The 144,179-nt window shown below is 46.6% G+C and overlaps 1 protein-coding gene across 4 annotated transcripts; it reads left to right on the top strand.

The window, feature by feature from the left end:
* The first annotated feature begins 26,956 nt into the window (after positions 1 to 26,956).
* On the top strand, positions 26,957 to 143,008 carry H6PD (hexose-6-phosphate dehydrogenase/glucose 1-dehydrogenase). 4 transcript variants are annotated; one of them, XM_063943096.1, is made up of 5 exons: positions 26,957 to 27,136; positions 132,447 to 133,092; positions 133,558 to 133,675; positions 138,533 to 138,802; positions 139,287 to 143,008. In XM_063943096.1, exons 2-5 carry the CDS (start codon positions 132,454 to 132,456, stop codon positions 140,639 to 140,641), a joined length of 2,382 nt encoding a protein of 793 aa, XP_063799166.1. In that variant the 5' UTR covers positions 26,957 to 27,136; positions 132,447 to 132,453; the 3' UTR covers positions 140,642 to 143,008. The 4 variants fall into 4 exon arrangements, with proteins under 4 accessions (XP_063799166.1, XP_063799169.1, XP_063799168.1 ...); XM_063943099.1 differs by lacking the exon at positions 26,957 to 27,136 and adding an exon at positions 27,198 to 27,254; XM_063943098.1 differs by lacking the exon at positions 26,957 to 27,136 and adding an exon at positions 27,222 to 27,309.
* The last annotated feature ends 1,171 nt before the right edge of the window (positions 143,009 to 144,179 follow it).

The following is a 144,179-nucleotide window of genomic DNA, read 5'->3' as shown; positions in this document are numbered from 1 at the left end:
TAGTTGTTGCACCATATGAGTATCTTATGTGTCATGCAGCAAAAGCTTACATTGTATATGGGAAAGACTGAGTTTAATGCTTAAGTTTAGAACATAAAAAGATTGGTTAGCAGAGGCAGAACTCTGGGAGGCAACGGAGTCATCTGCCGCCGGGCTCCTGCTCTGAAGGGGGGCACCTCTCCTCCTATTCTGTGACACCATTGAATTAAGTTAATTGATAGCAGCCACTATCTGTTCAGGGGCCAACTTCCTCACTGGTCCCTGCACCTTACAAATCACACCCTCTTTATTATACACATTTTACAAGTGTCACACCCAGGATTAGAAACCACAACCTATTACACTGGAAGCAGACACCTCACTGATGAAACTATTTGCTCCTGTATAGGAAATATGAGAATTTTAACTATATGAAGATACTTCTCTGACAATTACACATAACATCATATAGTTAGAATGCTCATGCTTCCTCTATAGGAGCAAATAACTCCATCAAAGTGTCTGCTGTTAGTGTAACAGGTCATGGGTTCTAATGCTGGGTATGACTGCTAAGAAATGTGTAATTTAAAATAAAAGACAATTAAATGTATAAATACAGTATATACATTTTTTTCAGAACACAGCCCCCCCCCCCCCCCCCCACACACACACATACATATATTTATCTTGATATAGGAAATAGGGGGCCACCAATATTTATCTTGCCTCCGGGCAACTGGGACGAACTTACGCCACTGTTGGTTAGAGGTACCAAAGTTTTAGGTGTGTGCTATTATTCAGTTATTTTACTGGTATTAACATAATTCACTGCTTAATACAGATTTACATCTACAATACTAGAGTATGTTGTAACTGCAAGTGTTAAAAGCAAATTAATTGAACAAAACGAGTATTACACCCAGTCATAACAATTCTGTATTTCACCACAAGCAGGTTCTATTGCTGCCTTTCTGTCAGAGACGTTTCTAGTGAGGAGTGGACCCTAGCGCTGTCCGAGAGCATGCGCAAGTCACTTGAAAAATTGTGCAACGGCCATTTCCCCAGTGATTTTCCTACTGTGCATGCGCAAATCACCGGGAAAATGACGCTGTGCCATTTTCCCAGTGATTTCTGCAACGCTGCTGCGCCATGGAATTCCGGAGGGTGAGTATTTAAATTAATGGGTGCAGGGTGTACAGTACTTTAAATTATCTATACTAAAACCTAATGGGACCCCATGTAAACTCCCCAATTCCCTAAACAAATAGTTTCAGGCAAAAATAGGAATTTAATACCTACTGGTAATTCTTTTTCTCATAGTCCGTAGGGGATACCGGGATGGTATTAGTACCATGGGGTATAGATCGGGTCCATTGGAGACTGGCACTTTAAGAAATCTTAAGTGTGTGCTATCTCCTCCCCTCTATGCCCCTCCTGCAGACTCAGTCTAGGAAAACTGTGCCCGAGGAGATGGACATACTTTGAGAGAAGGAAAAATAGACAATAGCTACGACGCAATGAACCAACACACAACAGTAACAAAGTATAGCAACGCTAACCAGAACAGGAACAGGGACAGCAAAAGCAGACCCAACCAAGAAACTTACAAGCAGGAAACACGAAGCACTGAGGCGGGAGCCCAGTATCCTCTATGGACTACGAGAAAAGGAATTACTGGTAGGTATTAAATTCCTAATTTCTCTAACGTCCTAGGGGATACTGGGATGTATTAGTACCATGGGGAAAGTCGCAGAGCTCCCAGAATGGGTGGGAGAGTGCTGAGACCCCTGTAAAACCGTCTGACCAAACTGAACGTCTTCACCGGCCAAAGTATCGAACTTATAGAACTTTACAAACATGTTCAAACCAGGCCAAGTAGCAGCTTGGCACAACTGTAATGCCGAGACGCCATGGGCAGCCACCCAGGAAGAACCCACCGACCTAGTGGAGTGGGCCTGAATAGACCTCGGCAGCGGCAACGCCGCCGAGGAATAAGCCAGTTGGATAGTCAGCCTGAGCCAACGGGCAATGGACTGCTTGGAAGCAGGACAACCAATCTTGGTAGTGTCATAAAGGACAAAAAGGAAAAAGGGAGTCAGACTTTCTGTGATGAGCTGTCCTTTTGACGTAAATCCTCAAGGCCCGAACCACGTCCAAGGACTTTGGAACAACCGAAGTGTCAGATAACACTGGAACCAAGATCAGTTGGTTAATGTGAAAAGCCGATACCACTTCTGGCAAAAACTGTGGGCGAGTCCTGAGCTCTGCCCTATCCTCATGAAATATCAAATAAGGGCTCTTACAGGATATGGCCTCAATTCCAACACACGCCTTGCAGAGGCCAAATCCAGCAACATGACGGTCTTCCAAGTAAGATATTTTAAGCCCACCTTGTGTAAAGGTTCAAACCAATCTGATTGAAGAAAATTCAGGACCACCGTGAGATCCCACGGAGCTGTGAGAGGGACAAACGGTGGTTAAATGCGAAGGACCCCCTTCAGGAATGTCTGCACCTCCGGGATTAAAGCCAGCTGTCTCTGGAAGAAAATAGATAGGGACGAAATCTGAACCTTGATGGAGCCTAACCATAGGCGCATATCCACACCTACTTGCAGGAAGAGCAGAAAACGGGCAAGCTGAAATTCCATAGCAGAATATTTTCTACCCTCACACCAAAAAACATACTTATTCCAGATACGGTGGTAATGCTTCGACGTGACCGCCTTTCGAGCTTACACCATAGTCGAGATAACTCTGGACAGTAGACCCTTTCTGGCTAGGACCTCCATCTCAACTTCCAAGCCGTTAAACGTAGCCGCAGTCTGGATAGACGAATGGCCCTTGTTGAAGAAGATCCTTGAGAAGTGGTAGAGGCCAGGGCTCTTTGAGAGATATGGTCAGGAGGTCCGCATACTAGGCCCAGTGAGGCCAATGCGGGGCAATTAGAATTGCCTGAACGTTTTCCCCTTTTAGTCGTTTTAGAACTCTGGGAATGAGAGGAATCGGAGGAAACAGATAGACAAACTGGTAGGTTCACGGCGCCGTCAGAGCGTCCACTGCCGCAGCCTTCTGGAACAGTAGCGATGAAGCTTCTTGTTGAGATGATAAGCCATCATGTCTATCAGCGGGCAGCCCCACCCGTTGAAACACCTGAGGGTGAAGGCCCCATTCCCCCGGATGGAGGTCGTGCCTGCTGAGGAAGTCTGCTTCCCAGTTGTCCACTCCCAGAATTAATTTGGCCGATATGGCCCTTGCGTTGACCTCCACCCAGAGGAGTATCCTTGACACTTCTCACATTGCGGCCCTGCTTTTCGTTCCTTCCTTTCGGTTAACGTACGCCACCGCCGTGGTATTGTCCGACCGTACCTGTATGGCTTGATGTTGGAGGAGAGAGGATGCATGTAGAAGGGCACTGTAAATCGCTCTGCATTCCAGAACATTTATCGGAAGGGAAGATTCCTGACTCGACCATCTACCTTGGAACTGAGCCCCTGGGTCACAGCCCCCCAACCGTGGAGGCTTGCATCCGTCGTCAGCAGAGTCCAAGACTGGGTTTCGAAATTCCAGCCCTCCACAAGGTGAGAGACTTGTAACCACCATAACAGGGAAATCCTTGCTTTCGGCGACAGTGATATTCTCTGGTGCATGTGCAGGTGAGACCCCGACCACTTGTCCAATAGATCCAGCTGGAACGGACGGGCATGGGACCTGCAGTATTGGATTGTCTCGTAGGAGGCCACCATTTTGCCCAGGATTCGGATGCAAAGGTGCACCGAGATCTTGCGGAGTCTGAGCACAGAGCGGACCATAGCTTGAATCGTCAAATTTTTTTCCATTGGGAGGAAAACTTTCTGAGACACAGTGTCCAGTATCATCCCCAGGAACTGAAGTCTCTGAGACGGTTCCAGGTGTGATTTTTGGAAATTTAGGATCCACCCATGGTTTGTAAAAAGACGTGTAGTCAAGTTTATGCTTTGCAATATAAGCTCCCTGGACACCGCCTTTATGAGGAGATCTATGAGATTTATGAGCAGTTTTTAGCAGCCATGCAAACGCTATGCCACCTCCCACGGAGGGTGTATTTTAGCTTAGCAGAAGTGCGAACGAAAGGATCGCAGAGCGGCAGCAAAGTTTTTTTGTTCAGTTTTAGCTCAATACCTACTCAGTGCTTGCGATCACTTCAGACTATTCAGTTCCTGTTTTGACGTCACGAACACGCCCTGCGTTCGCCCAGCCACACCTGCATTTTTCCTGGCACGCCTGCGTTTTTTCGAACTCTCCCTGAAAACGGTCAGTTGACACCCAGAAATGCCCACTTCATGTCAATCACTCTGCGGTCAGCAGTGCGACTGAAAAACTTCGCTAGACCCTGTGTGAAACTACATCGGCCATTGTAAAAGTACAATGCGCGTGCGCATTGCGCCACATACGCATGCGCAGAAGTGCCGTTTTTTTGCCTCATCGCTGCACAGCAAACAAATTAAGCTAACAATCAACTCGGAATGACCCCCTATGTTCACTCCCATCACGCGTAGTTGCAGCATCATCTCTGCCATAACTTTTGTGAATACCTTTGTTGTCGTTGATAGGCCAAAGGGAAAGGCCTGGAACTGGAAGTGGTGGTCCTGTATTGTGAATCTGAGATAAGCCTGATGAGGGGGCCATATCGGGATGTGCAGATATGCATCCTTGATATCCAGGGATACCAAGAATTCCCCTTCTTCCAGGCCAGAAACCACCACCTTGAGAGATTCCATCTTGAACTTGAACACACGTAGATACGGGTTCAGAGATTTGAGGTTCAAGAGCGGCTGCACCGAACCGTCTTGTTTCGGAACCACGAATAGGCTTGAATAAAATCCCTTGCTCCTGAGCAGAGGAGGCACCGGAACACTCACCTGTGTGTGGAGAAGTTTTTGAATTGCGTCCTGCAAGGTAAATTTTGCTACAGGTGAAGCTGGTAAGCCTGACCTGAAGAATCTGTGAGGAGGAAGTGCTTGAAATTCTAACCGGTACCCCTGGGATATGAGATCCCTCACCCATGGGTCCCGGCAGGACTCTGCCCACACATGGGCAAAATATTGCAGTTGACCACCCACCTGAAAGTTCTCCTGCAGGTGGGGCCAATCATCACGCGGAGGGATTTGTGGAGGTAGAAACCTGAAGCCTGGTCCAGTGATCCAGCAGCCGCTGGTCTGCTAGATTTACCTCTATTTCCTTTGGCAGCATTTAAGGCACCCCTGGCCCTGCCTCTAAACCTGGTCACACGAAAGGACTGTAGAGAGGGACTGGGGTAAGGACGTCTAGCCGAAGGCGCAGCAGACGGCAGATAGGTGGACTTACCTGCCGTTGCTTGAGAAATCCACTTTTTTAATCCCTCCCCAAACAGGGGAAGATTTTCCACACCTTTTTTGGAATCAGCATCCGCTGTCCCTTGTTGCAGCAACAGAGCTCTTTTTTGGAATCAGCATCCACTGTCCATTGTCGCAGCCACAGAGCTCTGCGAGCAGAGACCGCCATAGCCGTGGAACGGGCATTAATGAGGCCTATCTCCTTGATCGCCTCACTCATGAAGTTATCAGCATCCTGGATTTGTTGCAGTAGAGTCAGAATCTCATTTTGAGGCAAGGAGTCAAGCCCCTCAATGACATTACCAGACCATTTAACCATGGTCCTTGTGATCCAACCGCAAGCAATGGTGGGCCTCTGTGCGACCCCTACTGCAGTGTAAATGGATTTGAGTGTAGTCTTAATCTTACGGTCAGCAGGGTCTTTTAGAGAGATAGCACCAGGTACAGGCAGCACAATCTTACGTGACAGCCTGGACACTGAGGTAATCACAATCGGAGGGTTCTCCCATACTTTCCTTTCCTCAGGGGGGAAAGGGAAGGAATTCAGCAACCGCTTAGGGGTTTGAAATTTCTTGTCAGGGTTAAGCCACGCCTCTTTAAAAAGTGTGTTTCATTCCTTGAAGTCAGGGAATGTGCCAGAAGATTTTGTTTTCACATTGAAAAACAACACTTCATCAGGTTCTGTCTCTTTATCTGGTATATTGAGGACTTCCCTAATAGAATATATTAGGGCTTCCACACCCTGAGACAGAGTATTGTCCCCTTCTATGTCCACTTCACCTTCTTCCAAATCTGACATGTAATTTTCAGAGTCAGATTGGAGTACATGTGGGAATGTGCGTGTCATGATCCGGGTATCTGGACGCTATTTCTTACCTATCAGATGCCTCCTAAGGCTGGCTCAGCGCTCCAGGACCGGATCCCATCTGTCATCCTGATGTGCACATTCCCGCATCCTCGCCTGTCTCTCTGGACGCAGTCACAGTAACGCTTTATACATCTGGCATGGCGTCTCCGGCGGCCTCCACCGCCGTCCCTGAGCTTCTGCATTCAGAGTGGCGATTACGTCAGCCGCGGCCTCCGCTGTGTCCGCGTGGTTGGATGTGCATCTGTCAGCCTGGCGTCTCCTGTCTCCGGTGGCCGGCGCCGCCATTACTGTTTTCCAGACCACATGGATTACAAACCAAACTTCCCTCCAAGTGTCTGCATGGGCGCAGCCATCTTGGATTCTGTCAGCTGATCATTTCCTCCAATCTGTTGTCAGTTTTGTTAATCTGCATAATTGCCTAGCCAATCCCTTCCTTGCTGCAGGTATAAATACACTGTGCCTGAGCAAGGAAGGCGTCAGTGCTTTGGTTGTCAAACCTAGTTCCAGTTTGTCTCTCTTCTGTGAATGTCTTCCAGGTTCCAGCTCCTGTCTCCAGACTTCTGCTATAGAGACCCGCACCAGCATTCCATCTGCGGTGTAGCCTGACTCTCCGATCCATACTGGACTCACCTGTTTCCAGCTACAACATCACCTGCTTCCAGCTCAGCTTCCAGCAGTGTACAGCTTCTCTTAAAGGGCCGGTGTCCTTTCTGCAGTTTACCACTCTCCACCGGTATTATTATTTCTCCGCTCTCAAATTCTACATTTCATCTACATTGCATCGCTCTCAAGCTTTATTTATTATTTAACTGGTTCCAGCCAGTATCCACTCCGTGCCAACACCTGTCTGGTTCTAACCAGTACCCACAGCAGCATTTTATCTACAGCAGTCCAGCTTTCCCTGGAACACCAGCTGGTACGACCCTGGGCTTCCCTCATTGCTACAGTTGAGCCTGGTAAGGACTTTACAACTTGCAGATAATAAGAACTGTCTCATACCACCAGAGCTCTGTGGCCCCTGCCACCCTGTAGTACCCAGGAACTGTATTATTATTTCTCTGCTGATTTTTATGTTACTTTTACTGCTACTGTGATGCATGGAGTTTGTCATAAATAAATATCATTGACTTTTACTCAAGTTGTCGTGGTCACGCCTTCGGGCGGTTTCTCTTCATGTTACTTACATGTCCAGGGGTCTGATACAACCTCCCAGGTTCCGGTACATCTCAGCCCCTACAACTGAGGCTGCCTTCCGTCAGCTCAGGCCCTCAGTTGTGACAGTGCGTTTATGTGAGACCAGCAGGGGGACTAAGGAGCCGGTCTGAGGTCAGCAGCATTGACTAAAAAATCATCCACAGGTTTCTTTAGCATTTGCCTTTCCTATCTGGCAGTAGCCAATTCAGAATTAATATTAGAAATCATTCCTTTAAATGATTCTAACCACTAAGGTTCATTTGTACTGCTACCCTGAGAAGGGAGAGAGCACTGATTACATAGTAGAGATCCCCCAGGAGAAGGGGAAAACTTTGTGTTGCATGATGGACACACAGCTTTTTACCAGACATGCTGATACAGCAGAACCCACACACACAGTAAAGTGAAATAACACAGTAATAGTGAAATAACACAGTAATATGAACACAGAACCCCAGACAGTCAGAATGGAGGAATATAGAGAGGGATGAGACCAGCACACAATGCCTCACAGCTAAAGCAGCGCTTTGCCGAGCATAAACCAGAGCCTAATGGTCCCCATACACTTGTGCGATGCCCCGCAACTTGACATCACGGGGCATCGCACCGGCAGTTCAGGTGCAATGAAATTGCACCTGAACTGCCAAAATGATTACCATGCGATCAATCGCATGGTAATCACGTGATGGGCATGTCACCACCGAGTCCGCTCCCAGCGGGTGCCCATTGCGCATCGCAGTGCGATATATTGCATGTGTTTTAAAAAAACACATGCAATCGTACTGCGATGTGATAAATATTAAGTGCAGCACTTAATATCTTGCAACGCAACATTCGACTGATTGCCTGTGCGCTCCTGAGCTGTCAGTCAGGCTGCGCACGGTAGAGATACAATGTAGCGCATAGGCGCTCCATTGTATCCAATGGTGGGAACTTTGCGGTCAGCGGTGAGGTTACTCGCGGTCAACCGCTGACCGCAAAGTTCCCACCATTGGATACAGGTGTGTGAGTTCTGTTTTTTTTTTGGTATTTTTTTTGTAGTAGTACTAAAGGTACCAGCGGGTCCGGTTGTCCACCGCATGCTGGTACTTGTGGTTCTCCAAGTACCAGCTTGCGGGGGAGGCTTGCTGGGACTTGTAGTACTGCTACAAAAAACAATATTCTTTTTTTTACACATGGCTATCAGCCCCCCATCCGCAGCCCTTGGATGGGGGGGGACAGCCTCGGGCTTCACCCCTGGCCCTTGGGTGGCTGGAGGGGGGGACCACTTGATTTAAGGGGTCCCCACTCCTTCAGGGTACCCCGGCCAGGGGTGACTAGTTAGTGATTTAATGTCAGGGCCGCAGGGACCTATATAAAAGTGTCCCCCAGCTGTGGCATTATCTCTCTGACTAGTGGAGCCCGGTGCTGGTGTTAAAAATACGGGGGACCCCTACGCTTTTTGTCCCCCGTATTTTTGGGACCAGGCGCAGAGCCCGGTGCTGGTTGTTAAAATATGGGGGAACCCCTGTCAATTTTTCCCCCATATTTTAACAACCAGGACCGGCTCAAAGAGCCCGAGGCTGGTTGTGCTTAGGAGGGGGGACACCACACAATTTTTTTTTTGAATTTTAACACTAAACGACCCTTTCCCATAGATAACCATGCACAGATCTCACTGATCCGTGCATGATTATCCAAACTCGCCAGGAAAAAGCAGGTCTATTTTTTTGCTGCTTTTTTTAACGAATCGCAAAAAAAAACACCCGCACTTGAGCATTCAGAGACTAACACCCAAATACGAATGAATAGTGAATTCCCGTATTGTATGAAATAACCGCCGCGTTTGACCGATGGTCTATTCATTCGTATTTCTGAACTTTGCAAATCAAACCATTACGAATAGTCCAAACACTGACGAGATTGGTGCTTAGTGAATTTCCGGATCGGGACTTAGAAAAAAAAACACAAATCGGCCAAACTCTGATTTTTAGTAAATATAGGCCAAGGTCTTTTAAAGTGATAAAATATATTGTAAACAAAGTCACAAAATTTTGCACTTTGCTCACAATATACTTTCACTTAAAAAAGTCATTATATATACACGCTAGCTGACATGTTAGGAATCCTATAGGACACTGAGGCCAAATTCCTATAAATATAAAGTTCTTGCGTGGACCGGCACTCCCGCTGCTGGAAAAAGTGCGCACCGGTGCCCTCTGGTACAAATGAGTTAGACGAGAGGCGGTAAAGCAATCAGCGGCACTCAGGGTCTTGTTGTAGCAAACAGATGTATTAAAGAATCACTGCATGAAAACCAACGTTTCGGGACAAACACGTCCCTTTGTCAACGTTACTCACCTTGACAAAGGGACGTGTTTGTCCCAAAACGTTGGTCTTCATGCAGTGATTCTTTAATACATCTGTTTGCTACAACAAGACCCTGAGTGCCGCTGATTGCTCTACCGCCTCTCGTATATATATATATATATATATATATATATATATATATATATAAAATAAGATTTTACTTACCGGTAAATCTATTTCTCGTAGTCCGTAGAGGATGCTGGGGACTCCGTAAGGACCATGCGAAGGGACACGGTGCACCAACTGGGGTTTCCGGTCACTTTACGGAGAAAACGGCACCAAAAAAATAAGATTTTAAACCTACCGGTAAATCCTTTTCTCGTAGTCCGTAGAGGATGCTGGGGACTCCGTAAGGACCATGCGGATTATACCAAAGCTCCCAAATGGGCGGGAGAGTGCGGATGACTCTGCAGCACTGATTGAGCAAACATGAGGTCCTCCTCAGCCAGGGTATCAAACTTATAGAACTTTGCAAAGGTGTTTGACCCCGACCAAGTAGCAGCTCGGCACTGCTGTAGTGCCGAGACCCCTCGGGCAGCCGCCCAAGAAGAGCCCACCTTCCTAGTGGAATGGGCTTTAACCGATTTCGCTAACGGCAATCCTGCCGTAGAATGCGCCTGCTGAATCGTGTTACAGATCCAGCGAGCAATAGTCTGCTTTGAAGCAGAGCCGCCAACTTTGTTGGCTGCATACAGGACAAACAGTGCTTCTGTTTTCCTAATCCTAGCCGTTCTGTCCACGTACATTTTCAAAGCCCTGACCACATCAAGGGACTCGGAATCCTCCAAGTCACGTGTAGCCACAGACATGACAATAGGTTGGTTCATATGAAAGGATGAGACCACCTTAGGTAGGAATTGAGGACGGGTCGCAATCCCGCTCTATCCATATGGAAAACCAGATAGGGGCTTTTATGTGATAAAGCTGCCAATTCCGACACTCGCCTAGCCGAAGCCAAGGCTAACAACATGACCACCTTCCAGGTGAGATATTTCAACTCCACTGTCTTAAGTGGTTCAAACCAATGTGACTTAAGGAAACTTAACACCACGTTAAGGTCCCAAGGCGCCACCGGAGGTACAAAAGGAGGCTGAATATGCAGTACTCCCTTCACAAAAGTCTGTACTTCAGGTAATGAGGCCAATTCCTTCTGAAAGAAAATGGGTAAGGCCGAAATCTGAACTTTAATGGAGCCTAATTTTAGGCCCAAATTCACTCCAGTTTGTAGGAAGTGAAGAAAACGGCCCAGGTGGAACTCCTCCATAGGAGCATTCCTGGCCTCACACCAAGAAACATATTTTCTCCATATTCGGTGATAATGTTTAGATGTCACGTCCTTCCTAGCCTTTATTAGCGTAGGAATGACCTCATCTGGAATACCTTTTTCCGATAGGATCCGGCGTTCAACCGCCATGCCATCAAACGCAGCCGCGGTAAGTCTTGGAACAGACAGGGACCTTGTTGTAACAGGTCCTGCCTTAGAGGAAGAGGCCACGGATCTTCTGTGAGCATTTCTTGCAGATCTGGATACCAGGTCCTTCGTGGCCAATCTGGAACAATGAGAATTGTTCTCACTCCTCCTTTTCTTATTATCCTCAACACCTTGGGTATGAGAGTAAGAGGAGGAAACACATATACCGACTGGAACACCCACGGTGTCACTAGGGCGTCCACAGCTACCGCCTGAGGGTCTCTTGACCTGGCGCAATACCTTTGTAGCTTTTTGTTGAGACGGGATGCCATCATGTCTATTTGGGGTAGTCCCCACCGACTTGCAATGTGCGCGAAGACTTCGTGATAAAGTCCCCATTCTCCCGGATTCAGATCATGTCTGCTGAGGAAGTCTGCTTCCCAGTTGTCCACTCCCGGAATGAACACTGCTGACAGAGCGCTTACATGATTCTCCGCCCAGCGAAGAATCCTGGTGGCCTCCGCCATTGCCACTCTGCTCCTTGTGCCGCCTTGGCGGTTTACATGAGCTACTGCGGTGATGTTGTCTGACTGGATCAGAACTGGTCGATTGCGAAGTAAGATCTCCGCTTGACGTAGGGTGTTGTATATGGCCCTTAGTTCCAGGATGTTGATGTGAAGACAAGTCTCTTGACTTGACCAAAGTCCTTGGAAATTTCTTCCCTGTGTGACTGCTCCCCAACCTCGGAGGCTCGCGTCCGTGGTTACCAGGATCCAGTCCTGAATGCTGAACCTGCGGCCCTCTAGAAGGTGAGCACTGTTTAGCCACCACAGGAGAGATACTCTGGCCCTGGGGGACAGGGTGATCCTCTGATGCAATTGCAGATACGACCCGGACCATTTGTCCAATAGGTCCCATTGGAAGGTCCTTGCATGGAATCTGACGTATGGAATGGCTTCGTATGTTGCCACCATCTTTCCCAGAACTTGAGTGCAATGATGCACTGACACTTGTTTTGGTTTGAACAAGTTCATGACTAGAGTCATGAGTTCCTGCGCTTTTTCCGTCGGAAGAAAAACCCTTTTCTGGTCTGTGTCCAGAATCATGCCCAAGAAGGGCAGACGAGTTGTAGGATTCAGCTGTTACTTTGGAATATTGAGAATCCAGCCGTGTCGCTGTAACACATTCAGTGAAAGTGATACGCTGCTCAGCAACTTCTCCCTTGATCTCGCTTTTATGAGGAGATCGTCCAAGTACGGGATAATTGCGACACCCTGCTTGCGCAGGAGCACCATCATTTCCGCCATTACCTTGGTGAAAATTCTCGGGGCCGTGGAAAGCCCAAACGGCAACGTCTGAAATTGGTAATGACAATCCTGTACCGCAAATCTCAGGTACGCCTGATGAGGAGGATATATGGGGACATGCAGGTATGCATCCTTTATGTCCAGAGATACCAAAAAATCTCCCCCTTCTAGGCTGGCGATGACCGCCCTGAGAGATTCCATCTTGAACTTAAACCATTTTAAGTAAAGGTTCAGGGATTTTAAATTCAAAATGGGTCTGACCGAACCGTCCGGTTTCGGAACCACAAACAGAGTTGAGTAGTACCCCTGCCCTCTTTGAAGCAGGGGAACCTCTACCACCACTTGTTGCAGACACAATTTGTGAATTGCCTGTAAAACTATCTCCCTTTCCAGGGGTTGTTTCGGTAGGGCCGATTTGAAAAACCGGCGAGGGGGCACTTCTTCGAATTCTAGCTTGTAACCCTAGGAAACAATTTCTATTGCCCATGGATCCACCTGTGAGTGGACCCAGACGTGGCTGAACAGTCGAAGACGTGCCCCCACAGGAGCTAACTCCCTCAGGGGAGCCCCAGCGTCATGCGGTGGATTTAGCAGAGGCCGGGGAGGACTTCTGTTCCTGGGAACTAGCTGTGGTATGCAGCTTTTTCCCTCTGCCCTTACCTCTGGCAAGAAAGGACGATCTCTTGCTTTTATTGGGACGAAAGGACTGCATTTGATAATGAGGCGCTTTCTTAGGTTGTGAGGGAATATATGGCAAAAAATTTGATTTACCTGCCGTAGCCGTGGAGACGAGATCCGAGAGGCCCTCTCCGAACAATTCCTCACCCTTGTAAGGCAACAACTCCATATGCCTCTTGGAGTCGGCATCACCTGTCCACTGCCGGGTCCATAAGCCACGCCTAGCAGAAATAGACATAGCGTTTATTCTGGAACCCAGTAAATTAATGTCTCATAGAGCATCTCTCATATATAGGACAGCATCTTTTATATGCCCTAGGGTCATTAAAATGGTATCCTTATCAAGAGTCTCAATATCTGCTGATAAGGAATCGGTCCATGCTGCTACAGCACTAAAAACCCAGGCCGACGCAATAGCCGGTCTGAGTAACGTACCAGAATGTGTGTAAATGGACTTCAAGGTAACCTCCTGCTTGCGGTCAGCAGGATCCCTGAGGGTAGCTGTATCTTGGGATGGAAGCGCTATCTATTTTGATAAGCGTGTTAAAGCTTTGTCCACCCTAGGGGAGGATTCCCACCGTATTCTGTCCTGTGACGGGAAAGGATACGCTACAAGAATCCTTTTGGGAATCTGCAGTTTTTTGTCTGGAGTTTCCCACGCTTTTTCGCATAAATCGTTCAGCTCATGTGAGGAAGGAAAGGTGACCTCTGGTTTCTTTCTCTTAAACATGTGCACCCTCGTGTCAGAGACAGGGGGTTCCTCAGTGATATGCAAAACATCTTTTATAGCGATAATCATATATCGAATACATTTTGCCACCCTTGGCTGCAATTTTGCATCTTCGTAGTCGACACTGGAGTCTGAGTCCGTGTCGGTATCTGTGTCAGCTATTTGGGATACTGGGCGCTTCTGAGACCCCGAAGGTCCAGGCGACATTGGGACAGGCATGGGTTGACTCCCTGACTGTAACCCAGCTTCAGCTTTGTCTAATCTTTTGTGCAGTAAATTAACATTTGCACTGAAAACATTCCATATATCCATCCAATCAGGCGTCGGCACTGCTGACGAAGACCTAGCATTCATACAATCCCCTCCTCCTTAGATGAGCCTTCAATCTCAGATATGTCGACACACGCGTACAGACACACCGCACACACACAGGGAAGCCCTTCTGAAGACAGGTTCCCCACCAGGCCCTTTGGAGAGGCAGAGAGAGAATATGCCAGCACACACCCCAGCGCTATATGAGCCAGGAAGAACACAGTGTGTTTACCTAGTAGCACCTGTAATATGTATTTTGCCAAATATGTGCCCCCCGTCTACTTAAAAACCCTCTTTCACCGTGTGTCAAGTAGGGGAGAGTCCGGGGAGCTTCCTCTCAGCGGTGCTGTGGAGAAAAGATGGCGCTGGTGAGTGCTGAGGGAGAAGCCCCGCCCCCTCGGCGGCGGGCTTCTGTCCCGCTCGAAATATTTCAAATCATGGCGGGGGCTCTCTATATACACGTACAGTGCCCAGCTGTACATGTATATACACTAAAATGCCGTATAGGAGTCTTAAATTGCAGCCCAGGGCGCCCCCCCCCCTGCGTCCTGACAGTGACCGGAGTGTGTGGGTGAATGGGAGCAATGGCGCACAGCTGCAGTGCTGTACGTTACCTCCGTGAAGAATCTGAAGTCTTCTGCCGCCTGTGATGATCTTTTCCTCACATACTCACCCGGCTTCTTGCTTCCGGCTCTGCGAGGAGGACGGCTGCGCGGCTCTGGGACGGACGGCGAGGGTGAGACCTGCGTACCGATCCCTCTGGAGCTAATGGTGTCCAGTAGCCTAAGAAACAGAGCCCTGAAACTCAGAGAAGTGGGTCTGTTTCTCTCTCCTCAGTCCCTCGATGCAGGGAGTCTGTTGCCAGCAGGCTCCCTGAAAATAAAAAGCCTAACAAAAATGCTTTCTAACAGGAAACTCAGGAGAGCTCCTTAAATGCACCCAGCTCCTCTGGGCATAGTATCAAACTGAGGTCTGGAGGAGGGGCGTAGAGGGAGGAGCCAGTGCACACCCAGAGTCAAAGTCTTTCTTAAAGTGCCCATGTCTCCTGCGGAGCCCGTCTATCCCCATGGTCCTTACGGAGTCCCCAGCATCCTCTAGGACGTTAGAGAAATATATATATATGCGTCCGCCCCAGAACTTCCGGTGGACCGCAATGCTGTCATGGTTATCATGACAATGTGACGTCACTTCCACCTGCATGTCTCTGCGAATACTGGTGGATTGTGTACATGCAGGACAGCAGGTGAGTTCCATTGGTGCATTAGTGGACATGCTTAAATAGGCTGTTTGGATGTTCTATCTTTGTGTGGACCATGATGAAGGTGCAACACCAGCACCGAAACGGATGTCGACCCAGACGAACGGGCAGCATATTATGAGGCTGTGCTATGATGACATGATGAGTATATGTTTCTGCACTTACTGTTTTGCCTCTTATGCTGTGAAAACTTTTTTGCACTGTACGGTCATACAAACTTTCTCTACTTCTGCATTATCTGGATGTGCTGGCTTATTCTTATATATATATATATATATATATATATATATATATATATATATATATATATATTGCAACACTGTAGGGGAACAGGGCACCGTTTCCTGGGGTAGATGGCAGCAAGCAGCAGCTGAGAAATCATATAAGTGCAACTGGCCGCAACCAGTTTTATTAAACAGAAAATAAAACAAACATCAAAAGAAAATACCTTGCCTGTCCGGCACTAACTAAACACAAGACGTTCCTAACTGTCTCTAATCAAAAACACAGAGTTTTCCAGTCAATACTGTATGTCTCACTTGTATAAGGAAGAGTGATTCTCTCAGAGATTCTGCAGTCTCCACACACTAATCAGGCTAGCAGCCCTATAAGGCTCTTGCACAGCTGAAAGCCCTGATTAGCCCTCTGTGAGGCCAAAGATCCGAACTGGGTCCAATGTCTGGAACTTGCCCTCTCTCTCTCTCAGGGCCCTTATCCAGCTTTTCCAGCAAACTGAAAAGGTTCTAACAAAACAAAACAGTTTCCTAGCAGTTTTAATTTTTCTAACACATGTAAGACAAGAACCTGGGACAAACATACCTGCCCTCAAACACTATTCCAGTGTTCTTGTCACAATATATATATATATATATATATATATAGTGGGCATATTTAATTGGGGTCGTCCGCTGGGATGCCAATACATCCGTTTGATTATATGTGTACACATGCTGTACATATATAAGCACAGGCAAACATATATTTGTATGCTCCTTATTATGTTTCATCCCCCATCTGTAAGTTCATTACTTACCCCCCCCCCCCCTCCTCTGTATGTACTGTACTGTGCTGCAGTATCTGTGTTTTCCTTATTATGCTGTTTGTGCAAACCATCCATCGGGCTGTAAGATCTGTACTGTCTGAGGTCTCGCAGAACCTCCGTGGGTTACTTACCTTAAGTTGTTTTCTTGTTTTTCCTTTGGCAATGGCAGGATACCTCTTGCAGGCAGCAGTAGCAGTACATTGACACTGTGGGTGCAGACATGTAGTCAGGTGCTGCTTGCTGCTGAAAAGCCGGGATCTAGGGGCCTCTAGGAGGTGCATCAGGGCTATGAGGAACGGCTGTGGGGTTACTGTGCAGTTATATGCGCCTTCTATGTGCCTTAATATGACTTGATGTTACATGTGTCAGCACATAGGAAGTGTTGAGACATTGGGGGTCATTCCGAGTTGATCGTAGCTGTGCTAAATTTAGCACAGCTACGATCATGTTCCCAGACATGCGGGGGAACGCCCAGCACAGGGCTAGCCCGCCCCGCATGTCTGTCCACCCCCCTCCCATACACAAGTACAAAAGCATCGCACAGCAGCGATGCTTTTGTACTTGTTGAGTAACTCCCGGCCAGCGCAGCTCTTGCGGCTGACCGGGAGTTGCTTGTCGCTGCCCCTAGTCGCAGCGGCTGTGTGTGATGTCATGTAGCTGCTGCGGCCCGCCCCACGCACGGTCTGGCCATGCCTGCGTTGGCCGGACCGCGCCTCCAAAATGCGGCCAAACGCCGCCTTGTCGCCCCCTCCCGCCCAGCGACCTCCTCTGCCTGTCAATCAGGAGAGACGATCGCTAGGGAGCGACGGCCTTCGGCCGTCCGGCATGCGCCGGCGCACTATGGTGCCGGTCCATTCGCAGTTCCGACCCGATCACTGCGCTGCGAACAACTGCAGCGAGCGATCAGGTTGGAATGACCCCCATTATGTGGTACAGTCTGATAGCGGCGACTGCACCTGATTAGACCCAGCAGAAGCCAGCGCAGTGTAAAAGCAGGAGGCTGCATACAGAGGCATCCTTCAGTTTTTTGCTAGATGAATTCAGTGGGGTCCTACAGGGACCGGCACCCCAAGGCAGCCACCTAAAGCTGCCTAATGGTAGAGCCGGACCTGCTTGCACCCATGTTGTATACTATTTATTTTATGTGGGGGAAAAACACATTCAGTGCCAGATTAAGGTCCAAATGGGCCTGGAGCTGAAATTTCAAAAGGGCCTATTATGCGCTGCTGCTGGGGGTGTGACTAATGATGTGGGGGCATGACCAGTGGTGTGGGGGAGTGGTCTGCGTAAATGGGCGTGATGTGAACAAAATTAAGAAAAAGGTACCTACCTATAAAGGTGAGAAGTCCGCCAGTGAAAAGGCATCCTCCCTGCGGCATCCGCTCCAGGAGACTTCCAGGGCCGCTCCCTGAGTTCCCGGCCGATGACGTCCCTCCCCCCAGTGCGCGTTTTGTCATGACAACACTCCACGCTGGACGGGAGCATGTGGGGTCCATGCAGGGTGCTTTTTTCAAGGCTCTATGCTGTTTGTTCTACAGCATAGAGCCTGAAAAAAGCGCCCTGTGCGGCGCTGAAACGTTGGCAAGCTATGCCCTTATTGCATTTTTGTCACACTAAAGCACTATTTTTTTTACCAAGTCCACTGAGTGCCGCCTGGTTCTTATACATCGTGAGGAGGGAAGTGACAGCCCCACTCCAGAGCAGACATCTTTTGTCTGCTTTGAGAAAGTTGCTTGAGTGGCACCGAAACGTAAGCCACATGACTCTGATGTACTGATACTTTTCCACTAAAGATTTTCTACATCTACTTGGAGTGCCGCAGTTTATTTGACACATTACACATTAACTGCTCAGTGATGGCACCCTGCGTATAAGGATTCCAGCAAAGAGTGCTAGTTCATTCACATGGACTAATATATATATCTGCTCCGGTGCCCTCAGTATGAATGGTATACACAAACACTGTTCCCCCGTTGCTAGGGGAAACAAACAGCGGCACTCCAGAGGCTTAATGAAAAAAGTCAACTGTATTTAAATAATTTGCAAAAAATGCACCACCGACGTTTCAGGGTTTACACGCCCCTTCTTCAAGGTGACATACAACAAGACTATAGTGAGAAGCTTACCTTAAGTAGGTAGGAATTACTGCCACCAGCACACGGTGAGTCGAGCGCCGCGTCTCCGTCCGCCGGCTATGACATGATCACCTCCGCGCCGTCCGTTGCCTAGCGACAGGGTACATCTGGGGGAACAGCGTCAGGGCAACGGGGGGAACAGTGTGTGTGTGTATATATATATATATATATATATATATATATATATATAATAAGAATTTACTCACCGGTAATTCTATTTCTCGTAGTCCGTAGTGGATGCTGGGTACTCCGTAAGGACCATGGGGTATAGACGGGCTCCGCAGGAGACTGGGCACTCTTAAAAGAAAGATTAGGTACTATATCTGGTGTGCACTGGCTCCTCCCTCTATGCCCCTCCTCCAGACCTCAGTTAGGGAAACTGTGCCCGGAAGAGCTGACATTACTAGGAAAGGATTTGGAATCCAGGGTAAGACTCATACCAGCCACACCAATCACACCGTACAACTCGTGATAACTATACCCAGTTAACAGTATGAACAATAACTGAGCCTCTCTCAACAGATGGCTCATACAATAACCCTTTAGTTAAGCAATAACTATATACATGTATTGCAGAGAGTCTGCACTTGGGACGGGCTCCCAGCATCCACTACGGACTACGAGAAATAGAATTACCGGTGAGTAAATTCTTATTTTCTCTGACGTCCTAGTGGATGCTGGGTACTCCGTAAGGACCATAGGGATTATACCAAAGCTCCCAAACGGGCGGGAGAGTGCGGATGACTCTGCAGCACCGAATGAGCAAACTCAAGGTCCTCCTCAGCCAGGGTATCAAACTTGTAGAATTTTGCAAAAGTGTTTGAACCCGATCAAGTAGCAGCTCGGCAAAGTTGTAAAGCCGAGACCCCTCGGGCAGCCGCCCAAGAAGAGCCCACCTTCCTCGTGGAATGGGCTTTTACTAATTTAGGATGCGGCAGTCCAGCCGCAGAATGTGCAAGCTGAATCGTGCTACAGATCCAACGAGCAATAGTCTGCTTTGAAGCAGGAGCACCCAGCTTGTTGGGTGCATGCAGGATAAATAGCGAGTCAGTTTTTCTGACTCTAGCCGTCCTGGAAACAAAGTTTCAGGGCCCGGACTACGTCCAGCAACTTGGAATCCTCCAAGTCCCTAGTAGCCGCAGGCACCACAATAGGTTGGTTCAAATGAAACGATGATACCACCTTAGGGAGAAATTGGGGACGAGTCCTCCATTCTGCCCTTTCCATATGGAAGATCAGATATGGGCTTTTACATGACAAAGCCGCCAATTCTGACACACGCCTAGTCCAAGCTAAGGCCAAAAGCATGACCACTTTCCACGTGAGATATTTTAGCTCCACGGTCTTAAGTGGCTCAAACCTATGGGATTTTAGGAATCCAACACACGTTAAGATCCCAAGGTGCCACTGGAGGCACAAAAGGGGCTGAATATGCAGCACCCCTGTAACAACGTCCGAACTTCAGGCAGTGAAGCCAGTTCTTTTTGAGAGAAAAAGGGATAGGGCCGAAATCTTGGCCTTTATGGATCCTAATTTTAGGCCCATAGTCACTCCTGACTGTAGGAAGTGCAGGAATCGACCCCCTGGAATTCCTCTGTAGGGCCTTCCCGGCCACACACCAAGCAACCTATTTTCGCCATATACAGTGAAAAAGTCTTGCTGTCACGTCTTTCCTAGCCTTTATCAGCGTAGGAATAACTGCATCCGGAATGCCCTTTTCCGCTAGGATCCGGCGTTCAATCGCCATGCCGTCCAACGCAGCCGCGGTAAGTCTTGGATCAGACAGGGTCCCTGTTGCAACATGTCCTGACTGAGAGGCAGAGGCCACGGGTCCTCTGAGAGCATTTCTTGCAGTTCCGGGTACCGAGTCCTTCTTGGCCAATCTGGAGCAAAGAATATTGTTCACACTCCTCCGTTTATTACAATTCTCAGCCCTTGGGTCTGAGAGGAAGAGGAGGGAATATATAGACCGACTGGAACACCCACAGTGTTACTAGTGCGACCACAGCTATCGCCTGAGAGTCCCTTGACCCAGCGTAAAACCTTTTTTATCTTTTTATTGAGGTGGGACGCTATGTAGTCCACCTGAGGCAGTTTCCATCAATTTGCAAAACTACGTGAAGACTTCCTGATGAAGTCACCACTTTCCCGGGTGGAGGTCGTGTCCACTCCCGGAATGAACACTGCTGACAGTGCGCTTACTTGAATCTCCGCCCAGCGAAGAATTCTGGTGGCTTCTACCCTCGCCACCCTGCTCCTTGTGCCGCCCTGGCGGTTTACATGAGCCCCTGCGGTCTGACTGGATCAGAACCGGTTGGTCGCGAAGCAGGAACTCCGCTTGACTTAGGGCGTTGTATATGGCCCTTAGTTCCAGGATATTGATGTGAAGGCAAGTCTGTTGGCTTGACCACAAACCTTGGAATTTTCTTCCCTGTGTAACTGCCCCCCACCCTCGGAGGCTTGCATCCGTGGTCACCAGGACCCAGTCCTGAATTCCGAATCTGCGGCCCTCGAGAAGGTGAGCACTCCGCAGCCACCACAGGAGAGACACCCTGGCCCTGGGGGATAGGGTGATTAACCGATGCATCTGAAGATGTGATCCGGACCACTTGTCCAGTAAGTTCCATTGTCCTTGCATGGAACCAGCCGAAGGGGATGGCCTCGTATGATGCCATCATCCTTCCCAGGACTCGAGTGCAGTGATGCACTGACACCTGTTTTGGTTTTCAATGGATTCCTGACCAGTGTCATGAGCTCCTGAGCTCTCTCTATCGGGAGATAAACCCTCTTCTGGTCTGTGTCTAGGATCATGCCTAGGCGAGGCAGATGAGCTGTAGGAACCAACTGCGACTTCTGAATATATAGAATCCAGTCGTGTTGCCGTTTCACTTCCAGAGAAGGTGATACGCTGTCCAGCAACTGCTCTCTTGATCTCGCTTTTATGAGGAGATCATCCAAGTATGTGATAATAGTGACACCTTGCTTCCGCAGGAGCACCATCATATCCGCCATTACCTTGGTGAAATTGGTAATGACAATCCCGTACCGCAATTCTGAGGTACGCCTGATGAGGTGGATAAATGGGGACACGAAGGTATGCATCCCTTATGTCCCGATTCATTTCAGGCTTGCAATGACCGCTCTTAGCGATTCCATCTTGAACCTGAACCTTTTCAGGTATATGTTCAGGGATTTTAATACAATATGGGTCTAACCGAACCGTCTGGTTTCGGGATTATAACATGGTCGAATAATAACACCCTCTTGTTGAAGGAGGGGACCCTTGACCACCACCTGTTGAAGATACAATTTACGAATTGCAGTTAACACTGGCTCCCTCTCTTGGGGGGAAGCCCGCCGGGTCCTCGGTGAGGGGGCATCTTCTCACAGTCCAGCCTGTATCCCTGCGATACAATTTCTATTGCCCAGGGATCTAACAGGGAGTGAACCCACTTGTGGCTGAACTTACGAAGGCGTGTCCCCACCGGGCCTAGCTCCGCCTGTGGAGCCCCAGCGACATGCGGTGGATTTTTGTAGAGGCCGGGGAGGACTTCTGTTCCTGGGGACTAGCTGTGTTGTACAGCTTCTTTCCTCTGCCCCCGGCTCTGACAAGAAAGGACGCACCTCAGACTTTCTTGTTTCTTTATTCGAAAAGCTGCATTTAATAATGTCGTGCTTTCCTAGGCTGTGCAGGAATATAAGGCAAAATATCAGAATTACCAGCTATAGCTGTGGAGACCAGGCCCGAGAACCTTTCGCCACACAATCCTCAACCTTCCATATGCCTCTTAAGTCGGCATCATCTGTCCAATGTATATTCTACAGGACACGTCAAGCAGAAATCGACATAGATTTTGTCTCTAGGACCCAGTATACTCATGTCCCTTTGGGCATGCTTTATAATTATATATCTATCACTTAAGACAGCATCTTAAAATATTTATATGCATACTAGGGTCTCAATCTCTGCTTATAAGGTACCTGTCCACGCTGCCACAGCGCTATAAACCCATGCCGACACAATCGCCGGTCTGGGTAGTATACTAGAATGTGCACACTATCTGCAGGATCCCTGAGAATAGCTAGTGCAAACAGGACACCCAAGGGGAAGATTCTCAACACATCCTGGCCCTAGTGGGGAAAGGATACAGCCTGAGAATTTTTTGTGGGAAGCTGCCGTCTCTTGTCTGGAGATTCCCGCTCTTTTTCTTCATGAGAGGAGGGAAATTTACCTCAGCATTCTTCCCCTTAACATGTGTACTCTCGTGTCAGGGACAGATGAGTCATCAGTGATATGCAAATCATCTTTTATTACAATAATCATATATTGAATATCTTTTAGCCCTCTTGGCTGTAACTTTGCATTATCGTAGTCGACAGTGGAGTTAAACTCCGTGTCGATACTTTGTTATTTTGGATAGTGAGCATAGAGAGACTCTGAAGGACTCTGTGACATAGGGACAGACCAGGGTAGATTTCCTTTCTGTTCCCTAACCTTTTGTGCAATAATTTTACCTCAGCACTTACACATATCCAAACAGGTGTCGGCGTTGTCGACGGAGACACCCTCCCACACACATATCTGCTCTATCACCTCCTTAGAGGAGCCTTTTACCTCAGACATGTCGACACACGCGTACCGACACACCACACACACAGGGGATGCTCTATTTGAAGACAGTTCCCCCACCAGGCCCTTTGGAGAGACAGAGAGAGAGTATGCCAGCACACACCACAGCGCTATATAATACAGGGATGTACACTATACTGAGTGATTTTTCCCCTATAGCAGCTTATATACACAGTTTTGCGCCTAAATTGATGTGCCCCCCCCCCTCTCTTTTTTACCCTTTGTGTACCAGGATACTGCAGGGGAGAGCCTGGGGAGCTTCCTTCCAGCTGAGCTGTGAAGAGAAAATGGCGCCGGTGTGCTGAGGAAGAAGGCCCGGCCCCCTCAGCGGCGGGCTTCTGTCCTTTTATGTACTTTAATGGCGGGGGTTAATGCACATATACAGTTTATCAGACTGTATTATGTGCTTTTCGCCAAGTAAGGTAATCTAATTGCTGCCCAGGGCGCCCCCCCCAGCGCCCTGCACCCATCAGTGACCGGAGTGTGTGGTGTGCTAAGGGAGCAATGGCGCACAGCTGCAGTGCTGTGCGCTACCTTAATGAAGACCGGAGTCTTCAGCCGCTGATTTTCAACTTCTCTTCGTTCTTCTGGCTCTGCAAGGGGGACGGCGGCGCGGCTCCGGACGACCGAGGACTGGGCCTGTGTTCGATCCCTCTGGAGCTTATGGTGTCCAGTAGCCTTAGAAGCCCAAGCTAGCTGCAAGCAGGTAGGTTCGCTTCTCTCCCCTCAGTCCCACGTAGCAGTGAGTCTGTTGCCAGCAGATCTCACTGAAAATAAAAACTTAACAAATACTTTCTTTTCTAGGAAGCTCAGGAGAGCCCCTAGTGTGCATCCAGCTCTGGCCGGGCACAGATACTAACTGAGGTCTGGAGGAGGGGCATAGAGGGAGGAGCCAGCGCACACCAGATATAGTACCTAATCTTTCTTTTAAGAGTGCCCAGTCTCCTGCGGAGCCCGTCTATACCCCATGGTCCTTACGGAGTACCCAGCATCCACTAGGACGTCAGAGAAATATATATACACACACACACCACCACATACAGTACACTCACAAGTGCAATCTACACACACATAAAGTACACACACCCACCACACCCACATATACAGACACACAGTACACACTATACACACAGTATACACACACAGTACACCCCCACAAAGTACACACACACACACATACATATATATATATATATATATATATATATATATATATATATACACACAGTACACACCACACACACACACATATAGTATACATACATTCAGCACACATACAGTACACACACATACTGTATACACATAATGTACAGTACACACACAGTATACACACACAGTACACGCACATGCAGTAGACACACACACACCACACCACACATGCAGTACACACACACTGTTGATTCCATTAAACAAGAAGCCATTAAACTTACCAGGCTTCCTGCATCTGCAGCAACTCCCCGTACAGCCTGGGGGCGGAGCTTGGGCCTGTAAGTGACAGACTCAGGGCCCTGAGTGAAGGAGAGACTGGAGGGGAGGGGCGGCTACCACACTGCCTGCACGGATCTCAGGTGAGTGCTGGAGCCGGAGGAGGAGATGCACGGGAGAGAGCATGGCTGCTGGCAGTCTGTGACAGGAAAGAGATTTTTCCTGTCACTGCTGTCACTCCTGTGGGCCTATTTGCAATGGGGGGCCTGGAGCTGCAGCTCCATCCGCCCCATTGTTAATCCGGCCATGAACACATTCATAATTAAAATACAAAAAAGTTTGTATTATTCAGAAACAACTGCTGCTACTTGTATTCGTCTTCATCATTCTCTACTTCCATCTGCTCCTGAGTACAAGCAAATAATATGGCTTTACCGGATGCTTTTCCATTTTTTTTTCTGTACTGCATCAGTGCAAACACATTCTTACTCTACTTGGACTAGCCTAGTAGCCTGCTGTCTTTCTTTAGTACCATGCTCTCAGCTGGATACACAGCTAGGAACTATGGGGGTAATTCCAAGTTGATCGCAGCAGGAATTTAGTTAGCAATTGGGCAAAACCATGTGCACTGCAAGGGAGGCAGATTTAACATGTGCAGAGAGAGTTAGATTTGGGTGGGTTTATTTTTATTTCTGTGCAGAGTAAATACTGGCTGCTTTATTTTTACACTGCAAATTAGATTGCAGATTGAACACACCCCACCCAAATCTAACTCTCTCTGCACATGTTAAATCTGCCTCCCCTGCAGTGCACATGGTTTTGCCCAATTGCTAACTAAATTCCTGCTGCGATCAACTTGGAATTACCCCCTATGGTGGTCATTCTGAGTTGATCGCTCGCTAGCTAGCTACTTTTTGCAGCCATGCAAACATATAGTCGCCGCCCACGGGGGAGTGTATTTTCGCTTTGCAAGTGTGCGATCGCATGTGCAGCCGAGTGGGACGAAAAAGTTTTTTGCTGTTTCTGAGCAGGTCTGAACTTACTCAGCCCTTGCGATCATTTCAGCCTGTCCGGTCCCGGAATTAACGTCAGACACCCACCTGCAAATGCCTGGACACGCCTGCGTTTTCCCTACCACTTCCAGAAAATGGTCAGTTGACACCCATAAACGCCTTCTTCCTGTTAATCTCCTTGCGATCGGTTGTGCGTATGGATTCGTCCCTAGAAGCATTGCACAGCAACGATGCTGTTTTTACCCGTATGACGCACGTGCGCATTGTGATGCATATGCATGCGCAGTAGTAACTTGATCGCTGCGCTGCGAAAAACGGCAGTGAGCGTGCAACTCGGAATGAGGGCCTATGAGGGTGATTCAGATCTGATTGTAGATGTGCTAAAACCATGGCACGAGCTGTGGTTTATTGATGCTTTTGTGTACTGCTCCGGGAGCCGGCTCCTGACAGATCCCAGTGCAGCACTCCACCAATGCCCCCCCGGTCACATGACCGCTCCCCTATCATGTGACCACTGCCGAGGAAAGAGGTGGGGGCGATGCAGGTCACGGTGCTGCCCCAGCTTCCCCACCGGGCATCACAGCGCTGAATGCTGGCTCCGGGCCGCGGCGCCCTCCCTGCAGTCCCAGCCTGCTGCTGCAGCGGGCATGGGACACTGTAGGAGCCTGGTATTGCTCCTAAATGCAGTTTTGTAAACTAAAGGTCCGTACACATTAGACGATGTCGCTCTATGAGCGACGTCGGCTACGGTTTCCCCTCCCAGGCCGGCCAGTCGGCGGCCGACTGTACACACTGAGCGATATGACCGCTCATATTGCTTAGTGACGTCACGCCTCCGCCAGCCGTACATGCAGGTCCTGGACGACAGTCCAGATCCTGCATGCATGCAATGCCGACAGCGACAATCTGTCGTCGCTGGCGGCATACACACTTGCCGATAAAATGAGCGACGTCGCTCAGAAAGGGGGAAAATGAGCGACGTCGCTCATTTTACCGGCAAGTGTGTATGGGCCTTTAGTCCCATTGTTTTATAGGAGTCGTGCAGAAATCAAGGTTCCTGCACTTGCAGAGTGGACCTAAAAATATTTTCTCACTGTTGTAGCCGTCCCCCTCCAGGCATTACTGCAGTTCTGCAATTCTGAGTCTGAACATTTGCTATAAGCCGGTATACAGTGCCAGGCAATACAGTACGTGCCTGTGAGAGAGACGGCTGACTCTCGCCTGCCTGTATATCAAGCATATTCCAATCTCTCATTTCCTGATTGCTGCTGCCTCACAGTTTGCTACACTTCATTCACCCCTCCCTCGTCTCAGCCTCTAATAATCACATGGGAAGGAAGAGGAGGAGAACATCAACCCGGAGCTATATGCACCTGCCTGGCTACCAGAAGCAGCTTTCCGTTTTCCACATGGAGTGATCTGATCTCCGGCTGCAGGTGGCGCTGTGCTGACAGGTGTGTGTCTGTACCCTGTACCCCGAATGTATAGTATATCAGTAGTAAGAGGGGGGAGGGCATGTGTTACAGGTCTACTGATAAGCTGTAGGGTGCCGTGTACAGCTGGTGGAGGGAGGTGAGAGAGGATAAGCAAACACAGGGCATAGTTGTGGATTGTTCCTCATTTCTAGGTAACAAGGTTTTAAACGTTTGCTCTTCATAATGACTGTATTTTGAGTTACAGAGCAAATGCACTATGAGATCCCTTTTCCTGCATGTCGTTATTGCAATTTATTTGTGGCTTTTATAAATGTTTGCTGAAGAGTAGTATTAACAATACAGTATAAAACAAATACAAAAATGTATATTTCTATGCAAACCTTTACAGCATGAAACGTCCATCAGGTACAAAATGTTCTGCTCCTGTACTTCCCTCTTAATTTATGCTTGTCACCTGTGTAAAAACAAAAAAACAACGGGTGTGGTATGTAAGGTCGACAGGGATGCTAGGTTGAAAGGGTCTTTAGGTCGACGTGGTCTATGTCGACAGGTCGAAAGGTTGACATGAGTTTTGATGTTTACTGTTCCCAATTGTAGTCCACGTGGATCGTAAAGTATGAAAAAGTTTTAAAAAATGTGAAAAACTCATGTCGACCTAGCATTATTGGTGCCCCCCATCACGTCAATGCCCCCTTTATGTCAGGGCTGGTCCCAATGCCTTCCGTCTGCCAAAGCAGTGCCAACCGCAGATCCCCCCCCCCCCCCCCTCCCTCCCCACCACTACAATTTACTGACCATTGTCCCCCTACCAGTTACAAAGTAAAAAAAAAAGTTTTAATGACAATAACTAATGAAAAGAATCTTGTCTCAGCTGCCCAGCAGTGGAGCATGCTGTGCCACCCTCAAGCAGGTATCACCCCCAGGCATGTGCCTATTGTGAAATCCAGCACTGTGTATGAACAGAAAAGGTGATGAAGCTAAGCTTCTTAATGGCTGATCAGCCACACGGGTAAACCTCTATACTCTGAGGCAAGCACCGTATGGAATAATAGTGCCCTAACCCACATTATGCTTTCCAATATGAAGGAAATCAATGGAACAATTGTATGTCTTTTCTTTCATTAAGTTCATTTTGCTGAGCTGTGGGATTTGTAGACCTTTTCTACTGCAGGTTGTGTACCTGTATACAGGTTGAGTATCCCTTATCCAAAATGCTTGGGACCAGAGGTATTTTGGATATGGGATTTTTCCGTATTTTGGAATAATTGCATACCATAATGAGATATCATGGTGATGGGACCTAAATCTAAGCACAGAATGCATTTATGTTACATATACACCTTATACACACAGCCTGAAGGTAATTTTAGCCAATATTTTTTTTACAACTTTGTGCATTAAACAAAGTGTGTCTACATTCACACAACTCATTTATGTTTCATATACACCTTATACACACAGCCTGAAGGTCATTTAATACAATATTTTTAATAACTTTGTGTAATAAACATAGTTTGTGTACATTGAGCCATCAAAAAACAAAGGTTTCATTATTTCACTCTCACTCAAAAAAGTCCGTATTTCGGAATATTCCGTATTTCGGAATATTTGGATATGGGATACTCAACCTGTATATCACTCATCTTACTGTATATCAGTTATTGGCCGTTGCGGAAGTAAGTATCCTAATTCTAACCCAGCGATTGCCAACATTGCGACCGCCTCCCCCTTGTATATGTGAACATTGTGAACGGCACCACAGTAAGTATCCGGGGTGTACCTGCAGCACTGTTTCATGACATAGGGAGCATGCTGATTCTGATCCATCTGTATCCCAATGTGATCTGTTTTATCCATCAGTTTAATAACCCCTACAGTTCCCTGTTGATAATGCTACATGTGATACTGGCCATACATGCTACAATTATCTGTGCAATCTGTTCTATATCGGCAGATCGCCCAGATAATTGTAGTGTATATGCAGGCGACCAATCCTAATGCAGTTAAGACAGGCACACTATAGTGATATCGGCACCATTTGCCATATCGGAACAATATATTGCCTAGTGTATATGCCTGATTGTGCACTCCTGCATTGTAATGAAGACGGAACGAGATGTTGTTCTGTCATTCATTATATCGGGCAGTGTGAACCTGCAATCTTGCATGATCTGGGATAAAGAGAAGTTGTCCAAACCATTAACGAGATTGATGGTCGGCCTGATTTGTCCTGGCTTTAAGTTACCTACAGAAGACCGTGAAAATGTATTTGGTGTGATATAGGGCCTAATTTAGACTTGATCGCAGATGTGCGAGAAAACGCACATTTATGATCTTTCTTTGACATGCGGGGGGATGCACAGCACAGGGCAAGTCCACCCCGCATGCCGAGTGCTGCCCCCCCCCTTGCAGACATGCGAGAGCACGGCGGCGATGCTTTCGCATGTTTCAAGTAGCCCTCTGCCTGCGCAGCCGAGCTGTTAAGGGTTGCAGCGGCTGCGTGAGACGTCACGCAGCTGCTGCGGCCAGCCCCACAAACGATCTGGACACTCCTGCATTGTGCGGACCGCTCCCCTAAAACGGAGCATCGTCTCCTACAAAACGCGTTCTGAAGAGAACGCAGTTTAGGACTGTGCACTTGCGCCTACCAGGGCATGCACAGATGTGCAGAAATTGCTTCATAGCGATTTTAGCACATCTGCGTCAGGGTCTGAATTAGGCCCATTGCTGTTTGATGCACTGTTTCTCAGGATTAGTCTTAATACTGTATTACTAGTGGTAACAACAAGTAGAACATATCACGTTATTATTTACCCAGTCTAATTGCATTTGCGTCGTATTTGTCTGTTCCAGCTCTAATGATTAGTGTGAATACTATTTTGTGACTTCCTACAAGTACTGTATGTCTACTTTCATGCACTTTCTACTTTGAATATGGAGGTATATGTATTTGTGGGCTGAGATGGCAGCATCTGCTGGGGTGCAGCTGAAGGGGGGAGGTTAGTGTATCGGGGATTCGGCATACAAACAAAAAACTAGATTTTATATTGTATGTGAGATACAGGAGGGCACATTAACAGGGGCATTTCCTGCTGGAATGTGCATAACCGTGCTGTTCCAATATATATACTTGAATACAGATGCTCCTCATTTAACGACGAGTTCCGTTCCTACGACTAGGCCGTTAAACGAATTGGTTGTTAAGCGAGGAGCACATAATTAATACAGGTAATCGTTTTTATTTATGCTGAATAAACAAAATGTTTAATAGAAATTTCAACTTGATGAGTTTGTTTTACTTTGCATAACTCTTACATAATGTACAGTATTACAGAACATAAAAATACACTCCATTGTAAATTATAAAAAATTATTAAAGTGCCCTTTCCAGCTGGTCAGAGAGCTGGTTGTAAGTCTGAGTGGGTGTTAAACAGGTAGGTTAAGTAAGGAGCATCTGTAGTGCCAAAGATAGGGGTATTATCCCTATAATTTTCATAGGAAGCATTTCACACCTTCTAGTTTTAAGATGCAATGCTGGCCATATTTTGATCAAAGTAGTAAAAAGGTTTAAACATAAGTGATACATAACAAGTGACCATTACAATGACTTGTCGCTTCCGTAATTAACCCAAAGCATTAATGAGGCTAAATAGAGAAGTATTATAGGAGATATATGTAAAGTTTGCAATTAGTAAATGGAATTGGTATACGAGACCTTTAACTGTTTCTAATATGTACATTTTGGGGCAATCAAATCTATACACAACATTGAGCCTTGGATCTCATAGAGACCTGAGGTCACGGGTTCGATTCCCACTGTGGTCCTAACTGTGTGGAGTTTGAATATTCTCCCCATACTTGCGTGGGTTTCCTTTGGGTACTCCGGTTTCCTCCCACAATCCAAAAAATATACTGGTAGGTCAATTGGCTCCCAACAAAATTAACCCTAGCGTGAATGCGTGTACATGTAGTAGGATATATAGGGGTATATGCAATTGCAGTCGAATTCCGGCTGGAATTCGACCGTTTTTAAATTCTACACAATTCGACAGTCACATACCCTCCCGCCATGACCCGAATTCGACATATTCAATAAAAAATGGATTTGACAGTCCCGCTGTCGAAAAACGGACCAATTGACGGATACAGGGGGTCCCGGCATTCGGGGAAAGGGGTCCCATGTGTAAACATGGGACCCCTTTCAGTGCGTGGTCCGGGTAAATGCGGTTTGTTTTTTTGCCAAGTACGTGGATTACAAGCTCAGAAGAGGACCGATCTACACTGGATTTTGGTGAGTATAATTTTATTTTCAGGTACACCGTGGATTCTACTTGGAGAAGTGGACCGAACCTCGTGTCAACGTAGGTAAGTATGTGTGTGTCGGCATGTATGTAATAAAGTTTTACTTTCACGGTGTCTGTGTGCTGTTTTTATTTGGGTATTTTTTTTGTAGTAGAACTACAGGTACCAGCGGGCCCGTTTCCCCCCCGCATGCTGGTACTTGTGGTTCTCCAAGTACCAGCTTGCGGGGGAGGCTTGCTGGGACTTGTAGTTCTGCTACAAAAAACAACATTCTTTCTTTGTGTCACTTGGCTATCAGCCTCCCATCCGCAGCCCATGGATGGGGGGGGACAGCCTCTGGCTTCACCCCTGGCCCTTGGGTGGCTGGAAGGGGGGACCCCTTGATTTAAGGGGTCCCCACTCCTCCAGGGTACCTCGGCCAGGGGTGACTAGTTAGTGATTTAATGCCAGGGCCGCAGGGACCGATATAAAAGTGTCCCCGGCTGTGGCATTATCTCTCTGACTAGTGGAGCCCGGTGCTGGTGTTAAAAATACGGGGGACCCCTACACTTTTTGTCCCCCGTATTTTTGGCACCAGGACCGGGCGCAGAGCCCGGTGCTGGTTGTGAAAATACGGGGGATCCCCTGTCATTCCCCCACCCCCGTATTTTTACAACCAGGACCGGCTCAAAGAGCCCGAGGCTGGATATGCTTAGGAGGGGGGACCCCACGCATTTTTTTTCTTGATTTTAACCCATTCCCACTGAAAACCATGCCCTGATCTCTCCATATTATTTTAGTCAGTTTAAATTTTTTTTATTATTTTAAGAAATATATAACTAATACTTGTGTCTCCTATTAGACAAACCAAGTACATAATCCCTTCTAATATAAATAGATATGCTATTAGCAATAAAAAAAAACACAAAAAAAACATGTTTTTAAATTTATTTATTAGATTCCGCCAGCAAAGTGAGGCGGAATGAAATTGACGAAATTACTGTCGAAAAGCACTGTTGTCGAATCGACATTCTTCAATTGAATATACTTTTGTCGAAAAGCTGCATTTTTACCATTGCAGACATGTCGAATTTGACAACTGTCGAATTTCAAAAAGTCGAATCTGAAACGTCCGTTTTTTTGTCAAAGTACTGTGTTGCATTGTCGAAAAAATTTTGTGTGTCGAAAATGCCCCGTTTTTCGACATTTGCGGCAATTCGACCGCAATTGCATATACCCCATAGAGTGTAAGCTCCACTGGGGCAGAGACTGATGTGAATGGCCAAACATTCTCTGTAAACCGCTGCGGAATATGTGCACGCTATATAAATAACTGGTAATAAATAAATAAATATAAACCTGACTTACAAATCGTCCATGTATAGAATGCCTTTCCTATCTTATTTGAAACAAAGCTGTTTAAAACTTGACCCAGTTTATTATGTTTGTGTTGTTCTGCTTTGAAAAGATAGACCTAGTACATTTCACCTGTAGAAAGGACAACTTACGGCAATGAGTTATCTACAGAGTGCAAGTGTTCTGCCTTCTCATACCCCTTTTACACCGCACAAATAACCCGGTTTTGACCCGGTATATTGCCAGGTTGACACGGGTCTCTGTGCGGTGTGAAAGGGGACATGGACGAATTCAAGGGTCGCCTGACCTGATAATTCATCCCGGGTTATAAGAAGGGTTATTCCCGGGTTATTACTGGGTCAGGCGCAGTGTTAACGGGTTACCCGGGTCGATACGACCCGGTACCCGTTCACTGCATCGGGAGAGGCGGCGCTGAGATGATCTCATCTTGCAACGCCGCCTCCGCACCCGCCCCTGATGCCGGCTCCATCCCCCTCCCCCGGATGGCAACCTGACTCTGCATATTGATGGGTCGGGATTGCGGTGTGTAGGGTCCATTGCCGGGTCTCACCCAGGAAAGACCCGTTTCCAATTCCTGGGTTGGTCCCAGCATTGAGATCTGAAAGTGGTATCGGTGATGCTATGTGTGGGAGCCACCTTTCAGATTATGTTTACACGCTGGGAATGTTGGAAATCTCTCTGTTGCATGTGTTATTAGCCACAGTAATACGTGAGACTGGTAGTACTTGGTAAAAATAAACAGCTTTGTGAAGATCTTTACGTGCCTGGTTGTTGACCACGTAGGTGTATGGTTTTGTAGCTTTGATGACCGTTTCAATGTTTACGTGAAATCATAAACACCGCTGCACAAATAAAAGGGGGTTTGCCTCTGACTTTTGAAGTTCAGCATTTTTGTGGTGTCCATGTTTAATAGGGTGTAGTACTGCTGACCGGCGGTCTCCTGACCGCCGGTCAGCTTACCGACGCCGGGATCCCGGCAGCATACCGACCCTGGGATCCCGGTGGGGAGGGGCGAGTGCAGCAAGCCCCTTGCGGGCTCGCTGCGCTCGCCACGCTGCGGGCTCGGTGGCGACCTGCGGTCGCCACGGGTTTTATTCCCACTCTATGGGTGTCGTGGACACCCACGAGTGGAAATAGTCCCTGTTGGTCGGCATGCCGACCATCGGGATAGTGACCCGTCGGGCTGGTGGAGGAGGTCATGTGACTGTCGGTCAGCTGACCGGCGGTCACATGAATACCACCCGTTTAATAACTGCTCTTGTAAACTGGTTGTGCAGTGACTGTAAGTTGCCTATCATTGCCTATTTTTAGATTGTAAGCTCGCAAGAGCAGGGACTTCTTTCCTCATGTGCCTTTCCTTTTCTTACTTACACTATCTTATACTCCATACTCCCTTTGAGAGCACCTAACCCCGGGTTTTCTATACCTGTCCTCTACTGTAAGTGCTGTTTTCTTGTTTGCTCATTTTATTATGTACTGTGTAATGGGCGCTGTAGATCCCTTGTGGCGCCATATAAATAAAAGATGATGATAATAATAATAATCGTGGGTTTGGACACGCGTTGGTGCAATGTACCATGGGTGCCTGGAAGACCTTGAACTAGACTTATAAAGCAACAGTTTTGACCTCCAAAATGTAAAACAGTGCTAATATCAAATGCAAAACATGCCGTGCTTTGAAATAATTATTCATATCGTTTTACATTTGACGTTTTAACCCGAGAGAAGTGGTTGTTACATTCTGCCCTTTGTAAATCTATCTCAATTGGGGCGAATAATTTGTTTGCGCCGCCCCCACTGGGTGTCTAAACTGATGGGTGCGCAATGGAGCAATTCAATTGTTGCTCCGTTCGGGCGGCAGTTGCTGACAGACACACCTTTCTTCTTGTAGCCTCCTGAAGTACAAATAAAAAAATGTGTGAAAAGTCTGTGGTTTGGGTGCCCAAACAGTAGTATGAATGGGCCTCAGATGGAGCAATTCAATTGTTGCTCCATTAGTATTGATCCGCCCAAAAGCATCGGGTTTAGTCGCAGAATGTGGCTAAAACTATCTAAAGAAGTGATTAGGGCACCCAAAAGGTAGCTTGGTGCACTAACCACTTCTTTTGACGGGTTTAGCCGGTTCTTTTGGACTTGTCAATACTAATGGGCGTCTGGAAGGAGCAACAATTCGTACAGATGGTGGCGGCTGCACAGCGTGGTCTACTTCCCGGAAGACGTGCACTGGTGAGTACGGGCCCTGGCAGTTGTGGTGGTGTGATTCTGGCTGGGTGCTGACTGGCATCAGCATGGGCAACTGGCTGGTTCTGAGCTGCACGCAGGTCCGCATGAGCAGGGATTGGCAAACACTGCGCTGTGTGTATCTGCCTCTGCCATATACAGGCTGCGTGATCATGTGTCTAACATATCAGGGTGGAAACCTGGATTGGTCCAGGCCGTTGGTTGACCCTGCAGTAGCTGACAGCAGGCGGGGAGCGGTATTTGTGGTGTGCTGTGCGGATTCTGTAGCGCTGTGGGGGAGTGTGTCTATCTCAACGCTGCAACGTGAACAGAAGGGCCAGGTAACAGGGGTATGGTGACACTGTCACCCATTCATGTGACCACGGGGCGCACATACATGCATACAGCCATCCCTGGTCCCTTTCCAATGCTGCTGTGTTCTCTTCCTCTCTGTCCTGTACAGCAGGAGGCAACCTGTGGCTCTCTCTGGCTATGGTGCAGGTACAAGACCCAGGCATAGTGATAGTTACTGCACCTGGGAACCTGAGCAGGTTGTTTATCAGGCCTACAGGCAATTAGTATGTAATGCCAGCACATGGGATCCCGGCGTTCATGATACAAATGCCAGGATCTCTATGTATAAAATCCCAACAGGGATAAGTATTTCCCCCTGCTCCCTACGCCCTCACGCTAACAATCTGTTCCCACAGAGCCTAACCTCCACCTTTACTGCCTGACCCTAATCCCCCCCTTCCCCCCCCCCTTTTTCCTAAGCCTAACCCACAGGCTGTGATTAAGATCAGGATTCAAACGTTGGTCTCCTGCCCCTGTAGAGTTCCAGCCTCCAAATTCTAACGGGTGTCGGGATTCCGACATCTTCACCGCATCACACCTACAGTACTTTGTTTTTGTTTTTTTTTGTTTTTTTTATAGATAGTACCTCAGGTAATTCTGGATGTTAGAATAGAGAAAGCCTTTTACTGTCGGCATGCTGGGCATTGCATTATTATCATTTATTTATAGCTCTACAATAATTAGAGGACAACAGACTGGGTCCTGCAGGACATGCTGTGAGTCAGAGTCCTGAGGAATGGTATTGTATGAGGTGCACACAGGACTCCTGACTCACAGGGTGTACTGCAGGACCCGCTCATTCCTCAGTGGCCATATCCCCTGTCAATCACCTCCTTTCCCACCAGTACTGCCCAATATGCTTTCTACCCTTACCCCCAACACGTTTTGCCCCTAACCTCCTCTTGCACTGAGTACTGGCACGACTGCTATCTACCTTTACCCCCTCCCAAACCCCATCACAACCCCCTTTATTGCCTGGCCCTAACCCCTCACCGCCAGCACTGGCCCAACTGGTATCAACCCCTACCCCCAGCACTACTTGCCCCTAAACCTCTCCTTGTCCCCCAGCACTGTCCCATCTGTTTTCTGCCTTCATCCCCCACTAATATGTGACGGGACCCAGAAATAGTGCAGTAGGACCCCAATTTTTTCAAGTGAGGGGTCCCTGGGACCCACAAATGTTTTCGCTCTGCGCGATCACTGTATGCCACGCACCATAATGCCCATTACACATATTATCACACGCCGTACTGGCCATTACACATTATATCACACACTGCAATGCCCCTGATACAGTAAGCCACACACCGCAATGCCCATTACACAATTTATCTCACACCGCAATGCTGGTTATGCACACCGTAATGCCACACACCATAATGCCATTTTCTCTGACGTCCTAGTGGATGCTGGGAACTCCGTAAGGACCATGGGGAATAGCGGCTCCGCAGGAGACTGGGCACAAAAGTAAAGCTTTAGGACTACCTGGTGTGCACTGGCTCCTCCCCCTATGACCCTCCTCCAAGCCTCAGTTAGATTTTTGTGCCCGGCCGAGAAGGGTGCACACTAGGGGCTCTCCTGAGCTTCTTAGTGAAAGTTTAGTTTTAGGTTTTTTATTTTCAGTGAGACCTGCTGACAACAGGCTCACTGCATCGAGGGACTAAGGGGAGAAGAAGCGAACCTACCTAAGTGGTGGTAGCTTGGGCTTCTTAGGCTACTGGACACCATTAGCTCCAGAGGGACCGAACACAGGCCCAGCCTCGGAGCTCGGTCCCAGAGCCGCGCCGCCGGCCCCCTTACAGAGCCAGAAGCAAGAAGAGGTCCGGAAAAATCGGCGGCAGAAGACATCAGTCTTCAACAAGGTAGCGCACAGCACTGCAGCTGTGCGCCATTGTTACTCAGGCACACTTCATACTTCGGTCACTGAGGGTGCAGGGCGCTAGGGGGGGGCGCCCTGAGCAGCAATGTAAACACCTTGGCTGGCATAAATACACCACATATAACCCCCAGGGCTATATGGATGTATGTTAACCTCTGCCAGAACTCGCCAAAAAGCGGGAGAAAAGGCTGCCGAGAAGGGGGCGGAGCCTATCTCCTCAGCACACGGGCGCCATTTTCCATCACAGCTCCGCTGGAAGGACGTCTCCCTGACTCTCCCCTGCAGTCCTGCACTACAGAAAAGGGTAAAAAAGAGAGGGGGGCACTAATTTGGCGCAGTTTTAATACTAACAGCAGCTATAAAGGGAAAAGCACATTTTATAGTGGTATTCCTGTCTATATATAGCGCTCTGGTGTGTGCTGGCATACTCTCCCTCTGTCTCCCCAAAGGGCTAGTGGGGTCCTGTCCTCTATCAGAGCATTGCCTGTGTGTGTGCGGTGTGTCGGTACGATTGTGTCGACATGTTTGAGGAGGAAAATGAGATGGAGGCGGAGCAATTGCCCATTATAGAGTTGTCACCCCCTAGGGAGTCGACACCTGAGTGGATGAGCTTATGGAAGGAATTGCGTGACAGTGTCAGCTCTTTACGACAGACAGTTGACGACATGAGACAGCCGGCTACTCAGCTTGTGCCTGTCCAGGGGTCTCAAACGCCATCAGGGGCTTTAAAACGCCCGTTACCTCAAATGGCAGACACAGACACGGATACTGACTCCAGTGTCGACGATGAGGAGACAAACGTGACTTCCACTAGGGCCACACGTTACATGATTGAAACAATGAAAAATGTATTGCATATCTCTGATAATACAAGTACCACTAAAAAGGGTATTATGTTTGGTGAGAAAAAACTGCCTGTAGTTTTTCCTGTATCCGAGGAATTAAATGAAGTGTGTGATGAGGCGTGGGTTTCCCCCGATAAAAAACTGATAATTCCTAAAAGGTTATTGGCATCGTACCCTTTCCCGCCAGAGGATAGGGCACGTTGGGAAACACCCCCTAGGGTGGATAAAGCGCTCACACGCTTGTCTAAACAGGTAGCACTACCCTCTCCTGATACGGCCGCCCTAAAGGAACCTGCCGATAGAAAGCTGGAGAATATCCTAAAATGTATATACACTCACACGGGTGTTATACTGCGACCAGCAATCGCCTCAGCCTGGATGTGCAGTGCGGGCCTGGCGTGGTCGGATTCCCTGACTGAAAATATTGATACCCTAGATAGGGACAGTATATTACTGACTATAGAGCATTTGAAGGATGCATTTCTATATATGCGTGATGCACAGAGGGATATTTGCCGACTGGCATCAAGAGTTAGCGCGCTGTCCATTTCTGCAAGAAGAGGTTTATGGACGCGGCAGTGGTCAGGTGATGCGGATTCTAAAAGGCACATGGAAGTATTGCCTTATAAGGGGGAGGAGTTATTTGGGGTAGGTCTATCAGACCTGGTAGCCACGGCAACTGCTGGAAAATCCACATTTTTACCCCAGGTAGCTTCTCAACCTAAGAAGACGCCGTATTATCAGGCGCAGTCCTTTCGGCCCCATAAGGGCAAGCGGGCAAAAGGCGCCTCATTTCTGCCCCGTGGCAGAGGGAGAGGAAAAAGGCTGCAACAAACAGCCAGTTCCCAGGAACAAAAGCCCTCTCCCGCCTCCGCAAAGTCCTCAGCATGACGCTGGGGCTTTACAAGCGGACTCGGGCACGGTGGGGGCCCGTCTCAAGAAGTTCAGTGCGCAGTGGGCCCACTCGCAAGTGGTCCCCTGGATCCTTCAGGTGGTATCTCAGGGGTACAAATTGGAATTCGAGACGTCTCCCCCTCGCCGTTTTCTAAAGTCTGCTTTACCGACGTCTCCCTCAGACAGGGAGGCAGTATTGGAAGCCATTCACAAGCTATATTCCCAGCAGGTGATAATCAAGGTACCCCTCCTACAACAGGGAAAGGGGTACTATTCCACACTATTTGTGGTACCGAAGCCGGACGGCTCGGTGAGACCAATTTTAAACCTAAAATCCTTGAACACTTACATACAAAGGTTCAAATTCAAGATGGAGTCACTCAGAGCAGTGATTGCAAACCTGGAAGAAGGGGACTATATGGTGTCTCTGGACATCAAAGATGCTTACCTACATGTCCCAATTTACCCTTCTCACCAAGGGTACCTCAGGTTTGTGGTACAGAACTGTCACTATCAGTTTCAGATGCTGCCGTTTGGATTGTCCACGGCACCCCGGGTCTTTACCAAGGTAATGGCCGAAATGATGATACTCCTTCGAAGGAAGGGAGTTTTAGTTATCCCTTACTTGGACGATCTCCTGATAAGGGCAAGATCCAGGGAACAGTTGGAAGTCGGAGTAGCACTATCTCAGATAGTGCTGCGCCAGCACGGTTGGATTCTCAATATTCCAAAATCGCAGCTGATCCCGACGACACGACTTCTATTCCTAGGGATGATCCTGGACACAGTCCAAAAAAAAGGTGTTTCTCCCGGAGGAGAAAGCCAGGGAGTTATCCGAACTAGTCAGAAATCTCCTAAAACCAGGCCAAGTCTCAGTGCATCAATGCACAAGGGTCCTGGGAAAGATGGTGGCTTCTTACGAAGCAATCCCATTCGGCAGATTCCACGCAAGAACCTTCCAGTGGGATCTGCTAGACAAATGGTCCGGGTCGCATCTTCAGATGCATCAGCGGATAATCTTGTCACCAAGGACAAGGGTGTCTCTCCTGTGGTGGTTGCAGAGTGCTCATCTTCTAGAGGGCCGCAGATTCGGCATTCAGGACTGGGTCCTGGTGACCACGGATGCCAGCCTGAGAGGCTGGGGAGCAGTCACACAGGGAATAAATTTCCAGGGCTTGTGGTCAAGCCTGGAGACATCACTTCACATAAATATCCTGGAGCTAAGGGCCATCTACAATGCTCTAAGCCTAGCAACACCTCTGCTTCAAGGTCAGCCGGTGCTGATCCAGTCAGACAACATCACGGCAGTCGCCCACGTAAACAGACAGGGCGGCACAAGAAGCAGGAGGGCAATGGCAGAGTGGGGACTTCACCCAGAAGTCTTCCACATGATTGTGAACCGTTGGGAAAAACCAAAGGTGGACATGATGGCGTCCCGCCTCAACAAAAAACTAGACAGGTATTGCGCCAGGTCAAGGGACCCTCAGGCAATAGCTGTGGACGCTCTGGTAACACCGTGGGTGTACCAGTCAGGGTATGTGTTCACTCCTCTGCCTCTCATACCCAAGGTACTGAGAATCATAAGAAGGAGAGGAGTAAGGACTATACTCGTGGCTCCGGATTGGCCAAGAAGGACTTGGTACCCGGAACTTCAAGAGATGCTCACAGAGGACCCGTGGCCTCTACCTCTAAGAAGGGACCTGCTCCAGCAGGGACCCTGTCTGTTCCAAGACTTACCGCGGCTGCGTTTGACGGCATGGCGGTTGAACGCCGGATCCTGAAGGAAAAAGGCATTCCGGATGAAGTCATCCCTACCCTGATCAAAGCCAGGAAGGATGTAACCGTACAGCATTATCACCGTATTTGGCGTAAATATGTTGCGTGGTGCGAGGCCAGGAAGGCCCCTACAGAGGAATTTCAACTGGGTCGTTTCCTGCATTTCCTGCAAACAGGACTGTCTATGGGCCTAAAATTAGGGTCCATTAAGGTTCAAATTTCGGCCCTGTCGATTTTCTTCCAGAAAGAACTGGCTTCAGTTCCTGAAGTTCAGACGTTTGTCAAGGGGGTACTGCATATACAGCCTCCTTTTGTGCCTCCAGTGGCACCTTGGGATCTCAATGTAGTTTTGGGGTTCCTAAAATCACATTGGTTTGAACCACTCACCACTGTGGACTTAAAATATCTCACATGGAAAGTGGTAATGCTGTTGGCCCTGGCTTCAGCCAGGCGTGTCTCAGAATTGGCGGCTTTATCCTATAAAAGCCCTTACCTAATTTTTCATACGGACAGGGCAGAATTGAGGACTCGTCCTCAATTTCTCCCTAAGGTGGTTTCAGCGTTTCACTTGAACCAGCCTATTGTGGTACCTGCGGCTACTAGGGACTTGGAAGACTCCAAGTTGCTGGACGTAGTCAGGGCCCTGAAAATATGTTTCCAGGACGGCTGGAGTCAGAAAATCTGACTCGCTGTTTATCCTGTATGCACCCAACAAGCTGGGTGCTCCTGCTTCTAAGCAGACTATTTCTCGTTGGATTTGTAGTACAATTCAGCTTGCACATTCTGTGGCAGGCCTGCCACAGCCAAAATCTGTAAAAGCCCATTCCACAAGGAAGGTGGGCTCATCTTGGGCGGCTGCCCGAGGGGTCTCGGCTTTACAACTTTGCCGAGCAGCTACTTGGTCAGGGGCAAACACGTTTGCAAAATTCTACAAATTTGATACCCTGGCTGAGGAGGACCTGGAGTTCTCTCATTCGGTGCTGCAGAGTCACCCGCACTCTCCCGCCCGTTTGGGAGCTTTGGTATAATCCCCATGGTCCTTACGGAGTTCCCAGCATCCACTAGGACGTCAGAGAAAATAAGAATTTACTTACCGATAATTCTATTTCTCGTAGTCCGTAGTGGATGCTGGGCGCCCATCCCAAGTTCGGATTGTCTGCAATACTTGTACATAGTTATTGTTACAAAAATCGGGTTATTATTGTTGTGAGCCATCTTTTCAGAGTCTCCTCTGTTATCATGCTGTTAACTGGGTTCAGATCACAGGTTGTACGGTGTGATTGGTGTGGCTGGTATGAGTCTTACCCGGGATTCAAAATCCTTCCTTATTGTGTACGCTCGTCCGGGCACAGTATCCTAACTGAGGCTTGGAGGAGGGTCATAGGGGGAGGAGCCAGTGCACACCAGGTAGTCCTAAAACTTTACTTTTGTGCCCAGTCTCCTGCGGAGCCGCTATTCCCCATGGTCCTTACGGAGTTCCCAGCATCCACTACGGACTACGAGAAATAGAATTATCGGTAAGTAAATTCTTATTTACACATTATATCACACACCGCAATGCCCCTGATACAGTAAGCCACACACCGCAATGCCCATTACACAATTTATCTCACACCGCAATGCTGGTTATGCACACCGTAATGCCACACACCATAATGCCATTTACACATTATATCACACACCGCAATGCCAGTTATAAATTATGCCACACAATGTAATGCCCATTACACATTATGCTCCACAGTACGGCTTCTAATTAATTTTAAATTACCCGCTTGTTGTCAGGGGTCTCATGCTCATTGCCAAGTGTTTTATGCTCGTTGCCAGGGGTGTCATGCTCTGGGTTGCATGCTTGTTGCCAGGGGTGTCCTGCTCATAGCCGGGGATCTTGTTGGCAGTGGTGTAATGTTCGTTGCCAGGGGTGTAACTCTCTGCGTGTCATGCTTGTTGTTAGGGGTCTTGTTTCCAGGGGTGTAATGCTCATTTCAGGGGTGTAAGCAGGGCCAGTCCACAGCATACGCGGGGTACGCAGCTGCATAGAGCGCCAGATGATGAGGGCGCTGCCGCAGGGTTACCCCGCAGCCATGCTGGAGGAGGTAGCCTAGCTTGCGGCTCTCCCTCCTGTCAGTGCAGCTGATTGACAAGACTTTCTTTCACCTGCCACTGCTAAGTGTGTGTGTGTGTGTGTGTGTGTGTGTGTGTGTGTGCCCCCTTCCCCGCCAGCCACCCAGCATTCTCTTTTTCCCTGTGCCTCACTGCTGCCTCTGTGCTCCAGCTCCCTAGCCCCCTCACCCCCTACATGCTGCTGCCGCGTGTAATGGAAGTGCCAGGAGCGTCAGAGCTGAGCGCTCCCAGCACTTCCGGGTAACTATAGCGCTGGCCTGACACTGACCGATGCTAGAGATCAAGTATGATCTCTAGCGTCTGTCACCTCCACAACGGATGAGCGCTAAGGACCGACTGGGGGGGGGGGGGGGGTTTAATTGCAGTCTCCCCCCCGAAGTTTGGGTGCTATATATGTATTTTTCTCATACGTCCTAGAGGATGCTGGGGACTCCGTAAGGACCATGGGGTATAGACGGGATCCGCAGGAGACATGGGCACACTATAAGACTTTGAATGGGTGTGAACTGGCTCCTCCCTCTATGCCCCTCCTCGAGACCCCAGTTAGACTTTGTGCCCCGGAGTGACTGGACACACACTAGGGGAGCTCTACTGAGTTTCTCTAAAAGATTTTATTGTTAGGTTTTTTATTTTCAGAGAGACCTGCTGGCTGCAGGCTCCCTGCATCGTGGGACTGAGGGGAGAGAAGTCAGACCTACTTCTGCTTAGTTCAAGGGCTCTGCTTCTTAGGCTACTGGACACCATTAGCTCCAGAGGGTTCGATCACTTGGTTTGCCTAGCTGCTTGTTCCCGGAGCCGCGCCGTCACCCCCCTCACAGAAGCCAGAAGAATGAAGCCGGGTGAGGATGTGAAGAACAGAAGACTTCAGTGACGGCAGAAGACTTCAGTAACGGAGGTACAGCGCGGCGGTCGCGCTGCACTCCATGCTCCCACACACCAACGGCACTCACAGGGTGCAGGGCGCTGGGGGGGAGCGCCCTGAGCAGCAAGTTACTGAGTGTCTAATCCACTGGAGGAGATACATATTAGGTGCCTGGGCACCGTGTACGAACCCCCGCCAATGTAAACCAGCGGCCACGCTGCGTGCCATTGCTAGCACACACAATGGCTTTGCAAGGGTGCAGGGCGCAGGAGGGGGGGGGGGGTGCCCTGGGCAGCAATGTAAACCTCTGTGTGGGTGTGATAAAACGTATATACAGTGCGTGGGCAATGTATACGGACCCCCCCCCCCCCAGTATAAAAGAGTATTTTAATAGAGGGGCTGAAGCGCGCCGAGTAGGGGCGGGGCTTAGCCCTCACACAAAGATTAAGCGCCATTTTCTCCATGTCCCCGCAAAAAGCATGAATATAGGGGGTAATTCCAAGTTGATCGCAGCAGGAGATTTTTTAGCAGTTGGGCAAAACCATGTGCACTGCAGGTGGGGCAGATGTAACATGTGCAGAGAGAGTTAGATTTGGGTGGGGTGTGTTCAATCTGCAATCTAAATTGCAGTGTAAAAATAAAGCAGCCAGTATTTACCCTGCACAGAAACAAAATAACCCACCCAAATCTAACTCTCTCTGCACATGTTATATCTGCCCCCCTGCAGTGCACATGGTTTTGCCCAACTGCTAAAAAATTTCCTGCTGCGATCAACTTGGAATTACCCCCATAGTGCACATGAGGGGGGGCACAGTGTGTAAGGGCTATATGGAAGGAAATATAGCACTATGTTAGATAATGAGCATGTAATCATTATTTGTGTGCATATATCTCTCTGTGTTCCCTGTCAGATATACCTTCTATAGCTTTTTAGTCAACATGTGTCGATATGCGTGAGTGCTCTGTCACAAATAGCTGTGGGGATCGCTGTCGGCTTCGCCGACACCTGTTGGTACTTGATTCGGTAGATGCAGTATCGCCAGGTTGGTAGTTGTATGCTTGTTAAAAGTAAACACTGTTTGGGAGACACAGTAGTATGTGGGTGGCCCTGTCGGCACCGACTGTTCTTACTGGGTGTAAATTAACATTCTGTAACTGCCTTATACCTGTATATATATTTATAGGTATGGTACAGTTCCATACACCTGTACCTCGAGCACAGATATGGGGGGGGGGGGAAGTGTTATTAATATATATATATATATATATATATATATATATATATATATATATATATATATATCTATCGTCCTAGTGGATGCTGGGGTTCCTGAAAGGACCATGGGGAATAGCGGCTCCGCAGGAGACAGGGCACAAAAAGTAAAGCTTTTCCAGATCAGGTGGTGTGCACTGGCTCCTCCCCCTATGACCCTCCTCCAGACTCCAGTTAGATTTTTGTGCCCGGCCGAGAAGGGTGCAATCTAGGTGACTCTCCTAAAGAGCTGCTTAGAAAAAGTTTAGCTTAGGTTTTTTATTTTACAGTGAGTCCTGCTGGCAACAGGATCACTGCAACGAGGGACTGAGGGGAGAAGAAGTGAACTCACCTGCGTGCAGGATGGATTGGCTTCTTGGCTACTGGACATCAGCTCCAGAGGGACGATCACAGGTACAGCCTGGATGGTCACCGGAGCCGCGCCGCCGGCCCCCTTGCAGATGCTGAAGTCAGAAGAGGTCCAGAATCGGCGGCTGAAGACTCCTGCAGTCTTCTAAAGGTAGCGCACAGCACTGCAGCTGTGCGCCATTTTCCTCTCGGCACACTTCACACGCAGTCACTGAGGGTGCAGGGCGCTGGGGGGGGGCGCCCTGGGAGGCAAATGTAACCTATATAAAGGCTAAAAATACCTCACATATAGCCCCCAGAGGCTATATGGAGATATTTAACCCCTGCCTGGATTCACTAAATAGCGGGAGACGAGCCCGCCGGAAAAGGGGCGGGGCCTATCTCCTCAGCACACGGCGCCATTTCCTCTCACAGCTACGCTGGTCAGGACGGCTCCCAGGTCTCTCCCCTGCACTGCACTACAGAAACAGGGTAAAACAGAGAGGGGGGGCAAATTTATGGCGATATTTTGATATATATAAAGCAGCTATAAGGGAGCACTTATTATAAGGCTATCCCTGTTATATATAGCGCTTTTGGTGTGTGCTGGCAAACTCTCCCTCTGTCTCCCCAAAGGGCTAGTGGGTCCTGTCTTCGTTAGGAGCATTCCCTGTGTGTCTGCTGTGTGTCGGTACGTGTGTGTCGACATGTATGAGGACGATATTGGTGTGGAGGCGGAGCAATTGCCAAATATGAGGATGTCACCCCCTAGGGAGTCGACACCAGAATGGATGCCTTTATTTATGGAACTACGGGATAGTGTCAACACGCTAAAGCAGTCGTTTGACGACATGAGACGGCCGGACAATCAATTAGTGCCTGTCCAGGCGACTCAAACACCGTCAGGGGCTGTGAAACGCCCTTTGCCTCAGTCGGTCGACACAGACCCAGACACAGGCACTGACTCCAGTGGTGACGGTGACGAATCAACCGTATTTTCCAGTAGGGCCACACGTTATATGATTTTGGCAATGATGGAGGCGTTACATTTAGCTGATACTACAGGTACCACTAAACAGGGTATTATGTGGGGTGTGAAAAAACTACCTATAGTTTTTCCTGAATCAGAAGAATTAAATGACGTGTGTAATGAAGCGTGGGTTGCCCCTGATAAAAAGCTGATAATTTCAAAGAAATTATTGGCATTATACCCTTTCCCGCCAGAGGTTAGGGAGCGCTGGGAAACACCTCCTAGGGTGGACAAGGCGCTAACACGCTTATCTAAACAAGTGGCGTTACCCTCTCCTGAGACGGCCGCACTTAAAGATCCATCAGATAGGAGGATGGAAAATATCCAAAAAAGTATATACACACATGCAGGTGTTATACTACGACCAGCTATAGCGACTGCCTGGATGTGCAGTGCTGGGGTAGTTTGGTCAGAGTCCCTGATTGAAAATATTGATACCCTGGACAGGGACAATATTTTACTGTCGTTAGAACAAATAAAGGATGCATTTCTTTATATGCGTGATGCACAGAGGGATATCTGCACACTGGCATCACGGGTAAGTGCTATGTCCATTTCGGCCAGAAGAGCTTTATGGACGCGACAGTGGACAGGCGATGCGGATTCAAAACGACATATGGAAGTTTTGCCGTATAAAGGGGAGGAGTTATTTGGAGTCGGTCTATCAGATTTGGTGGCCACGGCTACAGCCGGGAAATCCACCTTTCTACCTCAAGTCACTCCCCAACAGAAAAAGGCACCGACTTTTCAACCGCAGCCCTTTCGTTCCTTTAAAAATAAGAGAGCAAAGGGCTATTCATATCTGCCACGAGGCAGAGGTCGAGGGAAGAGACAGCAACAGGCAGCTCCTTCCCAGGAACAGAAGCCTTCCCCGGCTTCTACAAAAGCCTCAGCATGACGCTGGGGCTTCTCAAGCGGACTCGGGGACGGTGGGTGGTCGTCTCAAAAATTACAGCGCGCAGTGGGCTCACTCGCAGGTAGATCCCTGGATCCTGCAGATAATATCTCAGGGGTACAGGTTGGAATTAGAGACAGATCCACCTCGCCGTTTCCTGAAGTCTGCTTTACCAACGTCCCCCTCTGAAAGGGAGACGGTTTTGGAAGCCATTCACAAGCTGTACTCTCAGCAGGTGATAGTCAAGGTACCTCTTCTACAACAAGGGAAGGGGTATTATTCCACTCTTTTTGTGGTACCGAAGCCGGATGGCTCGGTAAGGCCTATTCTAAATCTGAAGTCCTTGAACCTGTACATAAAGAAGTTCAAGTTCAAGATGGAGTCACTCAGAGCAGTGATAGCGAACCTGGAAGAGGGGGACTTTATGGTATCCTTGGACATCAAGGATGCGTATCTCCACGTTCCAATTTACCCCTCACACCAGGGGTACCTCAGGTTCGTTGTACAAAACTGTCACTATCAGTTTCAGACGCTGCCGTTCGGATTGTCCACGGCACCTCGGGTCTTTACAAAGGTAATGGCCGAGATGATGATTCTTCTTCGAAGAAAAGGCATATTAATTATCCCATACTTGGACGATCTCCTAATAAGGGCAAGGTCCAGAGAACAGCTAGAGATGGGATTAGCACTGTCGCAAGAAGTGCTAAAACAGCACGGGTGGATTCTGAATATTCCAAAATCCCAGTTAATGCCGACAACTCGTCTGCTGTTCCTAGGGATGATTCTGGACACGGTTCAGAAAAAGGTTTTTCTCCCGGAGGAAAAAGCCAAGGAGTTATCCGAGCTTGTCAGAAACCTCCTAAAACCAGGAAAGGTGTCTGTACATCAATGCACAAGAGTCCTGGGAAAAATGGTGGCTTCTTACGAAGCAATTCCATTCGGCAGATTCCACGCAAGAATTTTCCAAAGGGATCTGTTGGACAAATGGTCAGGGTCGCATCTTCAGATGCACCTGCGGATAACCCTGTCTCCAAGGACAAGGGTGTCTCTTCTGTGGTGGTTGCAGAGTGCTCATCTATTGGAGGGCCGCAGATTCGGCATACAGGATTGGATCCTGGTGACCACGGACGCCAGCCTGAGAGGCTGGGGAGCAGTCACACAAGGAAGAAACTTCCAGGGAGTATGGACGAGCCTGGAAACGTCTCTTCACATAAACATTCTGGAACTAAGAGCAATATACAATGCTCTAAGCCAGGCAGAACCTCTGCTTCAGGGAAAACCGGTGTTGATCCAGTCGGACAACATCACGGCAGTCGCCCATGTGAACAGACAGGGCGGCACAAGAAGCAGGAGTGCAATGGCAGAAGCTGCAAGGATTCTTCGCTGGGCAGAGCATCATGTGATAGCACTGTCAGCAGTGTTCATCCCGGGAGTGGACAACTGGGAAGCAGACTTCCTCAGCAGACACGATCTTCACCCGGGAGAGTGGGGACTTCATCCAGAAGTCTTCCACTTGCTGGTAACCCGTTGGGAAAGACCAATGGTGGACATGATGGCGTCTCGCCTCAACAAAAAACTGGACAGGTATTGCGCCAGGTCAAGAGATCCGCAGGCAATAGCTGTGGACGCGCTGGTAACGCCTTGGGTGTACCAGTCGGTGTATGTGTTTCCTCCTCTGCCTCTCATACCAAAAGTATTGAGAATTATACGGCAAAGAGGCGTAAGGACGATACTAGTGGTTCCGGATTGGCCAAGAAGGACTTGGTACCCGGAACTTCAAGAGATGATCACGGAAGATCCGTGGCCTCTACCTCTAAGGAGGGACTTGCTTCAGCAGGGTCCCTGTCTGTTTCAAGACTTACCGCGGCTGCGTTTGACGGCATGGCGGTTGAACGCCGGATCCTAAAGGAAAAAGGCATGCCGGAAGAAGTCATTCCTACTTTGATTAAAGCAAGGAAGGAAGTAACCGTGCAACATTATCACCGAATTTGGCGAAAATATGTTGCGTGGTGCGAAGATCGGAGTGCTCCGACGGAGGAATTTCAACTGGGTCGATTCCTACATTTCCTGCAATCAGGATTGTCTATGGGTCTCAAATTGGGATCTATTAAGGTTCAAATTTCGGCCCTGTCGATTTTCTTTCAAAAAGAATTGGCTTCAGTCCCTGAAGTCCAGACCTTTGTTAAGGGAGTGCTACATATACAGCCTCCTGTGGTGCCTCCAGTGGCACCGTGGGATCTCAATGTGGTTTTGGACTTTCTAAAATCTCATTGGTTTGAACCACTAAAGAAGGTGGATTTGAAATATCTCACATGGAAAGTGACCATGCTTCTAGCCCTGGCTTCGGCCAGGAGAGTGTCAGAACTGGCAGCTTTATCTTACAAAAGCCCATATCTGATTTTCCATTCGGACAGGGCAGAACTGCGGACTCGTCCGCATTTTCTCCCTAAGGTGGTGTCAGCATTTCATCTGAACCAGCCTATTGTAGTGCCTGCGGCTACAAGTGACTTGGAGGACTCCAAGTTACTGGACGTTGTCAGAGCATTAAAAATATATATTGCAAGGACAGCTGGAGTCAGAAAATCTGACTCGTTGTTTATATTGTATGCACCCAACAAGATGGGTGCTCCTGCGTCTAAGCAGACGATTGCTCGTTGGATCTGTAGCACAATCCAACTTGCACATTCTGTGGCAGGCCTGCCACAGCCTAAATCTGTAAAGGCCCACTCCACAAGGAAGGTGGGCTCATCTTGGGCGGCTGCCCGAGGGGTCTCGGCATTACAACTTTGCCGAGCAGCTACGTGGTCAGGGGAGAACACGTTTGTAAAATTTTACAAATTTGATACTCTGGCTAAGGAGGACCTGGAGTTCTCTCATTCGGTGCTGCAGAGTCATCCGCACTCTCCCGCCCGTTTGGGAGCTTTGGTATAATCCCCATGGTCCTTTCAGGAACCCCAGCATCCACTAGGACGATAGAGAAAATAAGATTTTACTTACCGATAAATCTATTTCTCGGAGTCCGTAGTGGATGCTGGGCGCCCATCCCAAGTGCGGATTATCTGCAATAATTGTACATAGTTATTGTTAACTAATTCGGGTTATTGTTGAAGGAAGCCATCTTTCAGAGGCTCCGCTGTTATCATACTGTTAACTGGGTTTAGATCACAAGTTGTACGGTGTGATTGGTGTGGCTGGTATGAGTCTTACCCGGGATTCAAAATCCTCCCTTATTGTGTACGCTCGTCCGGGCACAGTACCTAACTGGAGTCTGGAGGAGGGTCATAGGGGGAGGAGCCAGTGCACACCACCTGATCTGGAAAAGCTTTACTTTTTGTGCCCTGTCTCCTGCGGAGCCGCTATTCCCCATGGTCCTTTCAGGAACCCCAGCATCCACTACGGACTCCGAGAAATAGATTTATCGGTAAGTAAAATCTTATTATATATATATATATATTCATACTTATATATTCATACATATATATATATATATATATATATATATATTTATATTTATATATATATATATATATTCATACATATATATATATATTCATACATATATATATATATTCATACATATAAGCGGATTGTCCAGAACGTCTGGTCCCTAGTGACATTAATGTGTTCTGCATGTGTATGCCCATGTACTGAAATGCCCCAGTTGTGGATCTAGCAGGAAACCTTATGGTCGACAGAAAACGTAGTATTCGTCGACAGAAGGGAGTAGTAACCAGGCAAGAGAACATTCTTGCAACCCCGAGAGGTCCGAGTGAAGTGTGTGTGTGTATATATGTATGTATGTATGTATGTATGTATGTATGGATATGTGTATTACATTAGGTAGATTCATATTACGATTTCTACTGAATGCTGAACTAACAGTATTTCCTTTCATGTGCTGGTGGCTCTGTTGACAAAGCTCTAGGTCGGCCGTGACGAGTTGGTCTCAGATCCTCTCAAGGAGTCCGAGTGTTTATTCTTTTCCCGCCGAGGATAGAATACTGTGAAGGTCAACTCCTGGTCGACACGGGGCCCTGTCACAAAGGATCGTACACAGGAAGCCAAGTGATATTTTATTTCTATGCTTTGGAGTTATTTGCATTACATGCACATGGGGGAGTGTTTGTATTCGGAAGGGCATCCGATAGAATTACCCTACAGAGAGAAGGGATGTTTCTTAGGTTGTTTCTTCTCTATAACACTGTGGCAGGTTGCTGTGTGACTGCAGGATGATTGCTGAGACTGACTCAGAGAGAAACTGGAGGTTTTTTTTCCCTGGGACGGTGCACCGGTGTTTGGGGATGCATCAGTTAAGTCGATCTCGGCGGATACCACTGGGAAGACTGCCTTCGTGAGTTAGATTCCCTTGCAAAGGTTGGTGACGCATTCTGTTGTGGGATGCAGTCATTTTAACCGGTTCGTTACCATTCTTTTCTATTTCGTCCTAGAGGATGTTGGGCACTCTCAAAAGACCATGGGGTATAGACGAGATCCGCAGGAGACATGGGCACTTTAAGACTTTTAAAGGGGCTTGACCTGGCTCCTCCCTCTATATCCCTCCCCAGACTCAGTTTTAGAAATGTGCCCGGACGAGACACAGGGCACTCGGGGAGCTCTTAGAGTTTCTCTGAAAAGACTTAATGTTAGGTTTTTTATTTTGGGGAGATCTGCTGGCTACAGACTCCCTGCTTCGTGGGAAAGAGGGGAGAGCAGTCTAGACCCACTTCTAATGAGTTTCAGGGCTATGCTGCTGCTGCTGACAGGATGCCTTCAGCTCCTGAGGGGAGATGAACGCCGGGCTCTCCTGGATGCTCCCTCCCACAGCTTGCCGTCCCCCCTCTTCAGCCAGAAGTCAGAAGACAGATGAGTATTGAGAAGACATCTTCTTCAAAAAGACGGCATATAAGAGGTACCGCACAGCGGCTTGCTCAGTGCGCGCCAGGCTCCCGTTCAGGTCACACCGCTGGGTGCAGAGCGCTGGGGGGGGGGGCGCCCTGGGGAGCTTGTTACCTCTATAAACTGGCTGGCAATGATACTGTCCGCAATACCCCCGCCAGGATAAATATATAAAATTAAGCGGGACGAAGCGCGCCATGTTGGGGTCGTGGCTTCTTGCTCACTGGCGCCATTTTCCTCCTCAGTGAAGTCGCTGGTCCTTCCTCACCCGCAGCAAGTACCAGGGGGCTCAAAACAGAAGGGGGGGGGGGGCATATTTATTTATTATTAGTAAAGCGCAGCAGCTCTGGGACATTTATTAGTGTGGTCAGACCTGCTTATTTGGCGCTGGGGTGTGAGCTGGCTATTTCCGTTTGTGTTCCCTCACAGGCTTGGTGTGTGTGCTGTCTCTGGGTAGTCGACATGTCGGAGGCAGATTATCCTTCTTCAGGGGATAATTTATCAGGGACACCGAATGTTTTGGGGGTGGCCCTGTCGGCACCGCCGACTGCAGATTGGTTAACTACATTGAATGCCTTGCATGCTAGTGTCACGTCATTAAATCAAAAATTTGATCAGTCTGAATCTCAATCCTAGGTGTGGAAAAGATCAGTTAAGGACGCTTTATTACAAATGCAAGACCCTGCGGGGTCGCATAAGCGTAGTTTTGACCAGTTAGTTGACACGGGTACCGACACGGACTCGGAGGCCGATGTCGATTATGCTGATTCTAGGTTGGACCCTAAATTGGCTAAGAGTATTCAGTATATGATTGTTGCTGTCAAAGATATCTTGAATATTAATGAGGACCCTATTACACCTAAAACCAGGGTCTTTATTTACAAGGAAAAGAAGCGCTCGGTTACCTTTCCTCCTTGTTTCGAACTGAACACTCTCTTTGATAGCATTAGGAACAGCCCTGATAAATAATTTCTGATTCCTAAAAGGATCAGGGTGGCATACCCCTTTCCCGAGTCTGATAGGGATACGTGGGACAATCCCCCCACAGTAGACAAAGCCCTGGCGCGTTTGTCAAAACAGGTATCCCTCCCTGCAGCCCAATCGACGGCCCTTAAGGAGCCGGCGGACCGTAAGCAGGAGGCTACCCTAAACACTATTTTCACTACTACAGGGATGCTGCTCAGGCCTCTTATTGCGTCTGCGTGGGTCAGTAGTGCTATTGAAAAGTGGGCAGACACTTTGTCTTCTGATTGGGATACTCTGGATAGAGATAACATCCAGGTAACGCTTGGTTATATCAGAGATGCAGCTGCATAGTTGAAAGAGGCTGCAAGGGATGCTGGCCTGCTAGGTTCTAAGGCGAATGCTATGTCCGTTGCGGCTAGGCGAGCGCTCTGGACTCCCCAGTGGAATGCTGATTCCAAGAGAAATATGGAGTCTCTTCCTTTTAAGGGAGGTGAACTTTTCGGTGACGGTCTTACTGATTTAGTATCAGCAGCTACCGCGGGTAAATCTACCTTTTTACCTTCTGTTCCTACGCAACCGAAGAAACCGCCACATTATCAAATGCAGTCCTTTTGGCCCAACAAGTATAGAAGAGGCCGAGGAAACTTCTTGCTGGCTACCAGAGGTAGAGGGTACCCGCATCCTCATGTTCCCAGGAGCAGAAGTCCTCCCCGGCTTCTGCCAAATCCTCCGCATGACGCCAGGTCTCCCTTACAGGGGCCCGCACCGGTGGGGGCACGCCTAAAGCTTTTCAGTCAGGTCTGGGTTCGCTCAGGTCTAGACCCTTGGGTATTGAGTATTGTGTCCCAAGGGTACAAACTGGAGTTTCAAGACGTTCCCCCTCACCGTTTTTTCAGATCAGCCTTACCAGCTTCGCTTCCGGACAGGGCTCTGGTCTGCGGTGCAGTACAAAACTTGTGTCAATATCAGGTTGTGGTCCCGGTACCCCTGGCACAGCAGGGGCAGGGGTTTTATTCAAGCCTGTTTGTGGTGCCGAAGCCGGATGGCTCGGTAAGACCAATCCTCAACCTGAAATCTCTCAATTTCTTCCTGGTGAAATTCAAATTCAAGATGGAGTCTCTCAGAGCGGTGATCTCCAGTCTGGAGGAGGGGGAAAACATGGTCTCATTGGACATCAAGGATGCCTTAAAAGGCATACCCTATGTGCAAATCTTCGCTTAAGTACCATGCCTTGTGGATATACTCACAAGAATTGATACATGTGGGCACAAGGTAGTGTAATGAAACAAATTTGAAACGTGTTCAGAATTGGCTGAGTAGTGACACAAGAGAACTTCTTATGTGGATACCAATTAAGGCAGTAACACAGTGTCGATGCAGGCTTTGTGTCATGAATGTATTCAGCAGAAAGCTCAATTCGAGTCTAATTATGATGGCCAAAGGCACACACTGAGGCGACGATTCATAAATACTTCATTAATTATTATATTAACCAACCTTTACCGGCTACAATTCATCAATATTAGAATTTATTAATATTTATATATCTATGTTATCACTTTAAATAAGTTTATTAATATATTCCCAAAGTAAAAAAGAAAGAAATTTTGAAAGCGCTGACACACTGTAGAATATGTATAAAGAATTACTTTTATTTATTTGTATTCTTTTAATAGTATATAGTAAAAAGCAAAAATATATATATATATATAATCTCAATTAAAAAGCTCTATATCAATAAAATTCACAGTCACCCTCTCCGTATATATCACATATAGGTATCTCACCCCTTCCTCTGATCTCCAGTGACTGCTCCAATTTTGTATTATTTTAATAGCTTTCTATTTATATCAAAGCAGTCTCTGCAGAGCAGAAAAATTAGTTACTCCCCTATAATTTGCAACAAATATATCTCATTTATTTAAACATTTAAAAGACAATTCTTAATACTCTAAAATAGCATGGCACTGTCCACATTCAAATAGTTTCTGTTGAATAATCACTAGAACATTATCTTCAGTCCGTTTTTAATTGGACTTAATTGATGGACTCGACTGGAATACGTTGCAGTTCACAGTGATAAATTATTTTCCTTTCCACAGTGTGTTTTGTTAGGATCTTAAAGTCCTTTTATTCTATTATGATAAACAGTTATTTGCACCATTAGTGCTGGGTTATCTACATGGCCATGTAGCTATTTAAATGGATAAATTCACTTTACCCCGTTTGTCGTCTGTGGACAAATGAACAGGTCAGTCCGCTCCCGGCTCTGGTAGCTGAATTTCCTTTCCGTGAGCCTTATCCGGAGACTCTGATCCTTTCCACACAGGCTTGTAGGGGACTTGTAGAACAGAGAGGATCCGTGTAATTGCTGCTGATAGTCACATACGCGTTTCTCCGCCTCCTATCACCCTCGGCGGCTTCCTCAGTTAGTAAATGATATATATACATATATTTTTGCTTTTTACTATATACTATTAAAAGAATACAAATAAATAAAAGTAATTCTTTATACATATTCTACAGTGTGTCAGCGCTTTCAAAATTTCTTTCTTTTTTACTTTGGCTATATATAGGGGATGAGTACCTCTTATCTGTTGAAAGCAGCGATAGAACTGTAGATTTAATTGCTAGGTACCGCGCTGGGAATATTTTTCTGTTTTTCTTTTATTAATATATTCACCACATACAATTGATCTAATTAAAATATTTATAGTTCATAGGGGGTGCAATAGATTGAATGCACTTATCAAGTGGCATAGGTTCAGCCACTTAAATTACCCCATTTATTTTATGGAAGAATATTAAAGGTTACGTTTTAAATCATTACAATCATATCATATTCATATATAACAATTTTTGTCTAAAAGAGTGCTCTTAAAAGCAATCTACTTCTTTTTGTTTCTTTTCAACAAACAGTTTGTTCTAACATCACGGATGCCTACCTTCATGTCCCCATTTATCCTCCTCATCAAAGTTTGCTGAGGTTTGCTATCCAGGATACGTACTACCAGTTTCAGACGTTGCCGTTTGGTCTATCCACGGCTCCGAGGATTTTCACCAAAGTAATGGTAGAAATGATGGTTCTCCTGCGCAAGCAAGGGATTACAATTATCCCGTACTTGGACGATGTCCTGATAAAGGCGAGGTCCAAGTACAAATTGTTGCAGGACATTGCACTATCCCTGTCAATTCTACAACAGCACGGCTGGCTCCTGAACTTGCCGAAATACCAGTTAATCCCGACAACCTGGTTGGCGTTTTTGGGCATGATACTGGACACGGTCCAACAGAGTGTTCCTCCCCATGGAGAAAGCTCGGAAAATTCAGAGTCTGGTAAAACTCTTGCTAAAACCGAAAACTGTCTCCATTCATCAATGCATTCAATTGCTGGGAAAAATGGTGGCGGCATACGAGGCCCTCCAGTTTGGGAGGTTCCATGCCAGAGTGTTCCAGTGGGACCTGTTGGACAAATGGTCCGGATCCAACCTTCATATGCACCGGAGGATAATTCTGTCTCCCAACACCAGAGTCTCACTTCTGTGGTGGCTCCACAGCTCTCACCTCCTTGCGGGACGCCGGTTCGGGATCCAGGACTGGATCCTGGTAACCACGGATGCAAGTCTCCGAGGTTGGGGGGCAGTCACTCTGGGGGTGAGCTTCCAAGGAAGATGGTCAAGTCCGGAAACGCATCTTCACATACCCATTTGAAAGATTCGAGTATGTTATTACAGAGGTTGTTACAGGTAAACAAAGTACCAGATGATGTCACTTTGGCCACTATAGACTTTACAAGCCTGTATACGTGCATACCGCACGAGCAGGGTTTACAGGCAGTGAGGCAGTTGATTGTGGGAAACAGTGCATATGTAGGTCCTGACGTAGATTTTTTTTATTTCATTATTACGGTTTACTTTATCACACAATTTTTTCATGTTTGATGGCGTCTTCTACAGGCAGCGAACGGGGTGTGCCATGGGGTCGGCCGTGGCACCCTCGTTCGCTAATGCGTATATGTGGGAGGTGGAGCGGGCGCTGTTCTTTACTAATCCCTCAATAGCACAAAGATTGTTTGTCTACTACAGGTACATAGACGATCTGCTATTATTTTGGAGAGGTGATGTGCAAGATCTACTCGATCTTGTGGCGATGCATAATTCAACGGACAGCCCCGTGAAACGGACTATGAGGTTTAGCAGCACTGAGATTTGCTTTTTAGACATCCAACTGAACCTTAGAGCAGGGATGGTTGAGACGAGCCTTTATAAAAAAACCATCCGATCGTAACACAATCTTGAGGTTTGATAGTTTCCACCCCAGGTCGACGGTACAGGGGCTGCCATTTTCCCAATTCCTGAGGGTTTGTAGGGTGAATAGCAATAGTACAGTGAGAGATGCACATCTGGAAGAAATGGAGCAGAGGTTTGTCAAAAGAGGCTATCCTCAAGACCTCCTTCGTACAGCCAGACAAAAGGTGTCAGCCAAAAATAGGGAGGAGTTACTAAAGACCACCCAGACACGGGACATGTCTAGAGTCATCCCGTGGGTCAAAGAATTTAATGTACACAGCGAACAAAACTCCGAGAAGTTGCGCCAAGTATGGCCAATAGTGTCCACGGACCCAGATTTAAAAGTGTTTCGAGATAAGAGGGTTATGCCCAGTTATACCAGAGGCCGAAACATCAGAGACATGTTAGTTAAGACTGACATGGCTAAGTTTAAGACACCTCCTCCTAGACACTTCATGTCCCGCAGAAATGGGTGCTTTAAGTGCACAGGGTGCACTACGTGCACCCACATGTCTCCTGGCGATAGCATTTCGCATCCATTCTCCGGGAAAAAATTTAAAATCAGATGGCCCCTCACCTGCACTTCCAAATTCGTGGTGTATGCCATCATTTGTCCATGTGGGCGTTATTACATCGGAAAGACAGAGTGCCAATTCAAGGTGAGGAGGGCCCAACACAGACTTGCTATAAGGAATGCGTTGACATCTGGTAATGGGGAACAGCCAGTAGCCAAACATTTTGTAGAACACAGACATAGTATGGCCACGTTTAAACGCCGTATAATAGATCATGTCCCTGAGTCTCCTCGTGGGGGCAACAGTGGTTAAAAAACTTCTTCAACTTGAGTCTATGTGGATACATAGACTCAATACCCTTAAACCAGGTGGGCTCAATGACAGCCTAGGTCTCATTAATTTTCTATAAATAGGGAGCGCCCTTTGTGACACATATGGCCTGCACGTATATTTCCAGTATGGTTGTAGTAGGGGGTTAAAAATAGAGACAGTTCAGGTGCTCTGACTACATGTAGGTTTATTTTTATTTTTACTATTGACATTATACCTATAGTGATCTTGGCGTGCCGCAGTCTTTTTATCATTAGATACTGTATCTGTATTCACTTTGCACATATACATGATCTCGTCTGCTTGATTATGTGTGTTACACTGATGTACGTATTTTTATGAATGATAGCAGCATCATGTATTTTTATATATTAGTAATCATGTTGTTGGTTTTGTATTGGTAAGATAATGTACACTTTTTATCTGCAACGCATTTGACGTTGCAGTCTTCTAAATAGACACGTGTGTTTTTACATATGTTGTTTTGTTTGTAGTGTCTCCATGGCCACACAGGAGGGAGCCGCGACGTCACTTCCGGTTCCGCTGATGCGAGCGGTGACGGCACTTAATACACGTTTGATGTTTTTTGCAAGTCTCTGAGTGCCGCCTCGTTTATTCCTGATTGTGTACTGGGGTGACCCCCCGGGGGAAGGCACCTTAGCAAGTTGGTCCGGAAGGGACGTCTGGAGTGCCGGAGTTAAGTGTTGGTTGTATGTATGTATGTATGTATGTATGTATGTATGTATGTATGTATGTATATATATATATATATCTCTCTCTATCTCTCTCTATATATATATCTATATATATATATATATATATATATATATATATATCTATATATATATATCTATCTATATATATATATATATCTATCTATCTATATATATATATATATATATATATATATATATATATATATATCTCTATCAAGAAAACTTTGTGAACAAAGTGAAAAAAAATGTGAAAAAAAGTGAAAGACAGGTGATGCAATGTGAATTAAGATCGTGCACTAATAACCTTAAAAAACATTAAAAAGACAAAAACAAGCCAGAAAAGCTCTCATCCTAATTACTTGTACCAACTGCTCTAAAATATATCTATTATTGACATATTTCTGTACGATTCCATCCTTGATTCTAACAGTTACGTCTAAATAATGGATCATTTCACAGCTATATCGAAATGTAAATTTCACCGGGTGTTCTAGGGCATTAATCCCCGCAATGAGTTGTACCAGTTCACTCTCTGATCCAGTCCAGATCAGAAAGAGATCATCTATGTATCTCGTGTACATCATGATCTTCTGATATATTCTCTGATCTGAAAAAAAGAAACACTGTTCCTGTTCAAACATAAATACATTGGCGTACGATGGGGACACATTCGTCCCCATAGCACAGCCAGTGCACTGCAAAAAGTATTTACCATTGTGAAGGAAGAAATTATGCATTAATACAAATTCCAACAACTCTAAAAACAGTGGAATGTCAAAATCATTGAACTGGTTAGCATATAGAAAACTCATAAAGTCCAACCCCATAGAGTGCGGTATGATGGTATATAAATTCTTAACATCCAAGGTGCACAGCAAAGCTCCAGTGGGTATATCACACAGTCCCTCAAGCTTTAGTAAAAACTGTGTAGTGTCTTTCAAAAAAGTCCTTTGTTTCATCACTAATGGCTGTAACAAAAAATCCCAAAACTGTGATACTGGCTGTAACAATGACCCACGGGCAGATATGATAGGCCTGCCCGGGGGGTTCTCTGCATCTTTGTGCACCTTGGGGATAATATACAATATTGGGACTCTTGGGTGTGTTTGAGATAAAGCACTCAGTAATTTCAGGAGAGGTGAATGTACTAATTGGTGAGAGCAGTGTGTCACAACTGAGGGCCTGAGCTGACGGAAGGCAGCCTCAGTTGTAGGGGCTGAGATGTACCGGAACCTGGGAGGTTGTATCAGACCCCTGGACATGTAAGTAACATGAAGAGAAACCGCCCGAAGGCGTGACCACGACAACTTGAGTAAAAGTCAATGATATTTATTTATGACAAACTCCATGCATCACAGTAGCAGTAAAAAGAAACATAAAAATCAGCAGAGAAATAATAATACAGTTTCTGGGTACTACAGGGTGGCAGGGGCCACAGAGCTCTGGTGGTATGAGACAGTTCTTATCTGCAAGTTGGAAAGTCCTTACCAGGCTCAACTGTAGCAATGAGGAAAACCCAGGGTCGTACCAGCTGGTGTTCCAGGGAAAGCTGGACTGCTGTAGATAAAATGCTGCTGTGGGTACTGGTTAGAACCAGACAGGTGTTGGCACGGAGTGGATACTGGCTGGAACCAGTTAAATAATAAATAAAGCTTGAGAGCGATGCAATATAGATGAAATGTAGAATTTGAGAGCGGAGAAATAATAATACCGGTGGAGAGTGGTAAACTGCAGAAAGGACACCGGCCCTTTAAGAGAAGCTGTACACTGCTGGAAGCTGAGCTGGAAGCAGGTGATGTTGTAGCTGGAAACAGGTGAGTCCAGAATGGATCGGGGAGTCAGGCTACACCGCAGATGGAATGCTGGTGCGGGTCTCTATAGCAGAAGTCTGGAGACAGGAGCTGGAACCTGGAAGACAATCACAGGAGAGAGACAAACTGGAACTAGGTTTGACAACCAAAGCACTGACGCCTTCCTTGCTCAGGCACAACCTATTTATACCTGCAGCAAGGAAGGCATTGGCTAGGCAATTATGCAAATTAATAATACTGACAACGGATTGGTAGGAAAGATCAGCTGACAGAATCCAAGATGGCTGCGCCCATGCAGACACTTGGAGGGAAGTTTGGATTGTAATCCATGTGGTCTGGAAAACAGTAATGGCGGCGCCGGCCACCGGAGACAGGAGACGCCAGGCTGACAGATGCACATCCGACCACGCGGACACAGCGGAGGCCGCGGCTGACGTAATCGCCACTCTGAATGCAGAAGCTCAGGGACGGCGGCGGAGGCCGCGGGAGACGCCATGCCAGATGTATAAGGCGTTACTGTGACTGCGTCCAGAGAGACAGGAGAGGATGCGGGAATGTGCACATCAGGATAACAGATGGGATCCGGTCCTGGAGCGCTGAGCCAGCCTTAGGAGGCATCTGATAGGTAAGAAATGGCGTCCAGATACCCGGATCGTGACACAGTGGTTGCAGAGAGGTAGATAGTTGTTGAAAATTAATAGCGTTAATATTTCTGCGGGTTAGAGAAGGCTTTGTAGACTTCAGGGACATTGAGTTTGAAGTAATGGTGGAGAGCATGCAGGTGATTAGGTTGTGATCTGAGAGAGGGAATGGAGTGTTAGTTCAGAAACAAAGCATAGTCTGGTGAATACAAGATCAAGGCAGTGGCCCTCCCGATGAGTAGGGGAGTCAGTCCATTGGGAGAGGATAAGAGAGGAGGTTAGAGAGAGTAGTTTGGAGGCATGGGGAGATTGTAGACTGTCGGTTTAGAGATATTGAAATTGGCCAAAATGATGGGGGAGATGTCAGAGGATAAAAAGTGAGGGAGCCAAGCAGAAAAATCTTCCAGAAACCTTGTGGTTGCCGAGGTGGGCGATAGATAGCTGCAACACGCAGATAGAAAGGGGTGAAAATCCTAATAGAATGAACTTCAAATGATGTAAATGCGAGTGAAGGAACAAGTGGTAAAACTGTGTGTGTGTGTGTGTGTGTGTGTGTGTGTAAGATTTGAACAGTAATATTCCAACCCCACCTCCTTTACTGTTACCAGGCCTGGGGTTGTGTGTGAAGTGGAGGCCCCCATGTGACATTGCTGCAGGGGAGGCTGTGTCTGATTAGGTCTGATGGGACATAAGGTTTGTTGGATTTATATTATGTTGTGAATCAGCTGAATATGAGTGTGGTATGTGGATGGGACCTGGATTTGGGGATATGTCACCAGCTAGTAGAAGCAGAAGAAGAGAGAGATAAGAATAGTTGGGTGAGATGTGTGATAGTTTCTTATGGTGACAGGTTGAGGATGTTATAGTTAGTGTACATAGGTTAAAAGCTTGTGAGTGTTAATAAGAGAGGAGTGGATTAATGAAGCTGCAATGTGAATTACAGGAATAGGGAAGGATGTTGACATTTTATTGAGGATACCATGAAGTGCTATTAGGAAAAACAGTTTGTGGTACATGGTGTTTTTTTATCACTAAATCACTAGATCACTAAAATGTGCCTTATGGAATGCACGCTCTGTTTATAACAAATTAACATCCATCCATGACCTCTTCATATCTAACAACTTCAATCTGCTGGCTATAACAGAAACCTGGCTCACACAATCGGACACAGCCTCCCCTGCAGCACTGGCACATGGTGGTCTCCACTTTACACACACATCCAGGCTTTGTAATCATAAAGGAGGAGGAGTTGGACTTTCCCAATCTTTTGCATACACAGGGGGTCTTTCCGACCTGATCGCTAGCAGGCTACTGTTAGCACTGCTGCGATCAGGTAGTCGCTGCCTACAGGGGAGTGGGTTAGGGCTTTGCAGGGCTGCGATCCGCTGTGCAGAGATTGCACAAGCAAAAAGTTTGTGCAGTCTCTGCACAGCTCAAGACTTGCTCACCCGCTGCGACGATCCTTCCTGGAGCTGACGTCGGGATCCCTTTCTGCATTCGGCTGGACACGCCTGCGTTTTCTTCGGCACTCCCAGGAAACGGTGAGTTGCCACCCCCGGCCGGCTTCTTCCTGTCAATCTTCTTGCGTTTCCTATCCTCCCCTGATTTGTCCCTATCTGTACTGGGCTGTGTCACTGAATGCCTTTCTGCCATTTCATCTTGGATGACATCTCGCCACCTCAAAGTTAATATTTCAAAAACAGAGTTAATTATATTTCCACCGGCCAATAATAGGAACCAACCTGATATCTCTCACTGTTGAAAACTTGACAATCTACCCTACCCCACAAGCTTGCTGCCTAGGTGTCATCCTTGACTCTGATCAGTCCTTTATTCCCCACATTCAGTCTGTCTCAAAATCATGTTACATGCATCTAAAAAACATATCCAAAATACGACCATACCTTTCACAAGACACTGCTAAAACTCTAATCCATGCTTTCATTATCTCCTGCATTGATTATTGCAATAGTCTCCTAACTGGTCTTCCCAAAACGAGACTCTCCCCACTACATTCCATTCTGAATGCAGCTGCGAGGCTCCTCTTCTTTGCTAGACGTTCATCGTCCACAGATCCACTCTGTCAGTCCCTCCATTGGTTACCTGTATTCTACCGTATTCAATATAAAATACTTTTACTCACGCACAAGGCCATTAACCAAACTACACCAACATACATCACTTTGCTTCTCTCAAAATATCTTGCAACCCGACCTCTTCGCTCTTCACAAAATCTGTGTCTCTCATCACACTCATTACTCGCTCCCACTCACTTCTGCAGGACATTCATCGGGCTGCACCCACTCTGTAGAATGCCCTACCACGCACAATGAGACTCTCATCTTGTCTCCAAACCTTCAAGCGTTCCCTGAAAACTCACCTCTTCAGGCAAGCGTATCAAATTCCAGAACCCCCCCACATAACTTTCATAAACCTTCCTATCAAATTGCATCCACTCTGCACAGCCCACACATATCCTCACATGTCTTCTCATTTTTCACTTTCCCTCACTCTCGACCCCGGTTTATCATTGCTGTATGACCATATACAGCCCACCAAGAACCTTTGCAATCTGGTGGACAACTATGCAATAGATAGCACCTATCCTTGTGTATCCATGCCTATTTCCCTATAGATTGTAAGCTTGCGAGCAGGACCTTCCTACCTCTATGACTGTTTGTTATTATCCAGTTTTGTTATATCATTGTTATTTCCAATTGTAAAGCGCAACGGAATTTGCTGCGCTATATAAGAAACTGTTAATAAATAATAATTTTTTTTTAATGAAAAGTATAGATGGTTATGTAAGTGCATAAGGAAACTGCAAGTTAAATGGTGAAATTACCTGGTTTCCAATGTTTTTCAATGTTTGTTCAGCTGTTGGTTTTACTGTTATTTTAAAATTTTCCTAACTTTGTAATTTCCACACTCAGACAACTGCCCCCTCAGATGTCTGCCCCATAACTGAATGCAAACATATACTAGGTCTAATTAGCAAAGGCTTCAACTAAAGCCAATTGGACATCTAATCAAAGGACTTAAATTACCCATACTTGCCTACCGGACCCTCTCCATGAGGGAGAAAATGCTCTGTTCCAGGACTTTCTTGGTAATGTATGATTGCCATCACCTGTGGTGAAACACCTTTCTTATCCATTAACTAGCTCACCACAGGTGATGGCAATCATACATTACCAGGAAAGTCCATGAACAGAGCATTTTCTCCCTCATGGAGAGGGTCAGGTAGGCAAGTATGGAATTACCCTGTGTTAAGTAAGCACCAGTCCATGTATGCTCAATAAACTACACTCCACTGAACAACATCTTCAGAAGAGATAATATCAGCTACAAGCAAGTACTAACATTATACAAATAATATTTCAATGCACTTCTAAATTATGCATTAGTTTGAATTCAGATTAGGAGTTGTAGTTTGCAGGATGTCAATGAGAAATGACATACATTGTCTATACAGCTGAGGATGTTTGTGGGTTAATTCAGAGATGTAGGGATCATGGTAGCGTAACTTCTTCAGGGGGGGTTTGGAAGGACCTGCCTGCTATTGAAATCTGTAAATGCAGTTGGTAAAAATAAGGTGATCTGATTGCATCCTATTGGATCGTAGGGATGGGTTGTAGTGGTGATACTGTTTGTGGAAGTTCTTATAGTTTTCATTGTCTTTAGAAGACACTGAAATAGACTGTGATAAAGAGCTATGTAGTGGAAGCACACACTGACTCTGGACTTCTCTAGTACTGCTTTATTTCATCAGGATGAATGCAGACCAGCAACCACTACACCAGGCATTCCCAACCTCTGTCCTCAAGGCACACTAAAGGGCCCTACACATTTAGCGATCCGCCGCCGAGCTGCCCGACGGCGGATACGGTCGATGGGCGATCCGGCGACGGGGGGGGGGGGGGGGGGGGAGTGAAGTTTCTTCACTCCACCCGGCTCCATAGAAGTGCAGGCAAATATGGACGAGATCGTCCATATTGGCCTGCATGCACTGCCGACGGGGCACCAGCGATGAACGAGCGCGGGGCCGCGCATCGTTCATCGCTGGTGTCTCCACACTCCAAGATATGAACGTTATCTCATTCATTAATGAACGAGATCGTTCATATCTTTGACTATTATCGCCCAGTGTGTAGGGCCTATAACAGTTATTAGTGAGATCCAGGATTAAGCACAGATGGTTAAATCAAAATAACTGCAGTACTACTTAAGTCACCTGTGCTCAAGCATGAACATCACTAAAACCTTGACTGTTAGTGTGCCTTGTGGGCTGAGGTTGGGAATGCCTGCATTACACAGCAGTTGCACATGTCCCTGTCACTGGGCGGGATGCAGCAAGCATCACATTTTGCTTGCGATGCATCCCGCCACTCTCCGCATGCATATTAGCGTTTACTAATGCCGTATGACTGAAGAAATCACAAAGGACAGCTCTTGCAGGAAGAGCTGTCATTTGCGATGATATGAGTTCTGGGTTTGTGACTCGGCGTCCTATCTGCACATGCATCGAATGACGGGTGGTGCTGGGAGGGATCCGGTTCGATCTCTCTCAGCAGGGAGGTGCAATAGAAACCAATAGGCTTCTATTGGACAACGCCAGCTGAAGATGGCGTTGCCCATCGCATCCAAGCCCCGGAATCTATTGCATTCTGATACTTGTTGCATATGTGATACACGCCCAAACCTACGGAAACAAAATTTTAGAAGGTTTGGCTGCAGTTTTCTGCTTGTTGCATCTCGCCCACTAACTGAGATATACTCCCTAGTCACCGGCCAGCTTTCCTGGCGTTGGTCATTAACATAAACCCATACTTGCCTACCTGACCCTCTCCATGAGGGAGAAAATGCTCTGTTCCTGGACTTTCCTGGTAATGTAAGATTGCCATCACCTGTGGTGAAACACCTTTCTTATCAATTAACTAGCTCACCACAGGTGATGGCAATCATACATTACCAGGAAAGTCCAGCAACAGAGCATTTTCTCCCTCATGGAGAGGGTCCGGTAGGCAAGTACGCATAAACCCCCAACAGTCTTTTTATACCTTTAGACCAGGGGTAGGCAACCTGCGGCTCTCCAGCTGCTGTGGAACTATACATCCCAGCATGCCCTGTTAGGATGTTCTAAAACTGAGGCAGAGCATGCTGGGATGTGTAGTTCCACAGCAGCTGGAGAGCCGCAGGTTGCCTACCACTGCCTTAGACAACTCCTCCCCTTCCGAGACTGACAGGCAAATGACACTCCTTCCTTACTTTCTCTATCGTCCTAAGTGGATGCTGGGGTTCCTGAAAGGACCATGGGGAATAGCGGCTCCGCAGGAGACAGGGCACAAAAGTAAAGCTTTTACAGGTCAGGTGGTGTGTACTGGCCCCTCCCCCTATGACCCTCCTCCAGACTCCAGTTAGATTTTTGTGCCCGGCCGAGAAGGGTGCAATTCTAGGTGGCTCTCATAAAGAGCTGCTTAGAGAGTTTAGCTTAGGTTTTTTATTTTACAGTGATTCCTGCTGGCAACAGGATCACTGCAACGAGGGACAGAGGGGAGAAGAAGTGAACTCACCTGCGTGCAGGATGGATTGGCTTCTTGGCTACTGGACATGAAGCTCCAGAGGGACGATCACAGGTACAGCCTGGATGGTCACCGGAGCCACGCCGCCGGCCCCCTCACAGATGCTGAAGCAAGAAGAGGTCCAGAATCGGTGGCTGAAGACTCCTGCAGTCTTCTTAAGGTAGCGCACAGCACTGCAGCTGTGCGCCATTTTCCTCTCAGCACACTTCACACGGCAGTCACTGAGGGTGCAGGGCGCTGGGGGGGGGGCGCCCTGGGAGGCAAATGAAAACCTTTAAAAAGGCTAAAAATACCTCACATATAGCCCCAGAGGCTATATGGAGATATTTACCCCTGCCTAAATGTACTAAATAGCGGGAGACGAGCCCGCCGAAAAAGGGGCGGGGCCTATCTCCTCAGCACACGGCGCCATTTTCTGTCACAGCTCCGCTGGTCAGGAAGGCTCCCAGGTCTCTCCCCTGCACTGCACTACAGAAACAGGGTATAACAGAGAGGGGGGGGCAAAATAAATGGCAATATATTAATATAAAAGCAGCTATAAGGGAGCACTTAATCATAAGGCTATCCCTGTCATATATAGCGCTTTTTGGTGTGTGCTGGCAGACTCTCCCTCTGTCTCCCCAAAGGGCTAGTGGGTCCTGTCTTCGTATAGAGCATTCCCTGTGTGTCTGCTGTGTGTCGGTACGTGTGTGTCGACATGTATGAGGACGTTATTGGTGTGGAGGCGGAGCAATTGCCAAATATGAGGATGTCACCTCCTAGGGGGTCGACACCAGAATGGATGCCTTTATTTGTGGAATTACGGGATAGCGTCAACTCGCTTAAGCAGTCGTTTGCCGACATGAGGCGGCCGGACACTCAATTAGTGCCTGTCCAGGCGCCTCAAATACCGTCAGGGGCTGTAAAACGCCCCTTGCCTCAGTCGGTCGACACAGACCCAGACACAGGCACTGATTCCGGTGGTGAAGGTGACGAATTAACCGTATTTTCCAGTAGGGCCACACGTTATATGATTTTGGCAATAAAGGAGATGTTACATTTAGCTGATACTACAGGTACCACTAAACAGGGTATTATGTGGGGTGTGAAAAAACTACCAGTAGTTTTTACCGAATCAGAAGAATTAAATGACGTGTGTGATGAAGCGTGGGGTGCCCCGATAAAAAAACTGCTAATTTCAAAGAAGTTATTGGCTTTATACCCTTTCCCGCCAGAGGTTAGGGAGCGCTGGGAAACACCTCCTAGGGTGGACAAAGCGCTAACACGCTTATCAAAACAAGTGGCGTTACCCTCTCCTGAGACGGCCGCACTTAAAGATCCATCAGATATGAGGATGGAAAATATCCAAAAAGGTATATACACACATGCAGGTGTTATACTACGACCAGATATTGCGACTGCCTGGATGTGCAGTGCTGGGGTAGTTTGGTCAGAGTCCCTGATCGAAAATATTGATACCCTGGACAGGGACAATATTTTACTGTCGTTAGAACAAATAAAGGATGCATTTCTTTATATGCGTGATGCACAGAGAGATATCTGCACACTGGCATCACGGGTAAGTGCTATGTCCATTTCGGCCAGAAGAGCTTTATGGACACGACAGTGGACAGGCGATGCGTAGAGGAGTTATTTGGGGTCGGTCTATCGGATTTGGTGGCCACGGCTACGGCCGGGAAATCCACCTTTCTACCTCAAGTCACTCCCCAACAGAAAAAGGCACCGACCTTTCAACCGCAGCCCTTTCGTTCCTTTAAAAATAAGAGAGCAAAGGGCTATTCATATCTGCCACGAGGCAGAGGACGAGGGAAGAGACAGCAACAGGCAGCTCCTTCCCAGGAACAGAAGCCCTCCCCGGCTTCTACAAAAGCCTCAGCATGACGCTGGGGCTTCGCAAGCGGACTCGGGGGCGGTAGGCGGTCGTCTCAAGAATTACAGCGCGCAGTGGGCTCACTCGCAGGTAAATCCCTGGATCCTGCAGATAATATCTCAGGGGTACAGGTTGAAATTAGAGACAGAGCCACCTCGCCGTTTCCTGAAGTCTGCTTTACCAACGTCCCCCTCAGAAAGGGAGACGGTTTTGGAAGCCATTCACAAGCTGTATTCTCAGCAGGTGATAGTCAAGGTACCTCTTCTACAACAAGGGAAGGGGTATTATTCCACTCTTTTTGTGGTACCGAAGCCGGATGGCTCGGTAAGGCCTATTCTAAATCTGAAGTCCTTGAACCTGTACATAAAGAAGTTCAAGTTCAAGATGGAGTCACTCAGAGCAGTGATAGCGAACCTGGAAGAAGGGGACTTTATGGTATCCTTGGACATCAAGGATGCGTATCTCCACGTTCCAATTACCCCTCACACCAGGGGTACCTCAGGTTCGTTGTACAAAACTGTCACTATCAGTTTCAGACGCTGCCGTTTGGTTTGTCCACGGCATCTCGGGTCTTTACAAAGGTAATGGCCGAGATAATATTTCTTCTTCGAAGAAAAGGCGTATTAATTATCCCATACTTGGACGATCTCCTAATAAGGGCAAGGTCCAGAGAACAGCTAGAGATGGGTTTAGCACTATCTCAAGAGGTGCTAAAGCAGCACGGATGGATTCTGAATATTCCAAAATCCCAATTAATGCCGACAACTCGTCTGCTGTTCCTGGGGATGATTCTGGACACAGTTCAGAAAAAGGTTTTCTTCCCGAAGAAAAAGCCAAGGAGTTATCTGACCTGGTCAGGAACCTCCTAAAACCAGGAAAGGTGTCTGTACATCAATGCACAAGAGTCCTGGGAAAAAAAAATGGTAGCTTCTTACGAAGCAATCCCTTTCGGCAGATTCCATGCAAAGGGATCTGTTGGACAAATGGTCAGGGTCGCATCTTCAGATGCACCTGCGGATAACCCTGTCGCCGAGGACAAGGGTATCCCTTCTGTGGTGGTTGCAGGAGGCTCATCTATTGGAGGGCCGCAGATTCGGCATGCAGGATTGGATCCTGGTGACCACGGATGCCAGCCTGAGAGGCTGGGGAGCAGTCACACAGGGAAGAAATTTCCAGGGAGTGTGGTCGAGCCTGAAAAAGTCTCTTCACATAAGCATTCTAGAACTAAGAGCAATCTACAATGCTCTAAGCCAGGCGAAACCTCTGCTTCAAGGAAGACCGGTGTTGATCCAGTCGGACAACATCACGGCAGTCGCCCATGTAAACAGACAGGGCGGCACAAGAAGCAGGAGGGCAATGGCAGAAGCTGCCAGGATCCTTCGCTGGGCGGAGAATCACGTGATAGCACTGTCAGCAGTATTCATCCCGGGCGTGGACAACTGGGAAGCAGACTTCCTCAGCAGACACGACCTTCACCCGGGAGAGTGGGGACTTCATCCAGAAGTTTTCCACATGCTATTAAACCGTTGGGTAAAACCAATGGTGGACATGATGGCGTCTCGCCTCAACAAGACACTGGACAGGTATTGCGCCAGGTCAAGAGATCCGCAGGCAATAGCTGTGGACGCGCTGGTAACACATTGGGTGTACCAGTCGGTATAGGTGTTTCCTCCTCTGCCTCTCATACCAAAGGTTTTGAGGATTATACGGCAAAGAGGAGTAAGACTAGTGGCTCCGGATTGGCCAAGAAGGACTTGGTACCCGGAACTTCAAGAGATGGTCACGGACGATCCGTGGCCTCTACTTCTGAGAAGGGACCTGCTTCAGCAGGGTCCTTGTCTTTTTCAAGACTTACCGCGGCTGCGTTTGACGGCATGGCGTTTGAATGCCAGATCCTAAAAGGAAAAGGCATTCCAGAAGAAGTCATTCCTACCTTGATAAAGGCAAGGAAGGAAGTCACCGCGAAGCATTATCGCCGTATTTGGCGAAAATATGTTGCGTGGTGCGAGCAGCGGAGTGCTCCGATGGAGGAATTTCAACTGGGTCGTTTTCCTACATTTCCTGCAATCAGGATTGTCTATGGGTCTCAAATTGGGATCTATTAAGGTTCAAATTTCGGCCCTATCAATATTCTTCCAAAAAGAATTGGCCTCAGTCCCTGAGGTCCAGATTTTTATCAAAGGAGTACTGCATATACAGCCTCCTGTGGTGCCTAAGGTGGCACCGTGGGATCTAAATGTAGTTTTAGATTTCCTCAAATCCAATTGGTTTGAACCACTAAAGAATGTGGATTTGAAATATCTCACATGGAAAGTGACTATGTTACTGGCCCTGGCTTCGGCCGGGAGAGTATCTGAACTGGCGGCTTTGTTTTATAAAAGCCCTTATTTAATTTTCCATTCGACATAGGGCAGAGCTGCGGACGCGTCCGCATTTTCTCCCTAAGGTGGTATCAGCGTTTCACCTGAACCAGCCTATTGTAGTGCCTGCGGCTACAGACGACTTGAAGGACTCCAAGTTGTTGGACGTTGTCAGAGCCTTAAAAATATACATTTAAAGGACGGCTGGAGTCAGAAAATCTGACTCGCTGTTTATACTGTATGCACCCAACAAGTTGGGTGCACCTGCTTCTAAGCAGTCGATTGCTCGTTGGATTTGTAACAAAATTCAACTTGTACATTCTGTGGCAGGCCTGCCACAGCCTAAATCTGTTTAGGCCCATTCCGCAAGGAAGGTGGGCTCATCTTGGGCGGCTGCCCGAGGGGTCTCGGCATTACAACTCTGCCGAGCAGCTACGTGGTCAGGGGAGAACACGTTTGTAAAATTTTACAAATTTGATACTCTGGCTAAGGAGGACCTGGAGTTCTCTCATTCGGTGCTGCAGAGTCATCCGCACTCTCCCGCCCGTTTGGGAGCTTTGGTATAATCCCCATGGTCCTTTCAGGAACCCCAGCATCCACTTAGGACGATAGAGAAAATAAGAATTTACTTACCGATAATTCTATTTCTCGGAGTCCGTAGTGGATGCTGGGCGCCCATCCCAAGTGCGGATTATCTGCAATACTTGTACATAGTTATTGTTAACTAATTCGGGTTATTGTTTAGGAAGCCATCTTTCAGAGGCTCCTCTGTTATCATACTGTTAACTGGGTTTAGATCACAAGTTGTACGGTGTGATTGGTGTGGCTGGTATGAGTCTTACCCGGGATTCAAAATCCTCCCTTATTGTGTACGCTCGTCCGGGCACAGTACCTAACTGGAGTCTGGAGGAGGGTCATAGGGGGAGGGGCCAGTACACACCACCTGACCTGTAAAAGCTTTACTTTTGTGCCCTGTCTCCTGCGGAGCCGCTATTCCCCATGGTCCTTTCAGGAACCCCAGCATCCACTACGGACTCCGAGAAATAGAATTATCGGTAAGTAAATTCTTATTTTTTAAAAGGGAGCTCTTCACAGCTACTGTAGTTGATTAATCACACTCTTTCAGTCAGGCTGCAGAGAAGAATTGCACTGAAATTAATCAAACAGGTAAGACACACATTTATTTTCCTCCAAATGCCTGTGCCAGCTGCATTTGCTTCTGAATTGCAGCACGACCGACCGGAAGATGTCACATTTGACCCGTGGGAGCACGCAAGAGAGTGTACACATCAGACGATATGCACGATTTCTCATTCTAGTACGGCAAATTGTGCAGATATCGGCCTGATATGTATCCAGTCTTAGGGGGTTATTCAGAGTTCTTAGGAAACCAAAAAAGTTAGCAATTGGGAAAATTCATGTTACACTGCAGGTGGGGCAGATGTAACGTGCAGAGAGATTTATATTTGGATGGGTTATATTGTTTCTGTGCAGGGTAAATACTGGCTGCTTTATTTTTACACTGCAAGTTAGATCTCAGTTTGAACACACCCCACCCAAATCTAACGTTGTGCACATGTTATATCTGCCTCCCCTGCAGTGCACATGAATTTGCCCAATTGGTAACTTTTTTGGTTTGCTAAGAACTTTTGAATAATTCCCTTAAACTCTGTACATACTGGAGCGATATTGCACCAAAATGCCGTTTTGTGTGATATATTGCTTACATTGCGCAGTGTGTACCCAGGACTGCGCATCAAAGCAAGCATCAGTCACTAGCGTCCTGTGTTATGTTAATGAAGGATGAAGTTGGACGTTTCGGCATTTATTAACATTGCCCCAGTGTGTACGGATGTTCTGGGCTGACAGGGATTCGTTCCTATGTCCCAGCCTTATTGTGTACACCCAATTCATCTGTCAGTGACGTCTGCTACGGATACAGTGTAATGGCTGTGCTGTATGGCAGATGCAATATATCATTTAAAAAACAATTAGCCACCAATGTGCGCTGTTAATAACATACAGAGCAGCTGGAAATCAACTCGATGATGTTCATCAAACACCAGAAATACAATTTGGACAAGGAGTGAGTGATTTGACCTGCGCTTATCTGTTAAAACACGTGTACATGTTCCACCTCAGTGAAAAAAAAAAAAAAAAAATATTCCACACACAAAAAACAAAAAAAATACTGAGCTTTTTTGTGAAGGCAATACGGATTCCTATTGCAGCTTTTCCTCAGTGTTGTAGGCTCACTCTTTTTTGCGATTAAACCTAAAACAACATAAATTCTTCATTCCCACAATTGCTCAAATGGCATAGGAGGAATGAGCATAAAAGATACAATAATAGTGCAGCGTTCTTTAAACCAGGGACACCAGCTTTAATAAAATGCACTTACAGTATATAAGTTTTGTAACGGCATATAGAAACCCTTTCAGGATAGGCACAGTTGTGTAAAGGACATCAGATGAACCAAACGATTCTTCTTAATAATGATGCATTCTTCTTTTCTATGCAGCAATCTGCAACAAAATATGTGCTCCCCTCACAATCGCTTGGTTTGCATGAGGGGGATGAGCACAATGATAGAAATTATAGTGCAGCGTTCTTTACAGTATAAACACTCACTTTAATAAAATACACTTACAACAAATAGATTAAAAGATGGCATATAAACATCCTTTTAAGGACAACCACGGCTGCACAAAGGACATCTCACGGAGCTGTACTGTTCCCAGAACAGGTGTAAGGATGGTCAGCAGGTCCGGATACTGCGTTCACCCTCCGAGTAAATGTCCAGCGCCAAGGAATGTCCCCACAGGTAAAGCCACTGCTCACGTGTGAGCAGTGGCATTACCTGTGGGGACATTCCTTGGCGCTGGACATTTACTCGAAGGGTGAACGCAGTATCCGGACCTGCTGACCATCCTTACACCTGTTCTGGGAACAACAGTACAGCTCCGTGAGATGTCCTTTGTGCAGCCGTGGTTGTCCTTAAAAGAATGTTTATATGCCATCTTTTAATCTATTTGTTGTAAGTGTATTTTATTAAAGTGAGTGTTTATACTGTAAAGAACGCTGCACTATTATTTCTATCATTGTGCTCATCCTCCTCATGCAAACCAAGCGATTGTGAGGGGAGCACATATTTTGTTGCAGATTGCTGCATAGAAAAGAAGAATGCATCATTATTAAGAAGAATCGTTTGGTTCATCTGATGTCCTTTACACAACTGTGCCTATCCTGAAAGGGTTTCTATATGCCGTTACAAAACTTATATACTGTAAGTGCATTTTATTAAAGCTGGTGTCCCTGGTTTAAAGAACGCTGCACTATTATTGTATCTTTTATGCTCATTCCTCTTATGCCATTTGAGCAATTGTGGGGAGGAGCATTTATGTTATTTTAGGTTTAATCGCAAAAAAGAGTGAACCTACAACACTGAGGAAAAGCTGCAATAGGAATCCGTATTGCCTTCACAAAAAAGCTCAGTATTTATTTTGTTTTTTATGTGTGTGGAATATTTTTTTTTTTTTTTTTTTTTCACTGAGGTGGAACATGTACACCTGTTTTAACAGATAAGCGCAGGTCAAATCACTCACTCCTTGTCCAAGATGCAATATATCAGAAAGATATATTGTTAATATTGTGTAGTGTGTACGGGCAAACTGACCATGTATACAGAGACATGATTGGTAGCTCACCATCCTCTGAACGGATAGGATAGAAACAATGATTGTTTAGTGTGTATGTACAATATAGTGTGTCCTCACTCATTAAGAAAATCGTCAGGTTGATCAGCAGTTGCATTTTATAAGTGTGTACTCACATTGGGCCTAATTCAGATATGGTTGGAGGTGTGCCATGTGCCGCAAAGTACATATTATATGTACTTTGTGAATGACCGAATGGGTCCTGCGACACAGGATGGCAGCATACCGTCAGTGATTGACCGTCTGCTGCCATCTGGGGGACTGGGAGGGGGCGGTGATGGCCTCCGATTTGTTCCAAGGAAGCAGCAGTGATGCAACTCCAGCCACATTTGAATTTGGCCCATTACTCTGTGGCCTCTAACTGCCATTCTCTAGTATTCTTTTATTATGTTCGAAAATTAAAAAATTAATACAGTATATACTTTTATTTTATTTTTTACATTTGACACTCCCCTGTCACAAGACATTCACAATTCTACAGAAAAGTAAATATTAAAAGTTACAGGTTTAATAACTCCCTTTCTATGACCTTTGTAATCTAGTAAACTCGAAAACCTGTTCTGCAAAATCCTTGCATCTTTATTTCTCGAACGTCCTAGTGGATGCTGGGGACTCCGTCAGGACCATGGGGATTAGCGGCTCCGCAGGAGACAGGGCACAAAAATAAAGCTTTAGGATCAGGTGGTGTGCACTGGCTCCTCCCCCTATGACCCTCCTCCAAGCCTCAGTTAGGTTTTTGTGCCCGTCCGAGCAGGGTGCAATCTAGGTGGCTCTCCTAAAGAGCTGCTTAGAAAAAGTTTTTAGGTTTTTTATTTTCAGTGAGTCCTGCTGGCAACAGGCTCACTGCATCGAGGGACTTAGGGGAGAGAAGTGAACTCACCTGCGTGCAGGATGGATTGGCTTCTTAGGCTACTGGACACCATTAGCTCCAGAGGGAGTCGGAACACAGGTCTCACCCTGGGGTTCGTCCCGGAGCCGCGCCGCCGACCCCCCTTGCAGATGCCGAAGATGGAAGAGGTCCAGAAGCAGGCGGCAGAAGACTTTTCAGTCTTCCTGAGGTAGCGCACAGCACTGCAGCTGTGCGCCATTGTTGTCAGCACACTTCACACAGCGGTCACGGAGGGTGCAGGGCGCGGGGGGGGGCGCCCTGGGCAGCAATGTATAATACCTTGTTTATGGCTAAAAATACATCACATATAGCCCTTGAGGCTATATGGATGTATTTAACCCCTGCCAGATCTCACAATCTCCGGAGAAGAGCCCGCCGAAATAGGGGGCGGGGCTTATTCTCCTCAGCACACAGCGCCATTTTCCTGCTCAGCTCCGCTGTGAGGAAGGCTCCCAGGACTCTCCCCTTTACCCCTACAGAAACAGGGTAAAACAGAGAGGGGGGGCACTTTTTTTGGCGATATTACTATATTTAAGCTGCTATAAGGATACAACACTTATATAGGGTTGTTCCCATATATATTATAGCGCTTGGGTGTGTGCTGGCAAACTCTCCCTCTGTCTCCCCAAAGGGCTAGTGGGGTCCTGTCTTCAATAGAGCATTCCCTGTGTGTCTGCTGTGTGTCGGTACGTGTGTGTCGACATGTATGAGGACGATGTTGGTGTGGAGACAGAGCAATTGCCGATAATGGGGATGTCACCCCCTAGGGAGTCGACACCGGAATGGATGGCTTTGTTTATGGAATTACGTGATAATGTCAGCACATTACAAAAATCAGTTGACGACATGAGACGGCCGTCAAACCAGTTAGTACCTGCCCAGGCGTCTCAGACACCGTCAGGGGCTGTAAAACGCCCTTTACCTCAGTCGGTCGATACAGACCCAGACACGGACACGGAATCTAGTGTCGACGGTGAAGAAACAAACGTATTTTCTCTATCGTCCTAAGTGGATGCTGGGGTTCCTGAAAGGACCATGGGGAATAGCGGCTCCGCAGGAGACAGGGCACAAAAGTAAAGCTTTTACAGGTCAGGTGGTGTGTACTGGCTCCTCCCCCTATGACCCTCCTCCAGACTCCAGTTAGATTTTTGTGCCCGGCCGAGAAGGGTGCAATTCTAGGTGGCTCTCATAAAGAGCTGCTTAGAGAGTTTAGCTTAGGTTTTTTATTTTACAGTGATTCCTGCTGGCAACAGGATCACTGCAACGAGGGACAGAGGGGAGAAGAAGTGAACTCACCTGCGTGCAGGATGGATTGGCTTCTTGGCTACTGGACATGAAGCTCCAGAGGGACGATCACAGGTACAGCCTGGATGGTCACCGGAGCCACGCCGCCGGCCCCCTCACAGATGCTGAAGCAAGAAGAGGTCCAGAATCGGCGGCTGAAGACTCCTGCAGTCTTCTTAAGGTAGCGCACAGCACTGCAGCTGTGCGCCATTTTCCTCTCAGCACACTTCACACGGCAGTCACTGAGGGTGCAGGGCGCTGGGGGGGGGGCGCCCTGGGAGGCAAATGAAGACCTTTAAAAAGGCTAAAAATACCTCACATATAGCCCCAGAGGCTATATGGAGATATTTACCCCTGCCTAAATGTACTAAATAGCGGGAGACGAGCCCGCCGAAAAAGGGGCGGGGCCTATCTCCTCAGCACACGGCGCCATTTTCTGTCACAGCTCCGCTGGTCAGGAAGGCTCCCAGGTCTCTCCCCTGCACTGCACTACAGAAACAGGGTATAACAGAGAGGGGGGGCAAAATAAATGGCAATATATTAATATAAAAGCAGCTATAAGGGAGCACTTAATCATAAGGCTATCCCTGTCATATATAGCGCTTTTTGGTGTGTGCTGGCAGACTCTCCCTCTGTCTCCCCAAAGGGCTAGTGGGTCCTGTCTTCGTATAGAGCATTCCCTGTGTGTCTGCTGTGTGTCGGTACGTGTGTGTCGACATGTATGAGGACGTTATTGGTGTGGAGGCGGAGCAATTGCCAAATATGAGGATGTCACCTCCTAGGGGGTCGACACCAGAATGGATGCCTTTATTTGTGGAATTACGGGATAGCGTCAACTCGCTTAAGCAGTCGTTTGCCGACATGAGGCGGCCGGACACTCAATTAGTGCCTGTCCAGGCGCCTCAAACACCGTCAGGGGCTGTAAAACGCCCCTTGCCTCAGTCGGTCGACACAGACCCAGACACAGGCACTGATTCCGGTGGTGAAGGTGACGAATCAACCGTATTTTCCAGTAGGGCCACACGTTATATGATTTTGGCAATAAAGGAGATGTTACATTTAGCTGATACTACAGGTACCACTAAACAGGGTATTATGTGGGATGTGAAAAAACTACCAGTAGTTTTTACCGAATCAGAAGAATTAAATGACGTGTGTGATGAAGCGTGGGGTGCCCCGATAAAAAACTGCTAATTTCAAAGAAGTTATTGGCTTTATACCCTTTCCCGCCAGAGGTTAGGGAGCGCTGGGAAACACCTCCTAGGGTGGACAAAGCGCTAACACGCTTATCAAAACAAGTGGCGTTACCCTCTCCTGAGACGGCCGCACTTAAAGATCCATCAGATAGATGGAAAATATCCAAAAAGGTATATACACACATGCAGGTGTTATACTACGACCAGCTATTGCGACTGCCTGGATGTGCAGTGCTGGGGTAGTTTGGTCAGAGTCCCTGATCGAAAATATTGATACCCTGGACAGGGACAATATTTTACTGTCGTTAGAACAAATAAAGGATGCATTTCTTTATATGCGTGATGCACAGAGAGATATCTGCACACTGGCATCACGGGTAAGTGCTATGTCCATTTCGGCCAGAAGAGCTTTATGGACACGACAGTGGACAGGCGATGCGTAGAGGAGTTATTTGGGGTCGGTCTATCGGATTTGGTGGCCACGGCTACGGCCGGGAAATCCACCTTTCTACCTCAAGTCACTCCCCAACAGAAAAAGGCACCGACCTTTCAACCGCAGCCCTTTCGTTCCTTTAAAAATAAGAGAGCAAAGGGCTATTCAGATCTGCCACGAGGCAGAGGACGAGGGAAGAGACAGCAACAGGCAGCTCCTTCCCAGGAACAGAAGCCCTCCCCGGCTTCTACAAAAGCCTCAGCATGACGCTGGGGCTTCGCAAGCGGACTCGGGGGCGGTAGGCGGTCGTCTCAAGAATTACAGCGCGCAGTGGGCTCACTCGCAGGTAAATCCCTGGATCCTGCAGATAATATCTCAGGGGTACAGGTTGAAATTAGAGACAGAGCCACCTCGCCGTTTCCTGAAGTCTGCTTTACCAACGTCCCCCTCAGAAAGGGAGACGGTTTTGGAAGCCATTCACAAGCTGTATTCTCAGCAGGTGATAGTCAAGGTACCTCTTCTACAACAAGGGAAGGGGTATTATTCCACTCTTTGTGTGGTACCGAAGCCGGATGGCTCGGTAAGGCCTATTCTAAATCTGAAGTCCTTGAACCTGTACATAAAGAAGTTCAAGTTCAAGATGGAGTCACTCAGAGCAGTGATAGCGAACCTGGAAGAAGGGGACTTTATGGTATCCTTGGACATCAAGGATGCGTATCTCCACGTTCCAATTACCCCTCACACCAGGGGTACCTCAGGTTCGTTGTACAAAACTGTCACTATCAGTTTCAGACGCTGCCGTTTGGTTTGTCCACGGCACCTCGGGTCTTTACAAAGGTAATGGCCGAGATAATATTTCTTCTTCGAAGAAAAGGCGTATTAATTATCCCATACTTGGACGATCTCCTAATAAGGGCAAAGTCCAGAGAACAGCTAGAGATGGGTTTAGCACTATCTCAAGAGGTGCTAAAGCAGCACGGATGGATTCTGAATATTCCAAAATCCCAATTAATGCCAACAACTCGTCTGCTGTTCCTGGGGATGATTCTGGACACAGTTCAGAAAAAGGTTTTTCTTCCCGAAGAAAAAGCCAAGGAGTTATCTGACCGGGTCAGGAACCTCCTAAAACCAGGAAAGGTGTCTGTACATCAATGCACAAGAGTCCTGGGAAAAAATGGTAGCTTCTTACGAAGCAATCCCTTTCGGCAGATTCCATGCAAAGGGATCTGTTGGACAAATGGTCAGGGTCGCATCTTCAGATGCACCTGCGGATAACCCTGTCGCCGAGGACAAGGGTATCCCTTCTGTGGTGGTTGCAGGAGGCTCATCTATTGGAGGGCCGCAGATTCGGCATGCAGGATCGGATCCTGGTGACCACGGATGCCAGCCTGAGAGGCTGGGGAGCAGTCACACAGGGAAGAAATTTCCAGGGAGTGTGGTCGAGCTTGAAAAAGTCTCTTCACATAAGCATTCTGGAACTAAGAGCAATCTACAATGCTCTAAGCCAGGCGGAACCTCTGCTTCAAGGAAGACCGGTGTTGATCCAGTCGGACAACATCACGGCAGTCGCCCATGTAAACAGACAGGGCGGCACAAGAAGCAGGAGGGCAATGGCAGAAGCTGCCAGGATCCTTCGCTGGGCGGAGAATCACGTGATAGCACTGTCAGCAGTATTCATCCCGGGCGTGGACAACTGGGAAGCAGACTTCCTCAGCAGACACGACCTTCACCCGGGAGAGTGGGGACTTCATCCAGAAGTTTCCCACATGCTATTAAACTGTTGGGTAAAACCAATGGTGGACATGATGGCGTCTCGCCTCAACAAAACACTGGACAGGTATTGCGCCAGGTCAAGAGATCCGCAGGCAATAGCTGTGGACGCGCTGGTAACACCTTGGGTGTACCAGTCGGTATATGTGTTTCCTCCTCTGCCTCTCATACCAAAGGTATTGAGGATTATACGGCAAAGAGGAGTAAGACTAGTGGATCCGGATTGGCCAAGAAGGACTTGGTACCCGGAACTTCAAGAGATGGTCACGGACGATCCGTGGCCTCTACTTCTGAGAAGGGACCTGCTTCAGCAGGGTCCTTGTCTTTTTCAAGACTTACCGCGGCTGCGTTTGACGGCATGGCGTTTGAATGCCAGATCCTAAAAGGAAAAGGCATTCCAGAAGAAGTCATTCCTACCTTGATAAAGGCAAGGAAGGAAGTCACCGCGAAGCATTATCGCCGTATTTGGCGAAAATATGTTGCGTGGTGCGAGCAGCGGAGTGCTCCGATGGAGGAATTTCAACTGGGTCGTTTTCCTACATTTCCTGCAATCAGGATTGTCTATGGGTCTCAAATTGGGATCTATTAAGGTTCAAATTTCGGCCCTATCAATATTCTTCCAAAAAGAATTGGCCTCAGTCCCTGAGGTCCAGATTTTTATCAAAGGAGTACTGCATATACAGCCTCCTGTGGTGCCTAAGGTGGCACCGTGGGATCTAAATGTAGTTTTAGATTTCCTCAAATCCAATTGGTTTGAACCACTAAAGAATGTGGATTTGAAATATCTCACATGGAAAGTGACTATGTTACTGGCCCTGGCTTCGGCCGGGAGAGTATCTGAACTGGCGGCTTTGTTTTATAAAAGCCCTTATTTAATTTTCCATTCGACATAGGGCAGAGCTGCGGACGCGTCCGCATTTTCTCCCTAAGGTGGTATCAGCGTTTCACCTGAACCAGCCTATTGTAGTGCCTGCGGCTACAGACGACTTGAAGGACTCCAAGTTGTTGGACGTTGTCAGAGCCTTAAAAATAAACATTTAAAGGACGGCTGGAGTCAGAAAATCTGACTCGCTGTTTATACTGTATGCACCCAACAAGTTGGGTGCACCTGCTTCTAAGCAGTCGATTGCTCGTTGGATTTGTAACAAAATTCAACTTGTACATTCTGTGGCAGGCCTGCCACAGCCTAAATCTGTTAAGGCCCATTCCGCAAGGAAGGTGGGCTCATCTTGGGCGGCTGCCCGAGGGGTCTCGGCATTACAACTCTGCCGAGCAGCTACGTGGTCAGGGGAGAACACGTTTGTAAATTTTTACAAATTTGATACCCTGGCAAAGGAGGACCTGGAGTTCTCTCATTCGGTGCTGCAGAGTCATCCGCACTCTCCCGCCCGTTTGGGAGCTTTGGTATAATCCCCATGGTCCTTTCAGGAACCCCAGCATCCACTTAGGACGATAGAGAAAATAAGAATTTACTTACCGATAATTCTATTTCTCGGAGTCCGTAGTGGATGCTGGGCGCCCATCCCAAGTGCGGATTATCTGCAATACTTGTACATAGTTATTGTTAACTAATTCGGGTTATTGTTTAGGAAGCCATCTTTCAGAGGCTCCTCTGTTATCATACTGTTAACTGGGTTTAGATCACAAGTTGTACGGTGTGATTGGTGTGGCTGGTATGAGTCTTACCCGGGATTCAAAATCCTCCCTTATTGTGTACGCTCGTCCGGGCACAGTACCTAACTGGAGTCTGGAGGAGGGTCATAGGGGGAGGAGCCAGTACACACCACCTGACCTGTAAAAGCTTTACTTTTGTGCCCTGTCTCCTGCGGAGCCGCTATTCCCCATGGTCCTTTCAGGAACCCCAGCATCCACTACGGACTCCGAGAAATAGAATTATCGGTAAGTAAATTCTTATTTTCCAGTAGGGCCACACGTTATATGATCACGGCAATGAAGGAGGCTTTGCATATCTCTGATACTACAAGTACCACAAAAAGGGGTATTATGTGGGGGGTGAAAAAACTACCTGTAGTTTTTCCTGAATCAGAGGAATTGAATGATGTATGTGATGAAGCGTGGGTTAACCCAGATAGAAAAGGGCTAATTTCAAAAAAGTTATTGGCATTATACCCTTCCCCGCCAGAGGTTAGGGCGCGCTGGGAAACACCCCCTAAGGTGGATAAGGCGCTCACACGCTTATCAAAACAAGTGGCGTTACCGTCTCCTGATACGGCCGCCCTCAAGGATCCAGCTGATAGGAGGCTGGAAACTACCCTAAAAAGTATATACACACATACTGGTGTTATACTGCGACCGGCCATCGCCTCAGCCTGGATGTGCAGTGCTGGGGTGGTCTGGTCGGATTCCCTGACTGAAAATATTGATACCCTGGATAGGGACAGTATTTTACAGACTTTAGAGCAATTAAAGGATGCTTTTCTTTATATGCGAGATGCTCAGAGGGATATTTGCACTCTGGCATCGAGAGTAAGTGCGATGTCCATATCTGCCAGAAGAAGTTTATGGACACGACAGTGGTCAGGTGATGCGGATTCCAAACGACATATGGAAGTATTGCCGTATAAAGGGGAGGAATTATTTGGCGTCGGTCTATCGGATCTGGTGGCAACGGCCGGGAAATCCACCTTTTTACCTCAGACCCCCTCCCAACAGAAAAAGACACCGTCTTTTCAGCCGCAGTCCTTTCGGTCCTATAAGAACAAGCGGGCAAAAGGACAGTCATATCTGCCCCGAGGCAGAGGAAAGGGTAAGAGAGGGCAGCAAGCAGCTCCTTCCCAGGAACAGAAGCCCTCCGCGGGTTCTGCAAAGCCCTCAGCATGACGCTGGGGCTTTACAAGCGGACTCAGAAACGGTGGGGGGTCGACTCAAGAATTTCAGCGCGCAGTGGGCTTGCTCACAGGTGGACCCCTGGATCCTGCAGATAATATCTCAGGGTTACAGGTTGGAATTCGAGAAGTCTCCCCCTCGCCGGTTCCTAAAGTCTGCTCTGCCAACGTCTCCCTCAGACAGGGCGACGGTATTGGAAGCCATTCACAAGCTGTATTCTCAGCAGGTGATAGTCAAGGTACCCCTCCTACAACAGGGAAAGGGGTATTATTCCACACTATTTGTGGTACCGAAGCCGGACGGCTCGGTAAGACCTATTCTAAATCTGAAATCTTTGAACCTGTACATACAAAAATTCAAGTTCAAGATGGAGTCACTCAGAGCAGTGATAGCGAATCTGGAAGAAGGGGACTTTATGGTGTCCCTGGACATCAAGGATGCTTACCTGCATGTCCCAATTTGCCCTTCACATCAAGGGTACCTCAGGTTCGTGGTGCAAAACTGTCATTATCAGTTTCAGACGCTGCCGTTTGGATTGTCCACGGCACCTCGGGTCTTTACCAAGGTAATGGCCGAAATGATGTTTCTTCTACGAAGAAAAGGCGTATTAATTATCCCTTACTTGGACGATCTCCTGATAAGGGCAAGGTCCAGGGAACAGCTGGGGGACGTAGTAGCACTAACCCAAATAGTGCTGCAACAGCACGGGTGGATTCTGAATTTTCCAAAATCTCAATTGACCCCGACGACACGTCTGCTGTTCCTGGGAATGATTCTGGACACGGTTCAGAAAAAGGTGTTTCTTCCGGAGGAGAAAGCCAAGGAGTTATCCGAACTTGTCAGGAACCTCCTAAAACCAGGGAAAGTGTCTGTGCATCAATGCACAAGAGTCCTGGGAAAGATGGTGGCTTCTTACGAAGCGATTCCATTCGTCAGATTCCACGCACGAACTTTTCAGTGGGATCTGCTGGACAAATGGTCCGGATCGCATCTGCAGATGCATCAGCGGATAACCTTGTCGGCACGGACAAGGGTGTCTCTTCTGTGGTGGTTGCAGAGTGCTCATCTGTTAGAGGGCCGCAGATTCGGCATACAGGACTGGGTCCTGGTGACCACGGATGCCAGTCTGAGAGGCTGGGGAGCTGTCACACAGGGAAGAAACTTCCAGGGAGTATGGTCAAGCCTGGAGATGTCTCTTCACATAAATATACTGGAGCTAAGAGCGATTTTACAATGCTCTAAGCCTGGCAAAACCCCTGCTTCAGGGTCAGCCGGTGTTGATCCAGTCGGACAACATCACGGCAGTCGCCCACGTAAACAGACAGGGCGGCACAAGAAGCAGGAGAGCAATGGCAGAAGCTGCAAGGATTCTTCGCTGGGCGGAAGATCATGTGATAGCACTGTCAGCAGTGTTCATTCCGGGAGTGGACAACTGGGAAGCAGACTTCCTCAGCAGACACGATCTACACCCGGGAGAGTGGGGACTTCATCCAGAAGTCTTCCAAATGATTGTGAACCGTTGGGAAAAACCAAAGGTGGACATGATGGCGTCTCGCCTCAACAAAAAACTGGACAGGTATTGCGCCAGGTCAAGAGACCCTCAGGCAATAGCTGTGGACGCTCTGGTAACGCCGTGGGTGTTCCAGTCAGTGTATGTGTTTCCTCCTCTGCCTCTCATACCAAAAGTACTGAGAATTATACGGCAAAGGGGAGTAAGAACGATACTCGTGGCTCCGGATTGGCCAAGAAGAACTTGGTACCCGGAACTTCAGGAGATGCTCACGGAAGATCCGTGGCCTCTACCTCTAAGACGGGACCTGCTTCAACAGGGACCGTGTCTATTCCAAGACTTACCGCGGCTGCGTTTGACGGCATGGCGGTTGAACGCCGAATTCTAAGGGAAAAAGGCATTCCGGAAGAGGTCATTCCTACACTGGTAAAAGCCAGGAAGGAGGTGACTGCACAACATTATCACCGCATTTGGAGAAAATATGTTGCGTGGTGTGAGGCCAGGAAGGCCCCCACGGAGGAATTTCAATTGGGTCGATTCCTACATTTCCTGCAAACAGGATTGTCTATGGGCCTCAAGTTGGGGTCCATTAAGGTTCAAATTTCGGCCCTGTCGATTTTCTTCCAGAAAGAATTGGCTTCAGTTCCTGAAGTCCAGACTTTTGTAAAAGGAGTACTACATATACAGCCCCCGGTTGTGCCCCCAGTGGCTCCGTGGGACCTTAATGTAGTTTTGGATTTTCTCAAATCCCATTGGTTTGAGCCACTCAAATCGGCGGATTTGAAATATCTTACATGGAAAGTAACCATGCTACTAGCCCTGGCTTCAGCCAGGAGAGTGTCAGAATTGGCGGCTTTATCGTATAAAAGCCCATATCTGATTTTCCATTCGGACAGGGCAGAACTGCGGACGCGTCCTCATTTTCTGCCTAAGGTGGTGTCAGCGTTTCACCTGAACCAGCCTATTATGGTGCCTGCGGCTACTAGCGATTTGGAGGATTCCAAGTTGCTGGACGTTGTCAGGGCATTGAAAATATATATTTCAAGGACGGCTGGAGTCAGAAAATCTGACTCGCTGTTTATACTGTATGCACCCAACAAGCTGGGTGCTCCTGTTTCTAAGCAGACGATTGCTCGTTGGATCTGTAGCACAATTCAACTTGCACATTCTGTGGCAGGCCTGCCACAGCCTAAATCTGTCAAGGCCCATTCCACAAGGAAGGTGGGCTCATCCTGGGCGGCTGCCCGAGGGGTCTCGGCATTACAACTCTGCCGAGCAGCTACGTGGTCGGGGGAGAACACGTTTGTAAAATTCTACAAATTTGATACCCTGGCTAAAGAGGACCTAGAGTTCTCTCATTCGGTGCTGCAGAGTCATCCGCACTCTCCCGCCCGTTTGGGAGCTTTGGTATAATCCCCATGGTCCTGACGGAGTCCCCAGCATCCACTAGGACGTTAGAGAAAATAAGATTTTACTTACCGATAAATCTATTTCTCGTAGTCCGTAGTGGATGCTGGGCGCCCATCCCAAGTGCGGATTGTCTGCAATATTTGTACATAGTTATTGTTACAAAAAAATCGGGTTGTTATTGTTGTGAGCCGTCTGTTCAGAGGCTCCTACGTTGTCATACTGTTAACTGGGTTCAGATCACAAGTTGTACGGTGTGATTGGTGTGGCTGGTATGAGTCTTACCCGGGATTCAAAATCCTTCCTTATTGTGTACGCTCGTCCGGGCACAGTATCCTAACTGAGGCTTGGAGGAGGGTCATAGGGGGAGGAGCCAGTGCACACCACCTGATCCTAAAGCTTTATTTTTGTGCCCTGTCTCCTGCGGAGCCGCTAATCCCCATGGTCCTGACGGAGTCCCCAGCATCCACTACGGACTACGAGAAATAGATTTATCGGTAAGTAAAATCTTATTTTTTATGTGGTTTTTTGTCATATGGAAATGTATATTTGGGCCATTCCAGTGTCATTTCCCATTTGTACAAGTTGTAACATATCAATATTTGTCAAAAAGATGGTTATAGTATGAAAGTGCCTATCTAGGCTTATTTTTTAGGTAGAATTATTTTTTTCCTCTCTGTTATATGTTATACCCAACACAGTATCATAAAATGTAATGGTCACGTAGCCAAGTCCAGCACCGTTCTGTAAAGGAAACTTCTAAACTTCTGCTTGATAATTTTCCCTCAACTCGAAATGAAGAACCTGTGTGTGTGTGTGTGTGTGTGTGTGTGTGTATATGTATATGTATGTATATATATATATATATATATATATATATATATATATATATATATATATATATATATATATATATATATATAAATTATTTTTTTATGAAGACCTATGAGAAATAGCTATAATTTAACTTGTCAGCCCATCTGGAAAACTCAAAAGATACACAGCCAGAGATATTTTTTTTCTCACAGTGACACGTATGGTATGTTTTAATTTTTTTAATCAAGTGTTTGTTTTTATTGAGCATTCAATAAAGTAACAGTAAACAAAACAGATACGTCATCGTCTATATTTCAGTCGTAGAAGTAATGAGCTAAATCAGTGCAGGACAGAATATAAAAAAAAAACGGCAACACGTATCACAAATAGAACACAGGCAACATAGAAGAAAATGCATCCCACAAATGGAACATGCATATAATGGGTACAAAAGTGTACTTAAAATTCTTAAATTTACTCAAAACTTTACAAAGTAAATGTACTCGCCTATCTCAACAAGCATGGGCAAATATAAGAATCTACCCATGAAGCAGTGCTCTTACACAAACTGGAAAGACACAATCTGTCCCATTTTAAAATTTTACTTTTTATTCGAATTTCGGCTTTAAATAGCTGGCTTTCGTGCTGAGCCACAGTATTGACTAGAGCCCTCCATTTAAAGGAATCAGGTGGATCAGTTGCAAACCAACTTCAAGCCACTATAACTTTTGCTAACCTAGTGAGGCACAGAGTAAAACGATAAAGCACCAATGAATATGTTTCCTCTAGATGTAGGCCAAATAGGCAAATTTGAGGATTTATTAGAGAAAGGGACAGGGCTGTGGACTTAATAGCATCCCATATACTAGACCAGAATGGAAATACTACTGGGCATTCCCACGAGATGCATAAAAATAGAATTTTCTTACATGTGGGACGAGCAGCATCAGATCTTATGCCGGCTTGTTGTAAAGAAAGGAGTACAATACACCCTATATAATACATAACCCAGAATCTGTATCCAATGTTCATCAGAGATGGAGCCTATATCCGCTTCCCATTTAAGTTTAAGAGGATCCAGTAGGCCTGGAAATAGTCTGGTGTTAAGACTAGCATATACAGAAATTATTTGACCCCTAGAATCCAAAACGTCCAACCAGAGACTTATTTAGGGGGACAAAGAGCAAGAGGTACTACCAATTGGGCTTGCACCGCAAAAAAAGGCACTTTAGGGAGATAAAATTAATTCTGCAATTGTTGAAAGAAATTAAAGAAACAATTACCAAACAATTGGCCCAAGGAATTAACTTTAATCAACCAGATATGATCAGTGGAAAGGAAGGCCAAATAATTCAGGATAAGTGGTGTTAAACCACAGGGGGGGGATCTACATCAAAATGTGACCTATCAAATAAGGTACGAGTATAGCGCCACACTAATAAGGCTTGTCCAGACCAGATACAGATTAACCAGAGAGCAGAAATTGCAAAGAAGAAAGAGGATCCCACACACTCTGCTAGAAAAACAGTCAAGATAGAACCATCAACAGCAGAACCCTGACTTGAAAGGTGGACCAATTGAGACGCTATATATTACAACTGGAGATTGGGAAGGTTGAACCCCCCCTCCCGGATGCCTTAGACCTATACAAAGTTTTAATAGCTACACAAGCTAGTTTATTAACAACCCCCTGAATATGATTCAGTTACATTAGGCATGATACCAAAGGACTGGTGTAGAGCAGAGGTAGTCCCAGTATTTAAAAAGGGAACTAAAACCCATCCCTGGAACTGTACACAGGTAAATTTGACATCAATAGGGGGGTATTCAATTGCAGTCAGAAACTGCCATCTTGTCGGAAAGACGTCAGTTTCCAACTTTTTTAGGACGGAAACTGTTCCAACTTATTCAATCCTTTCCAACAAGTCGGAATTGCTGACTTGTCGGAAAACACGTGGATCGGCGGAATAGCCGCCGATCCACGTGTTTTGTTGGAAATGCGGCCAAATCTGACAGGTTTTAGTCCCGTTTCCGACAATGTCAATCTGACAAAGTCGGATTGGCATTGTCGGGAACGGCCAAATCATGTCGGATCTGGCCGCTCATTGAATACTGCATTTGTTGGATCCTTTAAGTTGGAAAGGATCAGACAAGCATTGAATACCCCCCCCCCCCCCCCCCATATTGCGGGAAATACTTGAAGGTATAATAAGGTATAGCATACCGCAGTACTTGGATACCTCCAAGGTTATTTCTAGGAACCAACATGGTTTTGTGAGGGACAGGTCATGTCAAACTAACTTAATTAGCTTCTGTGAGAAAGGGAGCGATAATATTGATCAGGGTAAAACAGTGGATGTGGTCTATTTAGATTTTGCTAAATCCTTCGACACAGTGCCACATATGAGACTGATTTTCAAATTAAGAGAGCTTGGTTTAGGAAACACTATTTGTACTTGGATAAGTAATTGGCTGGTTAACAAGGAAGCGCAAGTGGTGGTTAATGGGATGTTTTCCGACTGGGGCTCAGTACTCAGGAGAATACCGCAAGGGTCTGTACTCGGCCCACTATTGTTTAACATATTTATTAATGACCTAGGAGTGGGTCTGGAAAGCACAGTGTCAGTTTTTGCAGATGATAATAAACTTTTGTAAAGTAATTTTCTCTGGCTGGGTCCACAGGATTATCCACAGGATAACATTGGGATATTGTCGAGCGACAGCGAAAATGGCACCAACACGGTCACGAGCTTTCTGGCCTCCCAGGATGCATTGGGGCCTCCACTATATAGTCCCGCCCACTGACTCAGTCAGATCAGTTTTTTGCTTGGTGCGGCAGGAAGCCATCTTCACAGGGCTGCTGTGGGAGCAGCCTCAAGCTTTTTATTATTTTATTTTTATAGACTTACTATATTGTTTTTTTGAGCGATTTCTCTTAACAGCGTCTTAAACGCATACTAGAAAGAGTCGCTCCAACAACTCCCAACCGGGTCGCAACAACGCTTACCTGCGGGTATCAGTGCTGTCTCGACGGGCGTCTGTGTCTGATGTTCTAGCAGGTCCAGCAGACGTAACCAGGCTGTGGCCGGAGCATGGGGAGACGGTGAGTCTATGGACTTCCTCTTACTAGAGGGGTCAGGACACCGCTACACTGATTTTGGTGGAGACTACAAACAGTGTGTTGATGCGCCGAACATCTAGAGTGCGACATCGCTACGCTCCGGGGATCATAGGCGCCAGGACTAGGTAGAGGCCGCGATCCTGGGAGTTTAAGTCAACAGGGGGATTCAGACGCTCTCCTGGCCGTCCCTCCTCCGAGTTCATGGCCAGTTCCCGCGTGTTTCCCGTTTCATGAACTAAATGACCTCACTTCCGGCTCAGACGCTACCACGAGGGTACTCGGTCGCAGCTTAGACGCTGCGGTTGTGTACACTGGAGATAAACCCGCCCAGACCGAGTCGCAGGCCTTAGCGTCTGCATACACGTGGAAGTCGCTCAGCGTCCGTGTCAGTTGGTGAGCGTCTGTGTCCATTATCAGTTATCAAGAGCGGCAGTGTACACCAGTAGCGTCTTAATCCACTCAGCGTCTTACGAGCGTATTTGCTTGGATATGGAAGTGTGGTGAGTCTCCAAGTATCCCGCTCTACGGAGGCAGGGTATACAGTACTAAAAATTCTCTCTACTTCTTAGTATGCATTGTTAATTTTTAGTACCTATTGCATATGAGACCTGTATATTACTGTGTTTTCTGCATGCTATGTTGAAAAAAGAACCAGTTTAAAACAGAAGTACAATTTTCCTACTTTTGTATAAGTTGTTATGGAGGTTGTATTCTCATATGGCAATGTCTAATGCTTTAACATGTGACTGACTGCTAGTCTGTGGGCTGACTTTTCTGTGTAATGTCAGTCCTGTTCTGACCCTCAAATCAGGTGCACTGTGGTCAGATTGATCTCACCTCTATATACTGACATATAGGGTGATTTTCAGTCACAAATTATGTAGTCAATAACAGGTTAATACCATGTCTGTGAGCGGCAAAAGTGATGAGGAGAATATATCAAGCACTCCTACAGCCCTAACATGCTTATCTTGTAAGTCAGGGGTAATTGATGTGAATCAATTGGTCACTTATGAGGGTTTGTGTGCAAACTGTTTCGCTTTTCAGCAAAGTAAAAAACAGGAGTTGGTTCAACCACCAACACAGCCACCATGGAATATGTTCGCAAAGACTCTGTCTTCAATAGCGGATAGGTTAGCTCCGGTAGCACCACCTCAAGGGTTAGGTTACACTATGAACCCATACATGCAGCTCCCTTCCTATGGTTTGGTTCCAGTAGCCTCTACAAGCATCCAAGGGACAGGTAAGACTAAGACAGATACGTCTGTGTGGCAGACTACACAGGATGATACATCGGATGATGATGATACAATAAATTCAACTCCGTATGATGATCAATCGCAGAGCTTTAGTTCAGAAGATGTAGCTGAACTTATTAATGCTGTAAAGGCTGTTCTCTCGTTGGAAGAGCCAGCCAAGACAGTGTTAACAGCAAAAGCACCTGTATTTAAACGAACAAAATCAGTGAAAGCTGAATTCCCAGCGTCAGATGAGTTGACGGAAATGATGGATGAGTCTTGGGCAGCGCCCAGTAAAAAGTATAAGATTCCTAAGAGATGGGATTCTTATTATCCATTTCCTGCTGTGGATTGTTCGAAAAGAGAAGTTCCTCCAAAAGTAGATGCACATGTTCTGCGACTCGTGCATAAATCTGCTTTACCACTGTCATCTACCTCATTGAATGATGTCACAGACAGAAGGGTAGAGAGCCTGTTGAAAAATATTTTTTCTCTAGTAGGAGCAGTGGTAAGACCTGCTATGGCTTCGGCCTGGGTAGCAAAGGCAATGGGCGAATGGATAGAGGAACTAGAGAATGACATCCCTTCTCCTACTAGGGAGCAAGAGGATAATTTTTGCCGTTTAAGACAATCTGCCCAGTATTTGGAAGAAGCAGCAATTGATGTAGGCACAGTTGCTTCCAAAGCTTCAGCCTTGACAGTAGTCGCTCGCAGAGCAGTTTGGCTACGGACCTGGAAGGCAGATGCGGAGTCCAAGAAAGAATTGGAAGCATTGCCTTTTGTCGATAATATATTATTTGGAAAACCTTTATCGGATATCCTAGAATCAGAGGCTGAATCGAAAAAGGTCAGATTTCCGGCTGCTTATAACCCTAAGTCCAAGGGTTTAAAATTTCGCTCATTTCGTTGGCAAAGCAAAGCGAAAGCTAAAGAGGAGCCTAAGCAACCCCAGTTTAAATCCAGGGGTAGGAAGCAGTGGGCTAGCAAAAAACCAGCTTCCAAACCTGAACAGAAACCGTCAGCCTGAAGAGACGGGCCTCCGCCTGGAGGATTCCAGGGTTGGGGGCCGACTCCTTCTTTTTGCACACATATGGCAACAGTCAACAGCAGATGCTTGGGTGCAGAAGGTAGTATCTCAGGGGTATGGGTTCCCATTCAGGAGGCAGCCTCCTCAAAGATTTTTTTGCACCAGCCCGTCTCGTATAGAGTCGAAGGCCAATGCCCTGCAAGAAGCAGTCCAAAAATTACTGCAGTCAGGTGTGATTGTCCCAGTACCTCCATCACAAAGGGGACAGGGGTTTTACTCCAATCTATTTCTAATCCAGAAACCAAATGGGTCATACCGACCAATTCTAAATCTGAAAATGTTGAACAAATACATATGGATCCCGAAGTTCCACATGGAGACGTTACGCTCTATAATGTTGGCTATGGAACCGGGAGATTACATGGTATCTCTGGATGTACGGGATGCTTACCTACATGTGCCTATAGCACTATCACATCAGTGTTACCTCAGGTTTCCCATCCTCCAGGAACATTTCCAGTTCCAAGCTCTGCCTTTCGGGCTAGCTACAGCACCCAGGGTGTTTACCAAGATCATGGTGGTTATGGCAGCTTGTCTGCGCAAACAAGGGATAAGAATATTCCCATACCTAGACGACCTGTTTATCTTTTAGCACAGTCGCAAGATTTACTGTTGAGCCATCTTCAACAGACGATAGTTTGTTTACAGAGACACGGGTGGCTCATAAATTGGGAAAAGTCGTCCCTGAATCCGTCACAGCGGATGGTTCATTTGGGGGCCATATTGGATTTAGACCTACAGAAAGTTCTCTTACCAGAGAAAAAGATAGTCAAGGTGCAGGTCATGGCTCAGGAAGCGTTGCAAGCCCAGACAATGTCAGTCCATGCAGCAATGCGACTGTTGGGTCTGATGGTATCAACCATCGACATGGTGGAATTTGCGCAATTCCATTCCAGACCGTTGCAGCACCTTATTCTGACCAAATGGAACGGAAATCATCAGACGATAAAGAAGCAGATGATAAAGATTCCAGTAAATGTAAAGAGGTCTCTAGCGTGGTGGCTACAGACAGACCATTTAAACAAGGGGAGACCCTTTTGGATAAAGGAGTGGCAAGTCCTGACAACAGATGCCAGCCTGCAGGGCTGGGGGGCGGTACTCGGAAGCCTATGGTTCCAAGGAAAGTGGACCGCAAGGGAAAGTCGCCTGCCAATAAATCTGGGCCGTTTACTTGGCTTTGGTTCAGGCAAAGGACAATCTACAAGCAAGACCAGTCCAGATCCGCTCAGACAATGCGATGGCAGTAGCATACCTCAATCATCAAGGAGGAACTCACAGCAAGAGTCTGATGGAGGAAGTAACTCCCATTCTAAAATGGGCAGAACGCCATCTTCCGACATCGTCAGCAGTATTTGTCCCGGGTGTACTAAATTGGGAAGCGGATTTTCTCAGTCTGCACACCATTCAGGAAACCGAATGGGCACTACACTCAGAACTGTTTCAGACACTGGTGAACAGATGGGGTCTACTGGAGATAGACCTTATGGCGTCTCGACTAAACAACAAAGTTTCAAGGTACGGATCGAGAACAAGGGACCCAGGAGCGGTCCTTGTAGACGCACTGTCAGTAGAATGGAGGTTTCAGCTGGCATATCTGTTCCCTCCAATATCTCTATTACCCAGAGTAGTGAGAAAGATAAAACAGGCAAAAGGAGCAATCATTCTAATAGCTCCAGCTTGGCCAAGAAGGCATTGGTACACAGATCTGTTGAGAATGTCCGTGGAAGCACCGATACTGCTCCCTTAACGTCCAGATCTGCTAATGCAGGGTCCTTGTTGTCACAGTCATCTGGATCGCCTGTCTTTGACGGCGTGGTTGTTGAAACCTCTATCTTAGAGGCTAAAGGTTTTTCGAAACAAGTAATCCAAACTATGCTTAGAGCAAGAAAGCCTTCTTCGGCCCGTGTGTATCATAGAATATGACAAGCCTATATTCATTGGTGTACTGGAAAAAATTTCAATCCGAGATCTTTTAAAGTAACTAGGATTTTGGATTTCCTTCAGGCAGGTGATAAAGCTAACTATTTATCTTATAACATTCACTATAAAATGGGTAAGAGACTCAGTACGCAATTGGCGTATGGGGTACCGTAAGGGTACGCACTTAGCGTAGCAGACGCTTATCCGTGGTCGAGACGCACATGCGACACGCTCGCTCACAGCTTAACGCTTGGTGACGAGCACGCTATAGGCGGCCGACTACCGTAATGCTACGCTACTAGCGTAGCGTACGCTCGTGACCACGAGGGGAACACGAGCGGCGCAGACGCTCACGGGATGACACTCAGTAAACCTTGTATGCAACTCAATGAAAGGCTGAGCCTATACTGTAAACCTTGGTTTTGTAATGTGAGCACAATGCAATGCTAATTAACCTCTATTGTATGAAAGCCTCTTGAGCGATTGAGACGCTCTGAATACTCTCAGCAATGTAATAAACACACAATACCTTGCTAAGGTTCCAACACCTTTACTAACAATATCTAGCTATGTAAAAGTTAAAAAAAACAGTTAACAGTTCATACACTACAGGCTAACATCAATATCTAAGCAGAATAACTACACATAAATATACAATAGCGTCACAATCTTATACAATAACAGAGAGAGAGTATGGCAAAATACAGAGATTTAGAATGGTCACAGAGAATAACTTACACACACTGGGGAATGATCGCTGCGCAGTCCTGGTACCAGCTCCGAGTTAGTCAAGATGAAAACCGTTTGTGGAGAGAAGACTGAGCTGGCCAGGCTGGCTGTCCTAATATACACTGCGTACAGTATACTGCAAAGGGACCTACAATCTCATTGTTCATTGGACACAGGAATGTCTCCTCGCATCATAACAAAAGGTCATAGGTTAGTTTGAACAGGTGGGCTGTGACTAGATCAAACTGCTCAGGTGGGAGGGAATCTCAGAATTCCCGCCGCATGGATAATGAATCGCAAATATTGTAAATGTCCAGAAACTACTAATAGACATAACTATACGCAGGAGCGATTAATCTTTACCTAACCAGCACCGGATTGTTTCTAATAAAATGTTCTTTAGTTAGGTACCAAACACCACTGCTCAAACCCTGTCTGACCCTTCGTATCATGCAAAGAGGAATTTCTCTGTCCAGCGACCAGTTACATTAAACAAACTTACAGTCATTATTAAGGGGAACATTATCTATAAAACATACTATTTGGTTTTATTATTTAACGATTGAGTCGCCCGCTAGACGCACACAAACTCTACCGTAAATGCACATACCAAGCGCTCGAGCGCATGGCCGAGGAGGCGCCATCACGCAGCTGCAAGTATCCGCACGCACGGGAGAGAATGTGCACGTGCAGCGGGCAAGCGCATGAGGTGAATATATGGCAACGTGTAGCATGATATTTTTCCGACTTTGACAGTCCACCCTTTGGCAGTCATCAATAACTGCCACTTCCTAAAACAGTTCAAAAAAAGAAAAATATATGTCATAATGTAAATACCATTTTATGATTGGGTAAAGGGAGGAGAGGAGCAGGTGGGAAAAAGGTATGACCTAGTGAAATAGTAGAAACGTGTGTATGAATCCATGTTTGAGGGGTCATGTATCATCGTGCCGTACGTGTTTTAGATCAAGCTTCGAGGTATTGCGAAGTATACATTTGAATCCTTCTTATCCCGTATTACGGGTCTGTGGATGGGCTGTCAAACTTTACCAAGCTCTTTTCGGCTTTTGGTTGCAACAAATGGGGGAGCACATTTAGTTGATGATACATGAATGGGGGGATATGTGAGTGCTGATATCTGTATCTATATTCCCTATCGACTATGTGTGTCATTACCTGAAGGTTGTAGAGGTGAAGATAAGAAGCAATTATAAATGCAGTCGTAAACTATGTGAGTTTAATATGCATTTGATGATTGAGGTCTTGTCTGAAGTCTTGTCTTGATGTACATGTTGTCTGATGTCCCTCGGTGCTTTTGCTATAAATAACGAGCAAAAGTTGTTCCATTGTCCATAAAGTTACAGTCTCTAAAGTATTGGGCTATCGTAAAAGTTAAAGTCACTAGGGAAATTGGGGCTTGTAGCATAGTTCATCAATGGTCTGTATAAAAGAGGTTGTCAAATTCTTCTTCCAAGTGGATGTCTTTGTACCTTGGAGGAAAACAAAGGAGAAACGGGTGAAAGAAACGGACCGTGGAATCACATTTTCATCACAACATTGTCTCTTGGGGCAAGTCCATCTTAGAGGAGTAAAAGGAGAAAAATAAGAAAGGGGAAAGGAAATAGGAGGGAGGTGGGAACTGGAGAAAATAACAAATGGGAAAAAGAAATCTGGCTCGACAAGCTTCCGGTCTTATTATTCTCAGCGCTCAGGTGTCGTCTCAATCCTCCCGGAACAGACACTCTAGTGATACAACCTCTACCGTCTGTTCTTTATCACGGGACTTCTCTGGATCAGCAACCTTTTTACAATGAGACGAATGGACCCAAGTCTCCCTCTCGGCAACCTTCAACGCTGTTGTGCTGGTCAATAAGACTTGATATGGTCCTTCCCATCTGTCAATAAGGCAACCTGAGCGTAGAAAATTCCGTATCATTACATAATCCCCAGGTTCAATGTCATGACAATTACTGTCTGGCAGATCAGGAACCACCAACTTTAGATTATCATTCTGATTCCTCAATTGCTTACTCATCTTAACCAAGTACTTTACGGTTACTTCATTGTTACATTTCAAATCATCCTGGGGGTTAATCATAACATGGGGTTGTCGACCAAACAGAATTTCAAAAGGAGACAGATTAAGAGGGGACCTGGGAGTTGTTCTGATGCTGTATAATACAATTGGCAAAGCTTCAGGCCATAACAGTCCTGTTTCAGTCATTACCTTGCTCAATTTATTTTTAATAGTGCTGTTTACTCTTTCCACCTTCGCACTCGCCTGGGGGCGGTACGGAGTGTGCAGCTTACTATTAATTCCCATCAACTTACACATTGTTTGAAAGACTTCACCTGTAAAATGGGTACCCCTGTCACCTTTCAATGATTCTAGGGATACCATACCTACACACAAATTCCTGCACAATTTTCTTTGCAGTAAATACAGCGGTATTTGTGGCAGCGGGAAATGCTTCAACCCAATTTGAGAACACATCAATACAGACCAATACATATTTTAAATTTCTACAAGGTGGCAATTGTATGAAATCAATTTGTATTACCTGAAAAGGGCCATCTGTTGGAGGGATATGAGATGGCTCTGTCGGTATTGCCTTTCCGATATTCTTCCTCAAGCAGGTGAGACATGTCATCGCTCTTTTACCCGCATGGGAAGAAAATCCTGGGGCGCACCAATAAGCTCTTACCAACTTACACATTCCTTCTTTGCCTAGATGAGTCAGCCCATGTACCGCTTCCGCTAGACTTGGAAGGTATGCTCTGGGTGCCACTGGCTTACCCTGTCCATCTGTCCAGAGTCCTGAGGACTCCTGGCCATATCCTTTTGACCTCCAAACTGCCTTTTACTGTGGGGAACACAAATTTTGCATTTCACACAATTTCTGTGTGTTTACAGTATTAAATACCATCAGTTGTGTACTGTCTGTTTGTATGGGGTTACTAGCTGCTGATTTAGCAGCTTCGTCTGCTCGGCTGTTACCAAGTGATACCGGGTCTTGGCTATATGTATGAGCTCTACACTTGATAACAGCCACTCTGTCGGGTTCCTGTATCGCTGTTAGAAGTCTTTTGATGTGGGCTGCATGCGCTACGGGTGTGCCAGCTGCCGTCATGAAATTTCTGAGGCGCCATAGGGCCCCGAAATCATGGACTACTCCGAAGGCGTACCTAGAATCTGTGTAAATATTGGCTGATTTGCCCTTTGCCAATTCACATGCTCTGGTTAGGGCAACCAGTTCAGCAACTTGTGCTGAGTGTGGTGGGCCTAGCGGTTCTGCTTCTATGGTACCTTGGTCATCTACGACTGCGTATCCAGTACACAAGTCTCCCGAGTCCGTCTGTCTGTGACAACTACCGTCAGTGTAGAAAGTAAAATCTACATCTTCCAGTGGGTTGTCACTGATGTCAGGCCTTGCCGTGAAATTTTGGGTCAAATATTCCATACAATCATGCGTGTCATCCCCTGTATTAAATCCTCCTTCACCATCACTCTCATCCTCCACCCTTTGTGCCTGTCCAGGCACACCTGGGAGATACGTTGCAGGATTTAATGCGCTGCATCTCCTTATGGTGATGTTTACGGGGGCCATCAATGCCAATTCCCATCTTGTAAACCGCGCTGATGAGACGTGTCTGGTTTGGGCCGAATTCAGTAAGGCTGACAATGCATGTGGTGTATGAATTGTGAGGTTGTTTCCTAGCACTACATCTTCGCTTTTTGTGACTAGCAATGCTATTGCTGCAACGCTTCGCAAGCATGTGGGGAGGGATCGCGCTACCGTGTCTAGCTGAGCGCTATAGTAGGCTACCGGCCTGCTGGCATCACCATGCTACTGGGTTAAGACACCTGCTGCGCACCCAGCACTCTCTGTTCCGTACAGCTCAAAGGGTTTCCCATAGTCAGGCATACCTAATGCCGGTGCCTGCGTTAGGCACTGTTTAAGTCTCTCAAATGCCATCTCAGACTCGTCTGTGTGCGAAATCCGATCAGGTTTGTTTGAGGAGACCATCTCCTGCAAAGGTAAGGCTAGTATGGAGAAACCTGGGATCCAGTTACGGCAATACCCACACATTCCTAAAAATGTTCTAATCTGTTGCTGGGTTTGTGGCAGGGTCATGTCACGAATTGCTTGAATTCTATCAGCGGTAAGGTGTCTCAGTCCTTGTGTTAGACAGTGTCCCAAATACTTCACACGGGTTTGGCATAATTGTAACTTGTCCTTGGAAACCTTGTGTCCTGTGTCTGAAAGATGAAACAGGAGTTGTTTCGTATATCTCAGGGACGCTTCCAGTGAATCTGAACACAGCAGTAAATCATCCACATACTGTATCAATATTGATCCACTCTCTGGTTGGAAAGACTAAACAATCATGCAGGGCCTGTGAGAAAATACTTGGACTGTCTATGAAACCTTGTGGTAATCGAGTCCAAGTGTACTGAACTCCTCTGTATGTAAATGCGAATAAGTATTGACTGTCAGGGTGCAGAGGTACCGAGAAGAAAGCGGAGCAGAGGTCAATCACAGTGAAAAATTTGGCAGTGGGAGGGATTTGCATAAGGATGACAGCTGGATTTGGCACTACAGGGAATTGACTCTCAACTATTTTGTTGATCCTGCACTAATCTGTAACCCCTCCCCCCACTCTTTTTAACAGGGAAGATGGGACTATTGGCAGTGCTGGACGTTCTTACCAGAATGCCCTGTTGTAGCAAGCGCTCTATTACAGGGTAAACTCCTAACTCCACCTCTGGCTTCAGAGGGTATTGTGGGATTTTTGGAGCTATCCTACTATCTTTTACTTGTACAACTACTGGGGCTACGTTTACCATCAATCCAGTGTCTTGTCCATCCTTGGTCCAAAGTGATTCCGGTATCTGGGAAATCATTTCCTCTACCTTGGACGGACACCTATTTACAACAACAGTGTGTAACATTAATCTTGTTGGGGAGTCTAGCATAGCCTGCGCTTCCTGAGCGTGGCTTTCGGGTATGTCCAAGAACACACCTTCAGGAGTACAGTATATGACGCATCCCATTTTGCACAGTAAATCTCTCCCTAGGAGATTAGTCGGAGCCGATGCAGCCAGCAGAAAAGAATGCTTGGTATGCAAAGGCCCTATTGTAATCTCTGCAGGTTTGCTTAAAGGGTAGTGCTGTAATTGTTTTACCAGTGGTTCTCATGCCCACGGTCGAATTTATCACTGACTTGGCCGCCCCCGTATCTACAAGGAAATTTAGAGATGTACCAGCTACATCAATTGTGACCTCGGGTTCTCTTCCAAGGTTCGCAATTAATTTTACTGGCTGCAGATTACAGGTGTGACCCCACCCCTATGGTGCGCTGGCAGCTATTACCTGTGAAGGGGGTAAATGGGAACTATCAGTGACTTGCCAGTCTCTTTTTGGGGGATACCTTTTTGTTTCCCCTGCGTGTGGCTCATAACTCCGTCTCTGCGGTCCTTGATCCCAATTTCGTGTGTCATGTCGTTGTCTAGGGGGTTGATATGATTTTTGTGCATTTTTCGATCTACAGTCTCGTGCAAAATGTCCCTCTTTATGACAGTAATAACAAGTTACCACATTTGACTTACCCACAGGGGTCGGAGACTTATACTGAGGTGGCCTTGTGGTCAGGGCCTGTATACTTACGGCCATTAACTTATCACTTTGTGACTCCCTGTGTCTGGTGATATTCCGATCATGATCAATAGCGGCCTCTCTCAAAGTAGCCACCGACAGACCTCGCCAACATGGTTGGGTGGTCTGTACCCTCGTCCTCAATACTTCCTTTAAACCATCCATTAACACAGATACTGCTACTTCTCTATGATTCACATTTGTCTTAATGTCTTCTATGCCTGTATACTTAGCCATTTCCTGTAGTGCCCGATGAAAATAATCAGCAGCTGTTTCTCCCTCTTTTTGTTTGATGGAGAAAATTTTGTTCCATTTGGCAACAGCTGGAAAATACTCTTTTAACTGTAAATTTATTCTCTTTACATTATCTTGGTTGTACACGTCCGTAAGGGGTACCTCTTCATCTAATTTACAGTCAGCTATAAATCTCGCTGAGTCGACATTGGAGGGTAAACATGCCCTCTGCAATATCTGCCAGTCTTTGTTATTGGGCTCCACAGTATTTCCTAGCTCTCTAATGTATTTCTGGCTTGCAACTAGATCTTTCCTAGGATCAGGGAATTCAGACACCATTGATCTTAATTCCATTCGGGAAAAGGGGCAGTGCATGGCGATGTGTCTGACAGGAGTGAGTCCTGAAGTGTCAGTTTTCCCATTTGGCACTGCAATTACCCTAACGGGATTAAGTTCAATAACATCATTCTGAGTAGATTCTACAACATGTGGTATAATGGTTTCAGCATAGTGTATAGTGCCGTACTTACCAGTTGATACGACCTCACCTGTCCCTCCACTAGGGGCCTTTGATACTGCTCTTACTGGTTGGGACGTGCCCACTGTTGTTTCTGCTATGGTGGCTGCTAGAGAGAGTGCCGATATTGTTGTTGGCTCATCCTCTTGGTCACAATCCTGGGGAAAGTTTAAAACAGGGTACAGCTTGCACGGGTTAATATTAGCATCAACAATCTTGGTTACATTATTCTTAACATTTATACAGTTACTAAGTGCATGTTTATCATTCACCAGTGTGCCATTCTCTGTAACCACCTTCTCTCCCGTTATGTATGGTGGTGGGGGAGCGGTGGCTATCAGTTTCCTGATAGGGTTAGATCCAGCCGCTTGAGCCAATCCTCTTTGTATTTCACCTTCCTGTTGCCATAACTGTAAATAATCATAATGTTTGATCAGTCTCTTTGCAGATTTAATGAGACATATCCTTCTCCTTAGATTTTGTAACACCTCGGGACTAAAACTGCCTACCCGTGGGAACTTTTCCCCATCATGCACAGTCAATCTTTCCCATTCATCGCACAAAACCTCTGTGTGTGAACCGTCTTTCTCACACATGACATACCTAGCCGACCCGATTGGTCGGTTTACTAAGTCAACCCGAACCGAGGTTGATCGCCCCCTACCTGAACAACTGGCCCCCATCTTTGCAGGTGTTGCTTTCACTACCTCTGACCTTCAAATCAGGGTCTTCAGCGAACCCTTACAAAAACCAAGATGTCCGGGGTAGGCCGGCGGCGGAAGTTTACCGAGTACCTCCACTCACTCGCCCACGTCGACCAATACGCCCACACACTGCCTTAGCGCTGGCGTACGCAACCTAGGACCCCTGCGACCTGAACCTCTATTTACTGGAACATGTGGGTGTGATCCGAAGAGCACTTAACCCTTCCCAGTAACTATTGGTTGTTAGAGAATTCCCGAGTGACCAGCGAACCTCCCTTTAAAATAAAAAAAAATTACACAAATCACGTTAGAATGTACAAATAGCGTTTATGACCCCTCTAGCGTACGCAAATGGTACTGGGTCAAGTTACTAACTAATGCACACAATTACGTGCGGTACAATCGTTCTGCACATAAGCAACTAATCTTATGTGCGGAGCGACCAGTGGAATCGAAAATTGTGGCTGCGAATTCCTTCAGCCAGAGCTTAATGGCCTATATGGGTACCGCACCAACCCTTCCTGGTGTTGTGCTTCTTTATCTCTTTATCTATAGCGGACTTCCTAGTCTGCTGTACCTAGACCTCCTGGTCTGTGCTACAGTAGACCTCCTGGTCTGCTATACTCTAATGCTCTTATTTTAAATGTTTAACAAAAGATGCCTCCCAAGTCACCGTGCCGTCACTTACACGTATGTACCTCACGAGAACTCGATGATTTCCTGTGGTTCAACCCCAAAATTTAGAAACTTATATATACACACTCTTTCACCTCATATACTCTTTACTTTCGTTTCTGCGCAGAAATCCCTTTCATTCAGTATCGCAGGCTAATCCCGAGGAGTTGCAACTAGAGAAGGCTCTATTCGCTTAAAATTTTGGACACTGAGATTGATTTGCGCTATTATCGCGTTGCCTCCTTATCGCCTAACTAAAACAATACTATTGTGTGATTTGTATCACGTGGGCGTACCCAGACGCTCCGTTGCGTAATATACGCTCCGTGCGTCGGCCCTTGCGTCGCGTACGCTAGTCCCGCCCTTTGTTAGAGACACATGTACGCAAGCCAGGTATATCCACAGAAATATAATTAACACGTTTATATCAATGTAGATGATCTTTAATTGTAATCATTTACTGAACACCACACAGAACTTCCTTGTATCTTAGGCAAGCCGTGCGTGTGTTTTACAATTTACTCCTTAACGTATTAATATTACTTTTAACTACCAATAGCAACAAATCTTTCTCAGCACGTTATCAATTGTGAAATGGCAAACAGGAAAGTGAGGTGTGAAAATACACAAATGGAAAAAGAAATACAGGTGTGTGCGTGCGTACGCAAAACAGAAATAAACAGTTTTAAAAGACAATAGCGTACTGTTCTTACCTTCCGGTTCCGGATTCCACCAGCACTCCTACAGCGTAGCGAAACAGACGCTTATCTAGCCAGCACTACTGTATCCTGATACGAAGGGATACTGCCTTCCTGCCCTTGCTGACAGATAAAGTCTGTGTTCGCTAGTGCGGATATGTGGAGGACGGACGAGCCGCCAATTGATAAAGCTAACTATTTATCTTATAACATTCACTATAAAATGGGTAAGAGACTCAGTACGCAATTGGCGTATGGGGTACCGTAAGGGTACGCACTTAGCGTAGCAGACGCTTATCCGTGGTCGAGACGCACATGCGACACGCTCGCTCACAGCTTAACGCTTGGTGACGAGCACGCTATAGGCGGCCGACTACCGTAATGCTACGCTACTAGCGTAGCGTACGCTCGTGACCACGAGGGGAACACGAGCGGCGCAGACGCTCACGGGATGACACTCAGTAAACCTTGTATGCAACTCAATGAAAGGCTGAGCCTATACTGTAAACCTTGGTTTTGTAATGTGAGCCCAATGCAATGCTAATTAACCTCTATTGTATGAAAGCCTCTTGAGCGATTGAGACGCTCTGAATACTCTCAGCAATGTAATAAACGCACAATACCTTGCCAAGGTTCCAACGCCTTTACTAACAATATCTAGCTATGTAAAAGTTAAAAAAACAGTTAACAGTTCATACACTACAGGCTAACATCAATATCTAAGCAGAATAACTACACATAAATATACAATAGCGTCACAATCTTATACAATAACAGCGAGAGAGAGTATGGCAAAATACAGAGATTTAGAATGGTCACAGAGAATAACTTACACACACTGGGGAATGATCGCTGCGCAGTCCTGGTACCAGCTCCGAGTTAGTCAAGATGAAAACCGTTTGTGGAGAGAAGACTGAGCTGGCCAGGCTGGCTGTCCTTATATACACTGCGTACAGTATACTACAAAGGGACCTACAATCTCATTGTTCATTGGACACAGGAATGTCTCCTCGCATCATAACAAAAGGTCATAGGTTAGTTTGAACAGGTGGGCTGTGACTATATCAAACTGCTCAGGTGGGAGGGAATCTCAGAATTCCCGCCGCATGGATAATGAATCGCAAATATAGTAAATGTCCAGAAACTACTAATAGACATAACTATACGCAGGAGCGATTAATCTTTACCTAACCAGCACCGGATTGTTTCTAATAAAATGTTCTTTAGTTAGGTACCAAACACCACTGCTCAAACCCTGTCTGACCCTTCGTATCATGCAAAGAGGAATTTCTCTGTCCAGCGACCAGTTACATTAAACAAACTTACAGTCATTATTAAGGGGAACATTATCTATAAAACATACTATTTGGTTTTATTATTTAACGATTGAGTCGCCCGCTAGACGCACACAAACTCTACCGTAAATGCACATACCACGCGCTCGAGCGCATGGCCGAGGAGGCGCCATCACGCAGCTGCGAGTATCCGCACGCACGGGAGAGAATGTGCACGTGCAGCGGGCAAGCGCATGAGGTGAATATATGGCAACGTGTAGCATGATATTTTTCCGACTTTGACACAGGATTGGATAAAGGGTTGAAAGTTGCTTCCTTGAGGGTCCAAGTTTCAGCGTTAACTGTATGGTTTCAGCAGAAGATTGCTGATTTACAGGATGTACGTACATTTTTTCAAGGAGTAGTACATATTCAACCTCCATTTGTTCCTCCTGCAGCTCCCTGGGATTTGAATGTAGTTCTTAAATTTCTCCAGGGTCCTTTGTTTGAACCACTTGAGAGAGCAGATCTTAAGTGGTTAACGGTTAAAGTTCTTTTATTACTGGCAATGGCATCAGCCAGAAGAGTGTCAGATTTAGGAGCATTATCATGTAAGTCTCCTTTCCTAAGTTTTTTTCCAGACAGAGCAGTTCTCAGAACGAGATCTAGCTATCTTCCAAAGGTGGTATCAAAGTTTCACCTGAATGAAGAGATTGTAGTCCCAGCTTTTCAGGTATCGGGACTATCTGCGGGAGAAGCGTCGCTGGACGTGGTCCGAGCTTTAAGAATCTACATAGATCGTACTAGTGCCATCAGGAAAACAGATTCTCTCTTCATCCTCTACGGATTCCATAGAAGAGGATGGCCTGCTAGTAAACAGACGCTGGCGAGATGGCTCCGAATGGTAATATCAGAAGCTTATTCTCATGCAGATCTCCCTGTTCCGGCTAATGTCTCTGCACACTCTACACGTAAGGTAGGACCTTTTTGGGCAGCACAACAGGGTGCTTCAGCAGAACAGATATGTAGGGCATGTCAGGAATCGACTTGCCGCAGCTGCGTCTGTCCGTCGGTGCGGACTCCGTCCGGGGTCCCTGCGTCTCGCTGTCGCTGGTTTCCCTGTCGCCGGATGCCATCCTGGGCCTGGGAGCGCTCCTGTTGTCAGCGGGCGTGCATGCGCGCCGCGTTCCCGCCGGGCCGCGGCATGGGCGCCGCCGTGACAGCTTTCCTCAGACTGCCGCATCAGCCAATCCGGAGCTTGGCCGCACCTCCTCGTTTCCCTTCCAGCCAATGCCTGCAGACCGGGGGGTATATCAGGAGCAGCAGGGTGAGTCAGTCCTGGTCCTGGACTTCGTGTCACTCCTATGACCTGTGTCTCTGGCTCCGTTCTCCAGTTCCTCCGTTTACCTGCTTTGCCTTCCAGTTTGTTCCTGTACTACCGTGGAACCACAAGCACCAGCAACTCTTGCACTTGAGTTTTAGCTTCACACCTTTACCAGCTACAGTGTGCTCCAGCCATCTGCAGTAGAGACTCTCCTCCAGGTGCATCTCGTCATCTACACCTGTTCATCAGCCTGCAAGCTGCCAGTGTTATTCAAACTGCACTGAGAACTTTAACACTTGTCTCCTGCAATTGCTACCAGGTTTGCTATTCCCACCAACATCTCTGCTGGCTCCACGGTCCAACAACTATCGGTTCCCATACCGACACATCGATCCCCTGATCGATTGAACTTACCATACAGACTTTGCCATAGACTCTCAGCTTCCACGCTGCATATTTACAATTGCATTTGTTTTTGTTGTTATCAAGTATTCCTGCTGCCATATTGTTTAAAGCCTATTGTTTAATAAACAACATTGCGCACATGCGCAGGAATCCAATCCGGCCTCCTCACTTCTTCCATCCTACCTCCACTGACCCACTAGCGCCCCCTCCGGGGACACAAACTAAACAGAACCTGACAGGGCAGCCACATGGTCTTCCATAAACACAGTCATCAGACATTATGCCTTGGATACTTTTGCCTCTCATGACGCAGACTTCGGGCGAAAGGTCCTCCTGTGCAATCAGGAGCGTCCCCACCACTAAAATGGCTTTGGGAATCCTAATGTTATCCTGTGGATAATCCTGTGGACCCAGCCAGAGAAATATACGTTATGGTAAGAACTTACCGTTGATAACGTGATTTCTCTTATGTCCACAGGTATCCACAGGGATCCCACCCTGACGCATCTGATTTGAGGATCTAGACAATCACTAAAACCTCTTCCTTCTTGTATGGAGGGGTGTGCATGTGTGTTCTTATCGCCTAAACAGGTCTCTGCCTGATGTTCCTGCCTAAAATCGCTGTGGAAAGAACTGATCTGACTGAGTCAGTGGGCGGGACTATATAGTGGAGGCCCCAATGCATCCTGGGAGGCCAGAAAGCTCGTGACCGTGTTGGTGCCATTTTCTCTGTCGCTCGACAGTATCCCAGTGTTATCCTGTGGACATAAGAGAAATCACGTTATCAACGGTAAGTTCTTACCATAACGTATATTTCTCATACGTCCTAGAGGATGCTGGGGTCCACTTCAGTACCATGGGGTATAGACGGTTCCGCAGGAGCCATGGGCACTTTAAGACTTTTTCAGAGTGTGAACTGGCTCCTCCCTCTATGCCCCTCCTCCAGACCTCAGTTTAGAAAATGTGCCCAGGCAGACTGGATTCACTCTAGTGGAGCTCTACTGAGTTTCACTAAAAGACTTTGTTAGGTTTTTTATTTTCAGGGAGGCTGCTGGCAACAGTCTCCCTGCTTCGTGGGACTTAGGGGGAAGAAGTAGGAACCAACTTCCTGAATAGTTTCATGGCTCTGCTTCTTGCTGACAGGACACCATTAGCTCCTGGGTGCTGAACACTAGCTGCGGCTATGCGCTCACTCCCACAGCACGCCGTCACCCCCCTAACAGTGCCAGAAGTCAGAAGACTGGTGAGTAATATTACCGGAGATCTGCAAGAGGGACCTCCGGTCATTGTGACGGCTCAAGGTACTGCGCAGCGTCGGGAACGCTGCGCGAACTTACTCTCCATAACACAGCGCACAGCAGGGCGCAGGGGGGGGGGGGGGCACCCTGGGCAACATGAAACCTACTGTTAAACTGGCAAAAGGTGGCATACCCCCGCGAGTATAAAAAAATTTGTGATCATTTCTGAGGGGAAATGCGCCATTACAGGGGGTGGGGCTTCCTCCTCAGTCAGCCAGCACACTGCTCAGCGCAGTTTTCTCCAAGCAAGCTGCAGGGGAAGAAACGTTGGTTCTCCTCCACTTCTGAATCAAGTATCAGGGTGAAAAAAAGGGGGGGGGGGCAGAGTGTAAATTGGTGCTCCATTATACTATTTGGCATTATAAAGCGCTAAAGGTCTCTGTGGACGTTTTACATGACACAGGGATTTTAGTCATTGGCGCTGAGTTGTGAACTGGCAAGTCCCTTTCTGTGTCGTCCTGACAGATTTTACTGTGGGTCTGTCCCATATAAGCCCCGGGGTGTCTGTGGTGTGTTTGTGCACGTGTGTGACATGTCTGAGGCAGGGAGCATTTTAGGGACACAGAGTTGTAATGTGGTGGCGCTGCCGGCACACCATGAGCCTGAATGGGTGAAAGAATTACGTGATAGTGTGAATCATATCAGTAAAAGATTGGATAAGTCTGAGTCTCATGCAGAAACCTGGAGAAAATCCGTGGAAGATGTGATTTTTAATAGTTCTGCTCTTTCATCCACAGGGGACACCTCTGGGTCACATAAAAGGTCATTTGCACAAATAGTACAAACTGATACCGACATGGACTCTGATTCCTACGTCGACACTAATGATTCCAGGGGAATAGATCCAAAATTAGCGAAAAACATTCAATACATGATTTTGGCTATAAAGGAGGTCTTAGAAGTTACGGAGCCCCCTCCTTTACCACAGGAGAAGGCTTACTTTTATAAAGAAAAGAAAATTAATGTAACTTTTCCTCCATCTCATGAGCTGAACAGTCTCTTTAAAGGAGTCTGGGCAAACCCTGAAAAGAAATTTCAGATTCCTAAAAGAATTCAGGTAGCTTACCCTTTCCCTGCAGAGGACAGGAAAAGGTGGGAGTCACCCCCCGTTTTAGACAGTGCCCTGTCACGGTTAATAAAAAAAGGTGATTCTCCCTGCGCCTGGGACGGCTTCACTAAAAGAGCCGGCAGACCGCAAGTTAGAGACTATGTTGAAATCTATTTATGTAGCAAATGAGACACTTATCAGGCCTACCATTGCCTGTGCGTGGGTGAGTAGTGCTATTGAAAAGTGGTCAGAAAACTTGTCATCAGAAATTGACACAATAGATAGAGACGAGATACTCCTAACGTTGGGTCATATCAAAGACGCTGCTGCGTATATGCTAGAAGCCATGAAATATATTGGTCTCTTGGGATCAAGAACCGTTACCATGGCAATCTCAGCACGGAGGGCGTTGTGGATTCACCAATGGAATGCTGACGCAGATTCCAAAAGGAATATGGAGGCTCTCCTGTACAAGGGTGAGGCCTTGTTTGGAGATGGGCTGGATGCTTTAGTTTCTGCTAGAGATGAGCGGGTTCGGTTTCTTTGAATCCGAACCCGCACGAACTTCACTTTTTTTTTCACGGGTCCGAGCGACTCGGATCTTCCCGCCTTGCTCGGTTAACCCGAGCGCGCCCGAACGTCATCATGACGCTGTCGGATTCTCGCGAGACTCGGATTCTATATAAGGAGCCGCGCGTCGCCGCCATTTTCACACGTGCATTGAGATTGATAGGGAGAGGACGTGGCTGGCGTCCTCTCCATTTAGATTAGATTTAGAAGAGAGAGAGAGATTGCTGTGATACTGTAGATTAGAAGAGAGTGCAGAGTGCAGACAGAGTTTAGTGACTGACGACCACAGTGACCAGTGACCACCAGAGACAGTGCAGTTGTTTGTTTTATTTAATATATCCGTTCTCTGCCTGAAAAAAACGATACACAGTCACACAGTGACTCAGTCTGTGTGCACTGCTCAGCCCAGTGTGCTGCACATCAATGTATTGTATATAAAGCTTATAATTGTGGGGGAGACTGGGGAGCACTGCAGGTTGTTATAGCAGGAGCCAGGAGTACATGATAAATAATATTATATTAAAATTAAACAGTGCACACTTTTGCTGCAGGAGTGCCACTGCCAGTGTGACTAGTGGTGACCAGTGCCTGACCACCAGTATATTAGTAGTATTGTATACTATCTCTTTATCAACCAGTCTATATTAGCAGCAGACACAGTACAGTGCGGTAGTTCACGGCTGTGGCTACCTCTGTGTCGGCACTCGGCAGGCAGTCCGTCCATCCATAATTGTATTATATACCACCTAACCGTGGTTTTTTTTTTCTTTCTTTATACCGTCGTCATAGTCATACTAGTTGTTACGAGTATACTACTATCTCTTTATCAACCAGTGTACAGTGCGGTAGTTCACGGCTGTGGCTACCTCTGTGTCGGAACTCGGCAGGCAGTCCGTCCATCCATAATTGTATTATAATATATATCACCTAACCGTGGTTTTTTTTTCGTTCTTTATACCGTCGTCATACTAGTTGTTACGAGTATACTACTATCTCTTTATCAACCAGTGTACAGTGCGGTAGTTCACGGCTGTGGCTACCTCTGTGTCGGCACTCGGCAGGCAGTCCGTCCAACCATAATTGTATTATATACCACCTAACCGTGGTTTTTTTTTCATTCTTTATACCGTCGTCATACTAGTTGTTACGAGTATACTACTATCTCTTTATCAACCAGTGTACAGTGCGGTAGTTCACGGCTGTGGCTACCTCTGTGTCGGCACTCGGCAGCCCGTCCATAATTGTATATACCAGTGACCTAACCGTGGTTTTTTTTTCTTTCTTTATACATACATACATACATACTAGTTACGAGTATACTATCTCTTTATCAACCAGTCTATATATTAGCAGCAGACACAGTACAGTGCGGTAGTTCACGGCTGTGGCTACCTCTGTGTCGGCACTCGGCAGCCCGTCCATAATTGTATATACCACCTAACCGTGTTTTTTTTTCTTTCTTTATACATACATACTAGTTACGAGTATACTATCTCTTTATCAACCAGTCTATATATTAGCAGCAGACACAGTACAGTGCGGTAGTTCACGGCTGTGGCTACCTCTGTGTCGGCACTCGGCAGCCCGTCCATAATTGTATATACCACCTAACCGTGGTTTTTTTTTCTTTCTTTATACATACATACTAGTTACGAGTATACTATCTCTTTATCAACCAGTCTATATATTAGCAGCAGACACAGTACAGTGCGGTAGTTCACGGCTGTGGCTACCTCTGTGTCGGCACTCGGCAGCCCGTCCATAATTGTATATACCAGTGACCTAACCGTGGTTTTTTTTTCTTTCTTTATACATACATACTAGTTACGAGTATACTATCTCTTTATCAACCAGTCTATATATTAGCAGCAGACACAGTACAGTGCGGTAGTTCACGGCTGTGGCTACCTCTGTGTCGGCACTCGGCAGCCCGTCCATAATTGTATATACCAGTGACCTAACCGTGGTTTTTTTTTCTTTCTTTATACATACATACATACTAGTTACGAGTATACTATCTCTTTATCAACCAGTCTATATATTAGCAGCAGACACAGTACAGTGCGGTAGTTCACGGCTGTGGCTACCTCTGTGTCGGCACTCGGCAGCCCGTCCATAATTGTATATACCAGTGACCTAACCGTGGTTTTTTTTTCTTTCTTTATACATACATACTAGTTACGAGTATACTATCTCTTTATCAACCAGTCTATATATTAGCAGCAGACACAGTACAGTGCGGTAGTTCACGGCTGTGGCTACCTCTGTGTCGGCACTCGGCAGCCCGTCCATAATTGTATACTAGTATCCAATCCATCCATCTGCATTGTTTACCTGAGGTGCCTTTTAGTTGTGCCTATTAAAATATGGAGAACAAAAATGTTGAGGTTCCAAAATTAGGGAAAGATCAAGATCCACTTCCACCTCGTGCTGAAGCTGCTGCCACTAGTCATGGCCGAGACGATGAAATGCCAGCAACGTCGTCTGCCAAGGCCGATGCCCAATGGCATAGTACAGAGCATGTCAAAACCAAAACACCAAATATCAGTAAAAAAAGGACTCCAAAACCTAAAATAAAATTGTCGGAGGAGAAGCGTAAACTTGCCAATATGCCATTTACCACACGGAGTGGCAAGGAACGGCTGAGGCCCTGGCCTATGTTCATGGCTAGTGGTTCAGCTTCACATGAGGATGGAAGCACTCAGCCTCTCGCTAGAAAACTGAAAAGACTCAAGCTGGCAAAAGCACCGCAAAGAACTGTGCGTTCTTTGAAATCCCAAATCCACAAGGAGAGTCCAATTGTGTCGGTTGCGATGCCTGACCTTCCCAACACTGGACGTGAAGAGCATGCGCCTTCCACCATTTGCACGCCCCCTGCAAGTGCTGGAAGGAGCACCCGCAGTCCAGTTCCTGATAGTCAGATTGAAGATGTCAGTGTTGAAGTACACCAGGATGAGGAGGATATGGGTGTTGCTGGCGCTGGGGAGGAAATTGACCAGGAGGATTCTGATGGTGAGGTGGTTTGTTTAAGTCAGGCACCCGGGGAGACACCTGTTGTCCGTGGGAGGAATATGGCCGTTGACATGCCAGGTGAAAATACCAAAAAAATCAGCTCTTCGGTGTGGAGGTATTTCACCAGAAATGCGGACAACAGGTGTCAAGCCGTGTGTTCCCTTTGTCAAGCTGTAATAAGTAGGGGTAAGGACGTTAACCACCTCGGAACATCCTCCCTTATACGTCACCTGCAGCGCATTCATAATAAGTCAGTGACAAGTTCAAAAACTTTGGGTGACAGCGGAAGCAGTCCACTGACCAGTAAATCCCTTCCTCTTGTAACCAAGCTCACGCAAACCACCCCACCAACTCCCTCAGTGTCAATTTCCTCCTTCCCCAGGAATGCCAATAGTCCTGCAGGCCATGTCACTGGCAAGTCTGACGAGTCCTCTCCTGCCTGGGATTCCTCCGATGCATCCTTGCGTGTAACGCCTACTGCTGCTGGCGCTGCTGTTGTTGCCGCTGGGAGTCGATGGTCATCCCAGAGGGGAAGTCGTAAGCCCACTTGTACTACTTCCAGTAAGCAATTGACTGTTCAACAGTCCTTTGCGAGGAAGATGAAATATCACAGCAGTCATCCTACTGCAAAGCGGATAACTGAGTCCTTGACAACTATGTTGGTGTTAGACGTGCGTCCGGTATCCGCCGTTAGTTCACAGGGAACTAGACAATTTATTGAGGCAGTGTGCCCCCGTTACCAAATACCATCTAGGTTCCACTTCTCTAGGCAGGCGATACCGAGAATGTACACGGACGTCAGAAAAAGACTCACCAGTCTCCTAAAAAATGCAGTTGTACCCAATGTCCACTTAACCACGGACATGTGGACAAGTGGAGCAGGGCAGGGTCAGGACTATATGACTGTGACAGCCCACTGGGTAGATGTATGGACTCCCGCCGCAAGAACAGCAGCGGCGGCACCAGTAGCAGCATCTCGCAAACGCCAACTCTTTCCTAGGCAGGCTACGCTTTGTATCACCGCTTTCCAGAATACGCACACAGCTGAAAACCTCTTACGGCAACTGAGGAAGATCATCGCGGAATGGCTTACCCCAATTGGACTCTCCTGTGGATTTGTGGCATCGGACAACGCCAGCAATATTGTGTGTGCATTAAATATGGGCAAATTCCAGCACGTCCCATGTTTTGCACATACCTTGAATTTGGTGGTGCAGAATTTTTTTAAAAACGACAGGGGCGTGCAAGAGATGCTGTCGGTGGCCAGAAAAATTGCGGGACACTTTCGGCGTACAGGCACCACGTACAGAAGACTGGAGCACCACCAAAAACTACTGAACCTGCCCTGCCATCATCTGAAGCAAGAAGTGGTAACGAGGTGGAATTCAACCCTCTATATGCTTCAGAGGTTGGAGGAGCAGCAAAAGGCCATTCAAGCCTATACAATTGAGCACGATATAGGAGATGGAATGCACCTGTCTCAAGTGCAGTGGAGAATGATTTCAACGTTGTGCAAGGTTCTGATGCCCTTTGAACTTGCCACACGTGAAGTCAGTTCAGACACTGCCAGCCTGAGTCAGGTCATTCCCCTCATCAGGCTTTTGCAGAAGAAGCTGGAGGCATTGAAGAAGGAGCTAAAAGGGAGCGATTCCGCTAGGCATGTGGGACTTGTGGATGCAGCCCTTAATTCGCTTAACAAGGATTCACGGGTGGTCAATCTGTTGAAATCAGAGCACTACATTTTGGCCACCGTGCTCGATCCTAGATTTAAAGCCTACCTTGGATCTCTCTTTCCGGCAGACACAGGTCTGCTGGGGTTGAAAGACCTGCTGGTGACAAAATTGTCAAGTCAAGCGGAACGCGACCTGTCAACATCTCCTCCTTCACATTCTCCCGCAACTGGGGGTGCGAGGAAAAGGCTCAGAATTCCGAGCCCACCCGCTGGCGGTGATGCAGGGCAGTCTGGAGCGACTGCTGATGCTGACATCTGGTCCGGACTGAAGGACCTGACAACGATTACGGACATGTCGTCTACTGTCACTGCATATGATTCTCTCAACATTGATAGAATGGTGGAGGATTATATGAGTGACCGCATCCAAGTAGGCACGTCACACAGTCCGTACTTATACTGGCAGGAAAAAGAGGCAATTTGGAGGCCCTTGCACAAACTGGCTTTATTCTACCTAAGTTGCCCTCCCACAAGTGTGTACTCCGAAAGAGTGTTTAGTGCCGCCGCTCACCTTGTCAGCAATCGGCGTACGAGGTTACATCCAGAAAATGTGGAGAAGATGATGTTCATTAAAATGAATTATAATCAATTCCTCCGCGGAGACATTGACCAGCAGCAATTGCCTCCACAAAGTACACAGGGAGCTGAGATGGTGGATTCCAGTGGGGACGAATTGATAATCTGTGAGGAGGGGGATGTACACGGTGATATATCGGAGGGTGAAGATGAGGTGGACATCTTGCCTCTGTAGAGCCAGTTTGTGCAAGGAGAGATTAATTGCTTCTTTTTTGGGGGGGGGTCCAAACCAACCCGTCATATCAGTCACAGTCGTGTGGCAGACCCTGTCACTGAAATGATGGGTTGGTTAAAGTGTGCATGTCCTGTTTTGTTTATACAACATAAGGGTGGGTGGGAGGGCCCAAGGATAATTCCATCTTGCACCTCTTTTTTCTTTTCTTTTTCTTTGCATCATGTGCTGATTGGGGAGGGTTTTTTGGAAGCGACATCCTGCGTGACACTGCAGTGCCACTCCTAAATGGGCCCGGTGTTTGTGTCGGCCACTAGGGTCGCTAATCTTACTCACACAGTCAGCTACCTCATTGCGCCTCTTTTTTTCTTTGCGTCATGTGCTGTTTGGGGAGGGTTTTTTGGAAGGGACATCCTGCGTGACACTGCAGTGCCACTCCTAGATGGGCCCGGTGTTTGTGTCGGCCACTAGGGTCGCTAATCTTACTCACACAGCTACCTCATTGCGCCTCTTTTTTTCTTTGCGTCATGTGCTGTTTGGGGAGGGTTTTTTGGAAGGGACATCCTGCGTGACACTGCAGTGCCACTCCTAGATGGGCCCGGTGTTTGTGTCGGCCACTAGGGTCGCTAATCTTACTCACACAGTCAGCTACCTCATTGCGCCTCTTTTTTTCTTTGCGTCATGTGCTGTTTGGGGAGGGTTTTTTGGAAGGGCCATCCTGCGTGACACTGCAGTGCCACTCCTAGATGGGCCCGGTGTTTGTGACGGCCACTAGGGTCGCTAATCTTACTCACACAGTCAGCTACCTCATTGCGCCTCTTTTTTTCTTTGCGTCATGTGCTGTTTGGGGAGGGTTTTTTGGAAGGGCCATCCTGCGTGACACTGCAGTGCCACTCCTAGATGGGCCCGGTGTTTGTGTCGGCCACTAGGGTCGCTAATCTTACTCACACAGCTACCTCATTGCGCCTCTTTTTTTCTTTGCGTCATGTGCTGTTTGGGGAGGGTTTTTTGGAAGGGACATCCTGCGTGACACTGCAGTGCCACTCCTAGATGGGCCCGGTGTTTGTGTCGGCCACTAGGGTCGCTTATCTTACTCACACGGCGACCTCGGTGCAAATTTTAGGACTAAAAATAATATTGTGAGGTATTCAGAATAGACTGAAAATGAGTGTAAATTATGGTTTTTGAGGTTAATAATACTTTGGGATCAAAATGACCCCCAAATTCTATGATTTAAGCTGTTTTTTAGTGTTTTTGGAAAAAAACACCCGAATCCAAAACACACCCGAATCCGACAAAAATAATTCGGTGAGGTTTTGCCAAAACGCGTTCGAACCCAAAACACGGCCGCGGAACCGAACCCAAAACCAAAACACAAAACCCGAAAAATTTCAGGCGCTCATCTCTAGTTTCTGCGGCTACCGCAGGTAAATCGACATTCTTGCCTCATGCTCCTGCACCGGCAAAAAAGACACATCACTCTCAGATGCAGTCCTTTCGGCCCAATAAATACAAAAAGGGTAAAGGTTCCCCTTTCTTTGCAGGTAGAGGTAGAGGAAGGGGAAAGGGAAAAAAGTCCACAGTGTCTCCAGGATCACAGGAGCAGAAATCAACCTCTGTTCCTGCCAAATCTTCAGCATGACGCTGGGGCTTCCTTGCGGGAGTCCGCTCAGGTGGGGGCACGTCTGAAACTCTTCAGTCACTTCTGGGTTCAATCTGGCCTGGACCCGTGGGTCGTACAGACAGTGCCCCAAGGGTGGAAAAAAGGGGGGAACCTGGATTGCACATCCTATTACTAAAGATATCAAGAGGTGCTATCATTCTGAGGCTTCTAATACTATGCTGGGGGAAGAGAGATGCAGATGCACACTCTTAGCACTAAGAACACTGATAATAAAAATAATTTAAATAAACCCTCACAATTAACATGGAGTATAATTGAAGTTCTCAGCACACATTTGCGCAAATATGCGGGCCCATGTACCGCGGCCAGGTGACTTCATCACATTGATAAGGCCCTATTTAGAGGTAAGTCCTGTATAAATGTATAGAATGTGATAGTATTAGGGATGTTAGGGACCCATGTGATGAAGTCACCTGGCCGCGGTACATGGGCCCGCATATTTGCGCAAATGTGTGCTAAGAACTTCAATTATACTCCATGTTAATTGTGAGGGTTTATTTAAATTATTTTTATTATCAGTGTTCTTAGTGCTTGCTAAGAGTGTACATCTGCATCTCTCTACCCCCAGTGTCCCAAGGGTACAAACTGGAGTTTCAAGACATCCCCCCCATGCCGATTTTTCAAATCGGCCTTGCCAGCTTCTATCCCGGACTGGGAAGTGGTAGCAGCAGCAATACAAAAATTGTGTCAGGATCAAGTCATTGTCCTGGTTCCCTTGTTACAACAAAGAGAAGGGTTTTATTGAAGCCTATTTGTAGTTCCGAAGCCGGACGGCTCGGTCAGACCGATTCTAAACCTGAAAATTCTGAATCTTTACCTGAAAAGGTTAAAGTTCAAGATGGAATCTCTGAGGGCAGTGATTTCCAGTCTGGAGGAGGGGGAGTTCATGGTGTCAGTGGACATAAAAGATGTCTACTTACGTGTTCCCATTTATCCTCCGCATCAAGCTTATCTGAGATTCGCAGTGCAGGATTGTCATTACCAATTTCAGACGTTGCCGTTCGGACTCTCCACGGCACCGAGGGTGTTCAGCAAGGTGATGGTGGAGATGATGGTCCTCCTTCGACAGCAAGGAGTCAATATAATTCCTTACCTGGATGATCTCCTGATAAAAGCGAGGTCCAGGTAAAGGTTGGTGCAGAACATTGCACTCTCCCTGACAGTACTTCAACATCACGGTTGGATCATAAATTCTCCAAAGTCACAATTGGAACCGATGAAAAGATTATCCTTTCTGCGGATGATACTGGACACAGAAGTACAGAGGATATTTCTTCCAGTAGAAAAGGCTCTGGAGATCCAGAGAATGGTCAAACAAATTCTGAAACTAACAAGAGTGTCGATTCATCAATGCATTCGGTATACATACAGTTTGGCCGATTCCATGCCAGAGTATTCCAGTGGGACCTATTGGACAAGTGGTCCGGATCCCATCTACACATGCATCAAAGGATAATCCTGTCATCCAAAGCCAGAATTTCACTCCTGTGGTGGCTGCACAGTTCTCACCTCCTAGAGGGACGCAGGTTCGGGATTCTTTGGGGAGTTCCTCAAGTAGACATGATGGCATCTCGTCTTAACAAGAAGCTTCAGAGATATTGTTCCAGGTTGAGAGACCCTCAAGCAATAGCAGTGGATGCACTAGTGACCCAGTGGGTGTTTCGGTCGGTATATGTCTTCCCTCTGCTTCCACTCATTCTGAAAGTTCGCAGTGCAGGATTGTCATTACCAATTTCAGACGTTCGAGCGATCCTCATTGTCCCAGACTGGCCAAGGAGGGCTTGGTATCCAGATCTTCAGGAGTTGCTCATAGAAGATCCTCGGCCTCTTCCTCTTCGCAAGGATCTGCTGCAGCAGGGGCCGTGCGTGTATCAAGACTTACCGCGGCTACGTTTGACGGCATGGCTGTTGAGCGCCGGATCCTAGCCCGAAAGGGTATTCCCAAAGAAGTCATTCCCACTCTTATTCAGGCCAGGAAGGGAGTAACGTCTAAACATTACCACCGTATTTGGAGAAGATATGTGTCTTGGTGTGAAACCAAGAAGGCTCCAACGGAAGAGTTTCAGTTAGGACGTTTTCTCCATTTTCTCCAGGCGGGTGTGGATGCGAGCCTACGATTGGGTTCAATCAAGGTCCAGATTTCGGCCTTGTCCGTTTTCTTACAGAAACAATTGGCCTCCCTTCCAGAAGTTCAGACATTCGTGAAAGGGGTTCTGCACATCCAACCTCCATTCTTGCCTCCTGTGGCACCATGGGATCTTAACGTGGTGTTGCAATTCCTTCAATCGGATTGGTTTGAACCTCTACAGGAGATAGAGTTGAAGTTTCTCACTTGGAAAGTGGTCATGCTGTTGGCCTTGGCATCCGCAAGAAGGGTGTCTGAGTTAGGGGCCTTGTCTTACAAGAGCCCGTACTTGATTTTCCATGAAGATAGGGTTGAGTTTAGAACTCGTCAGCAATTTCTTCCAAAGGTGGTTTCTTCTTTCCATATAAACCAACCTATTGTGGTGCCAGTGGCTACTGACACCTTTGCTGCTTCAAAGTCTCTGGATGTGGTCAGGGCTTTGAGAATCTATGTCGCAAGAACAGCTCGGATACGGAAAACAGAGGCTCTGTTTGTCCTGTATGCTCCCAACAAGATTGGGTGTCCTGCTTCTAAGCAGACCATTGCGCGCTGGATCAGAGGTACGATTCAGCACACTCATTCCACGGCAGGATTGCCGATACCTAATTCGGTGACTGCCCATTCTACTAGAAATGTGGGCTCATCCTGGGCGGCTGCCCGGGGAGTCTCGGCATTGCAACTTTGCCGAGCAGCTACTTGGTCAGGGGCAAACATGTTTGTTAAGTTTTACAAGTTTGACACCTTGGCCGATGAGGACCTACAGTTTGATCAATCGGTGCTGCAGGGTCACCCGCACTCTCCCGCCCGTACTGGAGCTTTGGTATAACCCCATGGTCATGAAGTGGACTCCAGCATCCTCTAGGACGTATGAGAAAACAGGATTTTAATCCCTACCGGTAAATCCTTTTCTCCTAGTCCGTAGAGGATGCTGGGCACCCAGCCCAGTGCGTACTTTACCTGCAGTTGTTTATTTGTTAAAAATGTTTTCAGTATGGTTGCTGTAATGTTCATGCCGTTGGCATGTGTTTTTGTTGAATGCCATGTGTGCGGCATGGTTGAAGTGTGAGCTGGTATGAATCTCACCATTCACCCCATCGTCTTGAGGAAGTCCCGGGATACGGGACGAAACGCGTTGACGTCACTCCTTCACATTGCTCACGGACGCACTGAGTGTTGCCAGTCATTCTCACCCGCAGTGGTGCTCCTTGAATCTGCTCGATCAGCCGTGGAGAATTTCCAACCGGAACGCCAGCCCAGCGTATTACTGCAGCATTACGACCGGCTTGCCTAGATCTTACCATCTGCACTTTGCTAGTGCCAACGGCAGACGCACGGCAGCTGCTCCGGTACCTCTTGTGCCGCATCACTACATTTCCCGCAGGACGGGTAATTATAATCAGCGGCTTCTCCTCTGCACTGGGACGCCAGTAGCCTAGAGGCACAAGAGTTTGTTTCATTTATTCTCCAACAGGCTGTACGAACTGCTACTTACCAGTCCCTATTGATACAAAGAGACCACAATTAGGTCCTTTGTGGCAACATTAAAGTGACACTATTTACAAACTTTCATTTCAGTGATCCATACAGCAAATGTATCAGTGTGCTTGAGCTAGTTTTAAACATTTGTTTTTATAATTGTCTTTTATTTTATTTTATTTTATTTTATTTTTATGTGTATTATTAAATTTGTTTATTAGCAAGTTCCGTGTGAGCTGTTGATTGATTGGAGCAGACACCTTTATATTTATATTTTCACCAAGTAGCAATTAACCAAGCTCACTTCAAGCGCAGCACTTGTATATATTTTCTATCTCTGCCTTTGGGGGAACTAGCAGTCCCCTAGTGCTTGCAGCTGTTGTTCAGCTTTTTTTATTATTCATTTAATTAAGGTGCGCCAGGAGTGGGAGTGTTCACACACTCCCTATTAAATTCTTTATCTATGAATCTCACCATTAACTTAAAAGTAAATCCTTTTCTCGAAATGTCCGTCTCACTGGGCACAGTTCCCATACTGAGGTCTGGAGGAGGGGCATAGAGGGAGGAGCCAGGTCACACTCTGAAAAAGTCTTAAAGTGCCCATGGCTCCTGCGGAACAGTCTATACCCCATGGTACTGAAGTGGACCCCAGCATCATCTACGAACTAGGAGAAAAGGATTTACCGGTAGGTATTAAAATCCTGTTAATTCAGACAAGGATGTTGAGTCTCTACAGAACGACTTGCAGTATTTAAACTGGAAGTCTGGGCAGACAAATGGAGAATTTGTCAATGTAGAAAAATGTAAGGTCATTTGCACCTTGGGACTAAAAACAATCAGGCAACCTATAAATGAAATGGGGAAAATTTAGGGGGAAATGTATTTGAAAAAGATTTGGGGGTGCTCATTGATAACAGACTTAGCAGCAGTACCCAATGTCAAAGTGCAGCAACAAAGGCAAATAAGGTATTAGCATGCAAAAAACGGGGAATGGAGACGAGGGATGAGAGTGTAACCCTGCCACTGTATAAATCATTGGTATGGCCACACCTTGAATATCGTGTACAGTTCTGGGCACCGTACTATTAAAAAGATATCTTCGAGCTTGAAAGGGTTCAGAGGCGAGCTACCAAATTGATTAAGGGGCTAGAAGCACTGGATTATGAGGAAAGGCTTATTAGTAGGTAAATGTATTGTAGCAGCATGCATCCACCAGCACCTGTCCAATTTTGACATGTTGCTCAGATGCTGAGATAGTTTGCAATATCTGCTGAGTGGAATGAGGAGAATCACTGAGGGGTAGCGTCTTAGGGTAACTGGGGTGATGGAGGATTAGACACCTGCTGGGAGGATGGTGGAGGAGCATAAGAGGACCTGGCAAAGCTTTCAAGTTTTACAGCTACTCTTGCTGCATTCCCAGTTTCCCCCATAGTTATAGTAGTTAGTGCAAAACAAAAATGAACAAAGGACAAAGAGTTCCCCCCTCAAATAGAGAACAGAGGACAGTCCTTTAATGTAGGCACGTATATGGTAGGGGTACAGAGAGCTTGGAAGCAAAGCAGGAGCTGCAGTGCAACAACACAGATATGTAAGCCAGTTTAATAAAGGAGGCCCAAACTGGCGCTTCCCTCCCACAACTACAACTCCACAGCTGGATTAGCGGGAACTATTAACAACACAGGGAATGCCAGTCCAAGCTTGCCAGACCCAGGGAGCAATCTCACTCACAGGGAGCGGAGCGTAGAGGAGTAGTATTTCAATGCCGGAATCTGTGCAGCAGACCTGAGCGGGTCCCAGTCAAGATGGCAGCGGTGAGAGGCAGCAGCTTGGATGGTGCAATAGGGGCCAACACAGCCTCCCTCTTCACATACACCGGATCACAGGAGGCACTCCACCAGACAGTGGACCAGGCAGGAGAGCGGACCGCACAGAGGAATCCAAGACGGGGAAGCAGCTGCTGCGTCCAGGGGCATGGATGCAGGAGGATGATGCTTACGCAGCATAATATGCATCCATCTCACATGCTGGCGGCTGCCCAGTATGTGTGGCGCCCCTTCACGATGCATCCGCAATGTAATTGCAGAGACATCGAATTAAAGGTTAAACCCTTCTGCGCTGTCAGACGGTCCACCACACATTGCCGCCATGAAAATGCTCCCAGCACGCCTCCGTTCTGCCTGTCCCACTCCTGCAACAGTCCACAATATGCAAGGCCACGCAAGCGCAATGCGGCTGCTGCGCATGCGCAGTTTGTCGATGCAGGCAAACGGCACTGCTCTCTGAATGAGCTCCACAATGCGATTCGTCATGCATCCCACCCACTATGCATTATACCGCTACAATGCCTGCAACTTTAAAACACATTCAAATTAATATAGATTTTTTTTGTTAAAATGCTTTCATATAAAGCAGCATTGGTTTTGGGTCTAGGTTAGGCACACTAGGTATGTTGCTTCCCCCTTCTCCCGTCCTCCTTTCCTTTCCCCCTCTTTTGCTTCTGTTTTGTCTTTATCCATTGTTGTTTTTTTTCTCTTTGTATATTATTAAGTCACTTGATATTTAGTTGTAATTACTGTAGCTATATTGAATTCAGTACCTGCATATACTGTATGTACTCATTCAGGGTGATACTTTTCTGATACTGGACTTTTGCCTGATGATAGTTCTTTGTTTTAAAATCGATAAACATAAACTGTAGTGCAAAAAAAAAAAAAAATTCAGCTGATTTGTACATTACTTCCATGAAGTGTTGTGCAAGTGCTGTATTTGGCTCCTGGCCCCAGAATGTACTTTCTGCATGAAACCTGCATTGACTAATCAGATGTTATCTTTCTGTTTACCAAGCGTTTATTCCTATGGTTTCAGCTGACCAAACAATGAGTGCTGGGATATCTGAGCTCTCATTGCCAGGCAGAGTTTTCTGTGTGATACTTGTGCAAAGTTTTTCTAGTGTAATAATTAACAAAGGGGCATCCTTGAACTGATTTCTTTCTGGGTTCACTCGTAGCCTGCATGTCTGTGCGCAAGCTGTTTGCACAGATTAGTTTATGCATGAGGATCACCTGAACTCTCCAGAACAGGTACTGTAAATTACTTGTGTTATGTCTGGCTAGAGGGGGACAGATTTGCGTTCCTCTCTTACTGAGTAGCCCTCATGTTCAGCTTGATCTTTTGTTAGTGACCTAGACAGTTGGACTGATTCTCTGCTCCAACGTATCCATGGTTGAAATCTCTGCAGCTTTTCTGCTAGTGGTATTGGGTAATTTACCAGTGCATCCCATCTGGTATAGCTGTATACAGACTACCCAGAAATGGATGTCCCGGGTCTTTATGCTCACCCTACTTCTTCTTTGGTCTTTGCTGGTTTCAGTTCTGTTGAGTCTGCGAACACTGGAACAATTGGGCTTTTAATGAAATAATAGGTTCTAGACTATAGATATCATGCTTCTATGGACACTGGAAATTTTTTCTGGAATGGGGTTAAACATGACCATTAGTGGCACTGCCAACAATCCAGCTGGACAGATTTTTGTGGTCTATGCACCCACGTCCCTCACAAACATCATATTGGTTTTAGAGGACACCTGTTGGAGCAGTAATGTTTCAAGGAATGATTCAGTCACATCAAGTACTACTTGATGCAGTAGCGTTATTCACAGAACCAACAGGCCACCAGGAAGATCTGTTTTGGCCTAAAACATTCTGTGGTGGTCCGTACTGACTCTGCCAGTGGATCAGCCAAAGTATGCTTACCATTCGTTGTATATCAGCTGATGTTGATGTAATATTATTATGTATTATGGCGCTACATATCAGAACAGCGTGTACCTGGCCTATATATTGGTTGACCTAATGTATCCGCGGTACACATCAGAACGATGTAATGAAGGACTGAATGATAACTATCATTACACTGCACCGAGTCGTATGCAATATCTTCCAGTTGGCTGTGCAGCATGGCTGACCAGAAGATATCGCATGTGACCCGTGGCAACACGCAATAATGCATACACACCGCTCATTATGCACGTTACTTCCCCCCCACCCATCCCCCTCCCCTCCCCTCCCTGTCATTTTGAGTTTTCTTTGCATGGCCGCCACTAGCAGATGCGAGCAGAGAGAACATGTCCACGGGACCCTTTTTAGAGGCTATCGGGCCAGTATCCAGCAGCCTGGAAACAGTCAAAACAAATATGGGGCAGATATGCTTTTTTATTTATTTTTTCCTATTTTATTCTGGCTTGCTGACTGTCTACTCAATATGCATGTATTTGCCTGGAGCCGGCAGCTGCTACAGTACATTCAGATGCTCTCAACGGACCCAGAGCCCCTTACACTATATGGCTGCTACAACAGTACAACTAATTCCGAGATCTGACATGGAGCTTATCCTACAGCACAGCAAGTAGAGGCAGATTCACTTATTGGCTGCTCCTACGTGCCCCAAAATTGGTTTACTTCCTGCTACAGTCACCATGGCAACTTGGCTCCATTCCCTGCTCCTCTAAAAAGCTCAGCGCCCTGGGATTTGTGCAGTGTCTGCACTGCTGTATCCAGCCTCCTACAGCAACCCCAAGCCCGCCAGCAGTGTGACTGAGCTCAGCTGCTGTAGCTAGCCCCCCCTCCAACCACCGACCCTACTCCCCAGTGTAATTGTAAGCTTAGCTGCTGTAGCTAGCAACCAACGCTACCTTCGTGTGTGTGTGTGTGTGTGTGTGTGTGTGTGTGTGTGTGTGTGTGTATATGTATATTTGTGTGTATACAGTGTGTATATATATATATATATATATATATATATATATATATATATATATATATTATATGTACTCCATGCCCCAGCGTGATGAGAATGAGGGTGTGGCTCATGGGTACGGCATTCCCAGTAAGACCATGCCCTTTTTTACAAGGCCACACCCACTTTCCCAGGCATGCATACAAAAGAAACGCCTCTTCCCGGTCAAATCCTTGATCCGCCACTGGGTGTGAGGGTCTGTCTAATGCTGGATACACACTTGACGATATACACCCGATATAATATCATCCGAGCTGGTGTCTCGGGCAACACATTGTTCATATCGTCTAGTGTGTACTAGTGACGTGCGGTGGGGTGAGGCAGAGCCTTTCCTGTCATACTTACGTTTGTGCCAGAGTTTTGACTGTGTAAAGTATTTGAAAAATACAAACAATATATTATAAATATCTTCTTTGCATTATTCTAATCGTTTTTATAGCCAAAACCCTGGAGTAAAAAGTCTGTGGCAGATGAGGCAGTGCCTCTCCTACCCATCTTTTCCGCACATCTCTGATCAAAACTCACCAAATTTCCTGGAATTTATACTGCTGCAACTGTGTATAATGCCCAGATGTACACTTTGGTTCATATATTGTGTGTAAATCTGGATCTGGGGAAAGCCAGTGCCTCCTGAGCCATTTAGCTCACCGCACGTCCCTGGCTGTGTACACACTATATCGTTAACGATGCGCGCTCCCATGGGTCATTAACGAAGTTCAATATCTTTAGTTTCAGCCTTGAAATCTAAAGATATTGGGCAAGACCGCATGCATCTGCATGTGGATGCATGCCATCACTGATGATATCGGTGCCGATAACGTTACACTTGACGATGTTGCATCTTATGCGCATCGTCAAGTATGTACCCAGCCTAAATGTATGTGCATTAGACAGTATATGTATTCTATGAACACTTGTTTTGTTTTTTTTCCACTCCTTTTACTGCAGCATGGTTTGCTGGGCTGCATATTCTACACCCCTGCAAAATATGCACCTAACTAAATAGACCCTGTTCAGCTTATTTAAGAAATGCTTAATGATTTTTTACCATATTTTTACCTCAAACCTTATTTGATCCTTATTTCTTTGTAAGGATATCTTTAGGTCTATCCCATGCATGTTTAAGTTGTTCTACTATCTTAGCCTCTACCACAGGCCTGGCCAACCTGCGGCTCTCCAGCTGTTGTGAAACTACACATCCCAGCATGCCTTGCCACAGTTTTAGCATTCCCTAATAGCAAAGACTGTGGCAAAGCATGCTGGGACTTGTAGTTTCACAACAGCTGGAGAGCCCCAGGTTGGCCAGGCCTGCTCTACCACCTCTAATAGGAGGCTATTCCACTTGTCCACTACTCTGAGGGGGCGGGGCCTTCTTCCTCAGCACACCAGCGCCATTTTCTCTTCACAGCTCCGCTGGAAGGACGCTCCCCAGGCTCTCCCCTGCAGTATACAGGTGCATTAAAGGGTAAAAAAGAGAGGGGGGGCACTTAAATTTAGGCGCAGTATATATATATTAACAGCAGCTACAGGGTAAACACTAAGGTACAGTGTAATCCCTGGGTTATATAGCGCTGGGGTGTGTGCTGGCATACTCTCTCTCTGTCTCCCCAAAAGCCTTTGTGGGGCCCTGTCCTCAGTCAGAGCATTCCCTGTGTGTGTGCTGTGTCGGTACGCCTGTGTCGACATGTTTGATGAGGAAGGATACGTGGAGGCAGAACAAGTGCAGCTGAGTGTGGTGTCGCCGCCGACGGTGCCGACACCTGATTGGATGGATATGTGGAAGGTGTTAAATGATAATGTAAACTCCTTGCATAACAAACCGGGGGACAGTCAGGGTCTCAACCCATGCCTGATCCTACAGCGCAGAGGCCGTCACGGTCTCAAAAGCGCACACTATCCCAGATAGTTGACACAGATGTCGACACGGAATCTGACTCCAGTGTCGATGACGATGAGGCAAAGTTGCAGCTTAAAATGACTAAAGCCATCCGCTACATGATTTGTAGCTATGAAGGATGTATTACACATTTCTGAGGAAAATCCTGTCCCTGACAAGAGGATTTATATGTATGGGGAGAAAAAGCATGAAGTGACTTTTCCCCCTTCACATGAATTAAATGAATTATGTGAAAAAGCGTGGGATTCCCCTGACAGGAAGGTGATAGTTTCCAAGAGATTACTTATGGCGTATCCTTCCCGCTAACGGACAGGTTACGCTGGGAATCCTCCCCTAGGGTAGACAAGGCGTTGACACGCTTGTCCAAGAAGGTGGCCCTGCCGTCTCAGGATACGGCCGCCCTAAAGGATCCTGCGGATAGAAAGCAGGAAGCTATCCTAAAGTCTGTTTATACACATTCTGGCACACTGCTGAGGCCAGCAATTGCTTCGGCCTGGATGTGTAGTGCGGTAGCTGCATGGACGGATTCTCTGTCTGAGGAGTTAGATACCCTGGATAGGGACACTGTTCTACTGACCCTGGCACATATCAAGGACGCGGTCCTATATATGCGGGATTGCCTGAGGGACATTTGCCTGCTGGGCTCTAGAGTTAACGCAATGTCCATTTCTGCCAGAAGGGTCTTATGGACTCGGCAATGGACAGGGGATACCGACTCTAAAAAACACATGGAGGTTTTACCTTATAAGGGTGAGGAATTGTTTGGGGACGGTCTCTCGGACCTAGTTTCCACAGCTACGGCTGGGAAGTCAAATTTCTTGCCTTATGTCCCTCCACAACCTAAGAAAGCACCGTATTACCAAATGCAGTCCTTTCGTTCTCAGAAGAGCAAGAAGGTTAGAGGTGCGTCCTTTCTTGCCAGAGGCAGGGGTAGAGGAAAAAAGCTGCACCTTGCAGCTAGTTCCCAGGAACAAAAGTCTTCCCCGGCTTCCACTAAATCCACCGCATGACGCTGGGGCTCCACAGGAGGAGCCAGGAGCAGTGGGGGCGCGTCTCCGACATTTCAGCCACCAGTGGGTTCGCTCACAGGTGGATCCTTGGGCTATACAAATTGTGTCTCAGGGATACAAGCTGGAATTCGAGGTGATGCCCCCTCACCGTTACCTAAAATCGGCCTTACCAACTTCCCCCATGGAAAGGGAGATAGTGTTGGAGGCAATTCACAAACTTTTTCTCCAGAAAGTGGTGGTAGAGGTCCCCCCCCTTCAACGGGGAAGGGGCTACTATTCCACTATGTTTGTGGTACCGAAACCGGACTGTTCGGTCAGACCCATTTTAAATTTAAAATCCCTGAACATTTATCTGAAGAAATTCAAGTTCAAAATGGAATCGCTCAGAGCGGTCATTGCAAGCCTGGAGGAAGGGGATTTTATGGTGTCTCTGGACATCAAGGATGCTTACTTGCATGTCCCCATTTATCCGCCTCATCAGGAGTACCTCAGGTTTGTGGTACGGGACTGTCATTACCAATTCCAGACGTTGCCGTTTGGCCTGTCCACGGCACCGAGAGTTTTTACCAAGGTGATGGCGGAAATGATGGTGCTCCTTCGGAAGCAAGGGGTTACAATTATCCCATACTTGGGCGATCTCCTCATAAAGGCGAGGTCCAGGGAGCAGTTGCTGATCAGCGTAGCACACTCTCAGGAAGTGTTGCGTCAACACGGCTGGATTCTGAACATTCCGAAGTCGCAGCTGATTCCTGCGACGCGTCTGCCCTTCCTGGGCATGATTCTGGACACAGACCAGAAGAAGGTGTTTCTCCCGGAGGAGAAGGCTCAGGAGCTCGTGACTTTGGTCAGAGACCTCCTAAAGCCGAAACAGGTGTCGGTGCATCGCTGCACGCGAGTCCTGGGAAAGATGGTGGCGTCATACGAAGCCATTCCCTTCGGCAGGTTCCATGCGAGGATCTTTCAGTGGGATCTGCTGGACAAGTGGTCCGGATCGCATCTTCAGATGCATCGGATGATCACCCTGTCCCCCAGGGCCAGGGTGTCTCTTCTATGGTGGCTACAAGGTGCTCACCTCCTTGAGGGCCGCAGATTCGGCATACAGGACTGGGTCCTGGTGACCATGGATGCAAGCCTCCGAGGGTGGGGGGCAGTCACACAAGGAAGAAACTTCCAAGGGTTGTGGTCAAGTCAGGAGACTTGTCTGCACATCAATATCCTGGAACTAAGGGCCATATACAACGCCCTGAGTCAAGCGGAGCCTCTGCTTCGAAACCAACCAGTGCTGATTCAGTCAGACAACATCACGGCAGTGGCCCATGTAAACCGCCAGGGCGGCACAAGAAGCAGGGTGGCAATGGCAGAAGCCACCAGGATTCTTCGGTGGGCGAAGAATCATGTACTAGCACTGTCAGCAGTGTTCATTCCGGGAGTGGACAACTGGGAAGCAGACTTCCTCAGCGGACACGACCTCCACCCGGGAGAGTGGGGACTTCATCAAGACGTCTTCACGCAGATTGCAAATCGATGGGAACTGCCACAGGTGGACATGATGGCGCCCCGTCTCAACAAAAAGCTAAAAAGATATTACGCCAGGTCAAGGGACCCTCAGGCGATAGCTGTGGACGCACTAGTAACTCCGTGGGTGTTCCAGTCGGTCTATGTGTTTCCTCCTCTTCCTCTCATACCAAAGGTGCTGAGAATTGTAAGAAAAAGAGGAGTGAGAACAATACTCATTGTTCCGGATTGGCCAAGAAGGACTTGGTACCCGGAATTGCAAGAAATGCTCACAGAGGACCCATGGCCTCTGCCTCTCAGGCAGGACCTGTTACAACAAGGGCCCTGTCTGTTCCAAGACTTACCGCGGCTGCGTTTGACGGCATGGCGGTTGAACACCGGATCCTAGCAGAAAAGGGCATTCCGGAAGCAGTTATTCCTACGCTGATAAAGGCTAGGAAGGACGTGACCGCAAAACATTATCACCGTATATGGCGAAAATATGTTGCTTGGTGCGAGGCCAGGAAGGCCCCTACAGAGGAATTCCAGCTGGGCAGATTCCTGCACTTCCTACAGTCAGGTGTGACTATGGGCCAAAAATTAGGGTCCATAAAGGTCCAGATTTCGGCCCTATCCATTTTCTTTCAAAAAGAACTGGCTTCACTGCCTGAGGTTCAGACGTTTAAGGGAGTGCTGCATATTTAGCCTCCTTTTGTGCCACCAGTGGCACCTTGGGATCTTAACGTGGTATTGGCTTTCCTGAAATCCCACTGGTTTGAGCCACTTAAGATGGTGGAGCTAAAGTATCTCACGTGGAAAGTGGTCATGCTGTTGGCCCTAGCCTCAGCTAGGCGTGTGTCAGAATTGGCGGCTTTGTCATGTAAAATCCCCTATCTGGTTTTCCATATGGACAGGGCAGAATTGCGAACTCGTGGTGCCTGCGGCTACTCGTGACTTGGAGGATTCCAAGTTGCTTGATGTAGTCAGGGCTTTGAAGATCTATGTTGCCAGGACGGCTGAAGTCAGGAAGACTGACTCGCTGTTTATCCTGTATGCATCCAACAAGCTGGGTGCTCCTGCTTCAAAGCAAACCATTGCTCGCTGGATCTGTTACACGATTCAGCAGGCTCATTCTGCGGCTGGATTGCCGCATCCAAAATCAGTAAAAGCCCATTCCACAAGGAAGGTGGGCTCTTCTTGGGCGGCTGCCCGAGGGGTCTCGGCATTACAGCTTTGCCGAGCTGCTACTTGGTCGGGTTCAAACACATTTGCAAAGTTCTACAAGTTTGATACCCTGGCTGAGGAGGACCTGGTGTTTGCCCATTCGGTGCTGCAGAGTCATCCGCACTCTCCCGCCCGTTTGGGAGCTTTGGTATAATCCCCATGGTCCTTACGGAGTCCCCAGCATCCACTAGGACGTTAGAGAAAATAAGAATTTACTCACCGGTAATTCTATTTCTCGTAGTCCGTAGTGGATGCTGGGCGCCTGTCCCAAGAGCGGACTTTCTGCAATACGTGTATATAGTTATTGCTTAAATAAGGGTTATGTTATGTTGGCATCCATTGGTTGGTTGATGCGCTGTTGTTTGTTCATACTGTTAACTGGGTAAGTTTATCACAGGTTATACGGTGTGATTGGTGTGGCTGGTATGAGTCTTACCCTGGATTCCAAAATCCTTTCCTTGTAATGTCAGCTCTTCCGGGCACAGTTTCCTAAACTGAGGTCTGGAGGAGGGGCATAGAGGGAGGAGCCAGTGCACACCAGATAGTACTAAATCTTTCTTTAGAGTGCCCAGTCTCCTGCGGAGCCCGCTATTCCCCATGGTCCTTACGGAGTCCCCAGCATCCACTACGGACTACGAGAAATAGAATTACCGGTGAGTAAATTCTTATTATTATTTACCCAGTGGGTTTAGGATACTGGCTAGATGTAGTCCACGCATTTACTTGGACAAGACCTACTGCACAGATTCTCTGCTTGTTCTTTGTGACGTATACATAAACACTGTTGGTTGGCTGGCTACTAAGAAGACCATTTTGAGTTGGATTAGTCAGTCATTACTCGAGATTCAACTTACACTGCGATCCCTCCCTCATTCTCAGTCGTGTGAGGTTTTTGGTTCTTGACCGTCTTTTTCCCACTGTTTTGTTATATTATTCTAACAGTTTCCCTGGGTTACTGCTCATCTTCTGACCTTTTTTTGAAGAAGTATGGCATGGGCATGATGGGGTTGCAGGGGGGGGGGGGGACACTTAGAATTAAGGTTACAGTCAGTAGTGTCACACTGCAGCCCAACCTGCAATCTCATGGTCCAGTGTCACACAGCCTGCTTCAGAGAAAAGTATTCAATGATAAGTGACCCAAAGTCCCATGTGCTTAGAAAAACATATACTATACTGTATGTACAGTTCTACTGTTAGCTTTTATGTTTTTAAAGTTAGTTGTGTCCTGCTCTTGTGGTGTCATTACCATTCATCTGCTTGCCTCTATTAACCTTTGCACCCAGTAATGTTGCTTTCTCCTTAATGGAGTCTGTTTTGAGACCTGGATAAGAGTCAGTTCTTTGTTTAATTGTATTCATTGACGAATTAGCGGACAGCCTAGTGTTTGTGAATAATAGGTTATTTGCTTAAGTGTGAAGACCTCAACAACTACCTAGCCATGCTTTGATCAATCTGTGGCGTGTAGGTTGGTAAAATTAAAATGATCTTGTAATGTCCCTTACTACGGTTTAGTGCATAACGTAGACATCTTTTCTCTTTGAATACCTGTTTGCACACCTTTTTATAACATGTATGACATTGGAATTGCAAAATATACATGTTTTGTTTCCATTCAAGGAACCTTTCACTGATTTATGATTTCTTGTTGCAGAAACTAAATGCCCATGATGATGCAGCTGAGGACTCTGTGTGGTTTGCTCCTGGTTGGCACTATCGCGGTCCTCTGCAAAGAAAACAAAGGACATGTATCTGTTGTCCTCCTTGGGGCTACCGGGGATTTGGCTAAAAAGTACCTATGGCAGGGTCTATTCCAGCTCTATCTGAATGAGGTAAATAGAGGCCACAGCTTTAGCTTTCATGGAGCTGCTTTGACACCCCCAGAACAAGCAGAGATTGTTATGTTTAATGCGTTGAAGTCTCTAAGCTGTCCTGGAGATGTTACCCCAGACAGGTGCGCCCTTGTGAAAGACCAGTTTCTGAAGCTAACCCGCTACAGACAACTTAAGACAGCACAGAACTATACAGCACTGCACCAGGATATACTAAGCTCATTAGCTGAAGAGAGCCTCCACGAGGCTGGCAGGCTCTTCTATTTGTCAGTGCCACCGTTCGCCTATGCTGATATTGCTCGAAACATCAATGCCAGCTGCCGGCCGCCTCCAGGCGCATGGCTACGAGTGGTTCTGGAGAAACCGTTCGGTCATGACTATGAGTCTGCCAAGCAGCTGGCCGGTGAACTGCAAACGTTCTTCCAAGAAGAAGAGATCTACCGGGTGGATCATTACCTAGGGAAGCAGGTGAGAAACTATATTTTACATAGCTGTTCCATTCATTGATAAACTGTTGCCATGATTGTGTGTACAGCTATTCAGTGTTACTGGACCATACTTACTTTCTTATGCAGTCTTGATAGAATTATATACAGTATAACCATTATGTTACTCTTTACATGTTTGCATAGTACATGAGACCAGTCTGGTAAATATCCATGCATACATTAACATTTTGGTTTTGTGAAGAAGAATTAAAATCATCTAATCTACTAAATCACAGGTTCTCAAACTCAGTCCTCAGGACCCCATACAGTTCATGATTTCCAGGCCACCTGTGGATTTTTAAATGTGACCGTTGGTGATACACAGTGCAACTGCTGGCTGACCTGGAAAGCGTGAACTGTTTGGGGTCCAAGTTTGAGAACTACTGTACTAAATTACCCTAAACTCATTTGGTGTGTCTACTGACTTTTTTTTTTTTTTTTAAAGACCGTTGAACAGATTCTGCCTTTCCGACGTCGCAACCAAAAGCACCTAGGACCAATTTGGAACAGACAGCATGTGGACCGAGTAGAGATTGTCATGAAAGAAATGGTTGATGCTAAAGGTATTTAAAAATCTGTGAAATTTTTGGTCTAGAAAACACTTTTAAAAGCCTTCAGATACCTTCAGTCATACTTCCTAAGAACTAATGCCCAGTAGCTGAAAAAATCACCTCTAGCCAGATTTTCCAGGCGATTAGATCACATGAACAGGTCAGGAGGGGCCCATTGCAGAGTGGTTAGTTAGTCACGGAGAACATACGCAAATTTACAAATCTGCACATTAAAAAAAATAATTGATTTTGATCAAACTTTTTTGTTTTCAAGGAAACTAAAGTTTTTTTTTTCTTGCCCACGTGATTTCTGGTCAGTTTGGTCAAAAACATCCAAACTAACAGGGGATTGTGCAGCCAGCATCCGTAAATAAGAAAGGCAATGAAGGCTGTGCAGCCTTTACAGTAACTACTGCCAGAGGAAATTCTGCAAGCAGCAGCTAACACTTATCACTAGAATGAAAAAATATATATTAATTTGTTGTTGTTGTTGTTGTTGTTTTTTTGTCTATATACTGTATGTTAGGTCCTGATTCAGAGGTGGATATAAATGTCACCCCCTGCATCTTTGTACGGAGCAGCTATGTGACAATATGCAAAAGCCACAGGTGGAGTCTTTTGTAAAGATGCCCACTGCCGGCTTCTCAGATCTGCTGCCTGCACCCAAAAACGCAGCATCGGATCAACATTACGACCATCAGTTGCAGCATCAGACATCTGAGTAACCCTCAGGATGTCGATCAAATCTAAGCTACTGGGTCTGAGGATGCAGACGCTGGCTTTAGCATGCCCGGAAATTGGGGCTGAGACATTCTCATTTTCTGGAACGCTAACTGTCATCACCCCTGAAGAGCTAGCAGTCTGTCAACCAGGCTAACACGGAACTGTGGCTGGAGATGCTGCCAATCGCAGGACATGCGCATTGCAGCGCATACCTACTCCCAAAAACATTGGTCAATTGTGACTGAGTCGGGACTGCACCTTAGTTATATAAATTCCCCCACTCCCCAAAAAAAGGGGTGAAAAATAACCCTATATACAGTAGTTGAAACCTAATTTACAATTAAAAAAATCTACGGGTAAAAGTAAGGTATTTGGTCCCATATGCTGATGTGTATGAATTGCAAGATATTTGCAGGTCTGTACCAGTAGCGCATGCACCCAGTTTATACGAAACATAAGTCACATAGGGGTATATGCAATTGTGGTCGAATTCCCGAAATTGGCGAATTTCGGGTCATTTTCGACCAAAAAAAAAAATTCGCCTATGCAATGCAGTGCTTTCCGACCAAAAAACGGACTTTCAAAATTCGACACTTTGAAATTCGACTTTTTGCAAATTCGACTTTTCTGCAATGATACAAGTGCTGCAATTCGACCAAAGCATATTCAATTCAAGTTTGGAAATTCGACAGCAGTGCTTTTAGACAGCAAATTCGTCATTTTCAATCCGCCACACTTTGGAGGGTGAAAACAAATAAAAAAAATTTAAACATGTTTTTTTTGGTGTTTTTTTTTGGGGGAATAGCAGATCTATTTATATTAGAAGGGATTAGGTACTTTTTTTTTTTTGGGGGGAGGCACAAATATTATTTATATATTTTTTAAAATATTATTTTTTTATTTATTTTTTTTTTTTATTGCTGGAACGGTAAAATCAGAAAAAAAAATGGCGTGGGGTCCCCCCTCCAAAGCATAACCAGCCTCGGGCTCATTGAGCTGGTCCTGGTTCTAAAAATGCGGGGAAAAAATTGACAGGGGATCCCCCGTATTTTTAAAACCAGCACCGGGCTCTGCGCCTGGTGCTGGTGCCAAAAATACGGGGGACAAAAAAAAAGATATTGTTTTTTCCATTAGTACTACAAGTCCCAGCAAGCCTCCCCCACATACTTACCTATGTTCACACGCCGACATCGGTCCTCTTCTCCATGTAGAATCCACGGATACCTGAAAAGCAAAGTTCAATATACTCACCTCAGGGTCCAGAGATAAATCCACGTACTTGGCAAAAAAAGAAAACGCAAATACCCGCTCCAGAACGGACTGAAAGGGGTCCCATGCTGACACATGGGACACCTTTCCACGATTGAGACCTGTCAGTGACAGCTGTCACTGACAGGTCTCTAAGCCAATCAGGAAGCGCAACTTCGTTGCGCTCACCTGATTGGCTGATCGCTGTGACAGCGCATCGCACAGCTCCCTCCATTATATTCAATGGTGGGAACTTAGCGGCTAGCGGTGAGGTCACCCGCCGGTCAGCGGCTGACCGGCGGGTGACCCCACCGCTAGCCGCAAAGTTCCCACCATTGAAAGTAATGGAGCGGCTTTGCGAGGCGCTGTCAGAGTACAGACGGCGTCCAGCCAATCAGGTGAGCGCCACGGCAGTAGCGCTTCCTGATTGGCTGAAGGGACATCAGTGACAGGAGTCACGTGATGTCCCGGCATTCGGGGAAAGGAGTCTAATGTGAAAACATTGGACCCCTTTCATTAGTCCGGTGGATCGTGTTCGGTTTGTTTTTTTACAAAGTACGTGGATTTACCTCTGGACCTGGACCTCTGGACGCTGGAAGGTGAGTATAATTTTTTGACAGGTACCCTCGGATCGTCGGAGATCGTTGCAGTCGGCGTGTCAACACAGGTAAGTATGTGTGTGTCGGCGTATGAAATAAAGTTTTACTATCAAGGTGTGTGTGTCCTGTTTTTATTTGGGTATTTTTTTCCCAGTAGTACTACAGGTACCAGCGGGCCCGTTTTTCTCCCGCATGCTGGTACTTGTGGTTCTCCAAGTACCAGCTTGCGGGGGAGGCTTGCTGGGACTTGTAGTACTAATGGAAAAAACAATATCTTTTTTTTTATCACAAAGGCTATCAGCCCCCCCATCCGCAGCCCATTGGATGGGGGGGGGACAGCCTCGGGCTTCACCCCTGGCCCTTGGGTGGCTGGGGGGGGGGGGACCCCTTGATTTGAAGGGGTCCCCACTCCCCCAGGGTACCCCGGCCAGGGGTGACTAGTTGGATATTTGATGCCACGGCCGCAGGGCACGGCATAAAAGTGACCCCCGGCTGTGGCATTATCTGTCCAGCTAGTGGAGCCCGATGCTGGTGTTAAAAATACGGGGGACCCCTACTCTTTTTGTCCCCCGTATTTTTGGCACCAGCATCAGGCGCAGAGCCCGGTGCTGGTTTTAAAAATACGGGGGATCCCTGGCCGATTTTTCCCCTGCATTTTTAGAACCAGGACCAGCTCGATGAGCCCGAGGCTGGTTATGCTTTGGAGGGGGGACCCCACGCCATTTTTTTTTCGGGTTTTTCCCCGTTTTTTCCCGTTTTTTAAAATCGCGGCAAAATCCGCCAAATCGGCCGATTTTCGCCCGCGACTCTGGCGAATCCGTTTTTCATTGCATATGGTGAATTCCGGAAGCCACCTTCCGGAATTCACCTGGCGAATTTGGTCGAATTGAAAAAACGGCGATAATTGCCGCGAATTCGCCCGCTATTGCATATACCCCATAGACTTACTGTCCTGCTGTTTTTACAGAAGGAAGCACTAATTGGCTTTAGTGAGAGATGAACTTACAATTATACCAATTAGAAGGTTGTTCTGGCGACATTGTAATGTAATAGGACACACGAGCAGCTTCTGCTGATTAAAATGATATGTGGCATGCCTATATTCTTTGTGTAATTGCGGCTCTATGCATCCAAAATGCCATGTTACAGTGATTTCTATGAAAACACTGTAGCATAGCATTTTGTACGTAAATGCGCACACAGAATAAATGCATGCTGGGTATCATTTTAATCCGCATAAGCTGCTCGTGTGTCCTATTACATTACTTTGCGTAACGCAAAAAAGACGCTCGGCAATACAGAGTCACATGGTACTCACACGTTATGTGTAACGCGACTTGTAGCGCATGGAGCAAAGATGTAAGAGGACACATCTGTATTTGCTTCTTAGTCTGTACAGGTCTGCATCTGTTCATAATTCCGAAACATGCTCTTACTGTGCTCTAACCTCTCTTTCCCTCCCCTTCTCCAATATAAATGTTTCTCCAGACTATCTGCACCAGTATTTCTCAGCTCTGGTTCTGGGAGCTTTTTAACGTAGTGTTCATTCTAGCACCCTGCACCTGTTACAACCTGTGCATTTCCTCTTTCCTGCCTGGGGTATCGCTCTGTGCTCCTCTTCTTCTAGCACACTCTGGTCGGTATATCAGTGCTGAGATACAGACCAGAGTGTGTTCAAAGCTCCAGAGAAGAGTGACACCCCACGGTGCTAAATAGTGACTGATTCTTATTACACTGTACACACGCCATACTAATTATAACCACTGAATCTGAGAATCTGGAAAACATGCACCTATAGGAGTAATACTGTATGAGAGAATAGGCAATCAGTGGTGGTGATACTGTAGCTAGGGAGTATGTGGCTATGCTTGTCCGGAAATGTGTTCTAAGGGAATGCTTTTTAATACAAGAGGTAGGAGATGGCATTATGTACCTCCTATATACACTATACTTGCACAGACTGAAAGCATGGACATAGTGGAGGCAGCTGTTAGAGACTAATTCAATATAAATGATAATCCTACAAATTCAATAGAAACCAGTGACGTCACTGGGGTACCTCTTACAACCATTTTCTTTGGTGAAATGATATGTATATGTATGATCCGTTCACTAGGATCCCCCATGTCTTTGTGAAGTCACTAGTGAAGCAAACAGGCTGCATTCTCATGATCTTTTATTCAACACACAAAGACTCCCTCCACTTTTTTTTAAAATCATTCTATTTTACAATTGCACAGTCAATAAATTGTACAAAGCTGCTTTGCCATATTCATTAGTATTTCTTTCTTTTTTTCAGGGCGCACCAGCTTTTATGAAGAATATGGCGTTATACGTGATGTCATCCAGAATCACTTGACCGAAATCTTGACTGCTGTGGCAATGGAGGTGCCTCACAATTTCTCCAACTCAGATGATGTCCTAAGAGCAAAGCTTGAGTTACTGGATTCTCTTCGTGACCCAGAACATAGCAGTGCTGTCATTGGTCAGTACCAGAACTACCTGCCGCAGGTGAGAGAGGAGTTGGAGAAGCACCCAAACTACTTCACCAACACACAGACCTTTGCAAGTGAGTGGCTTTTGTAAACACAGTTATACGTTTCTGTAAATTGGCATATATATATTTTCAAAGCACCATTTCTGAAGTATATACCATTATAGAAAACCGCATTGGTACATGTGTCTAGTTGGCTCTTCTTCAAAAGTAAGGAATGCTGTGAAACAACTTTAAGTAACTTCTCTGAAAAATTAAATTTCTATTTTTTAAACTACTGGAATTCCTTCTGTATTTGTCTCTGTTTGCATAGAATGACATAGGAGCATCTCCAAACAAAGGGCAGCGAGAAAACCTATTAGAAAGTTCAAAAAAATCTTATTTTTAATGCGATGATGTTGGCATATGTTTAAGGAAACCATCTGTCTAAGGGCTTGCCCAAATTAGTGGTGCAGTGTAATATGTATAGTCTACATATATAGTAATGAAATGAGCAGTACAGGCATGAATGCAAGGACATTCTACAGGAATTTCTTTTCACCTCTTTTTCTCCCTCTAGGTGTCCTTGTTTATATTGATAATGTACGGTGGGAAGGTGTGCCCTTCCTCCTGGTATCTGGTAAAGCTTTAGATGAGAGGACTTCGTATGCCAGAGTTGTTTTTAAGGACAATGTGTTTTGTCTCCAAAAAGAACAAAACGAAGACACTGGGACAAATCCTTGTAAACCCAGACAGATTATCTTCCATATTGGACATGGAGCACTGGGCTTCCCAGCTGTTCTAGTGTCCCGGAGTCTGTTCAGGCCAAGCCTTATATCTAGCCAGTGGCAAGCGGGATCGGAGATCCCAGCCCCCTCTCTCTTTGGACAGCCTCTAGCTGATTATTATGTGTACCGTCCAATTGAAGAAAGAGATGCCTATTCTATACTAATATCAAACATCTATCGTGGAAAGAAGGAATCCTTCATCACAACAAAAAACCTGCTAGCTTCATGGAAGTTCTGGACTCGGCTTCTGGAGAGTATAGATGGAGAGTCACCTAGGGTCTACCCGGGAGGTTCAGAGACTGGCCATTTGCTAGACTTTGCAATAGAACATGGTGGCTTACATTTTGTTACAGATGAGCATTTAGAAATTATGGGTATGAAGGATAAATCAAATACCTTTGCTTCTGCTCAATCTAACTTCCTTGGCAACACAATGGTGTCTAACTGGGCTGAGCAGCTAATACAGAAGTTAGCACAAGATATACAGACTGAAGCCGATGCCGCTGTGAAGCGTTCGGGTGTTTTCCACCTGGCCCTCTCAGGTGGCTCCAGCCCTATTGCCTTGTTTGAAAGGTTGTCTGTGCACCACTATGGCTTTCCCTGGAAACACACTCACTTGTGGATGGTTGATGAGCGATGTGTGCCATTCACAGACCCAGATTCTAACTTTGGGAGCCTTGAAAGACATCTTCTACGTCGTGTGAGAATCCCCTATGTAAATATCCACCCCATGCCCGTATACAGAAACCAGAGGCTCTGTGCTGCAGAAGATATGGGCTCTGAGACCTATGCTCAAGAGATATCTGCTCTTGTAAGCAATTCAAGTTTTGATCTAGTGCTTTTGGGCTTAGGTAATGATGGCCACACTGCCTCCATCTTCCCTGGTTCCAAGGATTTAATCTCAGGAGATAAACTGGTTCTGTTATCAGAAAGTCCATTAAAGCCTACACATAGGATGAGCCTTAGCCTCCCGCTCATTAACAAGGCCCGTAAAGTTGCTGTTCTAATATTGGGTAAAGGGAAGAATGATATTCTAACATTAATCAGCAGAGCGGAAAGTAATCCTAATAAATGGCCTATCTTTGGTGTAAACCCCACATTTGGGGACTTGGTCTGGTACGTTGATTACGATGCACTGTTTAGGTAAAAGGACTTTGTGCTCTGTCATGAATGTGCCTCCCCACCACATATTAATAAAAGGACACAATGGTACATACAAAGTAATCCACAGGTGACTTAATTAGTAACTTCTTTTATATTAAATCAACATTTTATACTGTTTTGACAAATCCTACATTTTTGTACAACACAAAAAAACTAAGTGACTAAGCTAGCCTGATATTAAACTAGAAAAAACATACAGATTTTGCTAATACTTTTTATTCATCTAGAAGTCCAAGGGGCCGATGAAATGCGATGTGCAATGTCCCAGCTATGCACATATTACCCGCTTATGATAATGCCGGCATTGCAAGATTTCCTTTGCATCTCTATGTGGCGCAAGGAAAAACTTGAGATGCTGATGGATGCAACAAACTGTTCTGGGACGGCCAATCGCTTCGATTGTGCAGAATTGTATTCCTCCCTATGTATCTTATTTCTAGTTATAAAATTAGTGGTCATGCAAGTGGCGGGAAGGCGACAATGCTGGTTCTTAAATTTGGATATACCGATTGGGTGAGCAGAAGAGCTGTGTCATGCCTTCACTAAAATACACCTACACCATGTCCTTGTACACTCAGGTTATATCTTGTGGGGTGCTTATATTCTTCTTTTATGGGAGTACTTTTTATATCCACAGAAATACAAAGGACTACTGTCCTCTGGTTTCTGATAAAATTTCAATTAGCAATGGGATCAACCACTTCTACTTTATTATAGAGAATTGATATTGTTCATCTAATAGTCACCAGCTAGTTAATGGCGTTTGTTGTAATATGTTTTTTACCTGTATCAAAATAAGAAATATATATTTTGTTAACGTGCATATTTTAGCTAAACAAATAGGGGATTATTCAATACTGTGAAATGTTGTTTCATCTTAATATCAATGTGACAGGAGTATTTTTTTTTTTTTTTTTTTTTTTTTTTTTTTTTCATTTTTCTTTTTTTCTTTTGGAGAATTAAATGATATTTGAACCTATTGTTGATCATTTAAAAATTGTTTTCTTACATGCAGATGTTGCTTCCCAACTAGTAAGAAACTCCTAGTTTGCCTGCTTATGCAAAGTGATAATTGGCAGATCGTTTACAAAACATTACTTTAATATTTCAAACTTTTTTTTGTTATAATGCCTTCATTCCTCTCTTCTATATTGGAACATTTTAAATAATTGACTTGGTGTTTGAAATCCTCATTAAAGAGACACCAAGCATAATTATAAGTTGATTTAATATGAAAAAGGGGCTTTAAAACAAAACAAAAAATTACTGATCTTGCTTACAGCCCTAACATATAAGCCCTACAGCTATTGCCTGAAGCCATTTTAGACTTTGAAAAGTTTATTTTCCAACACAGTCCTAGTCTCCAACAAATGTAGCTTAAATATGTCTTGTATCTGTTTTCAAACTTTGTGCTGCTTGGAACGTTGTTATATAAAAATGTAAAAGTATTTGAGTATAGGCTTTGTGAATACAAGATAACTACTGACCTAATTAAACCACCAGGGGGTGCTCAATCGACATGTAAATATTACAATGGTACGGTACTGGGTACAGGATGTATCACACCTGTTTTTGCTTCACTGTTGGTTATAAAGCAATATAATTTTAGTTCTGGGTGAAGTTTTTTTTATTTTACTGTTCCTCTGTATTCCGGGTTAACGTAAAGGAATTACTGAAAATGTCTATTTCTGGTACTTGAGGGGATTGAAAACTGTTATTTAGACACTATGGCAGGCATTTCCAACCTCGGTCCTCAGCACACACTAACAGTGCAGGTATCAGTGATATCCAGGCTTCAGCACAGATGGTTAAATCAAAATAACTGAGGTACTAATCAAGCCAACTGTGCTCAAGCATGGCTATCACTGTTAGTGTTCCTGGAGGACCAAGGTTGGAAAAGCCTGCACTATGGGGCAAATGTAATAGAGTGCGAGTTGCGGAGGTGCAGGACTTCGGGCGTGAATGCCCTTATTATTAAAGCAGAAATAATTGACAGGCATAAGTAACCTGGTTGCTTCCGCACCTCCGGCAACTCCATGGGTTAAATTTACTTGTCTTCGGTGGTGTCTGGGTTTAAAGGGTCAATCATAATATAACAAATAAAAAATGTACCCTTATGTTATTCAAAACCAATATGGAGCTGTTTATTTCTTTTACATATTCTGGCCAAACTCTTGAGCTATTGAATAACATAGTTTCTCATTTACAAATATTCCTCAAAGGTCTAATTGACTCTATTTAATTCTCTAATCTGGTAAATCCCCCAGATGTAATGTTGGTAAAATCATTGTTTCCTGTTGTCCTTGCATTTGTTTTCTCCTGCATTAAAGTTTAACATTTCAGTGTTCAAGCCTTTTATTTATTGTTCATGTAAGAAGGCTGATAAATTGAGAGCAGAGGATTATTGCTCACCCTTACAATTCCATCTCTTCTGTACATAAACTCTTGGTCACCACAGAGGTTACATGAAATTAAAGCAATACACCCTTTTAGGGACTGACTGCAAATCCCAGGTTACATATATATGAGTGGGGCAGACTGTATCCCATGGGCTGATTTTGGAGGTTCCACCCGATGGTTTGTGTACATAACTGATGTTTTCAGATATGCGCAGGATCTCTACTGCACAGTGCCCTCGAAGTCGCAGCATGATTGACCTGCTGCGACCATTTGGGGGCAGGGAACGTGTAGTGACGGCCAACATTCCAGAAAATGAGGGCATTTCAGCCCCGTTTTGTAGGTGGGCTGATGCCAGCTTCAGTGTCCTTGGCTGTGTGAAAACACCAGGGACTTTTGACGGTTACTCGGATGGCTGATGTTCACACAGAGTTATCCAATGCTGCATCGTTGGATGCAGCAGCAGATCACAGAAGCCGGCAGGAGGTGTCTATTTACACAAGGCGCCTCCTTGGCATTAGCATCTTTTAGGTGCCACTGTGTAGAAAGACATAGCGGCTGTGCTACTGTATCCATCTCTGAATCGGGCCCATTATCTGTACTGCTCAGACTATCTGAGCTGAGCTACTCTGTGGCATTGTTGTGAGGTCAGGGCCAGTCCTACACATATATTGCCCCATCGGTCAGTGCAGATCCCCCTGGTCTGCCTCACATAGCATCAACAGTGGAACGTGGTTGAGATTGGGATGGTGCTTGTTCAGCTTAGGATCTTACCCATGCGCCTTGCCATTGTCATTATGGCTATCGAATCCTTCCAATGTTCAGCCTGCTTGTGGTGGCCCAGTAGTTCCCTTATGGGGTGATGTATCATGCAGTGACAAAAGTGGAGAAGTTTCCAATAGTAACTAATCAGCTTCTAGGTAGCATTTAACGTTCTATAAAATAATAGATGCTGATTATTTTCTATGGGCAACTACTACACTGGTCCACTTTACTGTTTTCACTACTTGATACGTCAACCCCTTAATCCCTAATTACTGTACGGTTGACTTATGCAAAACTTACCTGATCCCAATATTTTTACACGTCAGCTGTGTGAGGTTTTTGTCCCAATCTAGGTGGTC

Source organism: Pseudophryne corroboree, chromosome 10, assembly GCF_028390025.1.
Source record: "Pseudophryne corroboree isolate aPseCor3 chromosome 10, aPseCor3.hap2, whole genome shotgun sequence".
Classification (NCBI taxonomy): Eukaryota; Metazoa; Chordata; class Amphibia; order Anura; family Myobatrachidae; genus Pseudophryne; species Pseudophryne corroboree.
Note: the sequence above shows the minus strand (reverse complement) of the source record. Positions and strands in the feature narration are given on the sequence as shown.

What these genes read in the sequence shown, in the direction of transcription:
- H6PD (XM_063943096.1), top strand. Translation starts at nt 132,454, where the DNA reads ATGCCCATGATGATGCAGCTGAGGACTCTGTGTGGTTTGCTCCTGGTT. An exon ending in ATCATTACCTAGGGAAGCAG is followed by an intron (nt 133,093 to 133,557) that starts GTGAGAAACTAT and finishes TTTTTTTTAAAG; the next exon opens with ACCGTTGAACAGATTCTGCC. An exon ending in CAACACACAGACCTTTGCAA is followed by an intron (nt 138,803 to 139,286) that starts GTGAGTGGCTTT and finishes TTCTCCCTCTAG; the next exon opens with GTGTCCTTGTTTATATTGAT.